Source organism: Lipophrys pholis, assembly GCF_963383615.2.
Source record: "Lipophrys pholis genome assembly, chromosome: 19".
NCBI lineage: Eukaryota > Metazoa > Chordata > Actinopteri > Blenniiformes > Blenniidae > Lipophrys > Lipophrys pholis.
In genome coordinates, this window is record NC_137647.1 from 17066411 (window position 1) to 17210589 (window position 144179).

The 144179-nt window shown below is 42.1% G+C and overlaps 6 protein-coding genes across 7 annotated transcripts; 1 reads left to right on the forward strand and 5 right to left on the reverse strand.

Annotated features, from left to right (window-relative positions):
• Positions 1–10494: 10494 nt before the first annotated feature.
• On the reverse strand, positions 10495–27502 carry micall2a (mical-like 2a). The gene is made up of 17 exons (XM_080488630.1): positions 27332–27502; positions 25278–25326; positions 23777–23918; positions 23418–23584; positions 23101–23231; positions 22519–23025; positions 21857–22041; positions 20824–20884; positions 19227–19393; positions 17953–18057; positions 17709–17773; positions 17401–17524; positions 12459–12561; positions 12301–12374; positions 12104–12218; positions 11942–11988; positions 10495–11854 (listed from the first exon to the last, which is right to left on the reverse strand). The coding sequence occupies exons 1-17, from the start codon at positions 27472–27474 to the stop codon at positions 11775–11777; spliced, it is 2265 nt and encodes a 754-aa protein (XP_080344756.1). The 5' UTR covers positions 27475–27502; the 3' UTR covers positions 10495–11774.
• Positions 27503–30208: 2706 nt separating this feature from the next.
• Positions 30209–33756, reverse strand: LOC308125236 (visual system homeobox 2). The gene is made up of 3 exons (XM_080488855.1): positions 33385–33756; positions 32921–33078; positions 30209–31733 (listed from the first exon to the last, which is right to left on the reverse strand). The coding sequence occupies exons 1-3, from the start codon at positions 33617–33619 to the stop codon at positions 31311–31313; spliced, it is 816 nt and encodes a 271-aa protein (XP_080344981.1). The 5' UTR covers positions 33620–33756; the 3' UTR covers positions 30209–31310.
• A 7860-nt stretch (positions 33757–41616) lies between these two features.
• Positions 41617–63296, reverse strand: ints1 (integrator complex subunit 1). Of its 2 annotated transcripts, none has more exons than XM_080488775.1 (48): positions 63219–63296; positions 62752–62868; positions 61986–62273; positions 61701–61897; positions 61276–61413; positions 61029–61188; positions 60836–60941; positions 60476–60662; positions 60220–60365; positions 59991–60132; positions 59709–59885; positions 59508–59616; positions 59303–59423; positions 59127–59204; positions 58147–58304; positions 57840–57936; positions 57659–57750; positions 57486–57546; positions 57193–57390; positions 56819–56948; positions 56258–56434; positions 55971–56120; positions 55705–55884; positions 55500–55604; positions 55197–55364; positions 54868–54979; positions 54628–54786; positions 54388–54534; positions 54200–54298; positions 53884–54008; positions 52662–52916; positions 52413–52572; positions 52196–52327; positions 51650–51818; positions 50153–50279; positions 49922–50037; positions 49754–49841; positions 49410–49660; positions 46462–46591; positions 46237–46370; positions 45948–46140; positions 45001–45125; positions 44794–44903; positions 44600–44713; positions 44426–44496; positions 44229–44320; positions 43932–44041; positions 41617–43788 (listed from the first exon to the last, which is right to left on the reverse strand). In XM_080488775.1, the coding sequence occupies exons 2-48, from the start codon at positions 62804–62806 to the stop codon at positions 43673–43675; spliced, it is 6555 nt and encodes a 2184-aa protein (XP_080344901.1). In that variant the 5' UTR covers positions 62807–62868; positions 63219–63296; the 3' UTR covers positions 41617–43672. The 2 variants fall into 2 exon arrangements, with proteins under 2 accessions (XP_080344901.1, XP_080344900.1); XM_080488774.1 differs by having other exon boundaries at positions 59496–59616.
• Positions 63297–69593: 6297 nt separating this feature from the next.
• mafk (v-maf avian musculoaponeurotic fibrosarcoma oncogene homolog K) lies at positions 69594–78575 on the forward strand. Its single transcript, XM_080487954.1, has 3 exons — positions 69594–70099; positions 76082–76160; positions 76254–78575. Exons 1-3 carry the CDS (start codon positions 69918–69920, stop codon positions 76689–76691), a joined length of 699 nt encoding a protein of 232 aa, XP_080344080.1. The 5' UTR covers positions 69594–69917; the 3' UTR covers positions 76692–78575.
• A 2000-nt stretch (positions 78576–80575) lies between these two features.
• Positions 80576–103419, reverse strand: tmem184a (transmembrane protein 184a). Its single transcript, XM_080487953.1, has 9 exons — positions 103015–103419; positions 102540–102752; positions 98175–98340; positions 95444–95534; positions 93606–93681; positions 87783–87874; positions 86411–86580; positions 86105–86302; positions 80576–82473 (listed from the first exon to the last, which is right to left on the reverse strand). Exons 2-9 carry the CDS (start codon positions 102750–102752, stop codon positions 82241–82243), a joined length of 1239 nt encoding a protein of 412 aa, XP_080344079.1. The 5' UTR covers positions 103015–103419; the 3' UTR covers positions 80576–82240.
• Positions 103420–104847: 1428 nt separating this feature from the next.
• Positions 104848–108388, reverse strand: psmg3 (proteasome (prosome, macropain) assembly chaperone 3). Its single transcript, XM_080488440.1, has 3 exons — positions 108257–108388; positions 106722–106943; positions 104848–105367 (listed from the first exon to the last, which is right to left on the reverse strand). The coding sequence occupies exons 2-3, from the start codon at positions 106932–106934 to the stop codon at positions 105215–105217; spliced, it is 366 nt and encodes a 121-aa protein (XP_080344566.1). The 5' UTR covers positions 106935–106943; positions 108257–108388; the 3' UTR covers positions 104848–105214.
• Positions 108389–144179: the final 35791 nt, after the last annotated feature.

The window sequence follows — 144179 nt, forward strand, 5'->3', positions numbered from 1 at the left end:
TCCAAGTAGGTTCAAGATATTAATTAAGATAAATCTACCTCAATTCACACATTCTGCCATCTGCCTATTTATCAGAATTATGTTAATCATTTCTGTAGGGCAGAAGAATTATTACCCATTTTGTGCGTAATTCGTATTAACATTCAGAACTAAATGATTTTGCATTCTGCTCCATATGGACTCCTTACACCATGACATCCTTTCAGCATACTGTAGTAAAATAGGGGACACATTCATAACACCGGTGCGGTGCGTATGACAGCGCCTTCCCTCTGGTACACCTACAAACAATATGGAAATGTATCCATTCTAATCATACTCAGCCTCTCAGGATTTATCCGTCATGATGCACCTCATGCGTTTGAACAGCTTTAAACAAAACAATAATCTTATGATGATCCGTTCTGTCTCGCTGGCTGTGATTTGAAGTGATTCAAGGCTGCTTTTTTCCCCTCCTTTTGGCCAATAGATGAGGTAGTTAATTAAACTCGGAGGAGATAATTAAGATGAGACGGCTGCTTGAATCACTCCGGTCATTCTGCCATTATCTGGGGCAGGCCGACAGGTGGCACAGGCCCGCATCAGGTGACAACTCAGCCAACAGATCGCACCATATGATGGCGCGGGCAAATTTCATAGCATCCCCCGGTGAAAGACACTTCTGCGCACCCCACATGGCACGTAGGTCTACTGTAGGTCCACAAAGTTATTGGATGTGATCTCAGCTTTGAGTTTGTGTGTGTATGAACGCTGCTGGCACGTTTGGGTCAGAGTCGGGGGCTGGAAGGAGAGTGCCAGGGCTAAAACAGGGCAGATCAGACTCCTGCACAAGCCAAGGACTAATGAGGGTGAGGACGGGGCCAGGCAATGCTATGTGATTAAATTTAGATCTGGAAGGAGATCTTGACCCATGGTGCCCTATGTCTAAGTGACATTTACCCAAGAGAAACACACTGCAGCTGAGGCTTATTAACCTTTTATAGATCTAAGCACTGCCGCCTGTCTTAATTGGCAATCGGATTATTAAATGCACCAAATTCAGAGTGATTTGATCCAACAGCGTCTACAATGTGAAGGTCCTGCCTGTAACAATGTGTGCATCCAATCCGAGCCTTTCAGAGTAAAGTCTCAGGGCACATCTTCAGTCAATTACAGGACGGTAACAAGCATCATTGGACGTAAGTCATTAGGTTAACTAGGAATTTCACCATCAATAGCCCAGAGTTCAAATCAGATCCTAGATAAGAGAAGTGAGAGGACAAAAAAAATAATCTATGTTGTGTTAAAAGAATATAGAGGAAACAGTAAGAAACCTCATTAAATGTTTTGTTTTATTAGCAATAAGTGGCAAAACAATTTTAGAACAATTAAAGAAATGATCAATGCAATGAAAAATAGATACAAGATTAAAAGTGGCGCTTAATTACCTGCAGAACTGTCAGTGGATAAACATTGAAACACCTCTGCTCATTTAAATTTGAATTAAACTTCATGCAACCGTGATGCAAACCTTAAAAATAAAGCATGCACAGGTATGACCTTTCATGAAATAAACAACTCTTACAATGGTGGAAAAATTCCTTATTTCAGGTTAACGTCAGAGAAAGAATTGTTGGTTTAAAAGTTATCGGAACTATTGGTTTGAAAACACACAGCGAGGGGACATGCCGGTCTATTACTGTGGAGCATCAAGTAAATTAAATCTTTCAGCAATATGGATATTAATTGGAAGGGTTGCAGTGTCGTGTAGGTCAAGGAAATCGAGTTGGAGACTTTAGGTCACTTAAAGTAAAGAGAGATAGACAATTATAAACAAGCGGGACATATTTAGATGTCGCCATCACTGTGATCCATCTACTCACCTGCCATTGATTCCTCGTCCTATGTTGGGTTTATGAACGTTTCTAAGTGAAAACGCCAAACCTTCATTGCAATTTGAGTGTCCATTTACACAACAATGATGATCCCGGCTACTGAAAATGCAACTTTTTGAAAATGCTCCGACTCCGTCATTGTACAAGTGGGCAGGAACACAACTTTCTGGAATTGCTCATGCTCCGTCTCCACGAAGACGCCGGGAATGCTGCTGATGTGCATATGCTACCACGGCTGTAGTAACTTGCTCTTCTGCACACGTATAGATGGATAATAAGACCAATGGCGGCTGCCAGAGCGTCATGACTCCCCGTCCATGTTCTCCTGGGACTTGATGGTTTTGTAGCTGAGAGTCACTGTAATGGTAATTACTATTAATGGTTGTTGGCCCAGACAGATGTCCGTGTACACGTGTACTCGCCATTGTTAATGTTTATAGTGTATTGTTTTATTGAAGCATGTTTTTTTTTTTTTAAATAACCAAAACAATTTACAGCACCCACTAGTGGCCTAACATGGAAACTACATTGTTTTCAGCATTTCTGCCATTTCCGTGTAAACAGACATCGTTTTCCAAGCCTTGCTGTGAAAACACGACGTATTTTCTAAAACGAAAGCACAGAAACGATGCGTTTCCACTTGGAACGTTGTCATGGAAACATCGCCTCAAAAAGGCTCAAGCCTGGAATCAAACCGGTGTATTTTCATAGTGAGAGGACGAAGCTAAACGCAACACCACCCTGTAATATCAGGTTGTGTTCTCTCAGGACAAAGGCATTGCAGCATCACATTTTGGTGGAGAACTTATTCTGTATTTCTTTTAATTCAAATAGCAGAACATGAACAGCTGCTGCACCTATTGTCAGTTGGGATCAGTTCTCTGCTGTACGGCTCACACTTAGATGAGGCTGGTGTAAAAGAGATCTTCTTGCAAGGCTTAAATCTCACAACCCCCCCCACCCCCCCCCCCGAAAAAAGCCGAGTATTATTTCCCATTTGACAGAATTAGTTGGTTCATACTCGGCAATCCTTTGTTTGATTGTGATTATTTGTCTTTAGACTTGATGCGTCTGATGTAAAAGAGCAACCCGATACTCGGTGCAACAAATTTTCCCAGCGGCTCTAAACTTGTGTCTCGTCTGGCGGTGTTGATGCAGATACTCACTCAGCGCGAGACGGCCACTTTTATGGACTTCTTACAGTCAGTTAAGATGACCGACAAGCACCGGGAACATTAGTTCTGTGCCACAAGTCCCATACATCAACTGTCTTGTGGCGAGTAAGGGAGGGGATCAACATATTCTAAATGAGCAGACATAATCCCACTGAATGTGGAGTTAAGCCATTTCATAATTAGCAGATTTTCTAATGTATGCCAGGCTTTAATGACCTTTGCAAATGAGAATGGTTGTTTGAATTTCCATCCTTCACATCGTTTTATCCCTGCCATATCTGCCTGATAGAATGAGTGCACCAGTTGATGATATGCATAAGCTTAATGAACAAGTGCACACACTTCTGAATGGAAACTGATGGGCTCAAGCCAGGGAGATTGGAAATGCATTTCCACACCTTGCATATCATCATCATGACCATAAGTGGTGCCTCTCTGACCCGTTAACAATGCATTTCAAGCCTTTTCCTCCAATTAGGTACACTTCTCACTCAGATTTCCCTCATCAAAATGTTATTAACATACTATAGTTTTAAAATATACTAGGCTCCCAAAGCTGCACAAACTTTTAACTATTGTAAATGACAAAATTATCATTCAATCAGCTGCACAGATGACAGTCACTAAGTGGATTGCTTTCATGATAGAAGATGTGGAAGTGTATTTATGCAGCCAAGGCAGGAGCTCTCACGGTTTCAAAGTTTAAACTTGCATTAAGTAACAGAACTGTGGGTAAAGTTTGTGTAACCACTCGGGGTAACTACATTGATCACGCTGAGAACTTGAGCCTCGTTTACACAGCGAATCAAGTGAAAAGACATAGTTTTTCATTTCAGGACACGACAACAATTCGAAAACTATGTCCGTTAAGACAGCAGTGGCAGAAAAACTGAAAAAGAAGTAGTTTCCATCGACACTCGCCACTAGTGGGTGCTGTTGGTTGTTTTTTGTGATGAAACCACACACATATTCACTGTGAGAACATTCCGCTATAAACAGCAACAATAGAGAGCACAAGGACATTTACATGGACAGACGTCCAAGTTGGATTGTTATCCCAGGTGACTCTCAACTATAAAACTACCAAGTCCCAGGAGAACATGAACTGGGAGTCATGACACTCTGGAGGCAAACGTTGTTATTGTCCATCTGCTTGTCTATGTGCAGAAGAACTATGTACTACAGCTGTGGTGTGCATGCACAGTAGCTGCATTTTCAAAAACAAATGACCATTTCAGTGGTTCTGCACACTTTTGTCGGGTAAACGGACACCCAAAACACAAGAAAAGTTTTGCGTTTTCACTGATAAAAGTCACCGGATGCCAAAGTCAGGATTCCTCACAAACAGCCAACAGTCACCCCTTCAAAAATCTGCATTTAAATAACAAACAGCATTGCTTCCGCTCATATATAAACTTACAATTCGAAAAAGTCGAAATCATCCATAGAATAGATTTTACCTTGAAGGCTCATGTTTGCTTGTATTTATCCAGCTGAGATTATATGATATACACCTTTAAGATGTATTTCAGTTCCTATACTGGCCTGTTTTTGTTTCTGGGATTTTGAGCCACTATACTATTTTGTTCAAGGCTTCTTCTCACTGCTCTTCTTGGAGGTTTTAATTGATAAAGTTTAGGCTCACAACTGTTGAACTTTAAAAGCTGGAGGAGACCAAAAGCAGAGTTCTAAATAAGCTGAGGAGAAGAAATCGAATCTGCTAGTTATTCTGGCTTTTTCTATCAGTTATTCTGGTTTCCCCTGCCCTTCATTAGTCAAAAACATATATGTGTGTGGTATTGACTGAACACTGCCATTTTAACTGTAAATAAAGGTTATTCAAAGATTGGCAAGTGATAAACTTCTCTTCACCAAATACATAAAAAGTCATGTTTTGCTGTATTTCATTACAAATGAATTCCATATAAATTAAAGCTACAGCTTTATGGCTAAAGCAGCAGGAAAAAGCTGGGATGCTTTTAACCACCATGATTTTTTTTCTTTTAATTTCTGAAAAGAAATCTAAATAAAAAACAAGTATTATTATTATTATTTTTTTTTTCAAAACATCAATTCTTCTAACAGATTTTATATTATGTTGAAAGGCGACAGATTCTATAATAGAACAAGCTTTAATGGCAAAATGAAAAGTGCAAAAACAGTTGCAACAAAGCAACATGGCTCACGCTGATCGACAGGGGCTCGTTCTACCCCCCCCCCCGCATTACTCTCACCTCACCGACCTCCAAAAGGACTTTTTCATACAACCGCGACGCGGGAGACGTGGGAGACGTGTTCGCCGCCGCAGCGTCGCACTTCCTAACTTTTGCCCGTCGCGGGAGAAGTGCTGCGAAGCCACGTGGTGGGCTCACAAGCCGCACAACGTTCATCATGGCTTTAATGCTATCAAACTGTAATCTGCCTGGGATTTCACGTGTGTTAACACGGCTACAAACGCGAGACCCCGAACACGGCAACAGAACTACATAAATGTCTCAATATCTTAACTAGACAATAAACAACCCATTCAGTTCGGGGGGGATTTGCATGAGAAACGCGAGCATTAGCGAAGCAGAGACAAGTCTTCTGGCTTTCAGCTGAGGGGAAGGATGACTTCAAACATGATCCTTTGTGAGACGGGATGATGGGAGGCACACACACACACACACACACACACACACACACACACACAGACACACACACACACACACACACACACACACACACGCTCAAGCCTCTCGCTTTTTGGCAGATCTGGGCTCACAATGCCGTAGATTAGCGGCAGCCTGACCACAGAGCTGAAATAAGCTAATTGCTTAATTAGCTGACCCAATTCCATAAGCTTCTTTTAGCATATTAACAAGAGCTATGTAACAAATAGTTATGTTTCACACAAGGCAGTGTTTGTTTATGGAATTACAATAATGAGGATCAAGTACAAAAACACACGGTCAATGGCCCTCCTTTCATGGCACTTGTGCTTTTGAGAAAAAAAAAAAATAAATCAAAGTGTCGGGTTCGATTCGAAACACCGAGGTGCTTTTCGCTCACGCGAACGTGAGTTCAGCGTTCGTCTGATCACAAGCAGGTGATCCAGGTGCTTGACATCAGGCGTGTGTCTGCGATCCTCGTGTCTTTTTGTTTGAATGTTGTTTGTTATTTTTCACCCTCTCTCTCTCTCTCGCTTTTTTTTATTCTGTTAAACAATTAAGCTGCGCCGGGGAATAGTTTGACCGCCCGCCCTCTCAATATTTCTGGACATTTGAGCAGGGACAAACGAGAGAATGGACAGAAAGAAAAAAAAAAAGAAAAAATCTTATTAGATTGAATGATGATTGAAATGGATTAATTTACATTTTCTGCATGCATACTTTACATACATGATCTTTGCTCAGCACGGGGAGTTCTGGGCAAAAGAGCACTATTTGTATGAGATGAACTCATCTATATGCTAATTCATTGGCATGTAGACCTGCTTCATTTCTTCCATTCAGGACTGTTTACCTATTAGCTCTTATAGATGCAAAGGGAATTGGAATATTAAAACCAAAAAAAAAAAAGCTAAGGAATACTGAGCATTAGCAGTACATCAGCTGTTATTATATTCATATTACGGAGGCCTTTTTTTTTTTTTTTTTGCCCTTTGTTTAAACCGTGAGGCAACTTCCAAGGCTCTTTACAAATAAGCCAAGTCTATCACTTGAGAGGGACTTGTTGCCGCTGACAAAGGCGTGCAGGGGTTTTTCAGAAGTCCTTCAGAGGATGAGAACGGACTACACCCCGCTGGAAGCCACATGAGCTCCCCCGATTCAAATGAGGAACGAAGCGACACTCAAAAGACACAATGAAACTTCTTTTTAGCATTTCACACGTCGAATTCAGAGCTTTAAGGTGCTCCACTTGAGCTTCGGTGTACAATTTAAATACTGGTTAAATGTTGCATAGGAGCCTTATTATGGGCGTATAGCGAGGGGATGTCTGACAGATCAAGTTACAAGCGAACCCTAAATGCTAATGTAATTTCATACGAACCAGGCTGAAAGAGATGCAATCAGCCGTCCCTGATTCAGATGACTGTTGTGTTTAAGAGGATGACAGCCCCCTTTCTTATTGTCTATGTAATTCACCAAAATTGCCACTTACAGCCGCTAAGAGCGGGACGTTTCATCTCCAAGCTTCCTCTGGTCTTTGCTACTCATCCCATTTCTACTTCCTCCAAAAGTGCCACCACTTCATTAACCTTGCCAGGCATGAGATAAGAGAGGCAGTGCATCAAAGCCCGCCTGCCCACAGAGAGAACAGAGCCCTGCATGTCTCCACTACACAGCAGCCATCACACACACTGGTGGATACACAGTCCACAAGCCATCCGGCACACAGAAAAGACCTTTTGTGTTCCCAACTGTCATTCAGAGACGTGTTTCTTTTTCCCTTTTTTTTTTTTTCTTGTGTGTCCATGACATCATCACGTTTGAATATATATTCAGAGTAAGATGAAAACATTCGGTTGTTCCAGAGGTTTTAAAAGGGGAGATTTGACTGCAAAAATAATTGGTCCTGCTCAGGGCATTTCATTGCCACAGACACTTATTGTGTGGTGGCTGCAGTTCTAAGTGGAGTTCAGGTACACGGCGCTGTCATCGCTGTGACCTGTACAGTTAAAACCTTGGAAATGAGAAAAATTAAACAAGAAAAGCATCAAAGGCAACTTCAGCGCGATGAGTAACAACTCCCGACTTCCTCAAAGCATTAAACTCGATGGTAGGAAATGTATTAACTGAGTCACAATATTGTTTTACTTGCACCACACACAAATCTCTCTGGTGCATTTAATCCCTCTACCCACAGTTTCTCAGAAAGGAGGATATAAATTATTTTCCTTTGGTGGAGACGGCAAATCCCTGTCTGGATTCTGTTAAAAGGCTTAAAATGTCACTAAATGCCAAGGCTGAGACTCCTGCTAACACGTAGGTCTTTAAGACAAGATGTTAAAGCGTTGAAAGTTACCTGAAATTGATGAGGTTAATATTCTTATCGCAAACCGAGGCTTCAGAGGAAGTGGATATTGAAAATAGCCAGGTAACCCTCCACATTAGGGGCTATCATGCGGATTAGCAGCGTAAACACCAATTACACATTTCATTGTTTATCGTCAGTAGTATTTAGGAAACAAGTTACAGTGCATAAATTAAAGGGATTGGCATGTAGAAGGGGTATTTTCCACAATGCGGTGTCGTCGCCGGGTGTGCGCTTCTGTAAAGGAGACAAGAAAACAGCCCCAGAAATAACAAGTCATAATGCTGAATGCCAGGCTGTAAATGAGTAATTTACCATGAATATCCTCCTCTATCCCTTTACGACCATGTGAGTTTCCCAACCACATTATATGAGCATGGAAGGGTCTGTCACTGAAATTTGAAATAGAGGACAAAGGGCCACCGAGCAAATGTTTTTTGTTTTTTTTTAGACCCCATCCTCCGAGTTCTCTGCCAATGTGAATCAGAGGTAAAATACAGTGCATTAAGTCGACCTCTGAGGCAGCACAGAGGAGGGTAGAGTGAGACATTCTGCTATCTATTAAGACTTGCGCTGTGTATATATTGTGTTTTTGAAGGAATTTTACTGATCCACAAAACCAGCAGGAAAGGATAAGAGTGAGTCCCTAAGACCATGTGGTAAGCAACTGCTGCGCAGAATCTCAGGCAAGTTGAAAGTTGCTGTGCCGTTAAGGAGAAAGTCTGGCAGAATCCTGCATGCCCGCTGATAACATGGTTGGATTAAGGATGTTTAAGGGAAGTGAAAATTATTCATTTGAGATGGATGAAAGCTGCACTTGTCAAGTCTACCAGTCATGCACTTTATACATTTCATTTCCACTAGCCAGCATGCATAATTTCCCCTCAATGCAAATTTCTTACACACTGGAAATTGTGAGCATATTTACGCCGCTCCCTTAACACGTTCCCCGACGCAGAAAATGGATAATCTCTATTGAACAGGGAACAAAACAATGCAATTTTGTTTGCAGAGGTGTGAGAATCTAATTTTGTGCAGGAAGATAAAGTCGCACAAGAGGCAAATGGTGGCTTTTCTTTGAAATCGGGCCCAAATTAAAAGGAGATTGAGCTCATCACAGTGACGTCTGTGGAAATAAATTACGCATTTGACCTCTCTTATGAGTGTAATTACGGATTCTAAAGTGACAAAAGTCCTGGCCTCAGTGTTCGCCTAGGAGCAACTGTGTGTATGTATACCGTGTGTGTCTCCCTCTCTGTACAAATATTATGATCTCTCTGATGAGAATTAAGACTCCAGCCTGGATGGCCAATAAATTAGAGGCACGCTTCTCGTTTACTCATCAGAGCTAATGAGCCTGATAAAATTACCTCGAGGATCATAATTACAGGCTAGTGGCACAGACTCTGGCAGGAATTGGAATAAGACAAAACACACACACACACACACACAGAATGTACATTGTGCTTAAAGAGGCAGGGTACAACTGCTAAACTAAAAACACTACACGTTTTATTAATAAGGACAACAGGCCGATGTCAACGTACAATTCATTCAGAAAACCTGCATGAATTCTCCTAATGAGACAAACTTCTGCATGTTTATTTTTACATTTTCCTTTTTAATGTACAGGATTAACATAATGTAAGGAGCCAGACAATATTGCAAATCCCACCTTTCTGTCAGAGCAGTCCAAACTGATTTTACCACCCTTTCATAAAGATTAAGCACTTCATGGGTAATGGCATATTTTAATGAACGATGGCAGCCTGGACACAAGAGCTCACCTCAGAGGATTCCATTTCATCACACATTCACAGGATGAATTGTTTTACTTATGAATATTAATGTCCCTCTAATTTGAGGCTGTTGTTAATGCTTGTCGCTAGGAGCTTGGCAAATCAGGTCCCATTCCTGTTAAAACCATGTATTAGACACCCCCCTGACACTAAGCCCTCGCCTTTGATTCTTAATTGCAGAAGTGCAAGCATTTGCAGTAGATGGGGCGCAAAGCTTTAATTAACTCTAATATCACACATTCAGTCTCGACTGTCAACCACATCACGCGTAGCATTTTGTACCAATACCATCCCCAACTCTGCTCAGCTAGAAAGATTGTGTTCCAAGTTCATGATCACAATTTCATGCATCTCAAAATGAGGGATGTGTACTTTCTAAGTAGCTGCTATATTGACTGCCAGTGAATTATCTTGATGCCGTCTTTAAAAAAAAAAGAAAAAAAAAGAAAAAGAAAAGCTGTTTTAGCAGCGCTGATCGCTGTGCGGCTTTAATGGAGAGGAGTTCCCGTGTTGTTGGAGGAAGGAGTGTTGTTGAGTCACAAGATGAAGCTTGTAACATGGGGGAAAAAAAAAAAAAAGCAGAAGTGTGCCTGTTATTAAGTAAATAATTCAACCTCTCACACGTGAACTAATCTTCAAAGGATTTATTGGGGAAACAGATTTCAAGTTTGAAAATGCTATAAATACAGAACAAGAACAGAGCATTCAATAATACTTTTAAGATGCAACATTACAGCACAAACACGCCGGATGCCACTTTCACAGGCGAGCGACTCCGCGCGCCGTTTCAAACATTTTAATAGCTCAGGTATACGGAGCAATTCTGATGCAGATATTAGTAAGGAGTAACGTTTAATTAAACCAGGTTCGAAGATAAAGAGCTCAATACAACCTATAGTTCATAAGCCTTCGCCAGCCATAAGCTACTGCTCTGCCTAATCCTCTTTCACATAACATTATTGCATCAGCACAGCTGAACATTTTTGCAGCATTTATAAAATTAGCAAAGAAATTAACTGTCTGCACTGTGGCAAATTGGATTTCCAAGTGGTGTGCCGGTGATACAGCATACCCAGGCTGCCACCTACAGTACAGTGGGAGAGAGGAACGTCAGGCTGCAGCAGCTCAACATGTGTGGCTCTTCAATTTTACACTCCACAGCCATTCAAAGTTAATTGTCGAGGCTCGCCCTAATATCCTTACAGGAAATTTGTTAAAATCCATTATTTAATAAATACTGAAATAATTTCATTTTGGATCAAGACTGCTGAAGGATTACACGATTTTGACTCCTCATTCCACGAAGGAGCAGCCAGTGTTCCCGCCGTCATTTACACACCATGATAGTTTATTAGTTTTTTTTTTTTTGACCAAGCACATTTCATATTGATAGAATTAATACGTTACGTCATCCCAGTCACCCCACAGAATATATAGTCTCTTTAGATCATAAGGCAGATACATAAGTTGTGGTTTTCTTCTAACCCCTGTGCTGTCTGATTGATAAAGGGGAGCACACACGTGAACATTTATCCCATAATTACACACGTTTCTTCTTTAAACAGTGAAATAAATGAAAGGAACATTACAGCCCATTTGGAACACAGAACTGTCACACCTCACTAAACAAACTAAGAACTGAAGGTGAATTTATACCCAAGAAAACAAATGAACTCAACATTTTAGACTGAACATTTTCTCAAACAAAAGGGTGCAGATTAAATATCAATGTAATCCTTCATGTCCAATAATTCCATAACTCTCCCATTTCCTTCCCATTATCACACAGTCGACTTCAGTCGTGAAATATAAAAAGCTTTAATGTTTAAAATGATTATTAAGACAGTAAAAATGATGATAATTTAGTTTAAAAAAAAAAAAGATTCAAATAAAAAAACTTCCCTTGAGGATCATTCAACACGTCTTTTACTTCTGCGCCTGAACAGTTTGGAGAGGGAGGATTTCCTCTTACTTTTGGCTCTCTTCAGGCCTGCACCAAAACAAACACTGCAGATTAGCTGCTGGATTCACGGCTGCAGGACAAAGCTACAACGAATACGTCTCAGACCAAACTTACCGAGATTCTGCATCATAGTGTTCAACTGCTGATCCTCCTCCACCTCCCTGAAAATCCACCCAAAAACTCAATTTTGTCTCGTATGTGACTTTTACTGAATTCACCATCACTCTTGGTGAAAGAAAAAAAGAAAATAAATCTTCCTATGTAGGTTTGTGTTACCTCAGCCTGTCCTTGTCCAGACCTTCTACGATGGCGTTCCTGCCGTCCACGATCTCCATCAGCCTCTGCATCAGCTTCCTCTCGTGCTGTCGCTCCTCTCCGGACTTTAAATGATCTGTGACAGAGTTGACAAACTGGCATGTCGGAGGGAAAGAGGGAAGGTGTTGCGCGGGCAGACGGGGAGTCTGATCTCATACCTGGCTTCTCCAGCAGCCTGCGGAGTTCCCCCTCCACACCTGGCTGCTGCTGCTCCAGCTCCTGAGTCCTGGCTCTGACAGCGAAGCACTCAGTGAACGCCGTCAAACAGGCATGTTTAGTGAAATTCAAAAAGGTTAGTAATAATAAAAGTACTCACATGTACACCAGCTCTGACTCCTTCCTAATGTACATCTGTTTTTTCCGAATGAGGTTGAACCAGTCAACCATCAGTGGGTCCATCAATATGTCCCCCTCGCCCTCTGAAAGCACCCCCCCCCCGAAATAAAACAAAGAAATACAAAACATTTATCAACCAATTACAATCAGATGCGAGTGTTAAACAACTGCACGGACTGCAGACACTTCTTTAAAAAAAAACAAAAAAAAAAACAGCTCATCAGCTCGGCGTAGCTCGTACGCTTCAACGCGATCCGGCTAAATGTTTCCGACTTGTGAGTAAATGAAATCCTGCAGGGATAAATCAAGCTCAAAGAAAGTGTTCAGACAGCAACATTTAAGTACAACTCGGGCTCTGCACACTACACCGTGCAAAGTGCAGAATCTACCCCCCCCCCGCCCCCCAAATAAAAATCCGAACAATTAAAGCCCTCCATCCCCGACTCCTATTATTGTCACATGATAAACCATTTGTTTTTCCTCAAGACCGTTTTATTTACACAATAATAATATTAGGTGCAAATGAGGTTTTGAGAATGATTTGGCTGGTGTGTAGGAAGGAGGCTGAGAGGCTTCTGGAAAGGGAGGTGCGGGTTGGGAAGGGGGGGCTGTTATTAGCGTGGTGGGTGACTCACCTCCTGGGACTAAGTCAACACCTTTATTAAGGCGCCACGCCGCAGCCAACCGTCTTAAAACGGAGCCTAGACGGTTGATAATTTTAAATCTGAATCTTTAAATGATTTCATTAGACAAAGCCACTCGTGCACGCGCTGCAGAACAGGATGTTCCGGCAAAACCTTATTTACTGTAGACTCGCTGTTAGTCACCCGACATTTCACTTTGGCAATTTTCTATTTTTCTACTATTTGCCTTATAAAGACACCTCGGCTTCACATTTTAAAAATATATCACCGGTCTCTTTTTAAACAGGTGCATGAAAAATACTTGGGAGACGTGGAGTCACTTTATTATTATTATTTACTTACGTATTTAGTGGAATGCGTAATGTTGACCTTTATGGTATCTACCATAGAGTAGGAGGGAGTGTTGAGGTCAAAACTCAAATGGTATATCACAAATGTGTTGATTTTATAGTGATGGAGCTCCTTCTAATAGGATCAATCACTCCTATATAATGTGTCCTGGTAGGAGCGCCAACCCAGCCAAGGGAAGCATTGTTAGGTCCACAAACCAGTCAACCACTGAAATAATGTAGAAATCATTACAATCAGAAACCCTGCAGGTCCGTCCAAACACTTGCTTCAAGATTTGAGACCCGTTTGCACCCCAAAGCCAAAATAAAGACCCCTAACCCAAGTTAGATTTGTTTGTCCCTATATTCACATTTAAAAGGCAAAAAAAAACCAACTTATTTTCATATGTGATTAAATGTGAAGCACATTATTTATTACTATGTTATCATATTTGATTCCGGTACCAAAAGTGTATTTACAACACGTTTGAAGTGAAAATGCATTGTTTTTTGGAGTTTGTTTCAAAAATGTAAACAATGTCGGAAACAGCAGCTCTGAAAATAATGTAGTTAGCATGCCTGGCCACTAGAGGGTGCAGGGAACGATTAGTTATAAACACACAAGACATTGGTATGGAACGCAGACCAAGTTGGATTGCTATTACCGGTGAGTCCCAGGAGAACATGGACTGGGAGTCATGACATCCTGGAGACAGTCCTTGTCCGTCGACTCACACCTGGACAACACGTTTAGTTTTCAGTGTGCGGTGACGCGACAGCAGTGGTCGCTGCCACAGAAAACACAACCTTTTGAAAACCGCTCCCGAGGTAGAACTTTCTGAAAAGGCTCGGGCTTCACCTCAATAATGTGCAGCACCGCCGAGGTGAATAGTAGTGCTCGGAGACACTTTTTACTGATACCTTCAGGGATTTTTTTTTTCTTTTAAATTAAAATGTTACACTTGAAAGACATCTCACATGTCTAACTTTACTCTTAAGACCATTTTAGCTTCTGTCATTTATTCACATGACGTAAAAAAAAAGAAGCTCTATTAAGATTCTCTGAGTGAAAAGCTTAAAACAGCCTCTTTACCATGACATTGATCATGATGTATCCGAGTGTCACAGACCGTCACAGACCTGGAAATACTTTAGTGAAAGTTTCTCTCCGTCCTCTGTCTGGCGGTCGATGTTGTGGAAGTGAGGATGTGCAGTTTTCAGTATTTAAAAAGATTGCTTGTGTCGCTGCGGTGTTGGACCGGTTTGCTACGCAGGCTACACCTTGCTGCAGTTTTATTAACGGGCGAAAAGCCCGGCCACGCCACGCTCTTTTTCTTTCAGCCATTCAGCTTTTGTATAAAGCACACGCAGCCACAGACTGAACTGTGGTGAGCAGGTTAACAAAAGTTAACTGGAGGTGCAACACTTCTGGTCATTTTACATGAATGGACTAACTCAAGTCTGGCACAAAACCTTGAATAAGTTACCCTTTGAGATTTGAAAAGGACATGTACGCCTTCATTTCACATTTGAAAATCAATATCCATAGTCGATCCTTAAATGAGTAGCGTTTGAGGTTCGCATGTTTCCTCTTGTATATTTGCGGTTTCCTGACGTTTGTGTGATAAACTGGTCACCAGTCCATCAGAGCACAGTCTCCCAGCAACCTCTGAACCTAAACTGGATGAAGTGGTATTAGAGGTGATGGATTACGAGTAAAGACCGCGAGTTCTCGCCAAGGAGTTTTCACTCCGGCTCCTCGGCACTAAAACACAGCTGGCATGTTCTGCTTCACCAAACTCAGAATTGAAAACCCGAGGAGGAGGATAAATTGATTTTAGGGTGGAAACTTGCCAATCCCAATCAATCAATGTTGGTTGAGACGTGGTACAAAGGGACGCACACGTCCCCGCAATAACCAGAGCAAACAAGGTCATGTTCCTCTGTTCACTAGTTCCTTGTTTTTATCCAATTGAGAAAAAGATAACATCCTTTGCGGAGTGCAATTCATGTTGAATGTCTAATCAAACGTGACGCTCGGGCCTCCTTTGTGGCTTGTTTCAATGGGAAAATGAAGTAAAAAAAAAAAAAAGGAGAAATATATTAAGCAATCGACTGGAATATATATTAGAAAACCTAAGTCATGCTGACCTTGAGCAAAGCAATCAGCCCCCATCCCAGACTTTTGCCACCTCGAAGGGGGGAAGCAACATCCCAGTGGGCCGGCTGTGGCTCTCACCTCATTTGGCTGCAGAAACAGTAATAGAAAGCCCCCCCCACACACACACACACACACCTCCAGTTGCGTGAGGAAACCAGGACACTGCTCACTGATGCAGCAGTGGGATTCAGAAGCCCACCCGCACCACAAAGCATCACATTCTGGGTGGAGGTTATTCATAGCAGGGGGCAAAAATGGCAACTTTGTCCTCAGAACAAAACCCCTCACAGACCACCACAGACCATGTGACATCACATGACGTCTGGCTTCTCTTCACTGAGATCGGATGCAAGTTGGAAACTCTTGCCATCAGAAAGGTTCATAAAGCCAGCGATACGGAATAGATAAACATTTCTACTATATTCCAAGTTTTGAGACCTCTCTGTACATGTTCAGCAATATATGACCCAAAATATTTGTAACTGCTTTCCTGGGAAATATGTTGCAAATATTACTATTTATATTCAAAGCACCAACTGTACACTTACAAATTGTAATATGCAAGTCTATCTACATTTTGTGTGCTACTATATGCATTTCGTTTCAAAACTCACATTTCTCAGATGTTTTGATCATTTTCAGCCAATCGCAACAGAATCAAGCGGAGGATTCATAGTAGTCATGGTAAATCCTCATATTCACCAACATAATGGCACAATATGAGATTTTAAGAAAAATTCTAACTCTTTTTTTTTACTTGGGAAATTGACGTTCAAGCATTTTTGTGGGTGTTTGCGCCAATGAAATGTCGAATTTGCTGAAAATCAATGTGGGTTCAGCTTGTTTTTCCACAGCTAGTGAACATCCTCCCAAAAACTTCCTCTGGTTTGTCAATTTGCACGATTGACTTCTCAAAAAGTCTTATTGTTTTCTTGCGATCATGTAAAAATGCTCCAATGATGCCGAGTTTGATTAACTAAGAATAGCAGACGGTACGCTTTTAGGCTCGGGGTGGGCATATCATTTTCATACATGAAAAAAATATCACTACTATTGAGAGCCAAGACATAAATTGACATGAATTTTGCTCAATAAATCATCTCTTAATGAAAAGCTGTTGTTGGTCTGTGTCATTTTGTCCTCACAGTCTCAGTCTTTGTCTCAGATCATGATTGCATCATTCTAAATTTCAAGTTCAGAAAATAAAAACACACCCATTGACACAATCAATAATGCAATAATGGCCAATAATGTTATATATGTGGCCACGTTGATACAATAAAGCCAGTAAACACAGTAATTTTGAGATGAGTCATTCGACGCGCTGACTGTCGTCGTGTAAACGGCGGGAACGCTACTACTGTGCGTGTGCACCACGGCCGTAGTTAATAACTCTTCTGCACATGCTCAGTAGATGGACAACAACAAAAACAACGGCAGCTCCAGAGTGTCATGCCTCCCAGCCCATATTCTCCTGGGATTTGGTAGTTTTATAGTTGAGTCGCCTGTAATAACAATCCCACTTTGTTTAACGTTTCTGCCGTGCCCCTGGAAGCCAACAAAGCATTGCTGTGTAAACGCGAAGCTTTTCTGAAACGCAGAAACGATACATTTCCACGTGGGACGTCGTGTAAACGGGGCCTTCGGCGAACACAAGTGATCCAGGATCTTACATTTGAAATTCATTTTTCTAGAAACAGCCGTCACCGATGCCAAAATGATCCAAACCACACGTCGTGACGGAGCCAGGTGGAGACTGGTGCATTGTGGGAGCGGAGTGGAAAGTACCTTCCTCGCAGCTGCGCAGCCTCTTTTCCAGCTCCACGCCCTCCTTCTCCAGCTGAGCCACGTTCAACTCGATATCGTTCAGCTCCCTTTCGATCTGCTCCATGGGAACGTGATAAGACGCCACCTGACGTTAAAAACAAAGAACTTTCGGAGTCGAGCAAAGACGATTTTAATTTAAAATTTCTCTCTTTGCCCACTCTAAGGTAAAGAAGGTCATCCGTTTTTTTTTTTTGGGGTGGGAATGTAATGAAAGCATATTTGTCGAGCTGTTAATTAATCTCTTAAGAGACTTAATGGAGGGAACTTACAGACGGTGACCTCATTTCGGGCCTGGAGGCGTTGGTGGGTGACAAATACTTTCCCTTTTTAGCAGCTAAGAGGTAGATAAAATAGGATTAGATCGTCCTTTCATGGCAGCTCTTCAGAAAAGCATTGTCACATATGACTTCACCTGATTTATTTACTCGTAAGAAAAATGACTGCTCTTATGAAATCAACAGATCGAGGTTGAGGATTTGATGCCGCTTTAAAAAGAAAAAGATGGGAACGAACCCGACGGCTTTCCATGATTGGCTGCAGTCGCCAGAGAGCTGATGGACTCCTCCGCCGGCTGTCTGGGTGGGGATTTCACAGGTGAGCGACTCGTGTGTTTAAAACCTGGAATAAGAAGAGGAGGCTTTACATGTTGTACATCTGCGGCTCGAAGCACATCTGTCTGCAGCTCGGATCAATAAAACTGCTCCTACAACCACAAAACCTTAAGATCAATCGAAATTCAGCCAGTGAGGTTCACATGTTTTGCTTTGAGGTAAACGTGTTTATTCGTTCTGTTATAAATCGCTTTAGGATGAATTAATCACCGGATTATTCTCTAAACCAGAGGTCGCATTAATGAAATATTTAATAAAATGACAATTACAGAAATAGTTGAAGGCTGTGTACCAATTTGATAGACGAGGTCAATCAGTCTTTATATGTGCAGCACCTTTCATGCAGGTTAAAAGAATTCAGACGACTTCACAGGGTGATTTTAAAACAGAAAATTAGGAAAAGGTGAGCACAAGACAGGACTGGAAAAACAAAAAGTGAATTTTGAAGCGGAATGAAATCACTCAAATAATCACAACACAAAAAAAAGCTAAATATTCCACAATAGTTGACACATTTTTAACTGTTCAATTTATACCATTTCAAATATTGCACAAACACACACATAGAAATTACACATTATCATCCTAAAATGTGATACCAACCCATGTTTTTTGGGGGATTTCTGCTGTGTCTGAATAAAAACTTTAAATTAAGTTTTAGCCGAATTTTTATCTGGTCATGAAGCATCGTCATTGGCGAAAAATTTAACTTCCAATACTTTGCTTCAGACCAAATAAATCTTCAAAACTAAAAGAAACATTCAACAACTCACATTTGTTTTGTGATTAGCATTACTAAGTTGTAAAGCAGGATAGTGAAGTATAGTAAACAGTCCTCGCCACCTTCAAATCGCCACTATCTGCAGTGCTGGCTGTACACTATCAGTCTGGTTGAAAATACAAATTAAAAGTCTATTAAATGAGATAAACTCAAAACCTTTATGAGCAATAAAACTTCAGTGCCACTTTTAATGTCACTGCTTTGAAGGGTCGCTCAGCACAGACACACGATGGAGTGGAGACAGTTCATTTTTGGGAAAAAACACGAATTGCCGAGATAACGGCAAGAAAAGAGGTTTCAAACACCACGGACAAGAACCGATAGTGCAGAAATAATTCGTTTTTAAACTCGTTTAATAAAAAGAAGTGCTACTGTCATGCTCAGAAGTGTCTCACCTAAGCTTTCGGGGCCAGGCGGAGGTTTTGGAGGTCTGACTTCGGTAAAGGGGGCCGGATGGAGCTGATGGAGGCCGACTGGAGGCCTGGTTGTACCGACAGAGACGTGACAGGGAACCGTGGAGGTGAAGGCAGGTGCACGTTGCTCCAAGAAGGTTTCAGCATCTCTGTGTGGGCAGAAAGGAAAAAAAGTGTAAATACAGCTTTTATATTCTATATCAATAGTTCCCAATCTGGGGTGTGAGGACTAACATGATGATCCATCTGAGGTTGTTAGAATTAGATTCGGACAATATTAAACATGTAATGTGATAATGTTTGGGTTTTATTCCTTTGCAGTTTGACTCACAGTATATGATGTACTTTTATTCTCTCTTTATTTTTTTGGTCGTTGCTGTTCGAACCCCCATCACATTTGCAGTTCCCACCAGCAGTGACGCAGAGTAGAGTTTCTGTCTCAGGTCGGGATGATTAATAAAATATAAATACAATTTGTCAATTGCCAGGACCAAATCCTCTACAATGCATAAATGGCTGTTAGGAATAAAAGACACCCTGCAATCTGGAATCTTCGCTATGCCAAGAACAATTACGACACGTTTCCAACCAGCTCTTAATAGAAAACATCAAGACTTTTTTAGGTCAAACTTTAGTGTGATTGGACCAACGTGAAGGTAAAACGCAGAGAGCGTCCTGCAGAGACGGTCTCTGGCGTGAAGATGGTCTGAAACCTGACTGTGGACCAAATGCCCTCCACTCGCGGTGAAAAGGCCCCGATTAATGATTTTAGAAATGCACACAAGAATCGTGACGCGTCTGCATTGTTCAGTAAAGAAGAAGAGATTCAAACGATCTGTAAAACAAAACTGCAAAGGCAGGAAAATCTGGTCTGTAACCGCGCGACTGTGTCAAAACTTCATGTGTGGAATATTCTACGTAGTATCCTATAGTCAGGATTGGCTTGAGGGGTTTGTGCCTTTTATCGTTTGTACCGACACTTTCTGTTGAAATTGATACTACAATTTTAGCACAAAATGGCACATTTCAAGCCTAAAGGTGAAAAAAGATATTATTATTATTATTAGGTCTGTCAATATAAAAGTTTGTTAATTCATGCGAGTTGATAATGATTGCATGAAAGCACAGTGCACGGAAACTATTTACTGCATCGCAGTCCGTCTGGTGCAGTACATATATCGTGCATGTCGATTTTGCAATAACAATAAATTTGCGGCGTCGACAGAAATAAAAACAACGTTTGAAAGCACTGGAATACACCGATTATTTAATCCGGGGAAAAGCCTCACCATGTTAAAAGATGACGATAGCAGTGGAGAACCGTCAGCAGGGGTTAGAAACAGGAAAGTGAAGCACAAAGAGGAAAAGCTCAGGCCTGCTGCTTCCTGGAGCTTGTTAGGATGGAAGACAGAGCAAGCGGATGCAGCCTGAGCCAGTCAACGACAGCAGAGATGGACGGAGCGTGACGGCTTCTGGAGAGTGAAGGAGCTGAGAGGTCAGATGGGCAGGAGGGGAAATCTTTCTACTTTCAGGTGAGAGAATCATTTAGTGCTTATTGCACAGTGTGGTTCATACGTACTTGACTCCGAGCTCACTTTTCACAGGCTGGAGCTTTTTAGTCCAATTCTTGCAGGCTGCTTCTGTGAGGGAAAAAACAAATAAAAATAAACTTTGATCATTTTAATAGAGAACTACAACTTCAATACAGAAAATGCTTATCAAGCCACACTGACCGTGATCAAAACACCTGATGATTAATAAAAAGTCAGTTTACTCCATTTTCTAAATCCCTATTGGTCCTAAACGTCCCCAAAGTGACGCTCACTTTTGAAGAAGTGTTTTCTCACATGACATCCGTTTCTGTCCCGACTTCGTCGTGACCAATAAACAAAAGAACTCCCCGGACTCCTCCACGTCACATCCAGCTGAACAGCTGATAATGAGCGCAGCCACCGGTTTCATTATTTCTTTCTCTCGCAACAGCAGCACCGAGGTGACCGATCATCACCTCCACATCTGTATCGATCCATCAGGACCCGGGGCAAAATGGGCCACTTTCCTCTTTCCGATGATTTACTGTTGCATCTCCAGGAGCTGGATGTGACGTACTTTGTTTTGTCAGTAACACCTATGAAACAATAGTATCGTCTAAAACACGAGGTTTTTCCTACCGAGAGAGGCAAAACTTAAAAAGCCAAGTCTTTTGGGGGTTAAATGAATGACTGGTCTCTCGCAACGGAGTTATTTTCCAAGTCAGGAAGACCTGTCAATGTCAAAAATAAAACAATCTGAATTCTATCCACGATTAAACCAGCAATAATTGTGTTTCTGTCTGCAGCAACCCCCCCGCTCACACATCCATCCCAGGAGAATGGCAGCTCAACTAGGAAAGTTCATTAGTAGGAGACAGAAATTGAAATGTCAGCTAGCAGCACGCTAGCCCGACTTGTTCTGTAAATAGGACAAAAGATGACAAAAGGGCTTTGTTTTCTGTGAATGTGTCAGACAGACAAAGAGGATGGAGGTTTTGGGGGGGTGGGGGGGATGTGTTGGCGAGTTGTCAAATAGTGGTTTGAGAAAACGTGAATCGAAGGGAATGTAGACGAGCTCGCCTTTGGCCGTTTTGTGTACGGCCGGCGGCCTGATGTCGGGTTTGTCGGCGGCCTTCAGACACGGCGTTTCCTTATTGTCTGTGCGGCTGGTGGGAGCCCGTCCTGCACCGCTTCCTGCTGAGCCTGGGCCGCGGTGATCCCCTCGCAAATGAAGCCCGTCAGCCGGACTTGGCTCATCACCAAACCTGCATAGAGCGAGAACCCTCGAGCATCAGCCTGATAACGCAGCGCAGAGTACAGTAGAGTGGAGGGTTGAGAGTCAAGTGTGCTCAAATGACAGTTCAACGTGTTTTTATTACAAACGCATTCTACAGTTTTGCTGCAATAGTTTTCATCCTTAAACCTCAAACCTTGTTTGCCTCTTAAACAATTGTAGAGGAGTTATTTTAAAGCACAAAATCCTGTATTTTGGATCGTATCTACAGTTAGTTATTTTCTGCACCGTTACAATAGAGTAGTTTCTTGTATATGTCATATTTGTCTCACTTACAGTCAAATTGGGTGCTAAAATTGTGTTTTAGAAAAAGAAAAATGCAGTTTCCTGTCACTTCTTATAATTCAAAAAATAATAAAATCTGGGAAATGGATTTTTGTGTCTGAAACATCCCCTTCAAGGTTTCTGGTGCCGTCTACAGTCGATCCGCCACACACTCTGTACTCACCGTCTCTCTGCTGATCTGATGGTAAATGGCCGTTTGTTATTATTATTGAAGTTTTGCTCAGCCAGTTTCTTCCCTCTCATCATCCTGGCTCTGTTCTGCTCATCGCCGTCACTGCTCAGTGGGCCCTTGGTCCTTCCTGAAGCACTCCGCTGCTCTGCGGGCTTCCTGTCACCTGTTGAGACCTCGGGAACCGGAGGCGCGGCCTGAAAGAACTTCTGCCGAGCTGCCTGCGTCCTCTGGGCCCCGGCCGTCCAGGAGTGCGAGTGTGGAGCGGGAGCGATCGGCTTCAGGGCGACATTCAGCGGAGCCGTGAGCACCGACGAGGGTTTGGACGCAGGCGGGCCGGTACCAGCCGGTCGGGCAGTTGAAGCGGCAGGTCCGTTTCTGGTCCCATTCTCAGCCGGGGGAGGTTTGGCAGCACTCTGGTGAGCGTTGCAGATAAAAGTGTCCAAATTCTTGCCAGGTTTGTAGCCTCCCGCATGAAGCACGCAGGAGCACTCGCTGCACCTGGAAGAGAAAGTTCAATGCTTTTGAAATAATTCATGGAATGAAAAGTGATGCATAAAGGGAGGCAATTCTCACTTGAAACAGCTCCTGTGATAGAGCTTTCCTTCTACAAAGTGCCTCTGAACCAGGTGAACGTGGCTCTTGCACGCAACGCATTTGCTGTTCAGAGTCCCGTTTTTGTTGGCGTTTTCTGCCAAGACCACCTTCTGAGAGAAGGAAAGAAAAGAACTCAAACACCGTGTCAAATAAAAACTCACCTAAATTTCCCGAAAAGCAAAACAACGTTCTGATCTCTTTTTGGGGGATAATAAAAAAGTTAAAGCGTGAGAAGATGAGCGGTGCATTAAACACGCTGTCTGATGAAGACGTGTGGTTTTGACACGAGAGCCGACCTGAGCAGCAGCTCGGGCCGGCCTGGGCGAGGCCTGAGGTCCACGAGTGGAAGGTAAACAGTTCTCAATGGCGCTTTTAGACACAAAGCTTTTGGCAACCACCGGGAGGTTTTTCTTCTCTGATGGCTCCTCCTTGGAGCCCTCTGCTGGCCTTTTTACACCTCCCACTGAGGAAAAGGCAAAAAAAAAAACACCATTAATGTGAGCCGACACACGGCAGCATGGCAAACAATAACCCTCGGCCTGTACGGGAGAGAGAAAAAGGTAAGAAAAAGCTGAGAACTGAAAAGGTGGGAGGGTGAAGTAGTCAGTCCTGTCTGTGTAGTTGCTGAGGATATTTTCAGCCGACGTATGCTCACTGGGAGGCCGTCCTTTGAAGTAGTTGTAATACTGGGAGACGTAGGTGAGGATGCTCAGCCTGTCTGGGATCCTTAAAGCCACCATGTCTTCGGCGTCTAACAAAGCCGGGATCCCCAACTTCTCCTCCGCCACCTGAAAAGCCTTGAAAAAGAGAGAGGAGGAAAAAAAAAAACAGTTAAACCAGCAGATATGAGCTCCTGCCAAGACCAAACACCTGATGGCAGAGTGTGACGAAGAAAGTAAGCCATTTTTCTGCCCTGTGAAAACACAGTTTTCCCCCAGACACACACACACACACAATTACAGCATGTGTAAAAATGTCAGACAATATTGTTTAGTTTAAATAGATCAGCGGCATTCGGTGGCCAAGCTTGGGGAGGTCTAAAAAGGGCCGTGTGATGAAAAGAGCACTTCCTGAGTGCTCGTAGGGATAAGAGAGCAGGATATGAGGGCATTGTTTACAGTCACCCTGCACATGCTCTATAGACTTAAAGAAAAAGCCCGACTGACAGCGCAACATGCCCATATAGGAGAAGAAAATTAACAAATTGTCTTTTACTAGTTTTGCTCTGCGGGCACATTTTTCGACTTACAACCTGTAGGAAACATGAGCCCGCTCATGAAAAATAGAAGGGTGTGAATTACCACACCAGCTGTACGCTCATGTTACAGCACAGGGAGCATCTTCAGCAGATCCCCCCCCCCCCCAAAAAAAACTTGAAACCCAAACAAAAAAAAAACACAACTTCAAACACGCTACTCCATCACCACAAATCTGTTCTTGTTGCACAGCATTGGAGGAATGTGAAGCCTCGGCTTCATGGGAACTGTCATCGTCAGGATGGAGTGGCGGGAGACAGCAGGCCTCATTCAAAATGAATGTAGCGGGGAGAAAACGAGACTCTCTCTGTGTCACTCTCCTGAGCCGGGGTTTGTTGCCGACACCGCCAGGATGATCCAAGACAACGAGGAAGTCACACAGGGCCTGTAATCCTCAGAGCAAGCTGGGAAGTTGAGTACAGGACTCAATAATGGAGCGGTCCCGGCTGTGCTGCCCGTGTCACGCCAGAGGTCACGAAAATAAATGAGTTCAAGTGGACAGAGGAAGAGCAAAGATTTAAAACTGTGAAGAACGAAAATAAAGGGGAGTGTGGAATTAGGAGAAAGACGTGTGTTTCAACTCATTCTGCTGAGCTGTGAAGAAAATGTGGAAAACGGCTAAATATTTAACCAATCTGCTGCATAAATGCCACAGCAAGAATAAATACAGTGCAAGCGCGAGTGTGTGTGTGTGTGTGTGTGTGTGTGTGTGTGTGTGTGTGTGTGTGTGTGTGTGTGTGTGTGTGTGTGTGTGTGTGTGTGTGTGTGTGTGTGTGTGTGTGTCGTCTTGTATCTGGGGTTAATGAAGTGGATGTTTTGTGCCACGTCAGACTTTGCCGCTCCAGTACGGATGTCTGCTCCTCTCAGTCAGACAAAAGGTTGAACAACTCGACATCTTACCAGTGTGTTGTTCGCAAACACGTCCTCCTTTCTGAGTGAGTCATAGTCTCTGGGAAAACAGAGAGGGAGAGAGAGAGAGAACAGAGACGTGTCTAATTCAGGTTCAGGAACAGGGGGCGGATCCAGATGCTTTTTCAGCCCAAAGGCACCACAACCTAACAATTCCAGAGGGCATATATTAAACTTATGATATTTCAACGTTGGTGTAAAACAATCTTATTTACCATTTACACATGCTCAAATATGTTAAAAACCATAATACGGACCAAAATTCATCATTTCTAGTTCAGAAACTCTCGTCAAAACGGTCAAAGTTCGGCCTTGTAATTATCAGCCCTACTCTCCTATGATGTAAATTTATTTTTATATAAAAGGTACTCTAGGATTTATGAATATGTTTGAACAATAATTTTAAACCTTCAACAGTTTTAATGCATCATTCGGGTGGAAAAACACAGGATATATGTATATAACAGTGTTTAGCATATCCATGTAATCGTATATTCTATGACTGTCATGAATCTACAGGAATTAGTTTGAAAGGAGCCGAGTTACACTTGGTCCCATTGATCTTCAAATATTAGTAAATACAGTGGAAACATCTGGGGGACTTGGAGCCACCGAGGTGAGAGGAAACCACTTGTATAGGCAGGTGAAATAACTTCAACCTGTGGTGTCCCGCAAGGAGTATGTTTTGGGCTCACTAAAAATTATAATTCTGTTCATTTCCAGGGAAATTTGGAAGCAGAAATGAGTAAGTCATAAAATAAATTTGTAAAATAAAAACAATGGTGTGATATAAAGAAACCATATTACATTTGAAAAGAAAAAACTATAATATCCAAAAATGAATGTAATATTGAGAGAAGTTATATCAAATATACATTTTGAAGTGTGCTATTGAACAATAAGATCTGATGAAAACTACATAAAATGAGGGGAAAAATGCAAAAGCAGCTTGGAGCGCTGGAGTTTCTAGAAGTTCCAGTTTAACTAGCAGAAGATTTCATAAGCTTCCCTTTGCTCTCATCCCTTTTGATTGTAATTAAATAAAAGCAATAAGGATCATAAACAATGTGGGATTTCTGGATCATACTACTGATTACTAACTTACACTGATACTCATTTCACATACATTTAAACTTATGGAAGTGGTGGGAATTAACAAAGCACATCTTACATAAAAAGCAAGAAATAATCTATATCCATGTAACAACATCCAAGCAACATTTTGTGAGAAGAACTAATGTGCATCACACATTGTGGGAAACATTTGGGGGAAACATGAAGACGCATCATACAAAAAGTTGCTAAACAGTCATAGTTGATGACAGAGAAGGTCTGAAATGCATGTTATTGTTGGTGTTTCTTGTAGATTGAGTGACTTAGAATAGTACTACTGAGAAAAAAACAACATAATCTGAGTTTCTTCCCACTCTATTCTCGACACTTTTGTTTAGAATCAATTAAAAATGTCAAACCAGGCCACTACACCCTTACCATGATATTCAAAGTGAAAATAAACTGATCAAGTGGGTTTTATTTCATCAATCTGCTTTTGTTGTTTCGGTTGGAAATTATCACATAATGAAAATCCAAAGAAATATCCTAAAGGATATCAAAGGAAAAAAGCTGGGTCCTGTTCACATTACCTTCAGGTAGACCTTTATAACTCTTAACTTAAAAAAAGAAACAGGTTGTAACCTGATTCAATAATAGACATTTTGGAAAGGGGCACATGGTGGCACCAGGGGAAGTTCCACCTCTGTTATGGAAACAGGAGATTTTAACCATTAAAACGTGATTTCTTTCTTATGCAGGATGGATTTCATGACAGACAAAAACAATAGTCATAAAGAGAAAAATCCAAACTGAACTTATACGACGATTTGTATTATAAACACTAAAAAATAATCAATATTTTAAAAAGTAATCATAAAATACTTTAAACTTAAGCAGGGAACGCTCGAAATGATTGTAATTCCAGGAGTGAGACGCTTCACCGGGATGTATCACACAGTTAACCTGCATGTCAGCCACTTGTTCATACTCACATGAGGTCCGGTCTGTATTTGTGTATGAGCGCACAGAACGCCAAGCCGTTTCTGAACGAGGTGGTCATGTTGGTGATGGCCACGTCTCGGTAGCCTTCACATTGCATTTTGCACCACTGCTCCAAAGCCTTGATGGCAGCCATGCTCCCGAGTCCCCGGCGCGCCCGCACCACAGAGACACGGGCAGGGCGGAGCGCGCAACAGGCGCAGGAGGAGGACCGGGAGGAGCACCGGGGGTGGGGGGGGGGGGGGACCGTGGGGAGCACCGGGAGGAGGACCGGGGGGAGGACTGTGCGCGCCGCGGAGGAGCCAGAGGAAAGAGACGTGGAGGGGAAAAACAAAAAGACCGTGAACTGCAGCAGCTGCGTCCTGTTTCCTGTCTTGTTTCACCTGCCCGTCACCGCGCGCGCGGCTCTCCAAGCTGCGTGCGTGCGTGCGCGCGTGTACCCCCACCGTTGCACCGCTCCCCCCCCCCCCTCCCCCTCCACAACAAACTAATTTAAGTAATTGGCACCGAGGCCGTCCAGACATTCATCAGCCCGCACAGACGACTCAAACTCAGTCAGGGAAGTACACTGGTGTTTTTCTGCTTTAATGAGCATTAAGTTAAACAAAAATAAAAAATAAAGAACAGGCCAGTGTTACTGAAGCACATTTTACAAGCACAAGACAACACTGAAATGATGATTAGACATTTTTTTAATAATATATAGATAATATTTAAATAATATATAGATATTTAAATATAATGCTTGTGATTATTATACTCTGCTTCACAATCCATTTTTAATCCCATTTATCTTTCAAGTATTTAGACGAACCTATTTATTTCAATTGGCATATATGTTAGGATTTGATCTGCTCTTTTCCTTCTACATTAGTTGGGTCGATTTCGATTTTATGGCTGTAGAATTGACAAATAATGTGCAATTAGTGAGTGTTTATTCTGTCTTTTTTTTCAGGGATAAGTTTTAATGTCTTCACTAAGCTGGTGAATGTTGATGGATGGTCAGGGTTAGTGCTGAAGGCCACTGTAATGACTCGTATGTTTGCAAAACTGTTTCCCCTTTCTTTCTGCGAGTTTTGATTTTAATTTTTTTTTTTAGATAAACAAACATGGTTTTGAGATGCCTTTAACCTGAGGTACCTTTAATCAAGTTTCTTGATTTGTGCAGGCTTTACTGTGCCATGTTTGAACAAATGCTAATGCATTTACACGACTTCCATTAGAACTTAGTTAATATCGTGAAATTGACTTCTATGCTCTGCAATGTCATCCCGTGGGCCGTATGTTTGACACCACTGAATCATTCGAGGCAAACTTCAGAGCACATACAGTTTTAATAGTTCACTGATAACCACTGAAAGGTCAAATGTCAGAGACAGCGGAAGACGGTCTGATCAAATTAAACCACACAAATTACTTTGTTCTCATAGAGTTTTGTGATCATCAAGCCCTCCTTGTCTGGATTTTATTTATATGACTCAAACTGAAAGGAAACCGCCGACCTTTACTCTCTTTTGGATTTACTAGCACATAATGCACTTCACTTAGAAACCACTGTATGTAAAGCTACCCTTTATTTTTTAACTGTTAAGCCGTCCTGTCTTCACCTGATGGTTCTATTTTATAGTTGACACACTGAAAGGCCTCGCCCATCCATCCTACACCATTTCTTTGATCTCAGTTGACTATGGCAACCAGGTCACCAGGTCACGGATGACACCGGGAGACCGTTACACCCACTCCCAGGTCATTTAGAGACACGACGAAACTCAAATGTTTGTTTTTGACTTGTGGAAGCAAACCTCAGAAAACCCACCCGCCTATAGAGCGGACAGGAAAAGTGACCACACCATGTCCGTACCATGAACTACTGTTTTTTTTTTTTGTTTTTTTTTTATTTGTTTATTTATTTTTCTTCTTTATTCAAATGAAGCAAATTACAGCTCTATTTGCCAGCGCATTGTGGAGACGAATAATCAATTACTGTATCGTTAAGCGATCCTAACTAAGTCTATAAAGCGAGATTTTCCCGGTTTGAATTCAGGCCTCTATGTGTGGAGTTTGCATGTTCTTGGAGGATACAGAAGATTAGGCACTCCTGTCCTCCAGTCAAGCTAAAACACAATCTTACATCTTGACCAATTCTCTTTTGTTGAAGCGAAAGTTCAAATTTGCACTTATTTCCCAGCATAAATAGCGAATCACTATGTGTTCTGCATTATAAGAGGTGTTTAGATCCCTTCAGTTGATCGTCCTTTATTATGGTATATTCACATTATTTCCCAGTGAAGTAAAACATTGCATAATTTCTAAAGTATAAAACCACAAACTTGCTATCTCAGGCAGCACACAGTGAATTTGAACAGAATCTATGACATGCTTCTTTTTTTGTTTTTTTTCCCCAACCTCAGTTCTCTTTGTGTGGGGCCTAATTGGGGACTAATTGAGGCCAACCACCATCATATAGGATTCCTGACCTAATTAGCCCATATCATTGAGTTTCCCACAAAATCTTGAGCAGACAAAAAAAAAAAATAAAAACTTATAACTGGATGTCACAGCAACTTTCAGGGAGTAAAATGATTCAGAAGATTTAGACTCACAGTTGTTCTGGTGAAACGTCTGCTGTCATTTCAACCCGACGACAATCCAAAAATATTTGCGTGTGCTTCTCTGACCTGTTTTGAAAAATGGCCTCGTGTCAAATTTGACCCACAGACCTCATCGGCCAGTGTTCAAACCTCCGACGTGGGGGGGGGGGGGGGGGGGGGGGGGGTGTAATTAGTGTGAGGCCAGCGATGAAATTGAGTCTTTGAAATGTGAGCGACCCACGCTGACCTCGTTCACTAAAACGGGGCCACAAACACTTCAAGGCATCAATTGTTTATTAATTGTCACACGGAGGTCAAGCAGCTTTAAGACTATTGTGGACAACACAAAAAGAGATGTGTGACTTACATTTACAGTGTCAAATAAAGGCTGGCTTCTGTCTGAACTCGTTTTTTTTCCTATTCGTCTGGTGACACGTTCACATCCAGAAGGGGGCAGTGTGACACTTCAGAGTGTCACTGTGCACTACCTGGGGTCAAATGCATGGAGAAGGCGTGCTGCCTCACACGACACTTTTTTCTGTGGTCATGCATCGAGAAGCTGTTTACCTGTGCACAACACAGCAGTGCATAATCTGACACCCCTGAATTCAATCAGGTGGTAAAGTCACTTTATTTCTTTAAGGAATTACTCGTGTTTGCCTGTTAGATCTTCCCGATGGTTAAAAGATTTTCACTCAGCCTGGCCAGAGTGACTTCAAAGTGAATAACATCCCTCCACATATAGCTCGATTTAGTTCTCTGGAGTTGTTCTGGAACAGTTTCAGAGAAAAATGGACCCTTATCGCATCATCTCCATACCGTGCAGTCAGACGTCAGTTTTCAGCTATTCCCATTGTTTCCTGTGAGGACGTGTGCCTGCGTGCACACATCCTGCTACCCAAGAGGTCATCGCTGAAATCATTCAGTAATTACTTGACTGTATCCTATTTCAGCCACGCTCGGATGGACCGAAATGATAAGGCAGCGGCGTTTGTGTCTTTCTTTCTCCGTGAACCGCTCGGCATGTGCACGTAGGTACAGTAGGTGCAATCAGAGCAGATGGAGGCAGACATATTCTAAGTGACCTGGAAACTGTGTAGAGGCATGACATGTGGATATATTGGAGATGGTTTATAGTCAAACAAGGATTATGGTCCTCTGATAAATACACGTTTAAAGCACTCTAATAAGACAAACTCTGAATATTAGATTTCACTGAATAGTTAAGGCCTCGATTATAACTGGATATTAATCAAAAGAGAATCAAGGGATGTGTCTTTAATGGCGGTGGAACTCTGAAATCTGAAAAGTATATTTCTGTATATTAATAGTATCTACACTTTATTTTATTGTCAGTACAAACAGGAAAAAGGGGAAATGATCAGTCATTGTGCGTGGCGTGGCTTTCCTGTGTTTGTGCGTCGCCTCCTGACATGTTTACAGTGCCCTGGATCTCGGCCTCGTGCTCCCGGGCTTTGGCCCTCAGCTTGGCGATGCTGCAGGAGCGGAGCTCCTCCGAGCTCGGCCCCTCCGGCCCCTCCGGCCTCTCCCACTTCCCCAACATCGGGGTCACCGGCGGCGGAGCGTGCACGCTCGGCGCGCCACCCGCGGCTTTCGTCCACGGATAGTTTTCTCCTTCCTGTTGCCGGTCCCAGTGCTCGCCGTCAGAACTTTCAGTCGGCTTCAGACGCCTGCTCGCCGCCTCCAGAGTCTCATCATCGTCTCTTTTCACATAGGGCCCGGCGAGCTGACCCTGGAGCTTCAGCTGCCGCCTCATCTTGGCACGGCGGTTTTGAAACCAAACCTAGAAACACATTTAAAAGAATGCAATATCAAGAAAACAAAACACAGAGAAAATACTTTTCTCTGTGCAGTTATCTGTCCTCCCTGTCCTCGAGGCTGCGGAAAATAATATGATTCATTTCCATAGATTGTGATACACTATATTAATTCCATCAGGGGAATTTCTTTGGGACAGATGCAAATGAAAAGGGAATTTGAAAAGCTGCAATTTGTACATGAAGATAAATTAATTACTTGAAAGCAAAAATGCACACAAATTAAATGACAAACACACAAACAGTTCACACAGTGCAAGTAAACTACAATTCAGACAAAAGACTAATTATTTCAAATACAACTGATTAAGGCCACTGCTGCAAAAAAAAAAAGTGCAATAAAATAAAAATAAAAATAAAAGATACCATTTGCACTCAATATGTAAAATACATCTATATCAATAAAGCCTGCATGTAAACCATTGCACCAGAACTTTATATTGTAAATTTTTCCTAACAGTACATTAAAACCTTTGCAGGAAAAAATGCATATGTTATGAGCATATATATAAAAAAAACAACAACTTAGTTTTAGTCTATATGCAATAAAAACGCAATTAACCTTTTCAGAAAAAAACAAGTGCATTAAGGAAAAAAACAACCATCATAGTGCGATTAAAATAAACATTCAAACAACTGCCCAAAAATATGAAGTGCATATCCAAAAGAAAAACTAAACTGGATGCAGATACAATTTAACCCCAAAAATTTAAGTACATCTGTCATAAAAAGAAAAAAATTAACTATTGCGTCAAAAATGCTTTTTGCAAAAGAGGAGTGAAAAAGTAGGTGATGAAAATGTTACTGTTCAAAAAGAAGAGTTGTACCTACACAGTGAATTTAACCGTTTAACTGCAGAAATGGAAACATGCGAGTCAGTCCTTTCAAGTTAAACTGCTTTAATCCAGACAGTAACGTGAGAGCGCTCCTGGTTTCACCACTCCATGTCAAAGAAGAACTCCGGTGTTGGACAAACCTCTGAGGTCAGGACTAAACAGTGGAGATAACAGTGGCTGACTTATCAAACTCTGCTGATTATGGAAAAGAGACTCGGGGGCTGAAGAGTGTAATTTGCACCTTGTACAGGAGAATTAATATGAGTTGAGCGAGTATGAAGTGAACAATCCCAGTAGGCGTGTGACGCGCCAATTACCTGTACTCTGGCCTCTATGAGATCCAGTCTGAGGGCCAGGGCCTCCCTCATGAAGATGTCGGGGTAGTGGGTGGTCTCGAACGCCTTCTCCAGCTCCTCCAGCTGCCAGCTGCTGTAGTTGGCCCGCGCACGCCGCTGCTTCACTGGCCTCTGTTCATCTGGAAAGCACAGAGCAAGCACCAATTACACAATCGCCAACGGGTGACAAGGAACTAATGGCTCTAGATTGGATAATTAGCACGGCAATCATTAGGCCCACTTTAACACTGCGTGATAATTGATTGTTAGTTACGAGCTGTTAGTCAGTCTTCTGTAAACATTTACAGTGCAATCAGATGGCGCTCACAGACTGTCTTGGAGACGGCGGACACGCAGTGCCAGTTTGGCGGCGCTTTATCCCAACAAGTCCAGCATCGGCGCAGTCCGTCCCCATTTTGGCCGCAGCAGCTGTTGTTTCGACTCACCTATGCTCTCTGCGAGTGGCCCGATCCCAACCGCCTGTGTGGCCAGGAGCAAAGCCTCCTTGCATGGCTCTGGCTGCAGATAATTCCTCAGGGATTCGTAGCTGATGAAAGGCCCCGGGATCAGGATTTGGGGTTGGGAGCCCAGTCTGGTTGGGAATGCGGGGAAAAAGTGAGCTGCAGGTGAGTGGAAAACAGCAGGGAGGAGAGTGGACACAAGCTGCCCGGGGCCAAACATGTCCAAGCTTTTCTAGAGTCCGGCGTCTGGAGTCAGTCCAGAGAAAAGGACCAGGGTGCCTACAAGGAGGAGGCTGCTGCAGAGGTGGAGTTCATCTCAATGTCCAGGGTGAAAGAGAAGAGACCCGTGTTGATCGTGTCCTCTGGGTTGGTTGGAGGTAACACTTGAATAGTGGAGGTGGTCTCACCTGAGCTTCCTCCTCCAATCCTCTCCCCCTTTCTCCCCCGGTCACATGACACCCAAACGGAGAGCGGGACTCCTTTTCAGGTGGAAATCCACCCGGTGATTCACCACCCCATGGATTTAAAGTATCGCCCTTTTCCGTGTTTGTATAATTTGTCACAACTTTTCCAACCACATCCTTCAATCAGTTCCTGACATCACTGCTGTGAACTTCTGCCTGCGTCGGACAAGTCGCAACGTCTTCTGAAATTTCACTGAGTGAGATGGATGGAAGCTGAGTAAGCTGTGCAGATGTTTACGTGCATGTGCACAGCGAGCTCCCATTGGACCAGTTTACCGAGATCCAAAATAAACAAATCACAATTTAAAAAAAAAAAAAAAGTTAAGCTACAAACTGAACAGGAAAGGACGGATTGGAATTCAACTAATTTAAGATGGAACCAGGTATTCACCCTGCTGGAGCTTCACTTTAAGCTTGGAATTGATTTTGGGGGCCTGAGTTTGAATCCCAGCTGTGGCAGGACGGCATCCAGCATAAAAAGTATTAAAATATTTTCTATCTATAGTGTATAGACTATTTTTAAAAGCTTTGGAATCTAACAACACATTTCTGATACGTTCATTCTTTTGTGTGGTCAAAGGTCAAAATTACATTTTTAATTGTAAAACTGAACACATGAAAAACTACATTTTTGCCCTAGGAAATGGTTTAAATATACTATACTGTGCATCAAAAAATTTATTGCTCTTAGATTTTCAGTCATTAATAAAAATGAGTATATCTAAACATTAAATAAACCTGGACACATTTACACAAAATTCCAAACACATTTTTGTTGGTGTGAATTTAAAAAGAACTATACTGGAGTAAGTTGAACCGAACCTGCAGCTTTAAAGCCAAATTTCTCCTTTCAAACGAGGAAATCAGAAGAGGCGTGACAGAGTAAATAATCAGAGACTCACTGCTTGTTGTCTTCATCTCAACGTCTCGTAGAAACACGCGAGAACAAACCAGGACTGACTTTAAGCCAATCACCAAGCAGGTCTGGCGATGGGCCATTTGAAAGGTCGCCCCCAAGTCTCGGACATCAAATGACGCGGATTGGTTTTATTTCATGTCAGTCACTCTGGTGTCAACCAGTAATTGGTGAGATCGTTACTAAACCCCGCCTCCTCGGGGCGGCTTTCTCCGTCGCCCCAGACTACTAGAGAGAGAGAGACAAATTGCCCTTGTCAAAACGAGCTGAGTTTAGAAATGTAAAACGTAATGAAAATGTGTATTCATTGGTCTGTGAACTGCATTTGTATTTTTTTTTTGCGTTGACAATGATAAAAAATGTCATTTAATTTAATTGTATGAAGTATTTACGATGAATTCCCAAGTATATAAAAATGACATTGTGCTTTGTTAAGCAGAAAGATTGTGGGTGTATTCAGTAGTGATTCATTAAGTAGAAAATGTAGATTAGACTGCATAAAATATAAACAAGAAGCAGCTTCTGGAAGAAAACAAACTGTACATAAACACGAGCACATCATACAACACATGTCTTGTTTCAAGAAATCATTTTAGATCCTGAAACTTTTACAGCTGGAACTAAGAAATATAAAATTGTTGTGAAATAATCGATTCAAGTCGGAAGAATTTTGATTTGTGTGTTTTCAGCCAACCTTTGACAGACGTGTGTCTCTGTGCAGCACTTTCTTTAACACACACACACACACAAACCTGTGGGAGTGTATTATTGTAGTCGGATTGTTCCTAAACACTTACAGGAATCTTCCATCCAGATCAAAGTGTTGCACGTCAACACATTAACAGCCAAGACAGGAAGATTATCAGCACTTCTTTCTCTCTCTCTCTCTCTCTTTTGAGCGCGGCAGATGAAGCTTAGCGTTGATGGATCCCTGATGACTTGATCGCCGGCTCAGTCTGGCTGAATTAAACCCAGGTGTGTCAATTACTCCAAAGACACATGTCACCGAAGCGCACGTCTCCGTAAACTGCTCGTCAGGCGCCGGTGAGAACATGCAGCTGTCGGCGTTGTCACCACCGGACGGGGCAGGGCGAGGCTTTGATCAGCCGGGTAGACCTGCGCGAGGACGCAGCCGGTCAGGACGCTCAGGTGAGTCAGCGCCGCGGCCAGGGCCGCCCGCTTTCATCTGCACCTGTTCAAACACCGAATCAAGGCCCGGGTGGAAGCAGGCGGTCCGGATTAGGAGGGCACCAATTTGGAGTTTGACCGCTTGAGTTGAAACTATTTCAAAATATTTAGGGGGGGGGGGGGGGAGTGGAGTGTTTGGAAGACGTGGTGTTTCCCCCATAATAAGACGGAAATGTCAACAGCGCCGAGGCGCGAGCTCACAAAACACTCTTGGCACTGAAACAAAAAACTCTTGCTTGGGTCTTTTCTGCTGTGGTAGCTTTCAGCCCCGTCTGACGATCTTCAGTTGAATTATGATCCGGACTCATTGCTGGTTACTTTGAAATGGTCCGTCCTGTTTGTCACAACTTTGCACTTTGTGGTGTTTTGGTTGGTTGTAAGACTCAAAGGCCCGAGAACTTCCCCTGAAATTGTTTAACCTGCATGGTTAAACTTTTTTGTATTATATCTGTTTTTCTTAAAATTATGTTACGTGTACGTGTCTTTATCTTTATTTTGTTTTCTTGATGTTTTCCCAAAAGAATCCTACAAAAAAATGCATCATTTGCATGCCGAGCATACTTGTGAATCTGATCACTTTCAAATTTCTGTTGAGGAAAATAGATCACCTGACGGCTGCCAGGAACCATCTTTCTTGTTTTTTTTGTGATTTCTCCAAAAGAAAACCAACTTTTGTTGTTTGTTGTGCGGTAATTGTGATTTATCCCTTCAATTGTAACACACGCTTGTGATTTATTATCAAACCCGTCGGCTCTATTAAAAACCTGCTTTCTGTGCGGAAGCATTTGTTCTTGAATTGAAAGAAAAGGACAAGCAGCGGCTGAAAGAAATGATTTCTCGGGTTTTCAGGGAAAAGGAAAATAGATTAGAAGTGTCTGATTTAAGCTGCGACTAAACAAACACTGTGTGTGGTGGGACTGACGACTGAATGGCCATCTCCGTTTGTCCCTGGCACACAGACAGTTACAGGGATTTCTGCTCTATCTCAAAGTAGACCCCCCCCCCCCCCCCCCCCCCCCCCCCCCCTTCCTCCCCACTCCCAAACTTCTGTTTGTTTGAGCCCGGGCCCTTTAATACCCATTGATCCAGATAATCAGGGACAAAATTGGTGAAAAACCAGTAGGGGGGTTGGCTCCGACAGTAGCTCCTCAGAAGGCCTGCTTGTGGATAATTGAAGGAGGCATTAAGACAACAATAGTAATGGCTAAAGCCGGGCGGTATTGGTATTTTTACCTCCTGAATGACAAGGCAACGGCCGAGCTCCACGGCTAAAACGGCGACGGTCGTATCATTAGCGGGGGCTTCAACAGCTCGGACAGGCCGCGCATTATCCGCGGGTTTAGCGAGTCACCGGTGGGCCACTCTTCACACATCTTCGGCTTGAATTGGGCTTGTTTCAGCTTGTACACACTCATTGCAAAGTTGCTGAGAGGGACAGCTGAAATCCCCTTCAAATGTGAGCGTGGGGCTCTCACTTAAGTGTTCCCCAATGAAGAAAGTCGATGGGGAATTGGAGTCTGATGGGCTTCTTCACAGGAATGTTTAACGCCCAGAAAAAGTTTTGTGCAGTTTGTGCAGATCGGAATATTGAGTCGTCATTAACAGCAGAAAGCATGTGGAAGGTTTGACTCAATACAGAAGCATCCGTATAGAAATACAAACATTCCGTAGAAACATTATTATCTATCAATCGCAAAGTCTGCAACTCTTGCATTCATGGTGTTGCAACTTAGAAATCGAATTAAAGTAATTGATAGTATTACTTTCCACACATCTCAAATGTTCGAAGGAAAAACAGGAAAAGGCCCCAGAAAGTAGTTGTAGGAAGTTTAGACAGAATGCAAGTGTCCAATCCTCCCCTTGGTATTAATCCAAATACCGTTCTTTCTTTTATTTCCTTACTCACACTTTGATTTTAATAAATTCCAAGCTGAACATGTACTATGGCACCCTGAGCATGACCCCTGACCCCCACCAGCTTCCTGGAGCACTTGAATGTGGCGGCCCACCATATCCCAGAATTAGATCAGGTAAAGTCAGAAAAAAAGGAATTTCCCCCAAATGGATTGATAAAGTGTGATAAGTTTTAGTTTAGTTTTAAAAAAGGCTGTCAACACTGGAGAAAAATACATATTTAAAAAAAAAAAATTGAAATAGCCCCGGTCTTCTAATCTTTGTTCATGATAGAAAAAAAAAAAAATATCCATCATTCATGTGTTTCTTGGCAGTCACGTCAGAAGTGGATGAACCGTCGCCCTCAGAGTGTCAGAGTGACGAGCGATGGCTCCCTGTAATGAAGGTTATTGTTCTCTCTCATCCACAGCAGTGGCACTTTAGCTCATAAAGTAAAGAGTCCCGCCAAATGTCAGGTGGAGATGGATGATCATCGTCAGCTCCACCGTCATGGGAATATATCTATTTGGTGTCGTTTGCAAGCCGAGCACAGATTCAATATTTAATGAAAGTATAAGTGAAGCTTAAGGGTTGTCACTTACGCCCGCGCCGTTAATGACGTGTCACATTATCATACTTATCGGATTGGGTCAATCTTAACTGCAATTACTGGCCTCATTTCTTTTTAATTCATTACGGATGTTGGATCCCTTCAGTCGTCCACCTCTCTGCAAACATGCCGACGTATTCTCATGTCTTTAATATGTATTTTACTGTCAGCGGCCTGCACAGGCTTCACACTAAAAATCTATTAATGGGTCCAGGGTGCTGGTATAATTCAATCAGCACCCCGAGAATGTGTTTGTAACTTGGAGAAAAAGTGTATTTCATGGCTGAGGGAGCCCCCATGCTCGGTGCCTCACTCTCCCTGGTAATAGTATCCCACAGTGAGCAGGTTGATTGTTTTAGTCCTGGATCACTGGCCATGGGATAAACCTGAGAGCCCAGCCTGCTTTTCATGTCAAAACCTTCAAGGGAAAGCGGCCACAATCCAAGTGCAATCACACTTGAGACATCAAAGTGCCAGAGACAAGAGAGGCGAGAGAGAGAGAGAGAGAGACGGTCCGCATTTTTTCCATGCAAGCCAAGTGCAACTCAAGCGTGGAGTAAGAGGAGATGATCTAAGACGAGGGTGCCATTGAGAGGAAGACGGAGAGCAGACAGATGTGCGCGGGCAGGTAGCGGCACATCGGGGCCCCTCCTGCAGCTGAGAGAGAGACACCGAGAAGCCTCGGCCGGGAACATTCCTGCTCGCCGCTCATTCCCCGTGCACTTTCACGTGGAGGGGAAGTGGCAGCGGCGGGCCGTGAGCGCGGGCTGCCAAACATCTGATGGTCTGGGTGGAGGACGCACTCCGTGAATTCAGCCAGGCTCAAGTTTTGAAACAATGGAGGCGGAGAGAAGAAATTCAAGAAACTGCACGTCCAAACTGACATTTTGATAGGGGAAATGATTTATAAACCAGTATTTATACCCATAGTTCACAAAATGTAGTAAGTGACTTATTTCACAGGTTTCAAGTTACATTTACGAAATGGAGTAACTGCAAACTCCAGTGTATAACGTTACAACACCTGCTTCCTATAAATCAGCCTGAAATGAACCAAAGCTTAATGAAATGGTTAAAATGAAGACTTTAATACACAGTTTGTTTACACAACAAGGTTTTAAGTGAGAATGCATCCTTTCTTTTTTGGTTTCAGAAAAGTTGCATGTTTGTGTGGCAAGGTGTTGAAAACAATGTCGATTTGCAACGGCAGCAACGTTGAAAATGATGTAGTTAACATGAAGGGCCACTGGTGGGTGCTGCTGTTTGTTTTTGTTATGAAACCACAAACATAGTAACGCTATAAATATTAACAATGGTGAGTTCACAGACGTTGGTATGGACAGACTGTCTACAAAGTCCCAGGAGAACGTGGACTTGGAGTCATGACACTCTGGAGGCAAACGTTGTTGTTATTGTTATATATGGTCATGGCGCTTGTACGGAGTAGCAGCGTTTCCACAGTCTACATGGAGACGAAACCTGAGAGTTTTCCAGGAAGTTGCGTTTTCCCATTTGTCACAAAAGTTCCACCATGGGAGCCATTCTCAAAAAGGCTCCGAGCACCACTGTCGTGTAAACCGACCTCCAAAACAAAAGTTTCACATTTTCACCTGAAAACGTTGTGTAAACGGGGCCTGAGTGAAATGCTTTTCGAAGTCAGGAAGGCACCAGCAGCAGGAGCAATCCGAGGGGTCAGGGGGAAGCCTTTTCCCACTGTGACATACTCTTCCAAAAGTGCTTATGTTTCTCTTTCGATGGGGCACATTAAAGACACGGTTTGCTCTTTGAGATTTCAGACGAGCATCGCCAACTCTGCCTTATCCACAGAAGAGCGGCCTTTTTGTCTCTCTGAAGCACCGTACTGATGTAAGGCAAGACGCTGACCAGTTCCAAGAATCAGTTTAACAGCTCTACAATCAAAATCTGAACCACCAGTGATGCATTCAGCAGCAGCTAACAGACTAAGACAAACCCGTTCTTATGAAGTGGACTAAACAAATGTTTGTTTGCTATTATGGGAGTTTATTTTCCAAGCTTAAGATGAAATCATATATGGAAAACGTACATAGGCTTCACTGAAAAATGCAGCCAGAGCAATTTATGTTGTTAAAATAGAGGCAAAAATAACTTCAAATAGCAACAAAACACACAAAGTGTGACGGCTATGACAGCCACAGGCTATATATGAAGACTTCCCAGATAATTCATTTTAAAAGACCTAAATCATTTTTTATTGCTTTTTGATCCCAACTGCCAGTCTCTGTGGGTTACTTAAATACAAAAGCTAAAACAGCATCAGCATCTATTATTATACGTTATACTTATTATGTATAAGTAAACACATGCAGTAACTTGCTGGAATTGGTCAGCAGATGTTACTGTGTTGGTACAAAGTTTGATGAAATTGGACAATCCCACCATCGTTACCTCTACAAATACGCTCTGAAAATCCTTTATTACCATCCAGCGAGAGGTTGATGAGGAGTCCGAGGGCATCCAGCCTGCCACGATGAATAAAGGCAAAGCTAGTTAGCTTGTCAGTGGTCCATCAGACTATTCAGCCCCCACCCACCTCCGACTCCCCCGCCACTTCCTCCTCAGCTGTCACTCATCTCTGTTCCGCCTCACTGCTGTCCAGCCAATGGGATGCTGGCGCCCGACCAAGAGCCCAAGCTGCTACGACTTGTGCAGGAAGTTGATTGATAACCATAAACAGAGCCTTTCGGCCAGTTATAGGACACCATACAGGTGCAATTAACACATCAGACAGAAATCTGTGCGATGAGCCGGTGCAGGGCATGATGGGTAGGATTGGCTTTACGTATGAACAGGTTGAGAATGTGCGGATGCATATTCATTACAGGGGGCACAATGTATGCACCTCCATGTTGGGTTTAAAGTGCTTACTGATGTGTGGACCACTGGTTATTGTCTTTTGCGTCGTAAAAAGGTGAAAGAAAATGTTTTCTATGTCTACAGCAGGAGTTTCAAACACGTTTCATTTCAGGGGCCACATAAAGCACAATTTCCATCTTGACTGGTAAAATAGTTACTTTTAAAGTTAACCCTTTAAATTTTTCTTTGTTGTGGTAGAATATACGTGATGAAAATGTCAAAGCCAGATAATTACTACCGAAAATGACCACAATCTCAACATTTTTAATGAAACCTTCTGGTGCAAAATACAGTGAAATGTTCAAAAAACGTCTCCTATAACTGTTGCATCATGCAATTTTGTAATTTTGTTTTACAAACTCACCCTGATAACATGGCTTCGAAGCTACTTTGTTGTCTTTCATGGCAACATCACTGACATCTCAGCGTTTTGTTGTGTCCACTACATTTTGAAATTTGAGGAAAAAAAAAAAATCAACATTTTCTATAATTTCTTTGGTGGTTTGGTCGGATTGGAGTCTCTTTCGGGTTGATTTTTCGCCCCCGGGCCTTATGTTTGACACCCCTGATCTACATTATATAGGTGATAACATCCACATGAATTAGCAGAATGAAAACAATCTGAAGCTGTGGTTGATTTTTTTATAGTATTGAGAACACAAACAGGGAGATGACTCTTCCTATTCATTTTTGAGAGGAAATCCTTAGAAAAAACCAAGTTTAGTGTTAAAATAATGCTTACTTAAAACATATTTTACATTTGTTAGCACAAATGTAATAAACTTTGAATGTGAATTTAACAGACTATATAGAAAGACTCATCTAACTGGTAAGAAAAGGGTTTATTGCCAATTATCAAGTAAAATATTCTCAACTAAAAAAAACAAAACAATACAAAGTCCAGCATTCAACCAAAGATGATTCCCCTGGGGGGGGGGGGGGGGGGGGGCTCATTCTCCTGCTTTAATGTATCTTAGACATCCTGCTTTCGGCTGTCCGGCCCATCGATCTCAGTGAGCGTCTGTTATTTGTGAATGACAGATTCTCCCGACCTGCTAGTGTGGGCATGTCTCGCCGTCACCGTGCTTGGCTCCATCTCCATGTAACAAAACACCCGCAGCAGCCCGTAAAAAACTAAACAAAAAAAAGGCCCCCATCCCTTCTTCAAAGAACAATTATCGCCACGGTTAATTTCCCACCCAACGGCGACGTCCACTTTTCCCGGGTTTACCAGCACGCCGGCGCGTTGTTTAACGTTTCCCTTTGACTCCATCAAGAGGTTTTTTAGTCCAAGTCACTGGCAGCGGGCAGAAAACAAACTCGCACTTTCATGGCAAGGTGCTTCCCGTCACAGCATGTGCACGGCGCCTTTAATTTGCCCGTTACAGCCGAGCGGGGCGCGAGCGTACCCGAGACAGCCGCTCCCACTTTTAATCGGGACACTGCAGTTATTACGGGAGCGCGAATGAAACCTCATACCGTTTATTTTTGTACCCTCCTATATAGTTTTTGGAGCTGCTGAAATAGTATCGAAAGGTAATTGTGGCTTCCTGTAAAAATTTCCATTATTACCGTTTCACAGCGGCGTGAGAAATGTCCGTTTTGAGCGACAGCGGCTGCCAACGTGTTCACTTCCTGTTGCATTAAACGAGAAAAGTGTATTTCAAAATGTACTTTTATTAGCTTACAGAAAGTCATGAATTTTGGCTTTTCAGTTTTGACAAAGTTGTGAAAGCTCTTTTTTGATCTAATATTGATCATTGAAGGAGAAAAAGAAAGTGAAATGAAACAATATTGTCAAATACTTGGTCAGTGTTGGTAATGTAGTAACTTCAACAAAGCTCAAATTTCTTCCCGAAAAGCTTTTTGGAACTAATTTATTTATTTTATAATAGAATAAAATGTAAAAACATGGATTCTTTCATTTCCGAGACAAAACCATTTCCCATTCATGTTCTGACGAGTTTTTCTTCACTCATTGAATTATTGTTCGTGTTGTTACATCATCAGTTAAAAACACTTCTCCTCCCTCTGAATGTGAGACGAAGACTAATTGCTGCAGCATTAATAGAACCACTTGAATTCCAAAGTTTTAATTAAACGATGCTCTGCACATTGAGAGAGAATTTCGAGGCTTTCTTTGAAGTCGCTGAATGAAACCAGCAGCCGTTTGCAGCCGCGGCTCAGCGGAGGATCTTTTAATCTGCAACCGCCGACGAGTCTCCGAGATTGTTAATCTGCGGTGATCAAATTAGAGCGACGCGTGAACTACGGAAAATGAAGGAGGGATCTTTTTGCGTTCGGATGTTACGTGGTGGCCTCCATGTGAAGGACCTTCATGGACTCCGAGATCATCGAGCTGGTGTCGATTTGTCCGTAGATTCCCACCAGGAACGCCTTGTGGAGCAAGATGTCGGCGTGCTCTGGGGAGAGGAGAGAGGTCGTGCGATCAGAATTCTACTTATTCTACATGTCACATGAAGCCCGTTCAGTCAGTCTGTCTCGAAAATCAATTATCGCTTATTTTACTCTGCCACAGAATTGACAGCTGACAGGTTGTTCGTACCTTGACAGAGAAGCACGTATTCAGGCAGATTCCTCAGAGCAGTCTGCACCACGTCGAAGTTGCTGCTGCCCATACAGTACATGAAAGTGGGCAGGAAGTCGGTTGCCAGGCTGCAGCATAAAAAAAAACCAAAACAATGGAAAGTTCAAATACGACCCAGGAGTTGTGATTTATTTAAATGTATTCTCACAGTTGTGATTATTTCACAAGTTTGGGTCCCGTTTGTCATAAAAAAAGAAGAGGGAAGTGTCTCTCGTGGCTCAGTGACACGATGTGGACGTGTGGATGTGAACTGACCAGGGGTTGTTCTGGATGCAGCGCAGGGCCAGACTGAAGGCCATGTTCCTGCACAGCTCCTCAGACGAGGTCATCAGCCTCTGCAGGTCGTTCTGCAACGTGGTGATCGACGTGTTACACAACAGCAGCAGTCACACTTGACCTTTTTTTTTTTTTTTTCCTGTGTTTTTTTTTTCTGTGCTTGTCTTTTGACTCACGGCGAAGTACTGGATGATCTCTGGGCTCCTCCTCGACTTCTCATCCACTTCTGTCAACACCTCCAGCACGTCTACAGCAGATGGGGGGAAAACAAAATGGTCACATTACTCACAACAGGAGAAGCCCAGATTAGGTTTATACAGGCGCGGTAAGTGCGGCAGCGTGTCGGTTACCCTCCACCGCCTCTCCTCTGGACATCTTCTTCAGGTACATCGTCATGTCTGCAGCGCTCAGTGAATACGGGGCCGAGATGTTGACCAGAGGCAGGGAACCCGTGGGCAGGTCGTCTGGTGAGGAGGAACAAGTGGTTGGGAGCACGTACGCCTCAGGAATCAAACCGCTGAATCACTGCTCTGTCGACACTCACCATCTTTCTCTTCTGCTGCAATGTGTGCTGAAGAGCGTTTCACTGGCAGAGTGAGTCCCGCCAGCAGAGATTTCAGCTGCACCAGGTCCGGATTTTCAGCACTCATGCTCCTGAAAGAGCAGAATAAATGTATACAATTGTGAGTTTTAAAGTGAAGTCCTTCCCTCTGCAGTTACACCTCAATGATACAAACAGGCCGTCACGTACTGTAAAATGCCAGAATGCTTCTGTAGGTAAGGAATGGCTGCTGCGGCGTCGTGTGTGATGTACTTCTGTGTGAACTGCAGGAACTTATTAATGAAGACCAGCGGAGAACGAGTCCTCTGGAAGTTCTACAAATGAAAGAAAATCAAATCAAACTTTATTTATATGGCACATCCCATACCATTGTAGCACAAAGCGCTTCACATACTTTACAAAGAGAAATAAAACACACAACCACACGCACGCACACCACCGACCCCAACTGCCTGTATCGAAATATAAAAACTGATGTAGAAATGGCCGGGCCCTGATGAGCCAGGAGAGAAAACACCATCCTCGGGGGCCGACCACATGGAGAGAAGCCACAGCCTACAGCTATGGGGGGGGGGGGCCACCACACGGACCCCGACCCAGCTGGTCAGGAGCCCACACCACGGTCAGTGAACCGCAGTGCAGCGCTCCCACCACAGAGGCCAGAACGGTCCCCAGGACGACGCCCCCCACAGGCAGACCAGACTCAACTCCCGATGCGGAGCGCCCCCATGAGGAGACAGAGCTTATAACTTCAATCAATAAACGAAAATAAAAGAAATTGAGCTAAAACATTGGCTACATCAGAAAGATAAGAAAAGAAAAAAAATAAGTAAAGTATAAATAAAATAATCAATTAAATAAAAATAAACAGGAGCTTATAAAATGAATCAATAATTGAAATAAAATAAATGAAGCTAAACCACTGACCACATTAGAAAATAGAAGAATAAAAAGTAAGTAAAACAAATTAACTAATTAAAAGCTAAATTAAAAAAGTGGGTTTTGAGCCTGCTTTTAAAAACGCCAACCGTCTCTGCGGCCCTGAGGCCCCCCGGCAGACTAACAAAAGAGCACTGACAGTGTAAAGCTCCGATTTTTTAAAACAAAGTTGATCCCAAAGCAAGTGAAGGTCCCACCTGAAGAACCCTCATGAAGGAGAGAAGGCAGTCCTGGAGCGCCCTCTGGTGGTAACTGTGGAAAACCAGCGGCTGCAGCAGCTCCAGGATGGCCAGCACGTTACTGAAGAATGTCATGTGGTTCTGCTGCCTGAACTCCTGGATGTTGAGGTGCATGCGGCCGTGCAGCAGACCTGCGATCATGGGAAGGTGCCTGGAGGGGGAGGGGGGTCAAAGGTGATCAGCTCAAACACTTTCGATTGCTTGAGATACCAAATTTAGATTTCCCTCCTTTCCCCCCGTCGCACACCTGAGTAAGAGCACAGGGTGCGACACGGCGAGCTTCCTGCAGGCGAGGTTGGCATCAGACACTCGGCCCTCCACCGACTTGGTGTCTCCGACGTCTGCGAGCAGCGTGATCAGGCGATGGACCAGGACGTCCAGCTGGAGAATCACACAGTCAAAGATTCGGAAAGAGCGACAGAAAAGATCCTCTTAAACGCGATCTCTGGCGTGTGGAGTGGGGCGTGTTCACCTTGCAGCTGCTGCTGACTGCCGCCCCTCCGCTGCTGAAGGTGCCCTCGGGCAGGGTAACGTGCTGGATGACCTCCGGGAAGTGCAGATAGATCTGCAGCAGCAAGTTCTGGCACCGCTTACTCATCGCACTGCGAGCCAAAGTGAAGAAGAAGAAAAAAAAAGAAAAAAAAAAGAAAAAAGCTGTGTGTTATGATTTAAGGACGAGCCACCGGGGAATAAGCTATTCACTTTAGGGGGAAATACATTTTAAAATTGGCTTAGGACAGTTCAGCTGTCCATCCTAAAGCCACGAGCTTAGTGAGAAAATAATCAAGACGGTAATCCGTGATGTTATTGAGTTGTGTAGCTCCAAGCTATTTAATTGGCGGCGACTGGTTGGCCAGTTTTGTGCAGCCATGGAAAAAAAAAAGAGAGGAAAAAAAAAAAGAGGCCTGTCACAACTTTTCAATTCAAGTGAGTTTAATTCTGCAGTTATGTTGACATTACGAAGAAAAAAATAGTCTCGTCATGTTCATGTCTTCCTCTACCGAGTTCAGATATTCTAATGGGCGATGAGACAGTCCTCTATTGTTTCTGCCGACCGGAGACATTAATTAATGTTCATTAATACCGGCTGCAGACATAAACAGCATAATGTAATTCCAAAAGGTTTGCCTTCAAGTCACAGCAAGCCTCATAAAATCCTCTTACTGGCTCAGGCTCTTGTCAGGCTCAAATGATGCACTCCGCTAAAAGAGGAGTTTATTACAGATATGCGTTGAGCGAATCGCAGCGACCTTGACCGAGAAGGAAACAAAATAAATAATAAAAAGCCGCCTGTTCAATAGTTTGTGTGTAATTGGAATAAACACCAGCTTACGTGTCGGAAAGCTCTCAGGAGAAGAATGCTGTACATACCAGCCAGTGTTTACTCAGCACAAGGCCAGAACCCTTTACTTTCAACGTGTTTTCATCCCGCCACATTTTCGCCAGCCGCCGTTTCAACGGACAGCTAAGCTCCACTTAAAATACTGTAATTCTGAAGCTAATTTTGCTTGACCTTGGCCAAAGTTTCCTCATTAAAGTGGTTTAATAACCAGAGACATATTCATGAAAGGAGGGTTTGCCTCCACAAAGAGTTGCACCCTGATCTCTGACAGCTAAGTCAGAGCAGGAATTCACAACACAGGCAAGTTTAGAGCTTCAGCCTTAATCCTCTTGCCTTCATTATAATGCACTGAGCTTTTAAAGAGATCACAGTACAGACGACTTCTGCTGGTTTTAATTTCACACCAATAGACCTAATTATCGAGTTTTCCCTGGTCCGCAGCATTGTGGCTGACAGAGGAAGTCTGAAAAGTTCATCTGCACCGGGGAGGAAAATCTTGTGCGATTTACTCCGAGTTTTTTATCGGCGCGCCACAACGTGACTTCCTGCATTCGGGCTAACGAGGAGGGAACAATGTCGGAAACGGAGCGGCGGAACACGCTGGTGATCTGTCCATCAAAATATATGATGGACATGTGTTTGTTGAAAATAAAGAAGCATAAAGGTGAGTGTTGAGGACGAGTGTCTGGGGAGCGACTCCCTGCAGCTTCACAGAATTAAATCTCCATGAGCAGTTACTGGAATTCTTTTGCAGCTGACCATGTTTTACAGAATCCTTTATCTTGCAGTCTAACCTTTTCATAGTGCACTCAATAGTGGAACATTTTTTAACCCTGATTACTATTGGAGGAGTGTTCCACTTTTACTTGACAATTAACAAAAGTAAGTAACTAATATGTGACGTTTTGTTTTCTATATATAATAAAATCTGTGAGAATAGCAAATATTTTAAGATTTCGATCACAAAATTAAAAAAAAAAAATGGTTCTACTGTTCTAAAATGTGATTTGTATTAAACAAAAGCTGCAAAATCCCTTATTTTATGGCTACTGTGATTAAATACGATGTCACCTTTTAAATATTAGATTGTCAAAGTAATAGTATCAATAAGTTTACCTTACCTTCTACATTTGTATGGAGTAAGGGGACGTTTTCTATAGCAAAAGGGTAAAACATGCCGTATTTATGTCGATATACGAGAAGTTTCTACTGTACGTTACTATTTCAATCATTTAATGTCTTCTGTGTTCAGTATCATAGTAAAGTTAAAAAAGAAACAAGAGAAGATCAAATCATCCGTAATTTGTCCCACAATGGGGAGATTTGCATAGTTTAACAAACAAATATGGTTATTTTCTATTATTTTATTTCACTGGTATGTATTGTGTGGTGTTTATATGTGCGTGTGTGTGTGTGTGTGTGTGTGTGTGTGTGTGTGTGTGTGTGTGTGTGTGTGTGTGTGTGTGTGTGTGTGTGTGTGTGTGTGTGTGTGTGTGTGTGTGTGTGTGTCGGCCTCGGTGTGTTTAAAGACCTAAAACAATCTGCAACTGTTCATATATGTAACTGGTTAGTCTAAATTTGTAAATTATACATAAAAGTTCTCAAGCTTTGTTCTTGTAGTAATCTTTTTTTTATCATTTTGATTGTAATAAGCTTGTAAATCTGCTCACAACAAAACACCTCGATTAAAAAAACAAACAAGAGTGCTGTGAATGAATATATCTGTGCCATCCCCTTGAACTCTTTCTTTTTTTTTTTTGAAAGCAAATTGCTTATTTTCCTGAAATGTTTATTAATTAATTAATTTATTGCATTACTGGTTGCAGTTACTATATTTTAAAGGGATTATTAAATGCTCAGTTCATGATATCCAATTATCGAGTTGTTATTATTGGTTCAAATATTACATTTAATTATTGGTTAGTTATTAACTTGTTGGCTTAATTATATTTAAAGTGGCCAAATTAACGACATTATTTCAGATATTACTCGACCTGTTACTGCAGGTCAGTGCTGGGTACAGGGTCTCTACTCACCGAGGCAGTTCAAAATGCAAAACACACTCGTGTACGTCTCACCTGTCCTCCCACTTCTTTGTGCAGTTGATGAGGTACTCCGACACTCTCTTGATGTTTTCCAGATCGCCGTTGCAGTACGAGTGAAGGAGGGGCAGTCTGGACTGGATGAGGGAGCAGGACGCCTGGTCCACGTTGCTTTTATCGTCGTGCGGCGAGTCGCAGCCGCTGAGCTCCGACTCCGATAAGATCAGATCCACCAGGCTGATGAGCTCCTCTGAAGTGAGTCGGAGAACAAACTTCTCAGTTTTCTTCTGCAAAGAGAGAGAGAGAGAGAAGAAAAGAAGATTCAGCTGCATGACATCTTCACTTATATGTGGTGTTTCTGAGCAGGCTTCTGATCCTACTTGAGGGATCTTCTGGTCACGTCCCTGCCAGATCCGCGGGATGTGGCTACACGCCCACAGGAAGTCCAGAGCCGAAGACGGGTCCAGCCTGCAGAACAGCGAACACAACTGAAGCAACGCTAAGACATAAAAGACAGCTCCAAGGACAGCACAAGGAAAATGGAGTACTTGTAGTCCCGGCGTTTGTTGAGGAGAGCACTGATACACTGCAGCAACGTGTTCCAGTTTGACTGATGTGTGAGCAAGGCCAGGAGATAAGGTCTGTAGGCCGGGGTCCCTCGAGCCTGAAACAGATAAACCGTATGAAAGGATGCTAATGCAGCGCAAACGCATATTCTCACAGGATGAGACGGAGCAGAGGAGAGAGGGACACTATCTGCCGAGTCGTGCTTATCTCACCTTGTTGAGAGCAAACAGCAGCTTCTGTGGAAGGTCCGGACACACTGAGGTGACCTCGGGGTCCAGATGCTCCAGCCAGTCCACCAGCAGCCCACAGCTCAGGCCCGACTTCGTCACCTCGGACCCGCTGCAGGAGTCAAACATTATTCATTATTATATTTTATAGTCTTCGTGGTCAGGTCATGTCTAGTTTTGTAATGCGGTGGTCTTCAAAGGGAGGGGCAGGTCTCACCTGAGGGCCACCAGAGAGGCTCGTCCCAGCCTTTGCTTATGAGTTTGTATAGTAAAGTATGTCCTATATTTGACACCTGACAGTTTCCTTCCTGCATGCCTGAACAACTATAATTACAAAACCTGCCTAAAACAATCCTGACTGGTGTGCTGAATCTTGCGTCAGTGAGTTGGGTTTTAGTAGAGAACAGAGGACGTGTCCTGATAATTACTCAACATTGTGAGAGGAAGGATTCTGATGTATTTACTAGGAAAGTCAATTTAATTAGGGTCCGAACACTGAAAGTGACGAAGGACCCTATTGAAATTGTAAAGATTTATTATTATTGACTCATACTTTCTACATTTTTGGAAAATGCATTTTTTCGCGATACTTTGCACAGTCATCAGGCCTGGTGAAAAATGTGATCATTTGGAGGAATCGCACTTGTGACATGACAAAAATTACTCAACGGCGCCACCTCAAGTGCAGTCAGAGTAGGCAGGGTAGGCAGTGCCTACCTAAGGCTGAATTGAAATGAATGAAATATTAATTTTGATTATTTGTTTTAATTATAATATAATTAAAATAAATATTTCAATTTACGGTAGCTGACGGTACCTATAGGTTTGAAAGTGACGGCATTTTGTGATTTTCATAGCCCAAATGACTCAACGCCACTATTTCCTGGTACGGCAGAGAAGCTGCACAAGTCTCTCTCCTTCGCTGTCTTACTGTGTGAATGAAAGAATGAAAAACATAAAAGGAAAAACATTTTTTTTAACACTGTGATGCACTATTGTTGTCCCACGTTTCCATCACACTCTGACGTGCACTGAAATTCAACATGGACCACGTTCCACCGTGCCTGGGTGTGCTGGTCCTGGTATGGCAGAGAGGCTGCACAAGAAAATAAACCATTCCAGATATTTACAACTAAAAAAAAAACAAAAAAAAGACGACAACATGTCTCAGGGATTATCAACCACGGTGGATGAAACAGTGAGCAGTGGGGCCTCAGTGTGTACCTGCCTCCAGCAGCGGGGCACAACTCAGAGCGGTTTCCTCGAAATTTCACAGCATGCGAGTCTGTAAAGCCACCGTAAGGCAGCAGAACCAATTAAACCTGCCCGGAACGCAATCCAACAGGAGTTTACGGGGCCGCAGACGGAGAGCGCCGCTCCGCTATTTTTGTCACAGCCGGTCCGTGTTTGTCAGTTTAGTCCTGTCAAATATAAATGTTTCTTGCATGACTTGTGAGAGAAATAGAAATTGCGGGTGCTCACTTGTTAGGATCGGCTTCCTTTTTCACAGCTCGCTCCTCACTTTCCTGAAGGAGCAGGGAAATCACCATGGCAACAGGGCCCGCCGTCCCGTTCTGCGTACCGACGGTCATCAGCAGAAATAGCAGCTCCTCTAAATACGGCGACTTCACCTCCATCAGTCCCTGGAGCACTGAGGAATTAAACAAACCTGCATATTTAGAAGTTGGCTGTGGATTCATGAAATAACACCGAAAAGTTGAACACGCCAGCAGCTTCTGGACTTTAACAAAACACAATCATGTCATTTTGGGTGAAGGTTTTCAGACAAGTTCGCACTTCAAGCTTCTATTTGACTTTTCTTTCTGTTATAAAATGCTGGTTAATGTTTGGGAAAAGTCTAAACATATTCAAGCACATACGCATACATCTGGAGGCTCAAAAGCAGTTTCATTTAAGCTTTATAAGTGACCTTGTTATTCAAAAATGAAAATTCTGCATTTAGTTTATTATGATATCTAATCATTCAAAGCAGCTTCACATCGGCACGTTACAACGACCACTTCTTACCTTTGCCGATGAGTTCGGCTTCTGCGTTACATCTCTCTCCAGCTCTCAGCATGGCCATGATTGTTCTGAGTGGCACTTCGGTGTCCCTGCGATATGCCAACGCCTCAGCCAGGTGGAGGAAGCCTGTACGCACTGCAGCGCAAACACACTTATCACTCTTTGTTTGTAGAAAATAGAAAATGAATGATCTAGATTCTTAAGTGAAATCTATGCTCACCGTCACTGTGCCTGTGTTTATGGGAGTTCTGGCTCGCGAAGGATCTGAGCAGGGTCTTCAATGGGCCGCCCTCCACGGTCGGATTGTCTAACCAGATTAACATCTCGACGATGACTTTGAGAAACAGCGAGGAGAAAGCGATGTCCTGGGACACGAGACGCTAGGAAGACATAAATCAGAATGAAGTCATTTAAGTGTATTATGAAGCAGCCTCCACAGTGACTCCTTCAGCGTGTGAGTTTGTTGTACCTGGTAGAGGTGAAGCTGGCGCATGAGAGGACAGGAGAGAGCGTGGCTGCGGTGCATGGACATGACGATCGGGCCTGCGTGGGTGGAGGTGAGCAGGGCCGTGATGGCCTGCAGCAGGCGGAAGGCCAGACCACCCTGCTGAATGTGGCCCTGCTTGGCACGCATCAGCTCTTTAGCCAAAGCCTGCTGCAGGGCCAGGGAGAGCTGGCTGGGAGGGGGGCCGGGCCAGCGAGGGTCCACATTCAAGGGGAAAATCTGCGTGTGTAAATGGAGAAAAACAGGTGAATTTTACACGGAAGTCATCAACCCGCAAACATTATGGCTTTAACCGGTATGGACTTCTACAGCCTCATGATAAAACTTTATACAAGACATACAATAGTATAAAATGTCTTTTGGTGGAGATACGCATAAAATATATGGAAATGACTGAACGGATATTTTCCAACTGTTCACAAGAGCCAAGATATCAATGGAATGTTCCTTTACCCTAGACCTGGGCATCATAAGGCCCGGGGGCCACATTTGGCCCTTTAGCTCTGCTTGACCAGCCCTCAGAGTGTCACTGAGAAATCCTGAATCAACTGAAAATGACTGTTATAATTTGCTTTATTACATCCAAAATAGTCAAATTTTTCACATTATTGGTCATAATAACATTATTGGTTGTGTCTAGCACCATGGCTCACAGATTAAGTAACTGTTACCTCACAAAAGTAGTGTTTCACGTTTGAAAAAAAAAAAACTTGTTAATAAAAACATAGTTTTCATTTGCTTATTTATTGAATTGAATTTTCGAAAAACTTAATCACAATTTCCACACAAAGGCTGGGAAAGAAAAAGTGACGCAGAGCAACAGTAGGTCATGAAAATTGTGTTAAAAACTACCTTTTACCAAGAGATTATTCTCATTGAGCAAAATTCAAGTGAACCCAATTCTCATTCTTCAATAGAAAAGCACATACTTCATGTGGCCCTTTGGGAAAATTAGTTTCTAACCCCTACTTATACAGACACTGGTTGGTGATGGATGTATGCACAATTCCCAGAGTCCCACTATTGAGTCATGCACTGATCTTGCTCAGGTCACGCCCTGTGGCGTAGTTTGTCTAAAAGCATAAACCCACTCCACCAGGAGAGTCTCTCTTTTCAGTTTTGTGTTTTTCTCTCCCTTCAACATGTCAGAGCCATGAAAATCAAAACAAATGTTTATAAACTATACCTGGAGCAACATGCCGGTGAGATCATCATCAGGTCCGACCTCAGGGAGCTGACTGGCTGCTCTCATCTTCACCGAGCTGTGTGGCGTCTCCATGGTAACTTTGACCTTACTCAATTCAGATGAATCTGTCAGAAAGGATATAAAGTTATTTAAATCAGACGTTTCCAACCTTGTTTTCTTGGGGCATAAGGTCATCTCTCTGACATGTCAAAACATTGTGAGAAACCAATGAGTAATATATAATAATAATGTGAATTGTTGGATAATACAGTCGAAAATGTCACATGAGGAGCATGAGGAGTATTAAATCACTGACCTCTACTTGGAGGAAGAGAAGAACTCAGTAAGGCATGGAAAGTGTGCCCCCCAGTGGCCCCTCGCTCGTGTTGCACCTCAACCAAGTGGGCCATGTAGTCTGTTGGCATAAAAATGCAGTGAGATCACATCTGATTTCAGGTGGGTGACTGACGTTTTTAACAGTTAAATATTTGCAGCGAGTCTTACGCTTGTCCATGATGTTCTGCTCCAGCGTCTGTGGATCGTGCGAGACGGCCTGGTCCAGGTACTGCAGGAGTTTGCTCATGCTGAGGACGGGAATGCCAAAGGACTGAACAAACAGCAGCAGCTGCTGAGGCTCCAGGTCGTGCAAAGCTGAGGGAAACAGACAACAGTCCATTAAACAAAGGGGGAAAAACAATTATACAATGAGCAAGGCATTGATTTGCGAAAATAGTGAAGTTGTACCTGCATCAACCAACCGAGACACTTCAGATCGAATCATCCTCAGTTTCAACCAATCGGGCAACAGCAGAGCCTCCTCGGACGTGTCGACCAGAAAGGCCGTAGGTAGAGGTTTCTTATCAGGAAACCAAATGTCCAAAAGAGCGTAGAAGTCACTCTCCCCTGCACAGACACACAGATGTAAACACTTCCAACACTTCCTTTATCAATGGTGACAGTGAGCATTAAAGTGAGAAGAAGAACCTTTGGGTGGCCCCAGAGTCAGCAAGATAACCATGGCATGAACCACAAGGATGTGCATCGTCGCAGTCTCTCCTGTGGTCCAACGCAGGAACACCTGGTCCTGGGATTCTGACTGGAACAAGTGGAAAACATGAAGCTTTTAGCCACTATGCCCAACAACGCAATCCACTCTTTTATTGACATTTGACTTGTGATTGCCTACAGATCTGTAAACCAACACATGTCTTTGTGACCCTGGTCTGGAAAGCAAGGATGTGAAGCAGTGAGAAGATAAGATAGCTTTGCATTATATACTGTAAATACGTGACACCGCCCTTGCCGATACTCACCCAGCTGTACAGATCCTCTCCTTCCTTGGTCTTCCTCATTCTCCTGATGTAAGTGGAGAAGATGGTGAGGAAAGCCGAGAGCACGGCGTCCGACTCGGGTTTGCTGCAGTGTTTGGAAAACAGGCTGTTCATGATGGTGGAGCGCTCCACGATCAGCCGGGCAATATCCTGCAGAGAAGAGAACAAAGAGAAAAAACAAACAGGTTGAAAAGAAGAATCGAAGACAGAGGTGTCAAACAGACAGGATGTGGGGCAAAACACCAATGATCTAAGCGTTAAACTTAAATAACTCAATGTGATTACCAGGGCCAGGTCATTGTGAGAAGCCTGCTCTTCCACTGGTGCATGCTGGGATAGGTAGATGAGATAGGCACTGATCGTCTGCGGCTCCGTTTCCATGTGAATGGCCTTTGTGAGGGAGCAAACAGATTAAACACAATCCAATTTACAAATGTAATAATTCTCCTTAGAGGTTTTTGCATCTTCTTTTCACAGATGGGCCTCGGACCTGCTGCAGGGCGGTGGACGTCATTCCTCTGACGCTGTCGAACAACGGGAGCTTTGGGAGGTCCTGCAACAGCCACTGGTACCCCGGCAGGAGTTCACCGTCGGCGGAGTCTTCCTCCATCGGCTGGTCTCGTTCCTCTCCATCTTTCAAGCCTCCTTCACCCAGAACCAACGACAATCCCTGCACAAGCATATGCCACGCACGTCATTTCACTTGTACCAATAATACGACACTGTGAGACGTTTTCTCTTTATTAAATACTGTACCTTCATTGCAAGAACTCTGGATGCCACCTGAGAGGAGCTGAGGCGACGCAGGAAGTAATCCAGAACTTCACATGTGGTCTGTTCGTCAGCTTTAGGACCCAGCAGGAGATCCTGCAGTCGTCCAAGTAGCTGCCTTTGTTTTTGTTGCCTCTGACAAACAAAATGAAATCAGAATTAGGCAAACATTTTCCAAGTCTTACATTGTATCAGGATTGAAAACAGGCATGATCGAGCAAACAAGATTCACTTCAGACAAATACAAAAGTTGTATCAAAGAGCGAAGTTACTTGTCTCTTTTTGGCCTTCTGCTCTTTGCTCTCTTCGTCGTCATCTTCTATTGGCAGGCTGTCATCTGCTGCGTCGTGCAGGAGGAATTCACACAGGCACTGCACAGGAAGCACGTCCAACGAGCCCTCACTGGACTGAACCAAGTCGGCCAGCCACGGCATGGACTGGGAGGAAGCCTGTCAAGAGAAATTCAAATGTATAGAATGTCACAAGGACTCAGACACTATTAAAGATTACAAAAGTGTGTTTTCTCATTCTGAAGCATGGCCACAACTATACAAGTTGTGAGGCATTATTTCCGTGATTGAAGGCGACATGACTACAATTTCCGGGAAAAAAAATCCACATGCTAATTAATAGCTTGAATGATTTCAATAGATGTCACAGTAAGCTATGATTAGTGAATCAACTTCATCAATATCAATGAAGCCACTGAATAAACCGATGAAATAAAGCTATATATTAAAAACACATAGAAATAATAACTGCAGCAGGAAACTGAAATGTGAAAAAAATAGAGAGGTACTGGCGGTAGGAGAAGTTGTGTTAATGGAAATGACCTGTCGCTGGATGATGTTGAGAAGAAAGTCCGGGTTTCGGCTCCGGCAGAGGAGATGACCGAGGCGCAGAGACTGGTTCAGAGTCTTCACCTGCTCCTGGACCTGAGGAGGGGGTCGACGAGGAGGACCCCTGCACACAGGCGACAGCGCTGAGACTCTCCTCCCATCACATGCATGTTAACACAATGATTTCCTTCTGAAATGTTAAAGTTTGCTTTAAAATCTGTCTTCGATCTGACAGTTATGTTAAATTCAAACTGTCAAAGGAGGTAGGAGATATTCTAGTGTCATGATAATGTGTCGGAAATATAAAACATATCGAAGGTTCGCTTATTGTTTGAGATGCACCTGCAGTGCATCATGGGGGAGCTTACTGTGGATCCAGGCTGGTGAGCTGTGACAGCAGCAGGCTGTTACTCTCTGTGATGGTCTGTTTGGTGGAAGCAGCAGCCAAGTGGCTTTCGAAAGCCAGAATCTCCTGCTTCTCCCTCTGGGAGATCTGCAGCTCCCTGTTGATCATCTCAGTCTTTGTGTCTTCATCCGTAATGGTGCAAGGAGGGAATGTGTAGTTGCTTTGAAGATGCACAAACACAAATATTTTAGCTGCGAAACGTCATCAGACATGTAATGTGTGTTTGTAGTTAAAAAAAAAAAAAAAAAGTCTCACTTTGTCATAACCATCTCCATGAGCATTTTCAGAGTAGGATAGCCATCCCATGCAGCCAGACCTCGAGGAAAAGATACAAGGTAAAATGTTAATCAAGATTATATGGCTTAAAACAACCCGTGGCAATCGTATCTCTCATTGTATAGTTATGTACAAATATCAGAGTGCCGTACCTATCTTCTGAGGATTAAACGCCACCACCACAAGCAGCAGGAGCCAGGCCTTCCAGTACAGTGTGGAAATTGCCAAATTTGGCGGTTGGTACCTTTAACGACAGCAGTCGTTTGTTATTGCAGTCTATAAACAGTCCGTTGTCAAAGTGTTTTTAAAAGCCAGTGAAGACAGCCGACTTACCCTGCTGGCAGCTGGATGTTCTCTGGGTGGTGGTATGTACAGAGATTCAGCACAGCATCGATGAGTTGGATCCTCTCCACTTTTAGAACCTCTAAATCTATCCAACAGCAATCAATCAGTCGTGGCATACAAATACAAGCTCGAGAAACAATGATGCCACCACCACATTTGTCTGCCCTTTGAAAATATGCATTGCAAGTAACTTGCCTTTTTTGAGGCTCATTGGGCAAAAACACAAGTGTTTACCAAACGTCCAAACACCCTGCCAGAGTAAAATATACACATGGTCATAAGCGTTTCCTGTTACCGTCAGACTGAACTCCAGCTGCTCTCTTCACCAGGTGATCCGCAAGCTCCATGGCATCCGCCGGGCCCAGGGGCAGATCACGGGACAGTCCGATCACCAGGATGCGCATCAGCGTGTCCTCCAGCAGGGGGACCTCAGAGCACAGGCGGAGGAAGAAACTGAGGAGTAATGATATAAAAAAAAAAAATGAGCTCCATAAGTCATGGGAAGATAAAAGTGATTATATCATTTATGGCCATTGTAAAAAAAAAAAAAAAACACTAAACGTGATAGTACTGTCCTCCTTAGGTGCCGTATTAAAGAAAAAAAAAAACAGAAACAGAAACAATGCACCAAAAGCAAGTGAACTTGTGTTTGATGTATGACTTCTTTATTGCAACAATGCTGCTTCTTGGCATTAGAGTCCATTTGAATTGTCCTTATAAATTAAGTCCGATTAGCAGGAAACATGCATTTGTAGGAAGCCCCCATGTAAAAAGTACGTCTCGTTTCTTCAGACTTCCATTGGGGAGTTAATCAAACAAGAGTCACCAGCAAAGCTCTGGTTCTCATCCCGTAAATGCATGTTTCACACAGACGTGCCTCCATTTCAAATGGAAATAATCACTTTTGTTTTGTTTTATTGCCAAGAAGCATTTACCAAACTAAATGTTCTTACCCTTTTTTCTGCACATTTTAAAGATTCACTATAAACAACCCAAAACAAAAATATCTAAAACATGTACAAAATATTAAGAAAGCAAAATACAACATATTATTCACAATGCGACAACATCTGCATTCAGCAAGTACCGTTGTGATATTAGAACATATTAATCAGCATTTAATGTGTTTGTTTTGTGCTTAAACATCTGTCTGAGGCTAACAGTTCCACATGTGGAAAATCATGATGGGATGAATCCCTTAGAAAATGTTGTTGATTCCTGGAACAGTGAGAATAGGGGGTTTCCTCTGGGGAAGAAAGGTGTGAATAGACTCACTTTCTGTCGCTCTCAGGGGGCCAGTTGTCCCACTTGTAATACGTCTCAGGTTGCTCTGTGAAAAGCACTTTGTGAAGGCTGCAGAACGACACAAGAGAAAAATAGAACATGACACAAGCAAGCGGCTGCTAAAAGTAAGTCCAGTCAGGACAGAACGAAACAATAAAAATACTGACCAGTGAACATAGTCTTTGGCACCGACTTTGCTGATGGTTGGAACCACACTGTGAAGCCACCACACCGCGTCCCTCTGGATGGAAGCGATCTGATTCTGAAACGACCTCAGGACCTCCAGGTCTGACCAGATAACAAATACTGTAAGGCAAACCTATCACTTGTGGTAATGTGGAAGTATTTGATCAAACTCACAAAAGAACGCACTCTTTTTCTCTCCTTTGTCCCAAGCAATGCCAGCTTCTTTGACCTGGGCGGTGATTCCCAGCATCATAGAGACGGTCAGTAAATCAGTCACCTGAATGACAAAACGCTCCTAATGCAGAGATGAATGTCAGTGGGTCAGCATCCAGTTGAAAGACAAAAACAAAAACAGCTGAAATCGGAATGATTGTCATGCCGTCCTACTTTGAACTCCATGTCCACGTAGCTGGGCTCTTTTCTCTCCTGCATCAAACCGAAGCAAAACGACTGGAAGTTGATCTCATGCTTGGTCTGCTTGATGATTTCTCTCAGCAAAGCTCTGGAGGCGCGCAGGTAATCATCCTTATTCGTAAGCAAGTCCTGGAACACCATTGCCAAGAACTACAGACACAGAGATGCAAAAAGAAGAAATTAATTTGGAGAAAACAAAGGAATTTGAGCACAATCCAAAAAAAAATGTGCGATGGTGAAAATATTTGCTTTGACCTTTGGCGCCTGCTCCGGGCTATGTTGAAGTACTGTATGGAGGACCTGCATGTTGTTGGGATTCCTGGCATTAGACAGCTCATTGAATATCACCAGCTTCACCATAGTTGCCAGGTTGTCTCTGTGTGCGTTGAGCAGCTCCCTGCAGGATCACATGGAAAGCAGCATTTGAGTTACTGAATGTGAAAACAAAGCGGAGGGACAAAACACAGAGAACGAGTCGGCACACCTGACACACAGCATGTAGTGGTTGAGAAGGACTTTGGGCTTGAGGCGGATCTTGATCAGGTTGGAGATCACCTCCATGTCATCCGCCCCGTGGGTGTTGCAGTTCATGCACAAAGACATGAGAAGGTCCTGAGCAGGCCGAGTGAGCTGCGACCACAAACACACATAAAGTGAGTTAGACGCTTAGAAATTGAGATTGTCACTAGTCATTATGACAGTCCACAGTCAATGACAAACTGGAAAATGTGATTACGAACCTTTGGGTTCTGGAGCCACATTTCCAGCCTCTGCACCGCCATGAGTCGAGCCTCTTTGTAGCCGCACGTAGCCGTGAGCAGACGCAGCAGGTTTCGGGAAACGTTGTCCATCTGTTGCCTACGATTCAGCTGATCTCTGAGGACATCCAGCACATAATCCTCCACACTCTCCGCCAGCTCTTCATACCTAAAGCAGAGGCAACAGAAAAACCACACAAAACGCATCTAAATGCTGTGTACTGCACATGGCGAATTAATACTATTATCTTAGCTTTACAATTCTGTAAAGAATGAGTGTAAGACTGCATATTGTAACTTTCACAGCATTTGTTGTTGTAGTAGTACTGCTAGTCTTTATACCTCGGCATAATCTGTCCTTCATCCTCAGGACTGAGTTTCTCTTCTGCTATCAGGAGTTCAGTCTGGCTGTCGTCCTCATCTGGAGTTGAGGGATGAGGACTGCTGCCTGAAACACCGCCCCCCCAAAAAAAGACACATGCTTTTTACAGCTTCAAAATTTAACAAAGCAGGATGTCTTCAGAATATACTTTACCTGCACTCAGATCTCCACCAGTGCGCCCGGTGTCAGCCTGCAGCAGCATACTCTTTGGAGGCATCTTTGTGCCAAAAGCAGTCTGGATGTTGTCCACAAAATTCTTACACTGAGAACTGTCCACCCAGATCCTTTCTCCCAGCGAGTCTTCGATGTACACCTGAAAAGAAAACACATTTTAGACAAAGCTCAGACATGATGGGATTAGAATGACGGGCATCTATTTAAAACATCTCGACAATCTCACTTTGACAAAGATCTCAGGCCAGTTTTCATCCTCTTCGTATGCCGCCATCAGCAGATTGCAAGCCAGAACGGAGACGAGGCTGTTGCCTTTGGCTTTGAAGTTGATTGAGGCATCACGACGCAGGAGGCTGCACAAGGCCTGAACAAGGGAGACACATAAAGAAGAATTCGAACCTTATTAGATTTCAGTGTTTGTAAGTCTAATGAATAAACCATGACCTTGCTGCCAGTACACTCACGTCGCAAGATTCAATTCAAAACCTCCTTTTAAAGCTCTATAATTAGTTAGAACACATTAAAATCACAACACTTTCCACTCACTACTTTTCCAAATTTAGACAAAGAATAAGAGAGATGCATATTTAAATGTTAAGATTTATTGAGTATAAAGTATTTTAAATCAAGACATCCAGATAAAAGTCTTACCTCAATAATTCCTTCAGTAGCAAAAACATTGGGCTTGATTTTAGCCAGAAACATGAGGCTGAGGTATAAAGTGATGTCAGGCTTGGCTCTGTTCAACTTCAGCTGTTTCACTGCTCCACAAAGCAACCCCTCAATACGATCATCATTTCCTTCTGACTCCGCAGCTTCGATCTCATCCAGCAGCACTGCTGGAGACACTAACAAAACAAACACAAACATAAACACGTGGATGTTCACTAATTCCACGTCGATCCAAGAAAAACACAGTGAAAACCACCGGCGCACCTTCAATAGGAACCACTGACGGCTCCTTAATGGAGGGCGATATTGCCCTTTTGTCCACCGCTGCAACATCAGCGAGCCGTCCCAGGGCACTGACTGGAGGGGTGGTGGACAGCTTGGGCCGCTTGGTGAGGGTAGATAGCCCCGATGAGGAGGGCAGAGAGGAGGCGGTCTCTCTCTTACGGTCAGCAGGTAAAGTGGCTGCAGGCTTCAGGAGGACAGCAGGGGCTTTGGGCTCTCCCGCCTGGTTCTTTGATCCCAAAGCAATGAAATCTCCTGGTGGGGGATGCCCTGGACAAGAAAGATGACAGAATTCAATAAAATTTTATTTCTATAGCGCCACATACAACACAGTCATTTCAAGGCACCTTTACAGAGAAACACCCAACAATTCCACATGAGCAAACATAGGCAGTGGAGGAAAGGAAAGACAGGCTCAGGGGTGGAGACTTCCTGCTGCTATGATTGAGGTTAGTGGGTAGAAGAAGAGAAAACTATAGGCCAGAGACAGAGAGCAACAAACAAAACAAACAAACATAATTCCACTCATGATGCTCAGACCATGAACTTCCAGTTCCATATGGGATTAACATCACTATAAGATACGAGGCTGTTAAGGCTGAAATAATGATTTTAAATTCTATTCTAGGTTGAATAGAAAGCCAATGGAGAGAAGTTAATATTGGAGTCACATACAGTCACATGTTCTGCTATTCAGCTGCTATTATTACTATATAACACAGGAGGAAACACACTGGTTTAGTCCTACCTGATGGTTTTGCAGCGCTGGGCCGCCTCAGAGTTGTAGGCTTTGGACGATTCATCTTTAATGAGTAGTATAATTCCAAACTGTGGTGACAGCGAGTTGATCAGGGAGCATTTCCTCCTGAGAGGAGACCAAAAGAACAAACAAGTCAGGAAACATCGCCAACCGGCTTTTTCACAGCCTAAACTACACAAAGGTATCTAAAGGAGCCTTACAGAAGGGAAGTACATATATACTCGGTTCCTTCTGGGTGTCCGAATACTTTTAAATAAATATACAAAACACGTTTTAATTGCTGTATGACACACAGAGGACAGATTTTAGGCTAACAAAACCGCCGCTCACGATACACGGACCCGAGCTAACTCCGCTACCACACATTACTACATACATCAACCAATCAATCTATCTTCAGCTAAGTCAGAGTGACCTGGATGCTTAATGTGTTGCTTCAAACTGACTGTGATTACCCGGAGCGATGCACGTCGTACGAAAATTATTATGAATGTTGTTGTTATAGCACGTAAGCTAACAGTCAGACTGAGCCATGACGGCTTCTTCTTCTTCTTCCGCTGCTGTTCACAGACAGGAAAAGCCCACAGCGCCACGTGGCAGCGAGGGCGGTCACTTCATTTCAGAAAACATCCTCATAGCGAGATTAAAGGCGTCACAACTTTGACATTTCGCCCTATTTCTCGTAAAATCTTCCCATTTTGATTTATAGGGTTAAAAAAAATTTCATTCTCATTTGTAAAGGGATATTTTGTGACCAAGTACTCTGCCATACAATTGAAAAGAGTCATGGAAGTTAATTTAAACAAGTATTCTATTCTAAACTCAACTCAACTCAGCTCAACTCACTTTATTACCTTGTAATAAACACATTAATACAGTAATTTAAAAATAATTTCAACACATTCCCTATTCAAATGAAACATGAAGTGTATCCTACTATCTCCTGTGAATCCAGGTTATTAAGTATGTGGATGGTAGCTGTATGTGCATTGCAGGCTGTTAGTTGCCATGTCTGCTAAGGGATAATGAAATGTGACTATTTTTATTTGAACTATAGAGTATTTTATCAGACACTACTTCATCAGTAAATTATATTTTTCATATGAACAAATGTGTTGCACATAGTGACGACTTATTAGGAAACTGGGAAGTTTCCATTTAAACAGCGTAAAATGTCAAAATGTTACTGCCAGCTGCAGGCTGGATAGCGTGTGAGAAAACTGTTTTTAAACAGTGAGCATTGTTGGACACAAGGTTCTTGAGAACATGTGTCCTGTTGGTTTCAGAAAGCCAAGTCGTTGCATTTAAAAGCAGACAGTGTCTGCTTTAAAGTCAGCTCATGCGTGACCTGATCAATAAAGAAGACATCCAGAATGCCAAAAAAATGGGTTGCTTTTTATTTTGACTCCTCAGACTGTCTGAAAATCCATGTGGGTAAAATAAAAAAGTTCAGCCTCAGAACTGAGAATGACTTCATGGCATCAGATGTTTTGAAGCTGTGGTTCATTAAATAAACACTGTTTCTGAGAATTCAATCAAATGATCCACAGCATGTACAACTGGATGATGTCAAGTCAGACCTCTCTTAAAGTCACAACACAATATTGCTCTTTTTCAATTTTCTATTGGAAAGCATGTAGATTTGCAGAAGAAGAGCGATGATCCTGCGTCATGACTCATTATATTTGGATTTGTTATGAACAGATGTCACGGCACTTTGTCTGCAGGATGGTATAATGCCCCCTGGCTGTCAGTTGGCCTTGCTGTGTGCAGTTGGCATGTTCTTCCTGTGGATGAGTCGCTTTTCTTCTGGTATTCCAGTTGCCCTAGTCTGAAGTCAGGTATGTCATATTATTCAATGTCTCCTCTCAATTTATGGTTTACTTATTGGAATATTTAGAATTAGGAAAATCTTTTTTTTTTTTTATAGTTTTAGGGATAAAACTAAACACAAGTAAACTTATATGGGTAAAAAAAAAAAAGAACCATGTGATGCATTTCTTGTTGGAGTTTGTCTGAAATTTAACATTTTCTAATATTTAGAGCAAATAGGAGATGATTAGTGAAAGCAAAGATGATGAACACAACGGTATTTGTGTGTTTAGGAAAGCAAAACGATTTAAGAAAAAAATGAATAAATCAGTTTATATATATATATATATATATAAAAGCTACAAGGTATATTTATTTCTTGTTTCAACTTACTATTGTCAATTTGGAAGAAATTTAGAATAAAGTTAGCAAATATAAAGTCAATTGATTGTATCTTGAGTGTGTGACTGTCTCGCTCCGTGTTCATCCTGTCAGCTGGGAACACGCTTACTTCCCTGACGTTCAAGTAGAAGATTAAAAAAACAAGACGAGGTGGTGATGGTGAACTAACACAAGGTGGCAGCAGCCTCTGCTCTATAAAAACAGATTCTTTCTCACTGACTGTGCTGCCTCATGTGTGCAAACTCACAATGGATGAAAACCCCCAAACTACACAGTGACTTCAAAGTGAAACCGTCCACTGTGACAGATGACGATGTTCGTTTTCATAAAAACACTAAACTTTGGCAAAGAGTTAAAGTAATGAAGATGTAACTCTTTTCTGAGAAAGTGACACTCCGCACGCTTTCATCTCCACAACTCCTTCTTTTATCAGCCACAACTTTCCGTGCCGGGAGCAAAAACGAAATCGGAGCATCAAAGCCTAACCAGCCTTAATAATGTCCATATTTAGTCCCGCCTCTGGCCGGTGGTCGGAGATCTGCTTCATTCCTCCAGCATTGCTCAGCTGTGACAAGACTATCAAGTGTAAGAAGATGTTCCTCTCTGCCTCAGTGAAGAAGACTTGTGATCGCCTTTGACGTGTCTTCACGTCAGTAATCAAAGAGTTTTCACTTGGACGAGGCGTGCAGAGTACCTGATGGATCCGACCTGCACACACACACACATTAATACCGGGCCTGCTCCGGCCTCCGCTGCCACCAATACTGTAACTTCACTATGTTCGTTTTCTCAGCAGCTCTCGGTTGCCAGCCGGTTACGTAAAGTGTTTTCATATGAAACACATTTCGGTGAAGTCAGTGGAATGTTCAGTAAGAGCTCCGAATTAAACCTTGTGTCATCTGGGAAGTCCATAAATCTGCAAAAACAATTCTTCAACTTTTGGCTCGGACGGTGCCAGAGACGGCTATTTCATGTGTCAGGTATTCTCAGCAAGCGACCGCTCAACAGTGTGTAAACATCTCGTGCGAGAAAATGTGAGTTTGAGATTGTGTTGATGATTTTTTTTTTTTAGTATTTGGCTCCTGGTGATGCTGTTACCTCGGTCTGAACAACCCTGTATGGTAAAGATCAGCCTTTCTTCCCCCCCCGTCCTAATAATTTAAAGCCTTTAGAAGAAAAAAAGGATCGTCTTACAACAGTGGGCCTCTTTGGACCAGATCACATTTCTGAGTTCAACAGTCTGAGTCAGAAAGGAGTAAGATTAGTGACTCAACGTTACTTCCTGTAATCCAAAACCTGGCTGCAAGGACCCGGACCCCACAGCTCGCTGATCTAACCAGAACCCCGGGCCGGTCTGGCGTACATGCTCCGCTGTTTGTGTTTTGTTGGACAACCCCGGGTGTATTTCAGGTCATCTACGAGCGCCGCTGCCAGATGGACAGTAATTGGGTGGAATGGCATTGACTGAGCAGCTGGACGTCTGACTGATGCACAACATCAGCGGTGGTCCTGCAGAGACTCGGTCTCAGCAGCTCGCTCTCTGTGAGATTCAGCAGGAAACACCACATAACACAAGCGCCGGAGTCTTTGCTTTCTATTTGTTTGTTGGACGTTTCCCCCCCTCCCCGCTACATCCTGTCTCATGGGATTTAATCTCATCGACTCTTCTGATTTAATCCGGTCACTCAACTCGCTAATTTAAAATATTACAACATCACTCTCATTCTGTTTTCTAATCCAATGTCTGTCATTTATTCTTACATAATGTCGGCTAACTCATAACGTTTTGGTTTGGATGATATCGAGGTTGAATATGGGATTATATTCATTTGGTACTTTGATGAAATCAATTTGAGTTCTTAAGTAAACATTTCAGTAATATGATCTCATGTAATCTAGTTTTATCATCACATGCAACTGGATGTTTCGTTCAATCCATCACATATCTCCTCAATCTCATGTTGCCCCACTAAATCTCACTTCATCCTATAATCTAATCCTGCACAATCTCAAGTCATTCTATATGGTATAATTCAATAAAATCTCCCACTGCATTATCTCATTCCAACCAATTAGACTATCTCACCTCAACGCAACACATCTGTTTAATCTCATCTCATCTAATCTCATCTAATCTCAGCTCAGTTCACCTCTTCCCATCCTGCTCAGTGTGTACAAGTTAATGTGTTTTGTTGTTTTTGAGCAATTTTTACCTCAAACATCAAAAACAAATATAATCTGGTTGAAAAAAAACTAAAAAAAAAATCCATATAAACTACCACAGAGGAAACTTTTAGGGTTTTTTCGCTTGTGGTTGGTGTGATGATGATGATGATGATGGCGACGATGATGGGCGCGAATCCAAACACAAAGCCAGTCACTCATCTGCGATTTCCTTCTTTTTTTGGGGGGGGGGGGGGTTTCCCTACTGGAAGCACACCGCAGTGCCGATGAAAGAGCGCGGCCCCCACTATCTTTTAGCAGGCGACTGATTCCACATGCGATCCGGAGGAAGGAGCCTGATCCGCTGAGTCATTAGCCACGGAGGAGAGACAGTGACGATAAATCTGCTTCCCAGGAACAACGTCGGGCTCGGAGAAAATAGATGTGAAGGGGTTAGTCAGTTTATAGCTGGAAGCGGGGCCTTTGTGGAGCGTATGAGGGAGTATTCCTCTTGTGACTCACAAGTGTCAAAGCTCAGTGCTTTCAATGAACGTCAGTACTTTGGAAAAACTGTAAAAAGAAATAAAAAAAAGTAATGAAACCCTCCTCACATCAGAGAGACTCTGACTGTACAGTACCGTGTTTTATTTCGATTTACCCCCACTGCCGCTCCGTCACAACCCAACAAGGCTTTTTATCACTCATTTACTAATCTGCTCCGTCATCCTGTGTCTAAAGGTCGGACTGACGCAACGCTTCGCGCACTGACTGGGTTTGATTTTGTGTCTCTGTATTTCCTCTTTTTGGGCTAAATTTAACTTGCTCTTAACAGAAGTCATCATGGAACCAAAAAAAAAAAGAAATTGAAAATAAATAATAGTTCAATAACGACATGTCTTTTGACCTAAAAAGGTCAAATGTAATGAAGAAGTAAAAGCAGGGAAACCACCAGACGGTGTGTTCAGACTGAGGTTTCTCCACCAGTCTGGTAAACTCACACTGAGTTCATTGTGAAGACAGATTTCTTTTTTTTTTATGTATTTGACAGTTTCCCATATTTATCAACATTAATTAGCTGACTTGAAGGAACAAATAGACATTGACTCCTGAGTCTTTTATGAAACTGGCCACATGTACTGTATGCTTCACCGGCGCTCCAGATGTTGACCTTTACTGGGAATTTGTTGTTACAATGCCAACTTCTGCATTCAGCTTCAATATCGTCCATTGATTCCATGACGCCATATCTCTTTTAGAACTCTTTTAGCCTTTTTGATGGATTCACTTTTCTTTTCAGCCTGACGCTCTGCCTTGAACCGTGTAAACATGGACTTTAAAATAATTTAGTATTCCTGTAGATTTTAGGATAAGAAGTGGCTTGTGTACTAACAGTTAGTGTTAATGCCAATCTATCTATCTATCTATCTTTCTATATTCTGCAGGCAAGATGTTCATGTTCAAGATACCCATTTGTGATATTTCGAAACTTTAAAATCCAAATGTTCATGCCTTTCTTAAATAAACAATCCACCTCATATGTAATCTAACACTAAAAAATAGCATTTATTTAATTATTTTTAAGAATAATAGATTAAATGCTGACTCATCTGTATTCAAGACATAAAAAGTTATTACACTCCTTGAAACCCAGAAGACTTCACGACCCCCATGGATCTTTTTTGAATTACGTGTTGAAGAAAAGTAATAACTTAAAGGAAAATATAGTAAAAGCATAATAATACTAGCAATAACAATAGCAGGCGAAGACCCAGAGGCTTTTCACAGGGTTAACGGGGTTAGGGTGTTTGGTGTTCTGTCCAGGGTACTCATTGACCTGGATTTCATGAATACATCATCACGAAGCTCTGCAGAAAGCCTAATAACAAAGCCCTCCTTACAGTCAGATGCGTTGAAGCGATGTCACAGGACTGTGGCCCCCCAGGACCAGGAGTATCCGTCCCTGATGTTGTGATTTATGTCAAAGCATTCAAGAAAACACATTTGAATAGTCTTTAAAATGTGCTTTATAAATGCTGGTCCACTCAGCAGAAAGAATAAAGGGGAACGTGAGCTTTGTTTGAACCGTGCAGCCTCCCCTGTTTACAGTGTAAACACACAGCCTCTGCTTTTAACTGGCACCATGTCATCTCTTATAGTTTGGCTCCCACCTCAAAGCTGAAGATCACATCTAATAACTAAGAACCGGAAAAACCTTAAAAAAATGCAGACTAAAACATTGTTTGCATCCAGTGCTTTAATTACCCAGAATAACTTGTGACGTGAGCGGCTGCAGTGCAGTTAAAATAAGAGAAATCCTGTGACTGCCGGGCTACTACACCACATACTTTCCTCAGGAATGGAATGTTGCTGCTTCCAAACTCACACAGAGGGAAGGAGGGGGGGTGGGGGGTCGCTGTTTTCACTCACTTAATGCACATTTTTGAATACCTTGTAGTGAAGGCCTGACCATAAAAGAAGTGGGAGGGAGCTGGAGGCTTGAAGGGAGCAACAAGTTGGAGATTTCCTCCTGAAACTCCCTTTTCCCCTCTCCTGGATTCTAAAAGGCAGAAGAAGCTGACTTTGTACAGATTAGTTTTGTTAAGTAAGCAGAAGCGGTGGCCAACAGTATCTATCTTCTATTTATGGATACCCCCCCACCCCCCCTCGACCCCCTCCTCCTCCTCCCAGACTGACGTCAGCAGAAAGTTATTTTCATGAATGGAGGGGGCGGTCACGAGGAGTCGGTGACGTGAGTGCTTGCGGAAGCAGCGCGTGGAATGTTGGTACATTGTTGTTGTTTTGTAGTTAATTTAGTACGAGGATACACCGCCGCCGTCCGCTCCACGCGCTCACACACCCGCCGTGTGTCACGTTTTACCGGCCCGCCCGCGTCCGACACACCGACTCCCGACCGTTTCACGCATATTCCCCCGGTCCACACTGAAATCCGTCCACAGAGGTGAGTGCTTTTCTTTCTCTCTCTCTCTTTCTTTTTGTTTGTTTGTTTTTCTCGGTTAAACTCCACATTCCCGTGTGATCAGTTGGAGGTGTCAGGGTGACATGTGGCGACAGGTCCGTGTCGGACACGCGGCTCTCCTGGAGGAGTTCTGACCCGGTTCTGCGGGTCGGTTGTTGACTTTGCGAATAGTTCGTGCGGGACACGTGTTGTTCTGGAGAAACGCGCAGAAAGTGGCCCAGACGTCTGGACAGGCGAGATCAGGAAGTTCATTAGAATAAAGGTTTATTATTGTTGCCTTATTTTTCTTTATTGTTTTTTTTTTTCTGCCGCTCATTTCAAACTGTTTAGTGCAAAAACATTGGAGCAAATGGTTCGGTTCTAAGCGCTCATAACTCACACAGACTTTATTTATCAAACATTATTTATCTGAAACAGTGCTGGTTTTTTTTAAATTGAGATTTAAGTAATCAAAACATTTTTAACTTGTTTTCAGATCCTCAGATTATATTTAGAAGTTGAAAAAAAAAGTTTAAAGTGAAGCATTCCCACATCCTCTTTCATTGCGTCTCCGATGTTTTGAGGAGAGTATTTGATATATATCAGCCCGCTTTTGACATTGGGATCAACACGTGGTCTGCATTTTCGACATGTGGGACAAAGGGCACGATGTGAGGTGAGACCACCAGGGCTGCCTGGCCTACACAGGAGAAAGCAGCAGTTTGAAAACAGCAGGAGGTGCACATATTTCCACAAACAATCAATCACCGAGGAGGAACAAATGGCTTGATCTTATCTCTCTGTTGAGCTATAATTTGTGGTCCACATAAATCTTAATGGGTGGAGATAAATAAACCCTGTTCTCAAAGTGTGCTGACCTGATGGAATTTTTTTGTTTTGTTTTTTTCTTACCTTATTGTGCCTCATGATCATCAACAATTTACCTACACTTTCCTTTCCTCTTTGACTTGTGACCTTTTTATTTTTTTGTCACGGCACAGTGATTAATAGATGGAAACTATTTGTCTCTGGGCAACTTGTTCCACTTTAATGGCCACAGATTTGTGCCCAGGATGTTTTTCTTTTTTCTTTCTCCACTCACTGTTGGGTGCACAGTGTGTCTCAGACAGTGGGAGAGGGTGCCCCACCCCCCTCCTGTCATGAGGGGTAACATGTGGTTCAATCACCAAAGTGATGATGTCTTTTTCGGATGGAGAAGTCAGAGCAGCTGACTCATTTCACCACCTCACAGGCGCACGAAAAGAAATCCCCTATGGTTGAATTGTCTGGTTACGTCTCCTCATCTGGCCGGACAGCGGTGTGGAATACAGAGCGTCTTGGTGGTGGAGTGTTGTGAAAGTGAAATATTTGTGGGGAGCAATGTGATGACTCACAGGGATTTTGTTGGCTGTGATGTGTTTTGCTCCTTTTTACTGGGAGAGGGAGGGAGGGAGGGAGAGAGAGAAAAAAAAGGAGATGTTGTCGAGTTTTGATTATTGACCCTGGAAGCCGGCGATTTTACACTCAGCAGAACACGCCAAACAGAGTGCATATGGAGCAATAAGAGGCGGTTGTGTGGAAGAAAAAAAAAAAAAAAAAAGGATTCTGCAGACCGTGACCCGCTGACAGTTACAAGGTGTTTTGAAGCCACAGAGATTTGCATCATGTCTTTTCCTGGCTCAAACAATGCTTTCACTTCACGATGGTCCACAGGTGTGGCGAGTGTCGGGTTCACTCATTTATTTATTTATGCAGTGAGACGCCGCTGTCGGGCAGGCCTTGTTTATTCTCAACCAAAAACTTGCTGATTGGGCTGTGAGTCACATTGCGAAGTGACGGCGATGTAAACAAACGCTCCAAAAGAAAACTACACTTGTGATTTCCGCTCACATCCCGCCCGTGTTGACGCCAGTGGCCCCAGTTGGTTGGTTTCAAAGGACATTAACTGGATTAATATTAACATTTCCAAGTAAGGAATCAAAGCAGATTTTCCAGAGACTTTGGGCTTATCATTTTCTTATTACTCGTCGTAACACCAGTAATGTTCTTGTAATTCCTTTTGCCTTGCATTCTTAACATTTCTGTGAATTCAACTGTCACGGGTAGGGAGAATATCTCCCCTCAGATGTTTGGTGACTTCTCCTCCCTTTCCGCACCAAACGTTCCGGCGGTCATGCCAACCATTTCCAAGGTTCTCTGTACTTTTCCTTCCTCCCCATGAAACAACGGGATTTTCCAGGAAACGTCAGATCAGGAGGGTGTGATTCCCTACCGCCGGCCGTCACTTTTACCAGTAAACAGCGTGACTCACGGCTCAGCTATGCTCTCCATTTCCTTCGCATATTATCCCACCGAAATGTGCTGCGCTGAGGAAAAGACGCGAGAGTGGGCTGCGCGCCCCAGTCTGCGGCGGAGAGCTCCTCACCTCCCTCTGGAAGGAGCGCAGGAAAAGCGGGAGCTTTCTCAGAGGACCGTGGCAGACGGTCAAGGGCGAGCAGCCGGTCTCTCTGCTCGCCGCTGATCCCACTGCCAAAGTGAGCTGAAAGGAGGAGAAAAACAAAGCGCGCAGACATGGCCGAGTCTGCATTTATCGCTGACGCGCGAGCAGATATGTTGTTTTTATTGTAGGAGAGGCCGGCGGCCTCGCGCTCACCTGCTGCAACTCAAGTGCAGCCATGAACTTGAGTTGCAGACATCTAACTTGGAATTACAGCGAACAAAAGCTGTCGCTGGGGGGGGGGGGGGGGGGTTAACATGTGTAATATTCATATTTGTACACATGTGCGGGCCTGCATGTGCTCCCCCCCTCTTTCTCTATAAAATGGGGTCACAAAGGGTCTTAGAAGACGAATCGGTTCATTCTCAAAACAAGACGCGCACCCAAACAACTCGGTTGTGCTTTCCACAGCTGTCCTAACACACAAGAGCCGAGTGAGCAGAACCCATTTAGTGTTCGCTGTAGTACATGAAGTAAGCTGAGAGGGTGGCCTGTATCGTCTGCGGTGGTCTTCGACCCCCACCCCCCCACGCGCGTGCACGTAGGCCCCGGGTTGGATTTGTTTGGGCAGGCGAAAGACGCGAGACGCTTGTGAATTCCAGACATTTTGTGAAATTTGCAGCCCATTGTTTTACAAGTGGGATCGTCTTGAACTCCACCCCCACTGCCGAGTGCATAGCAGGACATATTCAGACAGCCTGCGCCCCTCCGCAGCCAGGATCTGCCTGTGTGCATGTGAGAGTTTGCACATGTGTGTTCACTCAGGAATGCAAGGTTTTTTTTTTTTTTGTTCTTTACCCGCCATCTGTGGCTTTTCTTTTTTTCTTCTTTGAGATATTTTTCCCAGACTCTTTTCTCCCTCGCTGTTATGAAAAACCCAAATATGAGTTGTTTTCCCGCCTGTGTTGAGAAGCCACGTTTAGTTCGCCCGCCTCGCCGCCCCGTGTGGCAACACTCACCGGAGAGTGGATTTTGGCGGTGCGTTTTTCCTCGGAGGAGACTTCGCCATCAAGAAAACCTTGTCCCTGCGCAAAGTTGCAAAAACATAAGCACATGCCTAAAGAATTTGAGGGAAACAACCCGGCCTCTTGCTTTAGGCTGGAGGCCTCTTGTATGAAGAGAAGGGAGGCCCCACACCACAGTTCCATGATCTGGAATATACCCAGGGACCCCCCCTTCTGACGCAATCCCACTTCGATGAGGCTGTTTAGGCCAACTTTCTGTTTGGGGATGCCTCATTTTAAGGCCTTTGTGTTTATTTGATGCCTCTGAAATCTCGATTATGTAATTCTTCTGCAGCGTGTTTTTTGCAACTGCGAGCAGCAGATGTTCTTTAAATTTTCTGAACAGCAGTTGATGTGGCTCTGGGTTTGGCTCCTGTTCTTTTTTGTTTTTTTTTCCAAGGCAGTGTTCAGAATCAGATTTGAGCTATTTTAAGGGTAATGACTAATGTTTTAAAAGTCATAAAGTAGTTGTTTTGTTTTTTGTTCTCGGTCTAATTTGGCGAAGTCTTCTATGGGCAGCACTTACAGCCGCGGTGGAAAGATGATAAACATCCCAAAAAAAACGAGCCGTCGCACCCAGTGTGCCAGTCGTCCATGAAAGCAGCTTTCATGGAGGAAAGCTGAGGGAGGTATTTGCCCTCTTACTAACGTATCACTTATCACATGCTCACTTGAATTGTTTAGTTGGCAGAAATTTGTGTCAGCAGCGTGCGCTAAATATATCCCCCTCAGAGTTAAATAAGGGCATGGAGCTCAGGAAAGCCCAGCGTAAGAGGATCCAGCCATAGAGACGCAGCCCCTGAATCGATAGACTGCAATTGTCTCTCAGCAAAAAATACATCAGTGACTATAAAGGAAACTATTTCTCTGTGACACTCTATCTCCAGGAATTTTTCCACATGCGCACCTACTGCCCTGCAAAGTTCAGCATCACTGTAAATGTTATGCGTTTCAGAGTGTTATGGGGAGTGTTTTGGACTGCCTGTTGCTGTAGACACAGCGATATCAGATATGAAACAGTATTGAAAGAGGAGGAAATAAAAGGCAAACCGATATGATCACAGAAGAATATATGTGCTGCCTTGAAGTGGATGCTTCTGATTTGTACTATGTATGGGCTGTGCTGCGGTTATGAATGAGACTTGTTTACCCTTTTGGTGACCATGTGACTCACACGCCCACGCCCATTGGCAGGGCGTTTCCATGGTAGCCGTGAGCATGGAACAGTGCACTCGTAGTCGAGCTGGTCTGCGGGTCCCGAAATGGAGCCTTGGGGGGGGGGGGGGGGGGGGGGGGGGGGGGGGGGGGATGTGCCGCCTCTCACAGCTCAGCGCTCTCGCTTTTTTTGGCCATGGCAGCAGTCTGGAAAGCATGTGCCTCGCCTGTAATGAGCACGGAGAAGGCTTTTCTAAAAACTGCCCTGGCAAAATCACTAAGGCACAAGAGCTTAAATGCAAAGTTCTGCAAAAACCAGAGAGGTTGCCTGTTTCTAATTTGGCTTGGTCCAGTGAACTACATTGTCAGGGCCCTCCTCCTCCTCCTCTCATAGGTAAATACAGGCACGCTCCAGTGCTGGTATTTAGTAGAGACATGCTGCCATCTGCTGGCACATATGGCACAAACCGACACTAATATTGACATATGATGTAACTCTGGAATGCCGCTGTGTTGTCTCACTGTTATTTCATAGAGAGGGGAGCTTGGATCTGCGTCATTCATGCTGATCTTTCATATTCTGCAACAGGCTGTGTCATGTTCAGAGAAATCCGCTTCTCAGGAACACGTCGATACTTGTGTTGGTCAATCTAAGGTTGAAAATGGCCCATGCTCTAATGCAGGGATGTCGAGTTTTGACAAAGTCACCCGCACGAATGCTTGTTTTCCATCCTTCATGGCAAGGAAATGCTTTCGAAATGAATTGCAGGAGCAGCAACAGCAGTTAAAATAAACCACCAGCATTTATCAATAAGCACAAAAGTCCCACAAAGTGAAGGTCGTGTTTATTTAGGGAAATATGCCGATGCTAATATTACTTACAGTTGGACCAATGAGGAACACTCCCGTTGTAAACAGGAGTTTTAGTGAAAAAGTGACTAACTGAAGTGAATGCTGAAGCTAAAAGTCTGCAAGGTGGCGGGATTGAGAGAGAAATAAACAGGGTCATTGTAACTTTAGTCATTGTAACATTGTCACTGGCAATAGTGGTATTTCTGTGACGCGCTACTTTATAACACACTATTGCAAAGATTGTCTATAATGAGGGAAAATAAGAAATCCCTCAAAGTTGGGATTTAAAAATAACTTTAGAACCTCAAGTCACTTGTGTCTTGTGACCCACTACACAAGATCCCTACACATTGTGGGACTCGCCTTGCATTTTTCTTCTTGCATTCCTTTTTTAGTGTGGTAAAAATACAAGAATATACATTCAGGACTAATGGGCTGTTTATTGTGCAACGCTTACCCAGTGTTTCTTGTCCTCAGTGTGTCTTCTGTGAGATTCTGGTCACTCGTCTGCATGCAGGGAATGACGACTCATTTCAAGACGAGCAAAGCATTAAAGGTGAGTGTGACGAGCCGAGGAGGCCGGTCCGACGTCTGCCAGACGCCGCTGACGTCTGTCCGACCCTCATCCGCTGCTCCGTCTCTCCTGCAGGTCAAGAAGGAGACGGGTGAGAATGCTCCGGCGCTCAGCGACGACGAGCTGGTGGCCATGTCCGTGCGGGAGCTCAACCAGCACCTGCGCGGACTCACCAAGGACGACGTGGTGCGGTTGAAGCAGCGGCGACGGACGCTGAAGAACCGCGGCTACGCCGCCAGCTGCCGCATCAAGCGCGTCACCCAGAAGGAGGAGCTGGAGAGGCAGAAGACGGAGCTGCAGCAGGAGGTGGACAAGCTGGCGCGGGAGAACGCCAGCATGAGGCTGGAGCTGGATGCGCTGCGAGCCAAGTACGAGGCCCTGCAGTGTTTTGCCCGGACAGTGACGCGAGGGCCGCTCTCGCCTGGCAAAGTGGCCACCACCAGCGTCATCACCATCGTCAAGTCGGCCAACCACAACAACTCCAGCCCGACCCCGTTCTCGACCCTCTCCTAGTGCCGACAGGACTGGGCTCTCCTCCTCCTGCCTGGTCCTTCCCGGCTCCGACCCGGCCCGAACCCGGCTCCCCCTGTACTGAGACGACGCTCGGTGGTTAGACTGAGGCGGGGGAGGGGGCGAGGTGGCAAGCTTTGTGATGTTGTGCTGCATTCAACATTCTGTCTCCCTTCTTCTGTCATTCTCACACAACCTACATTGTCTGTGCACTGTGCAACCCTCCCCCCCCAACCCCCCAACCAGCACATTCTCTGACCCGTCCTCCATGACTGAACAGAGATTTACGCCGGCAGAAAGTATTGGACATGTGACAACTCTCAATGTTATAAAATACCAGAAACAGAAGTAGTTAGTAGCTATTTTCGAAAAGCCTTTTCGCCAAACGCCCTTATCTCATGAAGTGTCTCAATGTGAGCAGAGCCTTTGAAGCCTTAAGTGACGTCTGAAGTTCGGTGGACTTCTTCCCTACGTAGCTGCAGTCACTGGTGCTCTTAAGAACCGTCCAATCGCGACACCAGATGTTCCCACTGATACGTTCCCCCTCTCTTTTAGGGGGTGCTGGACAGGAAAAGTTCTTGGGTTAAGTGAAACCGAGCCGTAACGCAGCTCTTCGGGGCAAGCCAAGAGATCCGGGCCATCAGAAACCTTCACGGGGAGGGTCCTGCCAAGGGGATGTCTTATCCCGCGATGCTCGAGAAGAAACTAGAATAAAAAGACCAACAGTTGCAGATTCTATAACGTATGTTACGAGAACTTTGAAATCAACAGCATCTAACTAGAGTGCGGCTACAAAGCAGGTGTATTATGAATGGTGGCTGGTGTTGTTGAAAACCATCAACGCAGGCGATTAATTAAATTTCTGACTTGGTTTAATTCAATATTTTAGTTAATGGTGGATACCAGCACTTCAAAATAGATTGGATGAATATTCCTATTTGGGTCTCTTAGTAGTTTGATATTTTCTGCCCGTCTTGGACGATAGTGACTTGGAACAGATTATTAAAGACGGATATTTGTGCCTTTTCTCTGCTGGTGGGAACTGCACAAAGACAAAAGACATGTCTGCAGGGTGTCTGTGTCACATCAGTCAGACTATGGCGAGGCATTCTGGTGTCGACGTTGGACAATGGTTGAGATTGTTTAAAATAAAATGCTGAATTTGGTTTGGTCGTGGAAGAAATTGAAGGCTGGTGGGAGGGTGCAGAATGTGACTTGTTGTTTGTATCCGTCACTCGCGCCATTGAGAATACCGCTTGTTGAATTATTAGAGCCGTTTTAAAAGGTGACCTCGGGAGGACTGAAATGTGGAGTTAGTCTGGATTCGGGGGATTCGCCTCTCAGCGTAAAGCACTTAAAAGGAAGCGGATACAGTTTAAATGAAACCAGTTCACGGGACGATTTTCTGTCTGAATTTGGATCAAGACGACAAAAGCAATTCCGACGTGGGCCTAACTGCATGTTTAAATGTGGTGTGACCACTCAGTGCAAGGTGGTGAGGCCTCGTGTAACAAAGGATGATATACTCTAAGTATACTGCAGCACTTACTGATGTTTAGCCTCTTTCCTTTGTATGCCACTCTTTGGTAGGTAATCCATATTGGATATCGTGATAACGAGAGCAGTCCTTTTTCTTTTTTTAAGTACAATGCAATCCAACTTCCGTCCTGTATATTACAGATTGGAGATGACAAAGCTCCCACTGCTTGTGTTGTCAGGTGACATTGAGAACTCCGTCCGAACAGAAATCATTCCTACTGCCGGGTCACGAGATGTGCTGCTGCTGACGCCGCCGCCGCCGGTGGAGGCGACTCTCGAACGGCGGCCATTCACCTTGCTTTTTTGACACACTCTTCTACAAGAGAACTCCTGACGCCCGTCTCTACGAAAAAAGAAAAAAAAAAAAACAGTGGTGTCGCGACGACTAGATGCAGTAAAAACACCCGGCTCTTATTGTACGTGTTTTTGTGATATTTAAAAATATGAAATTCACTTGAAATTTTAAAGCCGTTTCTTACCAAGGATCCATTCCTAATTTGGAGTGAAGTCAATAGAGATTTTTCATGTCAGGATTTTCTCTTGGCTAAGAGGACAAGACTGTTCTTCCCCTGTTCCATAGCTGCAAAGAACAGTACGGGGAACTTTGCTGCTGTACAACCTGCTGTGATTTTGAAGCAGGGGCATTGCTGTGTTCTTACTCTCATTTTGTATTTTCACTCGGTTTCTATGTTGATACATCCGATGTTCTCTCCCCCTCCCACCCCCCGATACTTAGTTTTATACAGTATACATACACAGTATATAAATATATATTACATATTTTTCTATATTTATGTCTTTTACTATCTGGGAGTGGTGTGATTATGTAATCCGTCTTTGAAGTCCAATTGTTACTGATGCTGACCTTTTATCTGAAAACTTCACATTTACAACGAGACGACTATTCTCCAGAACTAAATCCTCTCTCTGAATATTTATGGTTCCTTTCAGCACATTCGCCATTTGTCCGAAACACAAACTGGGCCCCTAGTGACGAGGGTCACAGGCAGGTTAGAGCTGCAATTACTGCATCGCTTACAACAATCAGGGGTGTCAAACATGAGGGCTGTGAATTAAAATTGGCTTTATGTTGAGACGGTAGTCTTTTTCCCCTAGAAAATATAGACATTTTCATCATGTATACTCTGTGCCACAACAAAGAAGAAAAAAAAAAAAAAAAACTTTAAAAGTTTCAATTTAAAGGTTATTGTGGCACCATTTTACTGTGGGCCCCCGGAATTAAAGTGCATTTGACACCCCTGACCTACAGCGAGGCGACAGTCTGCCAGTTCACACTCGTATTGTTTCATTTTACATGTACGTCGTGAACCTGTAAAAGCTGCTATTGTATTAAAGTGGGACTTAAAACACAGAATACAGATATAATACAGATTATAAACAGACTATTGACCAAATGTTCACGTTACAGCTGTCAACTGGCAAAGACTTCCAAACTCGAATTCAGTAAGGAAAACTCACCTGATAAAATGAATATAGTCATTTTCAGCACTCGGAAGAAAATGGCTAAAAGCATTTTCTTTGAAGCCTAACAGCGACCTCTCATGGTGAAGTTACAGAATAATATTTAAGATGCCTTGATATATATATATATATATATTTTTTTTTTTTTCCAGCACTTATTACCACGTTTTTGTCTCTGGTTAATGCCAAATAAAAGACAAACCTTTCTCTGGGTGAATTAAGTGAATTTTCGATTCATTCGAGGTCTCAAACACATGCTGCTCTGTAAGCTCACCAAATCATGTTTTACATTTGTGTTCAATGAAAGCGAACTATTAAATAAAATATGGTCATGGGTAAAAAAAAAAAAAAAAAAAAAAAAAAAAAAAAAAAGAAGAAATCCAATGGTTTACTTAACTTCTGCACATCGCAAATAAAGCTTGTATTGCCCAGGATCTGTTTAAGCTAGAAACAGTTATTTCACATATTGTGTGATGACATTGCTTCGATTTTAGAGGTTATTACTGAAAACACACCTTTGACTGAATAAGCTTTGAGAAAGAAGCTTTTCCAGCCCTACAAGCTACAGTATTTAGCTTTGGCCGTGGAGAAAGTCAGGTTGAGTTGTGGATTTAAAAAAAATATATATATATATATATAGGAAAAAATGGTTGAAATACAACAGCAGCAATTTCTCTGTAATGTTTATATGTATGTAGTCTCACACGAGTGACTGTCAATGGTGATTTTAAGATGACAGTAAAAAATTTTAAAAAAGGCAGCATAACTTGAGTGTGTACCCTTCACAACCTGTCATTACTCTGCTCATATAATTTATATTTATTTTTTGATCTGTGTAATTTTGTTAAACACAAAACAAAACAAAGGACACCTAAATTATTTTTTATTTTACACTCATTTATTTACATGTTCTTTTTTTTTTTTTTTCCTCAATGAACTACCCTCATGTACAAATAAAATCTGTATTTGTTTCTGCTCTGATTTAAAGTATGGTAAATTATTCCTACAAATAGGTCTGCTGTGTCTGGTTTTTTTTTTTGTACTTGCAAATAAAGATTTTTCTTCCCCCCTCCTCATTCAAAGATTCGGTTAGTGAATTCGACACATGCGAGATACAGAGTGAAAACAGTATTTGTGTACCCAGCTATAAATTAATTCTTGCCTTTCCTGGATAGGCGGCTATCGTTGGCACAAAAGAGGGCAGAATTCTACCACCAGGAATTAAATATACAAAAGTTTCTACTGGTTGAATTTAAAAAGCTACATGTATGGCAACAGGGAGGAAAAAAAAACCTCCCAAAACGCTGAAAGTTCCTATATGTACCAAGTTTGGCATCTTTCTTCTCCCTACATCCAACTTGATGATTTATTTAAACCACATTTACATTCAATAAATATAATAACAAAATCCCAAATTATAATTCAAAACAGAATTAAGACAAACAGAAAAATCTTACAACACCAGAAAAATTGCATTTAAAATGTTTTGAACATATTCAACAATCCCTGGAACGCGGATTATCATCTTCTCTTCCAATGTGCAGTTTCCCTTGGATTATATGTTAATTTGGGAAAATGTCCAGCCAGTATACGTTTTGCTTTTGTGTTGTTATTAAAAGTCCAGATCCAGGGTTGGACGGGGACAAATGGGAGAGAAAATTAATGTAGAGAAACATGACTAAATACACGCAGATGTAAAAGCTCAATAAAAAAGAATGAATTGTTGGAATTTCCGTAGCTGTATAAACGTGTCAATCACAAAAAGCCAGAAGTGCTCAGATTAATGCGGAAGCTGCAAGAAACAAACGGTTAATGTGTTCGAACACCTGCTTGTTACATATTTTGAGGAAATGAAGGAGAAGGAGTTAACTTGTGCTTTGTCAGAGAGCGGTTTGTTCGGTTGGTTCCCGTCCTGGATACAAAAAAGGATCGCGAAATGCAGTCCGCAGTTTGAAGTGCCTGCTCCAAAACTAATGTGCCTTTGAACGAATCCTTCCATTTGTCGGGGAATGCTCGGCAAATACTTCAAACGAGCACACGCGAGAAGCAGTCCGTGAAGTGGCGTTCTCGTTCCCGGGCAGCGCCGTTTCCCCCGCTTCCCACCTGGAGTCACATATTAATCACATCCTCTTTGAAGCTGACAAGAATCAAGAGGGAGCGCTGACATAATGACGGAGACGGGACGGGCATCGGGCAGCCCGATTCAGGGAAAACAGAGATGCCCCCCCCCCCCCCCCTCCACACATCGAAGGCGACATGTCATTTTCATGCTCTTATTACTGCTAAGATGGAGATAAATCACTTGGCTGGCTATCGAGCAATTAGCTTTAAAAAATCTCATTTATTTCTCTCCAGGCGCTTTCGAGATCATTAGGCGAGAACGGAAGTAAGCCGTCCGTCTTGAATACTGGGACAGTGAAAATTAAACACCTGGGATCAGTCCAGCTCTGTGGACCGCAGCTGTGTGCCCCGGGCATCGTAGGGACGGGTGGCAAGGCCACAAAACACCTGGATCCCACCGGAAAGAATACCTAGAACTCGTCATCAGACGTAATCAGCATGATTTTGTCGGACTTGCGGGAGCTCTTGTTGCCTGCGGCCTGCTTCCCGTTGGCGCTGGGCTGAGTCACTTCCTGCGTGGACTGCTGGGTGTACTGCTGGTAGGCGGGGGAGAAGTTGTGGATGGCGTCCTGCACCATGTCTCCCGGGTTGATGGTTTCTTTCAGCCCGCTGGAGATGCTCTGCATTGGAGGGATGTTCTCAGCTGAAACACACAGGAGAGAAGAGAGACCATGTCAAAAAAATAAAAAAGACGATACAAGTTCTGCTGATGTCGACTACGTCAGTCTGACATCAACTTGGTTTTTTTTTTTCCCCCCTTGCAGTCTTTCAATTCCAAATGTTTGAAGGTGTAATTTATGATCTTAACGACTCAAAAGCACTTTTAGTTCTGGAGTTCCTGGTTAACATCCGCTCTGCACTATGCTAATTATTTCCAGACAGTCGTCGTCAGTCCTGTTTTTCCATCTCGTCATAATCCCCCAACCGGTCCAGGCAGATCTTCCCCACTGGAGCGTCCGTCTTTGTTTAAAGATGGTTTTAAGTTTTCCTTCCACTGTTGCCAGTGCTTGTTCATGTTGTTCACGTTTTAAAACTGAATGTAACATTGTTGAATTACGATTTTAAAATAAACTCTTGTACAAATCCATAAATGTTATTTATTTATTTATTTTTGCTGAGTTTTGGATGCTAAAAGCCTGGAGCAAGATTCCTCGAGACCCAACAGCCAAGAATATATTAAAATGCCAAAAATGACTAAGCGGGGACGCTTGTGCACTATGCAAGTTTATTTAGTTGGAGTTTTACGAGCAATGCATGAAAGCTTTCCTCGGTGCAGCTCTGTTTTATTAAGTTTCAAAAGGTGAATGGACTTTATGTATACAGAGCATTATCGCCGTCCTGACAGTCTGAAAGCTTTTCAGATTGTTAAACTCTAAGCTGCCATGACAGAGCTGAACCTCGACAGGCTGAAATTTAAGAGATCAATTTACATGTTCAGTGATATCTGATCCTTATCCAATTTCTGGAATTACCGGATTATTCGAGTGATCATTTACCAGCTTAATGTGATATGATTGTTTAGAGAAATGGGACCAACGCAGCTGGATTTCTCCACTCTGTCATGACGACCTCGCGCATGTGACGATGTCACAATGTCAGCGGAAGACAAAGCAACAAACATGGCGAGCAGCGCGGACAATCAACGAAGAGCAGGATCACTTCATGTTAAATGAAATGGAAAGCATGAACACGGGTAACGAATGTACGTACACCAAACCAACGGTGGTCTGAAACACGTGAACCCCCACTCCTACTACTTAGCACTTGGATCAGCGGGTGTCACATTTTATTTCAGGGGCCACAAACAGCCCATTTTCATCTCGAGTGGGCCGGGACCGGTAAAATAGCGCCATAATAACCTTTAACTTTTTCTGTGTTGTAGCACAGAGTATACGAGATGAACATTTGACAAGCTTTACGAAGATTTACAACCAAAAATGACTACAATCTCAAAATAAGGCCAATTTTAATGAAACATTCTGGTGCAAAATACAGTGAAATGTCTAAAAAATAAAAAATAAAAAAACTTCTCCCATAGCCGTTGCATTATGGATGATTTTACAAACGCACCCTGACAGCCTGGCTCGTTTGCTATTTTTCATGTCGGCATCACTGACATGTCAGCTCGGGCCTCAGCCTTGTTTTGTGTCCGCTACTCTTAAGAAATGTGTTAAAAAAAAAAAAAAAAAAAAAAAAAGATGTTTTCTTTGAAATCATTTTGCCTGGCGGTTTGGCGGGTCGGATTGGAGCCTTTTGTGGGTCGGTTATTGCCCACAGGACACCCCCGCCTTAGAGGGTTAGAACTGAAAGGAGAATAAAAAATATCTATCTAATCCCGTTTTGACTCAATGGGAAAGAATAAATAAATAAATAAAAATGATTGAATTACACAAGCTTGAGATATTTAACTTGACTGGAAGACGTAGTAGCGATAATGCAATGATAAAAAAGAAAAAGAAAATCAGCGTGATATGAGTTTTTTTGCTGCCTTCTCCCACCAGCTGCTTTACTGCAGACGTCTGGAAACGGAGTGAACAGGATTCAGTCACAGCCGCCGTCTCTGCTGATTGTCCCTGGGCACCCAGCTGTGAGTCGGGCCGAGTTTACGGCAGAACTAAAGGGATGTCCAAAACAAGAAAGGAGAGCCGGGAGACATCCACACTCTCCTGTTTCAGGGTCACCAACAGTGGCGTCTGAATTGGCTTATGAAGGTGGCAGAGAGACGGGTGAGGTGGAGGAGGAGGAGGAGGAGGAGGAGAAGGAGGAGGCGCAGTCGACCACACGTCTTCTCACTCCTGCCTGTTAACACTGAGCTAAAGCAGAGAAACAGCAGACCAGACGTATGGCAGCTTGCAATGGATATGAAATGTATCGATTCGGGTTGTCAAAATCAACGCGTTATTGCAGATTAATCCATCATCCTGATTAATCCTGATTAAAAATCTTAACGCAATTAACCCATCTGCAGTGCAGAAAGAAGGCACGCGTCCACAGGATACATCATTTTCTCACATCCCATCCATGGTCTATCTGAAACGCCCTGCGGTGCAACCTGGGTGTGATGCTGGGTGTGACGCGTTTCGAGGTGCGTTGCCGTGTGTCATTTGCATGAAGTAGAATCCTCCCATCTTTATGCAAATGAAGCAGAGCTGAGGCCCGACAGACTGCGGAACTTTCATAAGCCATCTAAAAAAACGAAGACAGATTCAGCAACTGCAGCTTATTTTTTGGCCTCAAATGTTTTTTAGAAATACTTTTTACTGAACTGTTTTAGTGAAAACCAGCGATCCGCCATGTTGGTCGGTTGTAACTCCAGGAGCCCCCCCGAGTGACGCGTCTCCTCTCAGACAATGTCAACAAGTCACTTAGTCGCGGGCGGAAGATGGAGCAACAGCGCCACAATATTGTGGATAAATGTTTGTTTTGAAACAGAAATGTTTCTTTGTTAACACAAGCTGTTAAAGGTGTTTAAGTGCATATATATATATATTCCATTATTTCTTTAGTCCATTTGCCCATGCAAAATTAAATGCAATCAATAAGGATTAAAGTGAATGATATTTAATTGTGATTCATTGAAAATTAATCCACATCAACCCTGTGATTAATTCAATTATCAAATATTAATCATTGACAAGCACTCGTATTAATGAATTAATAAGAAAAACAAGATTACTTTAACATTGGATTTCTTTCCATGTCTTTACTTTCCTAGAGTTCACCTCAATAAAAACATGAATAATCAAACAGCCTATTTAGTATTCATCTACATGTCCCATACTTCTATATATGAAGTGGTGGAAAGGACACAGAGGGCATTTCTCTTTACTCCCATTTCCATTTTACCCGGAAGCAACGCTGATACAAAATATTGACTCTCGCTGCTCGTTGATGTGCTGCGCCTTTGAAATTTAAGCTCATCTTCCACCGCGTCTGTCCTCCGAGGCATCAGTAAATGTATACCTTTAGGCTCATGGCGACTCTTATGGCTTGACTGACGTGGCTCACAGCGGCGCTGCATTTAATTCGAGTGCAACTCCGTAAATGCCTTACGAAAGGCCTTTACACTGGAGGTCTGTGTGAGTTCTCTAAACGGCTGGTCTGGAGGTGCCGAGCGACGCCATTACTGCTCCCTCTAACCTGTCAGTCCTCATTCTGCAGCGGAGACGGGACATTAGCCTGGGAACACCTCAACATATTTTCAGGGCGAGGACACGAGGTGATCGTCAGTTGAACTTCTTCCCGGCGCTCGCCGCGCAGTCGACGTCGCTCACCTGGCACTTCGCTCTTCTTCTCCTGGTAGACGGTGCAGGTGAAGGCGTATCGGAGGGCGATGGCGCCGAAGAACATTTCGATGCAGGTGATGAAGTTCTGCCAGCCCGCGGCCACGGTGCCGGCGCCGACCACGTGTCCGTCGATGAGGAGTGCGTTGGGGATGACGCCGCAGCGCTCCAGGATGGCCAGGACCATTCCTGTGAGCGAGGGGACGTTTGCATCACTTGTCATTGAGCTTTTACTGGCACGGGTCGGGAAAACTCAAACAAAGAAGAAAAAAGGCGGCAAAAGAAGGTTGAACTTACCTTGCCAGAATGACAAGAAGATGACAGATTTAATTGTGAGGAATTTGAGCACCGGCTCGTACGGCCTCAGAAGGTCACTGGTCGCGAAGAAGAAGAGGAAGAGGGCGTAGAGAGACAGGCTGACGGAGAAGTTGTAGATGATGGTGATGTAGAGGTACCCTCCATTCACACTGCACAGAACGAGAAAGGAGTTAGAAGAGCCGCGGAGCACATCTTGAAACTTGAATCCTCCGCTTGAGAGCAAAATGACAGCAGCCTGATATTTTTAACTGAACTGAAAAATCATGAATCTGCTTTTGTCCTTCAAGCTCGTTTGAAATGAGCCGATATCTATATTTGATTGTCAGCCTCTGCATTCAACAGAGGCTCTCTGAAGGCTCAGCTGTGACTACACTAATTACTCCGATGCTCTGTAGAGTGTACGGTTGGCTGGAAGTGGGGAAGTAAACAATCTGAATATCATCATGGTCTTGAGTTTAGAGTGTTTAAAGACTGGGAAAAAAAAAAAAAAAGAGAGACAGACGGTTACTTCTGCCTGCTAATTTTGCTGTTGACGGAGGAACAAGAGGCAGAATCGAGGCGAGTTCCTCTTTTAGAGGGGGACGACGTAAAGCTGTTTGCAAAGTTCTGTATTAAGCCCTCATTGAACTCGGCGCTTCTTTCATGTAGCGTCTAAGTAATTGTTGTCGCAGCTGAATCTTCAGAACGATAAACCGAGCCGAGAGGCAGATGAGAACACCTGAATTTGGCGGCTGCACATTTTTAGAGCGTTTGATTACGCGCTGAAGACAATTTTATTGAATATATTACGCTCTCCTTATTCTCTGGGGACCTTTATTGGCTCATCTGAAGCGGCAAAATGCACTTAAATTAAATTTCCCCGACTACAATTTATCTCCTGACTATGTTGCGCTCGACACACAAAGTAAAAATATATAAACCGAAGCGATGCTTCTTCCTCTTACAATAATGTTCTCCACCGAGCGGAACGCATGATAAGAGGTTTATTTTAAAACACTAGTGATATTTGGGGGAAAAGTTCCAACGTCATTTTCTTTAGTGCATATTACAAAAGCTTCTGAAGTGGTACTAGCACGCAAAATCAAAAAAAAATTAAAAAAAAAACCTAACGTAGCAGTAATTATGGCCACAGCAGTGACACAACTGGGACAAGATGCAGCGGAGCACTCGTGAAGTTTGAGATTATTAATTTTAGCTGGAAAGCTCTTCATCCAAACGTGCCGACTGCAAAGAGGTGATAGAATTATCTCTGCCTCCAAAGTGTTTCGGTGTGAGCGTAAACAGCGGAAAGAGGCCTTCTGGCGCCGACATGGATGTGCTCGATACACGAGGAATGAAATGCAAAGCTCACTTGAAGTCTCCATCGTGATATTTGCCAAAGGCCTGCAGGATGATGGTTATGACGGCCATGATGGGCTTGACAACGCAGAACTGCAGAGTCGCCTGGAGGACACATCACAATTCAGAGTGAGATGCACCACAAGGATGCCATGGAGGAGGAGGAGGAGGAGGAGGAGGAGGAAGACATCACAATCTGTTTGTACATGTAATGACATGAAAAAGATTCACAACTGCTCACTGACAAGACCCACTGCTTGCCAATCTTTTAAACATGACCGGCATCAGACAACTCAACAATAATGTCATTCTGTATCGCTGCTTCAAAAACAAGCCTGCTGTATAATAAACCTCACTAATAAACTGCGCACTGTTTTATGAGGGATTATGCGTTGCTTTATTAGCTCGGAGCGGGGATTCCCTGGACTATCTGGCGTTTGTCTGGCAATTATTCTTAATCTCTCATTCAACGGCACCTCACAAAAAGCTAAAGACTTTAAAATGTCAGCTTTTATAAACTGCAGCAACGGTGAAGATCAATCTTTATATGCTTTAACTTCAACTAGTTTAATCTGTTGCGTGTGACTTTACCGATGACAGACGGGTTTCATACGTCTGTATAAAGTATTTACTCCCCTTTGGATGTTTCGCACCCATTCATTGAAAACAAGGCGAGTATAATTCGGCGTCTTTGGGCTAGTGTCAATCCGTTAAAATATATATGATAAAGTAAATAAATGCAGATGTTCATCAGACTGACATCAGTATTAGTAAAGGTATCTTTGTCTGCAATGTGTATATGTTTCAATCAGGCAGACATATGTGGACGTTGCAGTTCTTATTCATTGTTTTTGCTGTCCGGTTTCTCAGGGATCGGGCATGAACACCTCTTTTCTGTGTGGCTTTAGCTGGATGTTCAGGCTGGAAAATTCATTTCCTCACAAGTCGCAGCTCTTTTGCAGACCGAGTCAGATTGTCCTCCACAATTTGGCAATATTGTCTTGCCTTCACTTTTACAAGCAGTCCAGGGCCTGCTGCCGAGAAGCCCAGCAGAGTGTAATGATGATGCCGCCACCCTGCCCCAGAAAAGATGTTCAGGGTTTGTTAAATAGTATCAAATAGCAGGATGGCCCAAAAATGTAAGATTTCCTCAGTATGAAAAACCTTCTCCCAGATGACTTTGGTCTCTCTTTGAGCAGATTTAAGGTCATATTTCGAAAACACAAAAAAAACAGAGTGACTTCTCTTTTTTCTGGTGAAGGACTCATTAAGAAATGAAAAGAGTTTTGCTGAAATCTGACTGATGATTAAGTGAAATCTTGCAGCCATCTCCTGATTAAAGGCGGACATAAATTGTCCGTGGGCGGAAAAAAAAAAATGGATTGTTATTTCAAGGTGGCAAAAACAAGAACAATGTTGGTTCTGGCGTGGAAAGTTTTGACTTCGACAGAAACTCAAGTGCTGAAGGGGATATATACATATATATATATATATATATATAAAAAGTGAATGTAGATGGCAGGTTTGCTTTTCCACATCAACCACGTCCACCTCACATTTCTGACCAGTCACACAATATTTGCCAGACATCGTAAAGCTGATGTGTTGGGATTGAAGTGCAAGAAAAGAATGACGCCCAAGCTTCTTTGTTCTTGTGGAGTATGGATCGACCTTCACACTATTCAGTGATATTTTTTTGCTGGGCTGCTTTAAGTGTACCTTTGTCTTATTGTTGCAGCTGTAGCAGGAATACTGATAAACCACAGACTGTACTGTCCAGACACAGATCTAACTGCCCATCTCTTATTCATGCTTCAGCTGTGGAGGCTTTTTATGGTGCTACTGAAACAAAGCTGAACTGACAACACTTGACACACGTCATCTGTAGCCAGGTGATGTCTGCTGAATTCGGTCAGTCACTTTAAAGAGATTAAATGATTACTTGTTTTACACTAATGGACAAAGATTAGGAAAAATCTGCTTCGAAATTTCTCATGAAACAAAGAAGACACCAAATTTGATTGACGACGATTTCATGCAAGAGGAAAACAGAAAATAACATCTAAGGTGCTGAATAGTTTTACTTTTGTGGCTGAAATACTTTGCAACGCATCCCACATGTTCTTTCCTTCAAACTCGGTTCAGAGAGGTCCTGTTGCCGTGATGTTGAAAAGGACTGAACAGGACATCAGAGGACGCATCGGAGAGAAAGCTGCATGTAATATAAGGCCGTAGGACAGGTGTCCTCTGCGCTGTGTGTTGAAGCCTGAACTAAGTGATTTGACAGCGTCTGCTCGGACTCCCGTCACTGCTGCTGCACATGAAAGCAGATCAGGAGTGCTGCGCTTGATTCGCCAGAGGGGAGCTTTTTTAGACGGACCCTCGTTGGGTGATGGGATTGGCAAAAAATGGCATCTTTTATGATACTGATTTACTTTGAAGCCTTTTGTGCCGACAGTCGTTACTGAGCCAATGACTATGTCATAGTGCCAGCTTGACACACTGAATCTCCTCAAAGCAAATCATTTTAGCATGATACCCAGCGACATGTTTGAAAATATTCAAAACGTAAAGCTCGCTCTCGGAGTCGGTGGATTAAAACTCAGCCAAGGTTTCTGCCTCAAATTAATTTTTAATCGGTTATGGCATCAATGCAATGTTTACAAGCCTTGTATAAAACTTAGCTTAGGACAGAGTACACTGCTTGATAAGAGGATAAGATGTCTAGATGTTTAGCAACTCCACATCAAATGTGTTGGGGTTGATTTTAGGCTTCAGGTTTTGTTTCAGGTCTTAATTTTCTGTGACGTGCTCCTTCTCAAAATTAGCTCCCCACAAAGTACAGTATTGTTTTAGTTTTGGCTCACGGGGGTTATGTTTGACACCTCTGATCTAAAACATTAGATGGTGATCGAAAACGTTAATCTGGTTAGCTATATATATATATATATAAATATATATTGTGTTGTGCCTTTTTAAAACACCCATTTTAGCCAATAGTCTTTTGAAATAGACTGTGTGCATAAAAAAAACAACAAGAAAAACCTTTTGTGAAAGGTTCAGGGAGCCACTACAGAAGAGCCAGAGAGCTGCAGGTTGCAGACCATGCTCCAGACACTGGGATTTTTTGGAATCTTAATATTAATGCCTGCTACACTGGGCAACAGGGATTTCAGAAACCTGGGTAGGAAAAGTACATCTGTATAGATCTATTCTATATATCACAAAATCACCCTGGATATCATTTAGACACACTGTTGGTGCACTCTGGAAATAAATAAAGCTACCGGCGCTTTGCCATCTGTTTATTCCTTTGGTGCCACGCTGGCATAGATTGTATCGTCACGTCATTCTCTGCTGCATTTCTTTTGGTTATTAGCAGCGATCACACCGTGTCCCTTTTTAACATAAGAACGCCAGAAATTAAGCCACTGCTAAAGAGATCCTCATGACCACTTAGCCTTTGTTTGAGATGAACCAAATCACAGATTGGATACTTGGATTAAGGGTGTGCACAGTCTTAAATTTTGTGTGATTGTTGCATCGGTGCGGTTTGTTTTAGGAGTGCCCATCCACGCCCTGGTGTGCATCAACAAGCAGACGTAAGCCGCTTGAAAAGCAGGTTTCATATGCGGCCAAGGAGATACTGAAGTGTGCCTGAAGTGTGAACGCAGCACTGATTCATAGGCAGTAATTGGACTGCACGCGGTATATGAAAGAGTTTTAGCACAATATACTGAATTGACATAACGATATCAACAATAAAGGAATTCTTGCCAATGATTTGACTCTGTTGCAGATTTTATGAGTTCTTAACAGTTAAAATTCTCCTTCACTAATTCAACATGCATTACGTTGCGTCTAGGAAGAAATAACAGCCTGTGTTTGGTTCCAAAATAGAAAAAAAAAAAAAAGCCAAGGCGGCGTAAAGTAGACCGGACCACAATGTCGACCTTTTTCTCTCAGACAAAAAGCATTCGAAGTGTGAAAACCACCCGGACCCTGCAGGACTAGTAGATTCACTTCTTTTTTTCTTAATACACTCTCCTGCACAGTTGTGGAGAGGTTAGCTGTCTTGTCCCACAGCAACAATCCCCCTGGTTCAAGTCCAGGCTCGGGGGGTTTGTTTGCGTGCAGTTTTCATTTTCTTTTCTCAGGGTGCTCAGATTTCCTCCCACAGTATCGAGGTTTATTGAGGACTATAAATTGCCCTTAGGTGTGAATCTGAGTATGTGCGATTGTCTGTCTCTGTGCGTTTGCCCTGTGAAAGACCGGCCACCTATCCAGAGTGCACCTCGCCTTGTGCCCATATTCAGCTGGGATCTGCTCCAGCGGGCACTAAATTGGATAAAGCAGCAGAGAAGAGGGATGGAAATCATTACTCCAACCAAGATCAATGGACAATGCCACATTGAATTACATCTTAAAATGCTTTTGATAAATACATCACTTAATGTGCCAAAAATTTATTGATTTTTGTACCTCTATCTATAAAATAGGTTCAAAAAGGTTACACGGGTAAATTTGCTAATCTAAACTGTTCACGCCCACTTAAACTTCACCGGTTACTCGAATGGACTCAAAAATACCTGCAAGCAGCTGCAGCAGTGGACGACGAGATCCCACTTGTGGCCATTTTACAGAAGAAAAAAAAAAATCCCCTGAAGTGTAGCACAATGTGATAAATGACTTAAGACTGAAATGCTGAATAAAAGTTGAGGATGTAAGAGTAGCTTATCCCGTAACCTTATCTCCAAGAGCCAGCATAACTCCAGGCTGCTTTTCCATATCAGTGATACATTTGTTAAGCCCTCGTCTAATGACACGCTGAAGCTTCCCCCAAAATGTGGAGAGAATTCTTAACACTTTAAAAAAAAAAAAAAAAACGCATCGCAGCTTATCAGATGGTCTGCTTTGACGGTCTTAATAGTTGATCGTGAGAAGCTCATGTCAACCCGGTGCAGACTTAGTCTGTGTAAAGTTCTCTCCACAAGAGCAAACTCACACTTTCTCAACGTTATGCAGTCAATATACGGAGAAATTTCAACGACACACCGCAGTTAATCTAAATCTTTACTTTGCGTGTAGCCCGCAGATCAGCAAGTGGTTGATACCTTGATTTCCCTCAATGAAGATGACCAAATGAAGAAAACTGAGCAAAGGGTAAACTTTCACAAGTCGAGCCAAAAACGAGGAATTGACGACTTTGTGATTTGTTTCTTTTCAGGACAGAAATAGTTTAACTTAAACAAATATTCTCTACCTTCCGCAGTGTCGCCACCAGAGAGAACCTGCAAGCGTTTCCTTTAGAAACACGTCACGTAGGACTTCTGTCAAGGCATATTGAGTGTTTATCATTTGCTTCTTAAAAAAATAAATAAAAAGAAAAAAAAAATCTTTTCACTCCGTGTTTTGCTCTGAAGATGTAACTCTCAGCTCCAATATCCATCAGTGTTAGACTGGAAGCTTGTGCTGCGTCCCAAGACACGGGGAAGGAGCTCTGCGCTGACAACTCATATCATCTCCCCGTGTTTATTATCAAGCGGCGCTCACCTGGCATCTATTGCTTCTGTTTTGTTTTTCTTTTTTTTTTTTTAAACCAATGGATGTTATCCCCAAGAAAGCACACAACCAATTATAACAGCTGTCATTTTAAAGTAGCCTGGAGATCTGAACTGAATGGTAATTTACAGCACAACGCTGTGGTTGTTTGTTTATTTTTAATGACAATTTGATGCCTGCCCTGTTTTCAGCGTGCAAGCTGGCTGCAGTGGTCGGGGGGGGGGGGGGGGGGGGGGGTCTCCCGGGCAGAGATAAGGGGATGATTGAAGCGCACCTGTTTGCAGAATCTTAAAAAGCCGATGGAGTAGCTCATCCCGGTGAGGCAGCACGTCCCGTACAGACAGCTCGACCTGCAAAGACAACGGACAGTAATGAGCTATTAACGCACGTCAGTGCTGAGGCTTCATACATTTGCCACCGGATAAGAGGAACAGAGGCCATGCGTTTGTCCCATGAGGAAAATGGCTTCAAGAAATACAGCTCAAACTGTAACCTATTATTTTGTTAGACATCCGAGCTTGAAAGATTGTCTACATGTCAGACGTTTGACAAATAACTTGTTTAGTGAATCAATCACCAACATTACACCGCAGCGATTTGGAAATCCATCAACAATGAGCCACTTTTTCAAGCAGAAATATTAGACATATGCTTTTTCAAAGATCTCAATTATAGCTTGCATTTTATCTTTGTTTTATATGAATGTAAACCGAGTGTCTAGACTGAGAATACAGTGATGTTTTGGTTTTTTTCTTTTTCCATAAGACAATTCAAAGAGAGAAACAATTATTTATTGAACCATTCTATTATTGAATGTGTTCTTAACGCATTACATGTAATCTGCAAATGATGTTATGATAGATTATTTAGATTTCACGTTACACACGTCTGAAAATATTGAGACAAAGAGAGAACAAAACAGGTAAATCACATTTTTTTGTATATCATGAATTTAATATTTATTTCTATCTAATGAAACCCGTGTGACTCAATTTGTTTATAAACCCCTTTGACCCTAATCATCGACAACACTTTAAGGGTTTTCTTATTTCTATTTCATCAAGCGCAAACACTTTGTTTTGGCAAAAATATATTCCAATCTGTAAACCAACAAACATGATGGTCTTTGTTGTATTTTTTGAAGAACTCCAATTTTCACGGCGTACTTTGTCAAAAGTCTCACATGCTATTTACTTGATTGCAACATTACAATTAATCTAGTATTTCTATCCAGTCACATTACAGTATAACTCGACATAATGCGCTACTGAGATATTCCTGACATGATAACAAGGTATTCTAATTCTTTTTTTTTGACTAATATAATTAAAATTTAAGTTTGTGGGACTGTTATACAATTGATGAGTATCACCATTCATACCTGCCACAACATAAGCAGCAACAATCTCATCAATGACGAGAACAAGGCTTTAAATGTGTTTAATGAAATCCTGGATATGTGATCTAATTCAACTGCCAGGCTGCTGAATAAAACATACTCGACTTAAGGTTTAATGGTTTAAATTATGTCTGGAGGAGATTTTATCGTGGATCAAATTAGGTGAGATGGAGATGATGGGATGTAGAATTATATGCTGGGAACTTAATGGACTTAAAACATCAATACGAGATGTCTGAGGGAGCCCTGGAGGGCTGGGAAAGTCAAAGCAGAACAGGTAGCTTTTCTCAAACAAGACGTGAACTATGTTGTCTGAGCCTAGCAGGCTGGTGTCGGGCAATACCATCATTTATCAGAGCTCAACATTAGTGTCAGTGCTGTCTTAAGAAGTGCTGTCTTGTGGCTGAGCCAGCCATAAAGCACTGCCTGCCGAGACCAGTCAAAAGCTGGGAGATAAAGGAGAATCGGTGCTGATCAACAGTGCACTTACTTATTTTCTAGGTTTCAAAACTGAACGGAAATTCAAGGCAAGAAATGTGGACTGTGCACCTTTTTATGACTGGAAATGAAGCCAGACCCACAGCACAGTTGGCAATGGCTGACTTTATTTATTCATAACTTCTGAGGCGTCTCAACTTGATGTTGAGCAATAAAGATCTTTCAATCCGGTTTGCACAAGTTAAACCCGGCAGAAATGGGCCGAGTGTACTCACTGTATGGGCTTCCCTCGGATCTCAGCCATGATGGCGCTCTCTCCTCCAAGATACTCAAAGGACAAACTCAGGAAGTTGTAAATGACAAACGCTGAAACACAAAGAGAGACGTGCGTTCTTTTGATGTACCAGACAGCATTAGTACATTCACAATGCTGTTGCGACTTGAGGCTTAACGGAGAATAAGGACCTGGAGTTTAGCTTTTCTGTTTTTAGGCGAACCATCAAATTTCATGTGCAGACGACGACGATTTGAAAACAATAGCTGTACTCACAGAAGTACCAGCTGAAAGCGCTGTAGTCTGCATGTCAGGCCACTAGTTGGCGCTGTGTTTTTGGAATACACCTGTGCACACATGAGCACAGTACAACGTAAATATTCGAGTGCATTTCAGCTGCCCTTCATCATATAAACCATATGCAGTATCTGATGAATGGAAGAAATACATCCAAGTTGATCCAGATGATGTAGTAAATATCTGAAAAGTGCCGTCAAGTTCAAAAGCATTATTCTGAGACCTGCCATTGTTATTGTTGTCCATCTGCTCGCACATGTGCGGAAGAACCACTTAATACGACTGTGGAGTGCTTGTGCAGTAATCTTTGTTTTGGAAAAGTAGAATTTTCTTGTTTACACAGACGAAGCCTTTGCGTTTCAAAAACGTTACACTCTAAAAGAAGCTTTCAAAAAGGTGTTGTTGTAAGAGATTTGCAAAGCTGACAAAACGTGACTAATGTTTTACAGTTAACACTTGAAAGCTTTGTCATGTGAACAGAGCCTTAGCCATTTCAGCTTTTAACCAGTTGGTCCATTTAAACCCTTTAGCTGTTTTAACCAAATGAAAACCTTTTGTGTTTTGGGTGTCTGTTTACACGACAATCGTGCTCTGAGCTACTGAAAATGCAACTTTTTGAGAATAGCTACCAAGATGAAAATTTTCAAGTTCAAGTTATTAACTTCAACATGCTTCCCTGCAAATTGAAATTCTTTCTTGGCCGTCCACAGAGAATGCTAACATTGAAATAGCATGTAAAAAAAAAAAAAGGTGCAATTTCTAAAAGTGATGTACGATGTATAAAGAGTACTGAAAACGCACGTGCTCACACTCCGACTCAGTGGAAACGGGGAAAACGCAACTTTTTCTGAAACGCTGCTACTGAGCATGCGCACCATAGCCGCAGTAAATAATTCTTCTGCACGAGCACAACTAGAGGGACAATAAGAGCAATGTGACTGGGACTTGGTAGTTTTATAGTCGAGTCACTCGTAATGGCAATCTCACGTCATCGTGTGTCCATAGTTGGTTTCATTACAAAATGAAACAGCAGCACCAACTAGTGGCCCTACAGTACAACTACATCATTTTTGTGTACACAGGTGTTCCTTAAAACAATAAAGGAAAACAATTTCTGAAACGAAAATGCAAAAATAATGTGTTTTTACTTGAAACATCACGTAAACGAGGCCTTACCATGCGACACATATTCAAGTTGACAAACTATTGAACCATTCTGTTATTCATCAGTCATATTTTTCACCACCGAGTTACATTAAAACATCAGTTGAAAATGTTTATTTACACATAATTTTGTGAAAGCAGATTGCAGAACCCTGGTCTTGGGGAAAAAAAAAAAAGTCTGCTTTGTTATGAAACCATCTCTACTTCTTAAGTTGTCTGCATCAAACCTGCTTTCAGGTTCCAGACACAGAACCAAACACACAAAGGCTGTTTTTAGTCTATAAAGACCAAAGACTATGAACAAGCCACCAGAAGCCTGCAGGACGGCTCCAACGGCTGAAGATCTGTGTTGCTATTATTTTATCCGCCTTACTTTAATCATTCTGTAATTCTCACTGCAGTTGCTTGGCGGTTGAACTGTGCTGTACATATCCACTTGTACTGCGGTAATGCTTAACATGTCTCTTTACATGACTTTAACTAGGAAAAGAGTCCACGGCACCTTTCACTATAAACTTGAATAAAAAGGTCAAACGCTCTCCGAAGGAGGAAAAAAAAAAAATACTTCCATGAGATAAAAAAATAATTAGTCAGACATTTTGGAACAATAAATGTTTCAGTCCTTACATTAAGGAGCTTCCAAGGGTTCTGTGTCTTGGAAATCCGCTCCTAATCCTTTGTTGCTATTTAAGGAGGGATTAAAAGAAGCTAATGCAGATGGGGTCCAGTCAAGAGACGCTTTATTATGTTTTCGTGGTGGCTGCTGGAGCTGTTCGAGTCTCCCTGCTTTCTGATGCAGTTCGCCATCAATCAGCCACAAAATTGGCCTGCAAACTAGAAGCTAATCTTCTGAATAATGTATCACTTCCTTTAGTCTCTTCTCAAATTACTTGTAATCCATTTTGCATATGATTCACCTTTTCTCAATCGTAAAGTGCTTCGATCCTAAACCAGAAACACACAAAGTTGCACCGTACAACAGCCATCTGGTTGCATTTGAGGAAGTCAAGTTTACAACTAAATATTACAATTGCATGATGAAAACTCACTGTAGACTTGATTCACAAACACTTCGAAAGCTTCATTGTGAAATGACTCCTCCTTGAAATGTAACACCTTAAACATCGAGGCCAACCGATTCACCAACGCCAGCTGGTTTCGAAAAACTAGTTTGGTCACTTCCTTTGCTCTTCTGCTCCTGGCAGCTGAAATATGGGCCATGCAATAAAAGGGCGCCATCAGGCAGATGAAGTGAGGCGTGCGATGCTCACCTTCGTAACAGTCCCGAACGGAGTCGAAATACACATAGTACTGGTCGTTGGTGATGAAAAGGAGGCTGAGCCACGAATCGAAGGCATAAACTGGCACGATAAACAGGATGCGGATGATGTAGCGCTGCTCGTTGGGGACGCTGTAGGATCGAAGGTGTGTGTAGATCTGGAAAGAAAACGTGCATCAAAGCAGGTAAAATAAGTGAATATTGACACAAAGAACAATACAAAGTGTGAATTTGATGCTAAAATAATTTACTACAAAACATCCTTTGATAAAAACAAACACAACATAAGCCAATGGCACAGAATACAGCAGCCAAGATACTAAACCGACAACTAAAATAAACCAAGAGGCACAGCTGCTGGTTAAACTCTTCTGATGAAGACCTGCTCTGGCACTCAGACTTACAACCCCGAGAGTTTATACACTAAAAAGTCCACAGATTCAAGGGATTGGATTCAGTGCTGTGGCTTCTCACCCTAAAACCTGCCACCAAGGTTAACAACTGAGCAAATTAAGAAATTATTGTCTGTTATTCAATTCAGCATTGTTTTTTTCTGTGGCAGTACATGTTCACTTTATCGTCTAAATAAGAAAACCTAATATTTACGTTGCGTCTTAGGACACATTTCAAGGTGCCACCTGAGACACTAATCCCTGATCTCTAATCTCGCTAATCTCAACCTCAAACGCATGGTTTTTGCACTGTAGGAGGGAGAACATGCAAACTCTGTAAACTCAAACCCAGCAAAAACCTTAAAACGTCTCTTCAAGGCAAGCACGCGAACCACTAAACCAAAGTACACCCTGCTACCTATTTAATCAGATGAAGGGAGAAAAAAACAAAACAACAACAATTACCGAGTTGGTTTTGTTCCTGAAGCACTAAAGTGATCCAAACCACGAGAGCACTGAAGACTCAAATGTTTTCTTCCCAGGAGTTAAAAACAATCTGATTTCATTTTATCTCAATGGGATTATTTATGACTGCACGTTATCTTGCACTTGTAGCCCAGGCTCTCTATAAAAAAAGCATTGGCAAGGTTGGTTAGAATAAAAAAAATAAATAAATAGATTACCCAACTCCCATCTTAGTGACTTCCCAGAACATTCCTGCTTTAAACTTCCCGTTCTCCTTAAAGGGAAACATTCTGGCTTCACATACTGTCGCAGGCAATCACATCCATGAATGAATGTGTTGCAGCTCTGATAAAGGTCTCGACCTTTAGATTCTGTACACTGTCATATAAGACTCCTCTTTAAGGCTCCACATAGACTCTTCAAACGAGACGCAGTGCAGCTGACAACTTTTTTTTGGGGGGGGGGGGGGCAGACATTATATACTCCTTGTTATCCTTTCATCCAGTGACCTTCAGCTTGGAGACGAGGATTGGCATGGCGGCACCAGCGCCCGAGCCCAAGGTTTTCACACTTAACATCTTACTGAAATGGACAACACCCAAAACAGCAACAAGATGGACGCTTCCAATGATAAGGATCGGCTTTTTTCATTCCAACCTCAAACAAGTGCAGCCTGGTATGAGCAGTATGCCTGCAGATCATACTTAACAATGTGAGGAATGTTCTGTTCCAAATTTCTCCTTCGAGGCCTCTCGGTTAATATAATGATGCCGCGCTGCTGCCGTGGATGGAGGCAGCAGTCTGTATCTGCAGGTTTAAACTGTCGCCTTCAATTACACAGTGCATGAAAAAAAAACTGTTTTATTGTGCACAGTGTTGTAGGTGAAGCTCTAGCAGCATGGCGGTAAGATTATTAGAGGGCGCATCAGTTCAGTGGATATTATTGTGGTGTCAGACGTTTCCATTTAACAGTTTCAGTCATTCTTTATAAAAAAAATAATATCGTTCATGAAGGACGAGCTGACTAAAACTATTTTCAATGAACCACATTGCCGAGGACTCATTAGTCAGCTAATTATCTCCACTCAGCTAAAAACAGAGGCTTTCACTAGACTGATAACTTCCCTCCTCATAGGAGACGTTCAACTTTCAAGTGTCACATTATGGCCAACTCACTAAAATTGTAGTTTGCAGATAATGCCTGTATGGAATTTTTCAAACTGCAATTAATGTGCATATGTTTCATGGGGACTAAAATATTCACGTCATTTTTCAAGCAAGTAGATTTCCCAACACAATTCCCGTACGCGAGAATTAGCTGCTTTTTTTAACATCATCGTTTGCTGGTATAACCTTTGCAGTTTTGGAATTGACATTACTGTGGGGATTGGAAAATGGTAACATGATTTTTTTTTTCAATTAACAAGAAAACTGGTCTAAATGTTTAAGAAAAAGAAAACACCCTATCTCCATCTTATCTGGAGTAAATTTCCAGATCTGATTTTGTATGGATCGCAGCTGGAATGACATTTTCTTGCCATTATTAAACTACTTAATTGTGTAAACAACCTGTATGCGGCTCTGAGTGTTTTTAAGTTTCTCTTGAGAGGAGCAGACAAAACATATCAGTACTGGCGGACATCCCGAGTCTCTACTCGACACAGCTTGATTAAATGCCCATTAGAAAGTGCACATTAGAGCCCGATGACTGTGAAAGGTGGGAGCGTGATGCATTTACCCATCTTTACATTCCAAGTGAAGCAGCATGTAGACTGATGGTGTCCATTTGCTTGAAAAGAACGAAAAAACCCCTGTCCCTCCTGAGTCTGTAATGCTGACCTGGCATTCATTCATTCATTCCTAGTTGTGCGCTGAATAACGGCTTCAAGTACAAGTAAACTCGTCTCATGTTTGCCATTTCTGTCCAGATTACAGATTCATGGACAGCGGGGAATCTGAATTTTGAACACCTATATATCAAAAATCAGAAGTCAATTTCCTTTTGGAAGAAAAGTATAGTGCCACCTGTGAAACATAACATTGCCCATTGCTCTCAATCCCAAATGCTTCAAGGCGCAAAGGAACCAAAAAAAACAAACAAAAAAATAACCAGTCTCCAGATAGCCAGTCTGAGAAGCAGTGACTACATTACAGCAGAGAGGATCTAAGGTCATTGTCTATCTGTGCTTAGTATTCAGAAAGTGAGTTTAAGAGTCTATAGCAATCCTCTGGAGCCCAGTCAGATGAAACACCACCAGCATTGCAACACTAGTTCTGCGGACCATTATATTCCCCCTGTGGAACACAAAAGATGCCTGTTGCAAACCCGCTCCGTCGTCCCAGCGGAACACTCGCTATTTATTTGTTCAATTAAAATGTCGTGCTGGCGAGTGTTTGGCCAAACACGTACTTTATTAAAAAGATAGAAACCAATTTGCCGAAAATTGAGTCACAAATCCCTAAACAGGGATTGCTTTTTGGGTTCGTTGATGCAACACGTTGATGCATCATGTCAAACTGCTTCCTCAGCCAACAAACAACAACAACACTTTAAATAATGACACAGCATAACATACAGATTAATTACACGTAACTTCAATTACCATATAGGGGGGTTAGTTTCAGTCCAAGGACGGACAATCATTCTGTATAGATTTATTTTAAATTATTTTAAAATAAACTGACTTCGAGTCTGATGCTGCACAACATGAAAACAGCAGCGAACGGCAAAACGACACCCTCGTCCTTTAGAACACTGTAAATGTTATCTCAATATCAATTGATTTCCCCGCTGATACAACACGGCACCCCTCTGCATTCTCTGCGAATGATAAAACCGTAATGATAAGCTATCATCTGCACAGTGGGCAACACACCCACACAGGAAGAATCATTCATTTACCACAGCGGTGAAAAGCTTTCGGTGTAAAGGTGGTGTGTGTGTGTGTGTGTGTGTGTGTGTATGTGTATGTGTATGTGTATGTGTGTGGTGCCGCTCACTCTTCCTGGTCATCTTCCTCGCCCCATACGGAGAGGACTTGCTGTGGATTCAATAACCTCTAATAAGCTAAAGGTTTTCTTTTATCAGCTTTAATCTGATAGTAACTGTTGCTTATAATGTAACAAAACACTCACAATGCAGCGGGGGGGGGGGGGGGGGGGGGGGGGCTAAACAAGGTGAGGATGGTCTACAAATGACACTCTCTTATCTAGTTGAAAAGCGTCAGAGCGAGTATAGAAATAGGCCTTGCGAGCAGCGACACTTAAACTCGCTGCGATGCAAAGAGCCTTGCCGGAAACAAGAATTCATTCCTGTCCTCTGGCAAGGGAGGGGCAATCTGTCCATCTCTGATTACACATGTACATCATCCAGAGTGCGGCGCTTTGAGAGCGTCTTACTCATCAGTGCTGTGGGATAAAGAGATTTCCTGCACTCAATCTGACCGCGAGAAAAGAAACCATGTTCCTCTGTGAGAGCGAGCACACACACACACACTTACCTGGTGGCATGTTAAAAGCAGGGCAGACCAGACAAATATCCCTGACAGGACCCGGCAAGACACTGTGGTCAAAAAGAACTGATCTGTCACCAATGAGCCATTGCTGGTCTGAATGATGGTGATGTTGGAGGAGAGGTCAGACTTGTCTGCGGCCAGGAAGACGGCAGAATCATTTCCGGTGGATGCGTCCATGTCCGCAAGTGACATGTTCATCTGAAATAGGTTAAAGAAAAAAATGTTCTCCGTCAGTGTGAGGCTTAAAGAGAACGTGACAACACTTAATCCCTGGGTTTTATTTTTATTCTACTCGTGTTAAACACAACAAATCATGGTTTAATGTGTACATTTACACGTGAGTCAATTAAGGATAAGAGTAAAATAAAGTATATAATAAAAGCTAACACAGAGGTGTCTCCCTTTAGAGATCAATGGCCTCCTTGTTGAGGTGCGTCTTTACTGTCAACAAACAGCTCACCTTGTCCGGCGGAAGCAGCTTTATCTCCTCTGAAATACACTGTCCACTAAACAGCCGGGGCTCGCCACAACTTAGAGGTTCAGCATCGACAGTGAAGCGGCGTTTAAGGCCATTTACAGACGGCCCGTCGTCTTCATGTCCGGCCGACACTTCCTTGTTGGAGACAGGTGCCTCGCGCAGGTCGAAGTCCAGGCAGTCGCGGGAGCACAAACTCAACCAAAGCCGTCCACTGCTCACCCGCACGCACACACAAACCTCCACAGGCGAAGGCGTTTGCCTCCCGACGCTTAATAAACCTCAAACTTTAAGAGCAAACAGTACTGTTGACTTTATGCCGAAGCGACGGCTCAGGGATAAACAGGTTGGGCACAGGTGAACGGCTCACGTGACGCCGGTCCCACGTACGTGTTAATGACGTCACGACGGAGAGCAGTGTTTTGACTGGCAGCATTTCCCACGATGCAACGCAATCACTGCTCAGTGCTGTGATAGGTGGATTAATGCAACCGGTTGGATGAAGCCTATTGTGTTAAGAACGAAACAAAACACAAGCAGATTCTTCAATTTATTCAGAAGGAAAGATGATTTTTTGTGGAGATTAAAAAAAGGTGGACACTGATTGTAAAGGAGTGTGACTTTTGTATCATGTACACAAGTTGTTCCATCCATACATCTTCTGTCCAGCTTTATTCAGGGTTGCTGGAGCCAATCCCAGTTTACTGTGGGTGAGGACAGGACACACCCTGGACAGGTCACCAGTTCATCACAGGACATACAACCACACACACTCACGTTCACAATTATGGACAATTTATATTCTCCAATTAACTTCACTTTATGTTAAAACCTTCAATTGTCCAATCTACAGAATATTCCTGATCGACTTGCATCATTTTTCTCAGCCAAATGATGCTGGTGATTGTTTGACTTCAAAACTAATTATATTGTACTATGGTCTACTAAACTCAAAAAGTGGTGATTTATATCATTTCATTTGCAAAATGTTTCCATACATGAACTCAAATGCATGCATTTCTTTTTATTTACAGTTTAAAATAACTTTTAAACAACACAAAATATGCTGAGCTATTGTGGCTGTAATCTGCCACAAATCTCTGATTGAGCTCAAAGTATAACTCATTTGATTTACTTTGCTGTTGTATTTGAAGTAGATTATTTATCTCAACATATGATGGCTCCGATTACAATATGTTTCTTGACGTTTTCATGGTTCCAGCCTTCCCCTGCATTGGCTTTCTCTGGGTGATATATTTTAAGTAAAAATAAAAGGCTGGAACAGGACCCAGGACAAAGCGTGATAGAAGATGGACAGACGTCTGTATATTGTTGACTTGTTAATATAGTTTGAAAATATTGACAGTATTTCTCTGCCTCTCAATTTTAAGTTTTTACATAAACTACATTTGTCACAACAACAAAGCCTTTTCAATCCCTTCTTGGCTTCTGATTATTTTGATCTATTGTTTCAAGACAATTCTTCTAAAGGTATTACTTGAGATTCAAGATTAATTACTGGGACTAAGGATTAATCAAGGAAAAATGAAGAAAACACAATTGCAGGTAATGAAAAGGTTGAAGCCCTGATGAGTTTGAATGAGGGCAGGCTACATCCAGGACAGGCTGCCAGTCCATCACCGGGCTTCAACTGACTTTTAATAAATGAGTAAAACCAAAACCACACTTACAACAGTCCAGTCCAATTTCCAAATTTTGTTTAAATGTACATTTGTGGCATTTCTGATATAATCCCTCACTACCCTTCAGTTGGATAAACTGCAACCACATAAAAAAATAAAGAAAATCATCCACATTGTATTCATTCAGAATTTTATTTACCCAACACATCTTGGTATAAAATGTTAAACATTTTACAAAAAGCAGAAAAATCAGCAAAACATGTCAAACAGTGGTGAAGGATGAACGACTGCCATCCTTCTGAAAGCTGTCCGTCAGCACACATTCAATCTAGAAGGTATAAAACTTCCTTCTTTACAAACTTTGAGAAAAATAAAGTCAAAGGGAATGATTTTGGATTCACTATTTGTCTCCAAGAACATATATACTTTTTTTGAAAATGTTTTTTAATTGTTTTTTCCAGATCAGAGAAGAAAGCAAATGCGAGTCACAAGAAGGACCTTCCGGCAAACCGTCAAAGATTATTGTCCATTTTCCTTGTTCACTACCACACTTTACAACTTTTGATGATGTCTTTAAACTGATTGATCGACTCTATGGACGAATCCTTCAGAGCCAGTCCTAATAAGACGGGCCTGTTTCCAGCTTGCTGCGCCACGAACATCGCCAGGTTTTTGGCACAGACGTGTGTCAGTGGCTGGAAACAGAAACAGAAAGTAGATTATCACAAACACAAAAACCCTCAAGTTTACCTCTACAATACTTTTATAATTACAATGTTTAAAATACCAATATTTCCAATGCTCCCCCATCTGGACACTACTTATTTTAACATGACATTTTAACAATCGTTTTATTTTAACTCAAGTCTTGTGTGCACCTTGAAATATGCTGTATAGTTATTCAGTTTACAATTCTTTGAACAAATATATTTAGTTAATTCCAATGTCCGTTTTGCTTTGTTGAATGATTTATTGCATTCTGATTATCTTGTACTTCTCAGGAGACATTGTTGAGTTACATGTGGATTTAGCCATGGTTGTCCTGAAGCCATAGAGGTGCAACACTTCATATCGCAGCAAAAAATGAGATCACAGGGAGTTAAAATGTGACAGAAGCAAACACGTCCTGCCATTTCAAACATCTTATAAGGCCTAAAAATGTGTGGATTCGTTGAAAGTAGGGCCAGCAACACTATTTCTCCCATGTTCCCTCGGCTTGAGGGTACCTGATTCCTTATTCTTTTAACAGATAAAATCAGAGAAATTCAATGTCCATCTTTATTTTTTTCCCCTAATGATTTATATCTTTTAAAATGCAGAAATGCAAAAAGACATAAATATTGTACCTCAGCCTATAGCCATACTTGTCATGAGTCTATCGAGGTGCAGGACCTCACTTTGTAGAGGAAAATGAGACCAGACTGAGTGAAAATTGGACAGAAGTGCAAAATCCCCAAAACAAAACAACCAGAAACTACTTGGGATTCCATTTAAATGTCACAATGTTTGCATTGTAACATTTATATTATCTACATTCCGTCAGATTTTTTTCTAAACATTGCCTCTCTGTGTAAACACAGCTTTGGAAACACAACCAATGTCCCCCCCACAGGCAGCAAAATAATGTGCGGTTCAAAAGATCTCACTTTGGGAACCACCGCTCTACAGCAAATGTTCACTTTAAAGTAAAGGACAAGCTCGGTCTTTTCAATGATAACGGGAACAAAAAAGTAAACTAAGGTCTTATCAACTTTGCAAGCAAACTTTGAATTATTCCATTTCTTCATTGCTGATAAATCCCATGCACTGCATGCCTGTTAGAAAATGACATGCTCACGCAGAGATGAAATAGGTTTTCTTGAGTAAATGTTAAGAGATGGCAGCGCACATTTCACCACAATCCGCTGGAGCGGATCACAACCACTCTCATTTGCCCTTTCACAGCATGAAATGAATTTCGCCGTGTTGCAACAAGTCTGTCTGATGTCCTGTGGACGAGGCCGTGTCGCACTGATACATTATTTATCCGAACAATTTCATCCAGCGTACCTCGTCTTTGCCCAGCAGTACTTTGGTGGAGAACGTCGGGGTGCTGAGGTCATTAGACCTGGAGTCAGGTGTGACAGATATCAACGTCCCAATTTTGCCGTACTGTGTGAGGACGATGAATACGTAATTACTGAACTCTGTGCAGATGACTTCGGTTGAAATTCCACCCACTTCTCTCTGTGCTTGCTTTGATTTGATGATGGCTTCAGACATTTTGATAATCTGGGGAAGAAAAAATAAATAAAATTGCAGAAAAAAATGGTGGATTATGAAGAGGGATAAGATGCAGACATAGCAAAGTTTAAGATTTTGAATGTGGTAACATAATTTTCTTGAAAATAATTACGATTCAATTACTGCTTTACTAACAGGTCTTCGGTGGTCCAAGTCACAGAATTCAAGGCCACGTGTTTAAGTTCTACTTAAGTTTGATGATGTCTTGCTGCTATTGTTGGATTGTTCAGCCAGTCTTAGGTTATGGCGATGTAATCTACAGATCTGCCTCAAAAACTCTCCTTCACAGCAGGATGTTATTTCCCATGCTGCTATCCCTGATAAGCTGGCCCTCTCATCACGCCTGCAGATAAACTCACTGGTATCATTAGCATGGCTTGTTGGGAAAACTCTATTATCTGCAGTCCCTTCTCAATATTCACAACACAAATCACAGATAATGTTCCAGTTAAATTCATCAGCCTGGTTGTACCTAAAGCCTGTACCTCCTTTGGTCGCTTCACATTTCGGTTTTCTGCTGCAAACAATGGGAATCATCTGAAACAGAGCTGACAACTTTCTACATTGTTGTTGTTCTCCTATTTCACACGCATCATTAGAATCGATATTGAAGGATCACTGCACGTGCCTTTTCGCTTTTGTTTCTTATTATACAGTATATTACTGCAAACACAGAATAGCATAGTATGTATGCATGTCTATGTTTTAATTTATGGCTTTTGGTTCAGCAAATCATTGTAAATGAGCACTGGTTCTCATCTGACCCACTTGGTAAAGTAAATGAACACCACAGATATTTGATGTGTGCAAATCAAGATGCGTACAACCTATCCACTCCTCCTGCATCTCTTACATTTTACTAGTCTCCTCGCTTCTGATGAGTTTGTATTCATCTCAGTTTGTGTAATATAAAGTGTTTGTGTGTGTGCCCGCTTCCGGTAGATACTTAGAAAAACGTGAACGCAACCCAGTGCAGACCAGTTCAGATTAAAGTGCTCAGTCATTTAGCTTTAACACTATGTAGGACAGCAATGGCGTGTTTTCAGACCGCATCAATGATTTAAGTGCAAGTGTCACAGTCACTCCCCCACTTAACGGTCATCTCATCAGCAGAGACATTTAAAAAAAATCGGTTCCTTTGCGTTGCTTTACAGCAGAAAAGTGAAAGAGTCGCTCCGCAGACACCACGCTACCAGCGTGATGCTAACCTTTAGCTCCCAAGCTAACGGCTCCGGCGGGCTCTGGGTAGAATATGAGCACGTTAAACACCTTCCAGCTACGTCTGTGTGAAGAGTCCTCACCGTTGTATTCCCCGGTCCGCTGGTGTAAACGTAACTTTACTTAGAAATCCAACAAAAATGTTGAACAACTCCGATTCTGTCACGCAGCATCCGCCGTAAAAACAAACCGTGACAGACGCACCGTAAGTACGCACTGAGCGTGATGACGTACACGTCACCACGCCCACTTTGTAGAGCGTGAATAAATACAATTAAAAAACAAATGCATTTTACACAGCAATTATGATTGTTTAAGTTAATAGTAAAATATAGTTCAGTAAAATGCATCAGCTTGTGGTAGTCGACCAAAACTTATGGTTCAGACTGGTTAAAGTACAATTACTTGAGGATAAGAGGGAATGTTTGGACTTGATATGTGATTGAGCAATCAGTCATTCTTGAGCCATGTATAGTGAAGCACGCCCATATAATTTATGCACTCTGGCTGCAGTAAAAACATTAAAAACATGCTCAATTCCACATTTGTGTCTACTCACTTATAGTGTATGTTTTTGGACAAGGGGTGTGCTTTGCCTCATGCAGAACATTAAATAGCAATTTTAATGTCTTCTTCACATTATAAGACATATCCGCAGTCAATGGAAATCACTAAAGTTTGGTGCACACTTTCATAATGAAATATGTGGTGAGTCTTTATATACAGTATATTCTTCAGTTATTGGATGGGGCGTCTGTGGCTCGGATGGTAGAGCGGTCAAAGCTCATTCGGAGGGTTGCAGATTCCCCATCTCCACTTGTCCATAAGTCAAAGTGAGCGAGACGCTGAACGCTAAATCGCTCTAAATTAGATGAACTGAGCATTTCGCATGGCAGCTGCCTCCATTGGTATGGGTGACAGTGATTAACAGTGTAAAGCACTTTTGGGCCTGCTCAAGCAGTGGGAAAGCGCTATAAAAGTGAAAGCCCTTTACCATTTGTAATTGTCATGCTTTTGTACTAAAGCGCATTTTATATGATCTAACATCCATCATATAATTAATTCAAGTACAAAATGAATGTTTTAAATACGTTTTTTACTTCTTTTATCATGATATCTTCTCAAAATCTACAAAGAAATAAATCATGCTGGGCAAAGGCATCTCCTTGACCTCAGATTTGTACTGCTCTACACAATTTGAAATTCTTTCATTGCAGTGAATAATACCAATTGATTGTATTACATCTTGAAAATGTGTTTAAAACTAATTGAGACATTAGAAATGTTCATCTTATCGGATAGGCAGGGTTACTGATAAAGGACCATAGTTAGGATTAAGGTCATCTGACCACTGGTAAGGTGTGGAAATCATTGCAATATAGTATCGTAATTACTATTGTACTGGCGGCCAGTCGACAGATACGTCTTTAACATTTAGGTCATAATCTATTTCCTGCAAAACATTTATGTTTATATCCAGTTGGACAGAATATGCCATAAGCGTCTCATAATAGAATTTAACATGGAGATCGGTCAAAAGAAAGAAAGAAAGAAAGTCATTAAGTCTTTGTTTTTTATCTTTGACATTGCTCTAACATAGTATAACTAACTTCCACATTCTTCATAAGAACTGCTTTCTTCTTGCCTCGAGTTCACCAAAGAGCTGAAGATTAAAAACTCTTAATACTTACAGAGCACTCCGAGCTTCTCTTTGTTTTTCTTGTAAGTCATATTCAAGGTTCCAGCACTGTTGTTCACTATGCATGAATAATCTGCACAGTCATTTTCCTCTACGTGACTCTGATGAAGTGGGGATGATTTAACAGAACTTTCATAAAGTATTATTATCGAGAGTGAAATTGTTTGAGTTTAAATTAAGCTGGTCCCCTGGTCTGGTACATTTCCATCAATATTATGGGAACAACTCTTCCAAAGCAAGAAACCACAGAGGCAGGGTGTTTTTTAATTAACTGTCAATGGAGCTTTAAAACAGCAGATAATGTTTTGCTTTTTTTTTCTTTGTTCATTTACAGAGTGGTTTATTAAAAAGTGGTACTACACAACAGTCTCTGTTTGTCGGGGTGATTGTGGATGTCTGCGCAACCAAAATCCATCTATCTTCTATACTTTCTTTATCCAACACTGGACAAGAAGCTGAGCGCACCCTGAGCAGATCTCCTGTCAACCGACACAATCTAAAGACGGAAATTCATTTAATACACACATTGTTTGGACTAAAGGACTGAGTTTAGAGAGAACACCCACACACAGGAAGAACATGCAAATTTCAAGGCAGCCCTGAGCTCTGAATCAAACCTGGGATATCTTCATAGTGAGGTGAGAGTGATAACAACGAGATCAGAGGTGTCAAACACATTTTAGTTAGAGGCCACATACAGCTCATTTTCATCTTGAGTGGGCCGGACCGATAGACTAGTGCCACAATAACCTTTAAATTTAAACTTTTAAGTTTGTCTTAAAAGCAGAGTATATGTGATGAAAATGTTGATGTTTTGTAAAAACCAAAAAATGACTAATGACTTCTCCTATAACTGGTGCCTTGTGCATGTTTTAACAAACTGGTGTTATTTGCTTAATGTCTCGGCCATGTGAGGTCGATTCACTTCTCTTTTTCCACTTTTGTTTAAAAATTGTCCATCAACTCAGTCACATTTGCTTTTAAAGCTACATAGGAATTTCCACTGGTAGCAAAAGTGCTTGCATGACTTTTTTTTTTTTTTTTTCAGGTGGCTGTGAGGCTCCACTGAAGTCTGTGAGTGCTGCATCAGGCTGATTTGAAAGGAGCCATCCCTACGAACATGACACATCCACAATGTCAAATACAACCGGCTCAGCGGAATTGTTATGCACTCTGAGTAGGCAGCAGTTGGTATGAAATTGGGTCGGCCGCTCTCCGTACTCCCTGGCTGACCATGTGTGTCCTTGACTGATCATACTGATCTAAACAAAATTGCAATGCATACATCAATATACAATATTTCTGCATTAATGTATGGAGTCAGACGGGCCGCTCGGCTGAATTTGTATGAGTCAGGAATCACCTGGTGGATCACCACAGCATGACCAGAGGGCTCAGACTTTAAAGGTTTGCGTGCATCAGAGCAGCCAGAATTAAAGGGAAGATGAGGAGGTCTTTGAAAGCGTTGAAAGCACACTTATGGAGGGAGACAGGCTTCTAAAAGGAGTGTGCCACTTTAATACTGGAATTAATGATATGAGTGTAAAAGTTCAAACTGATAACAGAAAGATAGTCTCCCATTCACAGCTAATGGAAACATTTCAAACTATTCTATCACCACCTGTCATCATTCTAATAAGGTGGGGATTTTCACAGGCCATTTTTCACTTTATTCCAGTCATGTGTTGTACATTTCAATTTTTTTCCAAGTTCATGATTGTTTGGTCCAGATTTTATAGCTAAAAGACAAAATATTATGTTTACATGGGCCAGGATGAATAAGAACTGATATTATGGTCTGTGTTCTCGCCTCTAAAGCGTCACTGGCTGGTGATGGTGAGGGCTCTGTATGTGCGTGAAGCTGCATGTTCTCCCTGTGTGGCCATGGGTTCATGGCCGTTTCTCCAGATAATAAAGTTTCCTTACGCAACCCACCCAAAAATGTGCTTAAATTGGAACTTTAGATGTATTGAAACCTTCACCACATTCGTTCCAGCGAAATGAAACAATAAATATAATCCCAAATCAGATACTGATGTTTGCATCCACAACGTCGTTCACATTGTCTTAAACGATCTGTTCCTCACGTTAACATCAATCTTGTGCTCTGAAGGATCTTCCTGAATCATAAATTGCTGAGATGAGGTATTTTTGTAATTTGAACGATTCCCCCTGTGCTTGTATACGTTTTCTCAGAGTGAGATGGGTATTCCTTACAATTTCATTCATTTCATTTATTAGCCTTTATTTCGTCAGGAGATTCACACGTTGAGATTAATAATCTCTTTTACGTGTGTGTTCCTGGCAGCAGTACATAAAATAAATAAGTTGATATACATGCTTGTTTGGTCCATCTCTCAACGTTCTTCATGATCTGGACTTAAAGACCAGTCAATAGTGTGCCAAGGTGGAATAAATGAACAAAAAAAAAAAACGAAAAACCCAAATCTGGGCTCTGGCACTTCATGGTGAGCCTTTTTGATTGGAAATACCAAAAAGGATTTGAAATTTGTTCTAGTTTCAAATTGCTGATTTCATGTCATATTTTACTTTGAATTACTGAGGCCTTGCTCTGCAACATGAATCACAGTAGACTCACTCTAATGGCTACAGTTGCAGATGCAGAGGTCCAAGGGTTTCTGTAATATCCCAGATAATGTAGGGATGATTTAAGTGAGTGTATGTCCAATGTACACCCAAAGAAAATAACACTGGTTATTTTGTGCTCAGTTTTCTAGTTGCTGCCTCTGTTGTTACCATATGTTACAAGTTATGATGATGCAAACAAACCAACCCTTTTTTCTTTTTTTTTCAGGTACTGCTTTATTTGAACAGATTTGCTCTCATCTAACGTTTACTTTGTATGACACATGAACAATGTTAAATCTAAGAACCAGATGCACTTTTAAATTGTCTCAATAGACAGATTTGAGAGGTATTGTTTCATGAGCATCCTCTGGGCAACGAAAATGCTCCAAAACACCAGCTGGATCCAGAAAGTTTGATCCTCAGCGTGGCACAGAGAAAGGAAAAGTTCGGCTGTGACACATTTCTAAAAGAGTTGACGGTGCTTAAGGGTTTTCGTTTTACAAACACACCCCATCCCTCGGTCTGTATGACTAGTCAAGTGTTTTTTTCTTTCCGTTTCTCTTACGCACTCACTCCGTGTTTCAAAATGTCATCCCATGTGAAAAATATCTTCTTGTCTGAATGAAGCGTTCACCGTCCATCCCCTCCCACACTTTTCATTTTGTCTAATCAAATCTCTTCACTCCAAACAAATTGTTCTTATTATGTATCCTCCCACCGTCATATACACCCATTCACCACACCATTTTTGCACTTTCTGAAAAACCAGTGATGCAAAACTTTAATTTGAAGAGGAAATACTGAACTACAAATATTCCCAGTACTGGAATTAGGCACTATGTTTTTCTACATGTATTTTTTCTATGTAATCTTGCCCATATATTTGGATACTTTAAGCTTTGTAATCTACTTTGCTATCACAAGTTGCTGCAGAGTACAGAGTAACTAATACTTTATCATTAGTGAGTAGTTTCTGGTAAGAATACTCTGTATTGCTGAAGTAATTTTTCACTACTTTTACAGGTTTTACGTACTCCTTTACACACACACACACACACACACACACACACACACACACACACACACACACACACACACACACACACACACACACACACACACACACACACACACACACACACACACACACACACACACACACACACACACACCATTTGAAATAATGCGCTCCTTCGCCTCCTGCTCATGACTCCTACCCTATAGCTGGGCTGTATTCCCACCTCGATTGGAAATCAAAGTTTTGAAGGTTGATCCCAAGGAGTTGACCCGCTCAAATGTCTCTCAGTGACCACACAAAGACGGGCACACAGCGACATACAAACACACACTCACAAGCATACACATTTATTACCCTGGTGGCCACTAGAGTGCTGTGCTGTATTACAGATAAAGCTCAAAAGAGACTTTACCATGACATTTTCAAGTTGCATTCATGCCACATGGGATTAACAGCCGAGCTTCTCTCCATTAAGTGTTTTCAACACAAAGGCCAAGACAAAACATCAGGAGAGAAAGAACAACATGCTCAGAGAAAGTGACAGACAGCATGTGATTATATTTTTTATTTTTTTTTGCAGAAACACCAAATGGCCTCACTTTTGCCTCTGTGACTTCTCAATGGCTTTATTTAATAAGACTTTTCAGTTAAATTATTGTAGAAAAGCCAATTTGGAAGCTTTGTATAAGTTGGCCAATATCTAGAGGATTGGAAATGTCCAATAATAATTAAGGATTACTTTACGAACCAGAGTTTCAGGACAAAAAAAAAAAATCAAGAACAGAAACAATTTTCTGCCAGCAATCTCATGGTTGAACTCTCTCTGATTCAATTTCAGTTCCTTTTTTTTTTATTGACTTCCCAAAAATAGAGGGCGATAGGAAAAGCAACTGTTTAGCAAAGCAAAACATCTATTTCTATCGCAAAGCCATTCACGCAACCCCACTACAACATTTCCCACCCCTGACATTCAGTGTCCCTCCCCTGCAGGTTCGAGATGTCTCCAGATTCCAATGAATTAGTTAGTGTCAGGCTTCTGCTGAGTTCAATAATGAGGCGTTCACTTGAACCAAGTGCACCGGAGCAGGGAGACATGTGAAACCGGCAGGGCAGGGGTCCCCGAGGACCAGGATTGGGGAAACACTGCCCCCGTCAAAGCCATATAGTTTTCCTATAGTTTGTCTCTCCGCCTGAATGGGTTGTGACTGACAGACGTAAGTTCCAAAGGGTTTGGAAAGGAGAGCAGAGCAGGAATCAGAGACACATTAAAGACACCTCCCACTCTGTCTCCTCGCAGCTTCTCACTGTGTTCCAGGGAGGCACACATGGAATTAGAACTTATTTCAGTCTGCGAAGGTTTTGGCTTTATGTTCCCAAGCTGTTAAATTACTCTGTGCTCGTTAAATCATATCACACAAAAGCAGATATGACATAAAAAAAAACTCGGTGCAAAATGCATCATAAAAACATTCATCCTTGGTGACTGAAGCGTGTTAGTTTTGTGGGTGTTCATCTGTAGTAAACATTTCTTTTGATTTCAAATGATTATTATAGCTGGAGGATCATCTTTGCGGGAAGTTTCAGACCTTCATAACCTGATAATTTGAACCGATACACACCCAGACGCTTAGTGTTTTTCAAGAAAAAAAACTGTCATATTCTTATTTATGCAGATTGGATTTTTTTATTTTTTTTGTCCTTTTGAGAGCCTTTTTGTGGGGAGTTTGCCTTTTTCCCTCTGTGCAAGCTTGTTTTTCAGGGTGATTTGATACCTCCCATGGACATACTTAAAAATGAAAATTCATAATTTTTGCATTTTTCTTGAAAAGCCCTAAGCTGGACAAACCAGTACAGATGATATATGGATGGATAGGCTCCCTATGAAAAAACCAACATACTGAAAAGTCCAATTTTCTGACCTGCCCCCTTATGAAAAGGTTCACAGTGCTAAATTCGAATGTTAATTAAACCTGGGAAACAAAGGGCCATCCTCATTACTGTCAACAAATGTTATATTTCACAAGGAATGTGTTGTATATTACGGTTTCAATAGTCAGACTTAAATATATGTCTTGTAGCTATAAAATATTTAGATGATGTACATTATAAACTGAAAATGGTCCATATCTAACTGTATAGTTAAAAGATTACCTCTGGAGAATGGGCCTGAAACAACTCAATTATCTACCCTGAGATAATCCTGCTGGCAGCGTTCATTATTTATGAAACCCGGGTGAACAATGGAGATTCAAGGCAACACTCACACATTCACAGTAATGTAGTTTTAATGTATTTTCTTTTTTCTTCTGTGTTCATAGAGCAGCTTTGTGGTGCCAGTTAGATCCCATTGTTGCCGAACTACCGTTGAGGCATGTAGAAATAGAAAAGCACAGAAAGTCAAATATTTCAACGCATTCAATGAACCCTTTACCGACAGTGGACATAAACATTCACATTTCATTACAGTCTCCAATCGGATGACATATCCGTACTGTGCAGAAGGGCAGATAAAATCCTCACACAGGTGTGGAGGTGGAAACGCTGCAGTATTAATATTTCTATCATGTTGCAAGTGAAACCTCATCCTCTGGCTGAAAGTCACAAGGTAACCCTTCAGATTCCTTAGCATTCAGGTCAGCGGTGCATGTGTACCTTGCTTGTCCTTGTTTGCAAGTTACACTCAAAAACACCCTTGTTAGTCTGTTTCGCATTAAACTGCTCTGTTTTTATTCAGAGAGGTGAGATTACATCCCCGATCTATCCTTCTCTTTCTTTTTCTTTTGAGCAAGGATACGTGAATAATTAACCGCAAAGAAGTCTTACTTTTAACAAACTGCTCTCATCTCAGGGGTACTTAACATATTAAGTGCTTCACATTTTCTTTGTTCTCACACATTAAGCTGCAGTATTTGGTCCTCAATCTTGTGTTTGTGACCATTAATCATCGCTAATGACCTTCATTAGGTCTCAGCCTGCTCGGCTTGTGTCTATACATGTTTGGAGAGCCGGTTGAAAGTGAAATTCTATTTAAAAAAAAAAGAGAAGAAGATTATTATAGTTAATGCAAGATGGGATTAGTGTCCTTTAAAGTCAGGAGATATTGATGGCTTTGGGGGAGACGGCTTTAAATTGTTGAACGTATTTAGTTGATGAGTTCATTAACGTTAATCAGTTTCAACTGGCTCTTGACACGTGCGTCGAAATGAAACATAAGTAGCGTGCCCTTTAGTGTTGTTTAAATTTTCGCACAAATGTATCACCTGATTAATTCAAATAACTTTGTTAATTCGTGCCACTGATTATCTGCCCGGCCTGTGATGCAGCACCTCATTAGATCAGAATAGCCAGAAGGCATTCGTCGGAGTCTAGCTGAGAAATTTAATATTCCAAACAATTCATATTGATATTCAAAAGCATGATGTGCAGCAATGTAATTAAATGTATAATCATTTGATGCAGACTGGAACGCAACTGAAACTCGCTTGCTTCAAAACAGCAGAGACAAGAAGACAAAAATCAAGGTAAACTTTCAATTCGCTCCAAAGCCAGCCCAGCTGAAATAATAGAGCGGGTTTTACTTATTCTGAAGGACAACTGAAAGATTGCAGAAGAGAAAGTATAAACAGTGCGTCGCGTGCTCACAGATGGTAACGGGAGAGGAGTTATTTTTTCCTCAATGCCTCAGGAACCGGACTCAAATGGCATCCATTAGTTTTCCTACAACGTCCCTGAGTAGGCCCATGGAGAAATCACCGCACACCTTCAAATTTCATTGTTACCAGAACACCCAGGGCCTCCCGGAATAGAGAGTTGTATCTTCCACGACAACATCTGCAGTTTGAACACAAACATTGCTCACAGGAATGTGTGCATTGCTTCACATTCTCCAGAAGTTCCCATCAGGGAAGACTAAAAGTCACTGGTAGGAGGAAAAACAGTCAACTTGAAAATCTGTCTTAAGGACACGACGGGTGAATGTCTCGTTGTTTTGTTGAAAGTTTGAGCCACATGCATGAAGCATCCCCATTCATTATGTTAAATGGTTGATTCACAGATTGCAGATCAGTTTTCAGTAATTCAATAGCACAAACACATAATCTTTCACCTGATCTGGATCTCAAAAAACAAACCTCAACTTTAAGTCATTGTATCTTTATCTAAGTTGGTAACTGTAACTCCGACTTGCTTTAGGAATTGGTGACTACCATGAAAGTAGAGATGCAGTTCTCGTTACTGCGGTTTAGATGAAGAGTTTCACGTATGTACATGAACTCTGATGGTGAGCTGCCATCTCGCTCTTTTCTGCATTACCATCTAAAGCTACTAGTGGATGAGCAGCACTGCTACTATCTTACTGACAGCAACATGAAACATGTCTGAATGTCGGTCACTGGTGCCACATAGTTTTGAAATACAAAGCCCAAAAAGTCACTACACTGTTAGATACTTAAAAACAGGTGTGATGCGTGCTCTTATTTTAACTCTTTGTTTTCACTGAATTCTGGAATAATTGCAAAGGATGAATTGTATTCTTTGTGGACCATGGTAAAAGGATTGCATTAGTCAAACCTGCCAGTTAAAAAGACATGCACTCGTCTCTGTGTTGTTCAGACAATGACAGTTGTTACAATATTCTATAGTTTTCTGTCAGTTTTGCTTAGTTGTGTTTGCATATCCATGTCATATTCATATCTTAGACTTACTGATTTCCTCACGACTCTGCACTTTGTAAACCATCTTTTGATGAGCCCCGAATAAACCTTCTGTATTTTCCTCAAAGTTACGCTGCGAAACCACATTTCCCTCTGGGGCCGAACAAAGCTGCAAGTTAATCATTCCGCTTTCTTTTTGATTCGGTTGTAACTGTTATGTTCTAATTAGCCTCCATTTTCTATGCACAGGGTCAAATATCCCAAAGGCTAATCATCTTTTTTTTGTGTGTTACTGTAAACATTCTTTCAGAAGCTGTGGCGCTTTGATTTGTGTGCACAGAAACACAGAATCCAAAGTAGCTCACTCTGGAGCAGCACAAAGGTGACTACATATTTAATGACTTGGTCTTTAATTGAACGTGCAGAGATATTTTTCCTTTTTTTTTTCAAATCCCAGAAGATGTAGGAAATGAGGAGCGGTAAAACGTGGAGAAGAGCAAAGCCATCTGACATTAGAAAGGATAATTTCCTCTGATTAATTCACTTAACACACACACAAATGAACAGAAAGCTGAATTATACGGGTTGTGGGGATTTACATCCCACAAGATAGTGCTGCCTGTGAGATCTCTCGGTTCTGGTGGAGATGGTGGCGGTAGTTCATGTTAGATCAAAACATACACGACATGCATATTTTAGTGAGCTGGGAGTTGCCTATGCATTACTGTGAGTATTTGAATACTTGATGTGACAAAGTAATCCCATTTGTGAGTACACATGCAGTTCGGGGGCGCACAGCGAGCATGAGCTCGACCTCACAACAATCAATGAATTAAACAACATTTGTGCCTTCGGTGTGAATGTCTGCTTTGGATTTTTTTTATTTTTCTCTCCCCTGCGCACGTTGGCCTTGACACAGTTCTCCATCTTCCAGTAATCTATCGGTAGTGCTGCCTGCGATCAGGCTTCTCGTTGTGTGTCGCCTGTGTACAAACTGAGAAGAGTAAAACACGTGAGTCTAATATTCCTAAATGTGGAAAACTCTTTCATTTTTATATTTGTTTTTCTTTTTTTTTTTTTTTTTGAAAGAGTCTGTTCCTTTCTTCCCTCAGTGATCCGGGTGTTTGAGTGCGGCTGTGTCACTTTGTGTGATTTATCACCACTGTGACGAGTGTTCACACACATTGAAAATGGTGTCAGGACTTGACTGAAAAAGGGCAAAAGAAAAATGAACAGAACTGGCCTTACTTCTTCAACATATGACATTTATGCTAATTTGAAATGAAGATCCTCGTTTGGAAATACCAGCCCTTTACATTTTTGCCTCGCCGTGCCGATTGCGGCGGCAATATCAATCTCGCGTTCAGCTGCTGCTGGTTTCCCGTCTGATGAATACACGAGGACCACCGCGCATTGTTTTTCACGAGACGTAATGGGCACAATATTTTACAGCGACACGGCAATGTCTTTGTGGGCGGACCACCCTAAATTCATCCATCAATCTGGGGCCCTTGGTGCTTGATGACTGGGTGGCATTTTGGTGAAGACTGAGTGCCGGTTCGGTGACGGGGCGCTGATTCTGCCTCGGCATTATTTAGAACAGCAGGAGCCGCGCAGACACATCGCGCACACCTGAGAAAAGGTCACGCAGAAAAATGGAGACCAGCAGTGAATTACCTCTCCCTCCCGTCACTGGTCTTTGTGGCCACAATATGTTGAACTATGAGCTCTGAATTTCAACAGGAACTTTGAGTTAAGTTAATGCGACCGGGGTGTTGACCATTTGTAAATGAATTATTTCTTTGAGCTGAGTAATTGGACGTCGATGAAATTATTTATAGCACGCGTTAAATTTTTGATGACGCCGTTACCCAACTGATTAAATCAGTAATTGTCGGTTTGAGGCGTTTGTGGCCACATTTCCGAATGTGGGTACATTTATTCTACAAACCTTAAGGCTGCTTTTTGCTTTCCAAATGAATAATTATGTCTGGAGTTTGTTGTTTTTGGCTGTTTTATTCCCTTCTTTCTTTTTCGGTTGTTTTGCTGAAGTCCAGAATGAAAAAAAAAAAAAAAAAAAAAGTGTTATAAATGATTCACAACATTTTGCAGTTTGAACAAAAAAAAAAAAGAAAAGATTTTCTGTTCTCTCATTATTTCTTGAGGTTTGTGAGTCACAGTCGTACTGATCTTCATGACACAGTGGTTGAACACAGAGTTCATGAAAGGCTGACATTTAAACTAGTTACACTCTCCGTTTTCACTTTAAAACTAAACCTCAAATTGATCTCAACGTCTCGATCTTCACAGCAGCTGTCTCCGTTGTTTTGCAATTTAAAACTTCTATGAACACTATGTAAAAGAAGTTGCTATAATGTAGTTTTCCATCACTTAAAGGCTCTGGCAAGTGGGACTTTTGTTCTCTGCCACAGAAGCTTTTTTCACTTTTCTACCTATTATCTGCTCAATTTGCATTTTAAAGACAAGGGTTATATACCCTTAAGATTGGCAGGTTCACAAAGCTGTTTTCATTTGTATATGAATACAAATGAAAACAGCGTCAGACAAAAGTCAAAAGTTGCTCTCTGGCACACGTCCAACCACAATTTTCTTGACAAGACTCCCATGTTTTCCTTGAGGTATCAGTGCTTTTATGCAACAAATGAAGCTTCTCACCCGCCTGAATGTTAATTTTCCTATAGCTCTCTGCTGAATTAGTAACATGGCAGGAGCTGTTGGGAGTGTGAGAACACTGCCTATCATCATTTACAAAAGGCATGGGAGCATCAGTGGAGCACCTCCTGTGTGTGTGTGTGTGACTGTGTGGGGGGTGTGTGTGTGTGTGTGTGTGTGTGTGTGTGTGTGTGTGTGTGTGTGTGTGTGTGTGTGTGTGTGTGTGTGTGTGTGTGTGTGTGTGTGTGTGTGTGTGTGTGTGAATGTGAATGTGTGGGGTGTGTGAAAGGGCCAGAGGAACGTGGCCGATGAGGTTAGAGATGTGTGTGTACCTCTTCCAGTCTCCGTGCTGTTCGCCGGAGTTTACGGTCTGTTTTCAAAAGACCCAGCGATGGCGCCGACGTTCAAGGCTGTGTTTCCTCGAGTGTATCCAGTGTCCAGAGCTCGTCAGGCACACGGCAAAAAATCTGCCAGTTTAATGTGCTCACTGAACAGGAACATTGTGTTTGACTGCGGCTGTTCTTATCTGCCCCTTGGTAGTATCCCTCTCACATTCTAATTTACTTTCCACTGAAAGGCATTTTTGTTATTAAATTATTCAAATGAAGACTGCCACAGTATATGAAATAAACTTAAATGGAATGGGTTAAGATTCCACTTTGGGGCGATAATGGTTGCTCACAGTTTTCCAAAAAGGAAGAATCATTTTAACCAATAACTCTCAAAGGGTGTAGGAGGAATGAAGCAATAAGCCCCCACACTCTTGGATAAATAACTATGATGGCTCTCTACACAACATGTGCTGATAAATCAAAATCCTTGCATGGAGAACATTTCCTTACCACGGTGTATCTCTGTCAATTAGGTGTTGCAAGGATTACATAATGAGTGTAGGACATTGAGATGGCTCTATTGTAAATTAATGTCTGTCACATGTTGCTACAAATACTGTTTGTTGGAATATTTCTTTCAAATGTGTGCCAGTTGCTCTCCAAAATCCTTACTTAGCTTCATTTGAACCAAAATATGATAAAGGACATATAAAAGATATTTTCTGGTAACTGAAGGGGGGAGCATGACGTCTCTAACAGAGTTTTAAAAGAAAACCGTGACCTTTTTTTTCTTTCAGTTTTTTTGAGCCACTCATGTTACACGTATGGATTTTTCTGCTTTGCTTTTTTTCCCCGTCACCATCGCAGAGGATTCTGGAAGACGGGAATTCAAGCTGAAAGGCAATTTTCAAGCCTACATGAGATCAGGATGTGATATCACACGAATACATTCAATTTGAGTATTATTTTAAAGCCCAGTAGATGTTAGCTGTTTGACCATTTACAGGGACGAGATAGAGATTGATTTATTAGGGCAGCAGTTCTCAACGTTTTGTCTTGGAGCTTCCCCGGGTGGTGGATCTCCTCCCCAATCTCAGATTAGACAAAAAAATTACAGCGCAGTAACACTGACCAACGTACAAAAGAAGGACCTTCAAAGTTTTTCCAGGTCTGCTCTCGATTCTAATTGTAGTTTTCTTTGACGGGTGCAAATGTGATTTTTGCAACTTCAGAACCTATGGTAGATTCACTCAGAGATCTAGAGAGAGCTGGAAATAAACTCATTAGGACTTGTTACATCAGGGTCCAGATTTTTGTCTTAATGCATTTGTGTCATGGAATTTATTTATTTATTTATATATATATATATATATATATATATATATATATATATATATATATTTTTTATTTTTTATTTTTTATTTATTTATTTATTTATTTAGTTATTTATTTATTTATTTATTGCTTGGAAAATAATTGCTTGGGGTAATATGAGGAAGGTGGATAATTGAAACGGGTTGCTATGGTTTTTCAATGGCTGAATAATAATTTTACCACACCTTAACTGGCCTGTTACTGACACAGAAACTATCGCTGAATGTCCATCAGTATTGACAACCTCCAGTGCAATTACAGCCAGAGTTCTGTGCATTTTCTGGGGATATTACATTCAAAGTCTTTTCTGAATACCTCCAAGAAAATGGCTTTACATTTACTCATGGCAAAAAAAAATTCCTCATTTTTGCAGCACTTCATTCCAAAGGAGCAAGAAAAATGTTCTCTCTGAAAGTGAGTTCAGGCACCGCAGCACTCCCGCAATTAGAGATTTCTAACGATGGAGCCACAAATATGAATAATCATGTCTTAAGCCACAGGAGTTAGCGCAACCTTAAGGGAGATCAACAAGGAGGCTTATTGTAATTATTATCATTCCTATTTTTTGTATTTATTTTACAGCTTATGCATAATAACCTTTCCTTTCTACCCTCTGATAAAATCGGGCAAAATAAGCAGATTAACAAAGACACTATATTGCCAATAGTATTCACCCGCCTGCCTTCACATGCATATGAACTTGAGCGCTATCCAATTCTCAAACCATAGGATTTAATATGATGCTGGAGCACCGTTTGCAGCTATAACAGCTTCAGCTCTTCTTGGAAGGCTTTCCACAAAGTTTAGGAGTGTGTTTCTGGGAGTTTTTGGCCATTCTTTCAGAAGGGCATTTGTGAGGCCAGACGCTGATGTGAGAGGAGAAGGTCTGGCTCACAGTCTCTGCTCTAATTCATCGCAAACTTGTTCTATCGGGTTGAGGTCAGGACTGGATCATCCATGTCTTTATGGACCTTGCTTTGTGCACTGGTGCGCAGTCATGCTGGAACAGAAAAGGACCATCTCCAAACTGTTCTCACAAAGTTTCGACCATGAAATTGTCCAAAATGTCTTGGTATGTTGAAGCTTTCAGAGTTCCTTTCACTGGAACTAAGGGGTCGAGCCCAACTCCCCCAAAACAAACACACACCAAACTTTACACTTGGTACAATGCAATCAGAAAAGTACTGTTCTCCTGGCCAATGCCAAACCACGACCTGTCCATCCGATTTCCATATAGAGATGTGTGATCGATCGCCCCGAGAGACCACGTCTCCACTGTTCTAGTCCAGTGGCTGTGTGCTTTACACCACTGTATCCAACGGTTTGCATTGCACTTGGTGATGTGCTGCCTGGATGGAGCTGCTCCGCCATGAAAACCCTCCATGAAGCTCCCTACACACTGGTCTAGAGCAAATCTGAAGATCACATGATGTTTGGAGGTCTGCAGCTATTAACTCTGCAGAAAGTTGGCCACCTATGTGCACTATTTGCCTCAGCATTCGCTGAACCCGCTCTGTGATTTGTTTTTTTTGTGGCCGACCACCCAGTGGCTGAGTTGCTATTATTCCCAATCACTTCCACTTTGTTATCGTACTACTAAAAGGTGATTGTGAGGAAATTTTGTTTTGTTCCCTGCTGGATGTATTGCACAGGTGGCATCCAATTACTGCACCATGCTGGAACTCACAGAGCTCCTGAGAGCAACTCATTCTTTCACAAATGTTTGTCGAAATAGTCTGCCTGCCGAGACGCCTACTTTTACACACCTGTGGCCATGGAAGTGATCGGAACCCCTGAACTCCATGATTTGGATAGCTGAGCAAATACTTCTGGCAATGTAGTCTGTTCTTTGTCATTAGAAATACAATGAAATTACACATTACTCTTTTGACATGTTTACAATAACCTTTTTGTGTTCTTCCCTTTTAATTTATCGAAATCCATTTGTTCGGTTTCAATCAGATTTTTCCATCTGCCCGTTTCATTTATGATAATAAATACAGTAGGTCTGGAGTCATTACATCGGTGACATCAAACACTGAATAAAACAAGCAAGAAGAAAGCACACCTTTCTTCCTTTCTTTCTTCCTTTTTCAAAGTCCATTTTCATTCAGCGCATTATGAGCTCTTTGACGATTCTGGAGCATCACTGAGTGTTTTCATATTAGCATCACAGGAAGGATTACTGTTGCGGATTACAGGGACTGAGTCATGTGTGGGTAGCACAGGTAAGCAGAAGTAGAAGTGTTGCTATGGTGTTGGATTTGAAAGTACTCTTTATGTTTCGAGATATCAGACTTGCGTGGGCAAAGTCTGTGCAGTTGTCATCCATCCGACCTCCAATCTCGTCACATTCCTCTGCGCTGTATTTGATCTCAGATATAATGTGTCAAAAGAGAGAAATGGAGAATTGTGTTCCTCAGCTGTAAAACTGTGAAGATGAGTCAAAATCTGTGAATCGCTTTCATGCAGAGCAAGATATATTGACGGTTGGTAAATCACCACATTAATTAATACCTTCACAGGGTCTTTCGTTTCAAGGAGTATTGCTAATGCCAAAGAAGGAAAAAAAAATAAAAATATTTACGCAAATAGCAAGCTCTTTGCTGAAAAGGAAAAACACTAAACAGAAAATGGTAAAGCAAAAAGATCTATGATTAAAATCAGAGAAACACAAAGTGCCGGAGCAGCTTCTTGGAAACTTTGATTGCCTCTCATTAGATGTTCATATACTCTCATCCAGTGCAGTCATTATGCTTTGCAATCGCCAAAAATTCATTAAATGTAATGATATTTTAGCTTTAACACCTCAGAGGATTAAATCTTTGGAAGAACCTGTTTTCGTCTGTGAGTAAAAACAAAGCAAAAAAACCCCCATATAGCTCAAATCAGAACAACAGAGCTTGTTTTGCTATTAAAAACAAAACAAAACATAAACGTATGGTAATTCGTTTAGGTCAGAACCTGTGAAATGACAACGCAATAGATAAGCAACCAACTATGAGATAAGTCTCGCTCATGAATTCAGACGGCATATTGTCGCTGAATGAAATATGTTATCAGAGGACTTTCAGACCTGTGAAGTGAGCAGCGCAGCCCCACCGTTAAGCACTGGAAGCAAAAGAGAAGCCCACAATGAGCATGGCACGGCACTCGAACAGTTCAACTCCTCTTGTTTTCCTCAGATAGGTAACCCAGTGGGCTGATATGCAGCATGTTTAAAAAAAAAAAAAAAAAAAAAGAAGTCCCTTCAGTGCGAATTGTGATCTGGCTCAGTTCACAAATTGTTTGCCCTCTCTGCTTCAAAACTCAGCGCGCTTGCAAAATAGTAATTTTTTACAAGCCTGTAAATGAAACTTGCAGATATTTGGATTCACTCTTCGCACTATGTTATTTACCTTGTTCCACTCAAAAGTCCAACAAAATGTGTTTAAAAACTTGAATGAAAGATGAAAAGGTTTGGATGAATCGCAGAATAGATCATATTTGTCCTTATGTAATCAAACTGCTCCAACAACTTTTATAACGACTGTGTAACTCAAAACATTGAGAACATAACTTTTTGAAAACGGCTCCTTTCGACAATGCTCTGACTCTTTCACTGTGTAAATGGGGAAAATGTAATTCTTTGAAAATGTTCCAACTTTGTCTCCGCATAAATATATTCTGAAATGCTGCTTCTGCACATGCTCAGTAGATGGACAATAACAACAATGGCGGCCTGCACAGCGTCATGAGTCCCAGTCCAGACTCTCTTGGAACTTGGTAGTTTTATAGTTGAGAGTCACCCGTAATAACAATCCAACTTTATCATCTGTTCGTATGAATGTCTGCGGACTCGCCATTGTTAATGTTTTAACGTATTGTTCTCTGCACGACTGTGTGTGTAGTTTCATTACAAAAACCAACAACAGCACCTACTGCTGGCCAACATGAAAACTACATCGACTACAGCATTTCTGCTGTTTCCAAGTAAACGGACATCGTTTTCAAAACATTGCCGTGTAAATGCAAAACAAAATTAATGCGTTTTAACTTCAAATGTTGTTGTGGAATCTGGACTTTAGTCTTACGTCAGTACTTTTTATGCAACTCCATTATAGATTCTGTCATGCAGCATAATAAAGAAGGAGTTTCCAAAATATTTCAGATTAGATGTATTTTGTAACAATTTGGATGACATTTGATTCATTTGTTGAGTCTCAAAATCTTCCTAATTTAATTTCTGAAAATCAGAAAGTGAAAAATGAGTCTTCATCATGTTAGTCTGGTCTTGCAGCTTTTCTTACCTGATGATTAAATGACTGCTGTTTAAAATCAAAACCTGTATTTACATAATCAACAATTATCAATTACCTGGGATAACTGTTGGATGACAAAAAAGTTGTGAAAAACGTGTAATTATTGCTTGTGCATGCTGAATGTTGAGCGACATAAGAGTACCCTTGCAATGGAAAATTGCCACTAATTTGTATATTGATCTTCATTTTGCTTCAATGTTGGTTATACAAGGAGAAGATATAATCACATATAAGCAGATAGAAATTTCTCTCCTCTGTTAATTGATTTGCTGCTGCAAGTCATTACACATCACACTGCTCACTCCTGCACACGGCCACTTTTCCTCAACTAAGATCCTATCTTGACAGAGTCCAAATTAAAATGATTCTCGCCTGTCTTTGAACTCCTCCGTCTATCCAGAGTCATTTCCTCCCCCGCACACCTTTGTATTAAATGTCAATTGTCCAGAGTGGAGTCACTTTGAAATTTAAACCAGAACTTTGTTACATTGTCTGACCTCCTTCTGAATGCAACACAACTTTCCCCTTTAGACCACAGAATGGTCCTAAGAACCTAATTTACAGAAGTACTATTCAGATGTTGTGTGAGTATTTATAATTGTATTCTGATGGGATGAGTTTGTTATCAACCACATTTATCATGAAAGCTCACAGACACAGAGGCTAGTGAACTGGCTGTGCCCATCAGCGTGGCCATGTCATGTTATTTCAAGCATGGAAGCATCCTAATAAACTCTTAAGCACTCACAATGATTAGCTATTGCATAACCTGAAACCCTGCCAAAGGGTTAAAGCCCAGTTTTAATGTAGTACGGGCATAACTGAGCCTGAGGCTTGGGCTGTATTCCAAAAAGACAATTTAAGAGAATTACTAGTGGCACATCAAGTTGTCAAGATACCCATTCCATCAATGAAAGCCCAAAGAAACATTGTGTTGCGGAGAGAAAATGCTTCCCTCACATGTGGCCTTTGTTAATTTGCTGCATGCACGTCCGAAATCAACTCTGAACAGCAGTGGAGCAGCTGAATGTCTCGGGGAGACTGTGTGTTTTCCTGTGTTTCTGTTGTGTTGGAGAGAAGTGGATTGTGCACCGTGTGGGCCGATGCACAGAAAATCCATCACGGCATAACAGCAGCCGTCTCTTGGTTTGATTTGGCGACATTTATTAAGAGATCAGGTATTTGCGCATACGGTAATGCGTTAAAGTGATGCCACTACATTTGGCAGTGAAACCGGTTTCTTCAAAGTCGGGAATGTAGTTACAACGATATGGCGGTTTCGGTGAGTCGTTCAGCCGCTGTCTTACAGTCCTGCACATTATTAGGTTCAGCAGATCAAACGTAATTATACATTTTATTTGTAATGCACTTCAAATGCAAATCAACAATCTGAAAGAAGACAACAATGAAAATTCAACCAACAAATGTATTTCGATAAGTACAAGAAGCCAATGAAGGGAACGCAAGACTGGTACGATGAGAGACACTATGAATAGTACAGCAAGTACTTATTTAACGCCTTCAGTAACTGATACCTCACTGCATTGCTCTTTAAAGAAGTAACTAGTAACTACATGTAACTTTCAGGCCCCTTTTACATGGCAACGTTAAAAATGAAAACTCTCCGTTTTTCTGTCAGAAAAGTATTGCAATGTAGTTTTAATGTTGGCCCACTAGTGGGTGCTGTTTTGTTGTTGTTGGTTTTTTTTTAACATAAGTGTACAAAGAACAACACAATGTAAATACTGATAATAGCGAGCACACAGACATTCATATGGACACACAACAAAGTTTGATTGCTATTACAGTTGATTCTGAACTATAAAACTACCATGTCAGTGGGAGTCATGACTCACTGAAGGCTACCATTGTTGTTATTGTCCATATCCTAGTGCACGTTCAGAAGAACAGCTTTCTATGGCTGTGGTGGCATTTTCAGTGGCTCTGAGCACCGTTTTCACTTGAAAACACATAGTGGTGCAGCGGTGAGCCCTGTCATCTGAATTTTCCCAGTTCTAGTCCAGGGTGCAGGACTAACTGTGTGGCGTTTGCATGTTTTCACTACGCATGAGTTGATTCATTGGTGACACTAAATTTGCACAAAGGTGTGTGTGTGATAAAGTGTCTGTCACTACTTGTGAATGAGATTTATTTTTCAGAGCATTGCAAATTGTTTCAATACACTATTTGTTACAAAAAGAAAAAAAATATTTTTGTGCCTGGTTTTGTGGTAGCAATGTCTAATAAAAGAAGCAAATAGCGTTTAGCGTATATGTCAGAATCAAAAGCCAACTGTAAAGCTGCAAGAAGTAAACAGGCTTAAGGTTTCTGAAGCAGAATTTTGTTGGCAAATATCAATATCTTCATTCAGATAATAAAAAAGCAAACAAGATCTTCTAGTGTAAATTGGCAAGTTGCCAAGAGTGCTTCATAAAAACTGAATCCAGTGTTAGGACGCACACTTGTGGGTTTTCTATTATTACCAGCAATGTAAAAAAAAAAAAAAAAAAGAAGAAGAAGAAAAAAAAAAAGAAGAAGAAGGATACAGTCTGTGTCTGAGTGTGGTTTCAACTCCCCGATCTGACTGACTGTGCAACAAAAACTAATAAAATTGTGTGTGCTTCCTGTGCTGGGGACCGGAGATCCACGACAGAGCTGGACAGAACTGTTCCACCGGTTTCTCTTCAGAGCCACAGAGCTTGTCACTGTAGGGCTCAACACTTGGACAAGCACTGAAATTAATTTGATAAATCTTGATAAGCATTTTAATGGCGTTTCTTTTTCAGAGTTTTGAGAGTAAGAAAAAAAAATTAAAAATCTACTTAACACGAGGTTATTGGCACTGTCAAGACACCCTCGGAGCCAGACTTTTGATGAGATTCATATTTATTGGATTTACATCATCAAAGGATCTAATTCCCCATTTTTCATGAATTTAATTCTTTGTTTTTGGAAAGTTGGGTTCCCCTGTTGGCAGCGCACCTGGCCAGAGGTCATGCGAGGAGACGTATTTGATATCAGCTTTATGGAGTTATCTTGGCAGCTGATGTACAGCTAATTTAAAGTTGCAGTTGGATCAGATCCTTCCAGAGGACCTGAAGCCCTCCGCTCCCTGTGGATTGCCCTCGAAGCTCACAAAGGAATTGACTCAATGCAGGTAAAAAAAAATTACTTTATTACATTATTCCGTAGAAAGGCTTGACATATACAATAAAACGAATCTGCACAGAAAGAAAAGTGTTGCAATATTTGTGCTCTCATTTAGATTTCATGGGAGGAGAGGCCTTGTCTGGAATGAAGTGGATCTGTACCGTACATGATTTAGTTCAAAGAAATCAGTGCAACAGATCCTACAGATGCGAGGGTTTATGTAGAGACATGTCTGACTTTAGATCTACAATTCCTTTATTCTCTGCAGAATCCCAAAAGCATTAACAATACAGGAAGTGCTCCATTTAGCCAAAAATTACAACATGATTAAGCTGCAAATTCATTATCTTCCGCATGCCTCAACATTTCATTTATTTATTTATTTTAAATATATATATAATTATTAAGTTAGCACAACAAATATGAAACCATGAAGCCCATTTCTAAGAAAGGAAAAATAACAAGTCTTGTCAAAATTCCCACTAGCAAAGTAGGAAGTTTGGAAAAGCTCCGGAAAGCTGATATGACCTTCCACATTTGTGGTTTAACATTTGAAATGATAGATCTTAATAATTCTTCATAATAAACAAACCTTGTCACAGTAAATGTAGAGATAGCCTGAATCAATCGGCGTTGTGATCGCTGTCAGCTTGCAAGAAAGCAGTGTTACTTCCAAAAAAGCGTTTCAAGTGAAAATGACTCGTCTTTGCATTTTCAATTCAGAAATGTTTTGCGTTCACATGGCATCATTTTGAAAACGTCTGTTTCTACGGAAATGGAAGAAACGCTGAATGCGATGTAGTCAGCATGTCATATCACGATTTGGCGGTGTTGGTTGTTTTTGTAATTAAACCACACACACACACACAGACACACACAGACACACACACACACACACACACACACACACACACACACACACACACACACACACACACACACACACACACACACACACACACACACACCTACATGCAGAGAACAATACGTTAGAAACATTAACAATAGTGAGTACACAGACATCCGTGAAAACAGAAAACTTTCACAGCATTTTGGTGAATAGCTTCATGAATTCTGCTTCACAATGACAGGAAGAGTCGACATGGGAGGATTAAAAAGCGACGTCACTATTAACACTATTAACACTATTAACACTATTAACAACCAAAATCTGCCATTTTGACAGTTTGTTGAATGAATTCATCATGAGTTTGCATTGTTTTAAAAGGGCAAATGAACTCCCATGAAATTCAAATGACAATTCAATCAAATAGTTTCCTTTGCAATGAGTTTTATAATCTATATCTATCACCTTTTACTCTTCCGTGGAAATGATATGTCGAGGTCTTGTTCCCAAAAACCTCCCGTTTTCCTGTTTTCGATGTGATGAAAGGTCACCAACAGGCAGTGTTTTGTCCCTTCAATCACAGCAGAGACCAAAACACACAGCCAAGTTTAAGTTGTACAGAAGTCCAATAAAAGAATAAGCCGGCCTTCACTCCTTTAAGTGCATGAGTCCCTGTACCTCACCTTTGTGCTGCTGTCAGGATTATGTAACTCCTCATATTTGACAGAGCTGAGCGCTGTGTGCTGCTTCTCTCTCTCTCTCTCATCGCTCTCTCCCACAGCCTAATTGTTACACACAGACTGACTTTCTGAGTCTTTTTTGGATCGAGTTGAAAAAGATAAGTGTTGCGTGGGAGTGTTGTGTTTACTTGCATTAGTGTTTTCTTTGTTTTCCGTTGGGAGAGACCAGCCTGACCTGGTCTGCTCCCGGAAATTCTGGCCCGAGCTGACGGACACTGACGGAGCATAAATATTCAGACTCCGAGGCACCATCTGTGCAGCCACATTAAAAACAGCACGAACATTTCACTAAGCAAAAGCTTTACTGCTGCACCTACTCATACAATTATGCTTGTGCAGCCTCGAATGCACAGTGACATTTGTTAAATCTACATTATTCGATTATTATTCAAACCTGAATAATTTCCATGATGCAACAAAGGTAGAGTAGGAATTATAAAACATACACTGATGTCAAAGCTGAGAAACGGAACACATCCGGATCTGAAAATCAACAACCGCACAAAGTATTTAACAAAACTTTAGAATACTTAAGGATACACTGTGCTTGGAGACATACAACAACGGATTGTCCGTTCGGTTTTTATTCGAAAGAACAGCCCGAGTTTTGTTCGTCTGTGTCGTCAATTCTCAAGACGTTATTCCTACATGTAACCCGCGCAGTATTGAATATTTATAATGTAGTCTAGTGTGGTTACTAAAGCAGCTTAGTTCTCCTGGCTGCCACTGAAAATAATCATCAGTGGAAAAACTGCTCATAAGTGTTTTTTAATTAAAGTCTCTTGCTTAGAAAGGCCCAAGGCAGCCACTAATCTCACAGCAGCATGTTGTTAAGAGCAGGGATGTATTATTTGCAGGTCAAAATTAAATTCTCTCCAAAGGTTCCTATCAGAATCAAAGACAGTGAAAACGGGTGTCGCTTCTCCGTGTTTTCAATTTGGATAGCTTTGATTTTATTTTCTCGGATGTCAAGAAAAGAGCATTGCTTGATGTTTGTATTGAGATGAGAAAAGCCAGCCGTGTTTCTCCTGTAGCAACCCCCCCCCCCCCCCCCAAAACACAAGAGCACATTTTCATTTAGGCTGCGTTCATGTAACTCCCTGACAGTCAAAGTTAACCGGCTAAGTTGCAGCCGAAGTGCCTGAAACATGACCTCTGCTTGAAAATGCAGACTAAAACCGAACAAGACGGCAATGTCTACATTTACCACGTAGTGAAATATTCAGTGTGGCTACTTCGACATTTAACATCAGTTAAATATTTAGCTGAGCAAGCTCTTAATTTGGGATCTGGTTAATTATTTAGTGGGAAAAACTTTATGAGTTTCTGAAATATTCATTGACAAAATTTCGTTAAATGTTGAGTTTAAGTAAATTTATAACTAAATGAAACAAACACAGGGTGGCACGAGTACATAGTTGTCTCAAATACACAATCTGGGATTATGCATCCTGCTTGCATCCTTCTGCAGGGAGTTTGCATGTTCTCCCTGTGCTTACGCAAGCTTCCTCAAGGCAGACGGAGGGATGTTGTGTCTGTGTCGGCAGGAAAACTTCCGGGCTCTCCCATTGTCCAAAACATGAGAGTCAAATACTTGCAGACATTTTCTCTCATTATCCAAGAACAGGGTGTCAAACATGTGGCCTGTGGGCCAAAAGTGGCCCGCAAGCGACTCCCAATCTGGGCCAGCAAAACCACCGAGCAAACTGTAAAACTTTCAAAGGAAATCTAGATTCGAAAAAAACGCAAAGTAATTTCCTGAGAGTGGCAGACACAACACAATACAGACCTGAGCTGAGATATCAGTGATGCTGCCGTGAAAGATAGCTACCTCATTGCTCAAAGCCACGCTGTCTGGATAAGTTTGTAAAAACATACAAAACCAGCTATAGGAGAAGATTTTTGGACATTTCAACTTTGCACCAGTATCATTACAATTGGCTTTAATTGGCAATTGGCTTTCTGTTGAGATTGGAGTCATTTTCTGCTGCAAGGTTGTTTGGTTTTGTGAAAACATAGACATTTTCATCACGTATACTCTGCGCCACAACAAAGAAAAAACGTCAAAGTTGAAATCTGAAGGTTAATATGGCACACTTGTACCTGTCCGCCCCACTCGAGATGAAATCGGGCTGCATGTGGCCTCTTAAATAAAATGTGACACCCCTGTCCTATAAAGTATCTTATTCAGATTATGAACCCCTGCTGTCATGGATTGGACAACTGCCCAGGATCTTGGATTCATCTTCCGATGACTCAAACCTGAATAAAATAGGCGTAGAAGATGAATGAAAGCAATCGCAGGTAATTACCTTCAAGCTGAACATGCATTGTATTTTGGCTCCATTTTTGCCATCTTTGCAGACACTTTCCATCCCCAAAATATGGAGGATTTCCAATTTCTGTGAGAAAACTATGTTTTCTTTCAAGCGTGTATGCAAATCCACGATGAAATCTCTGTGAATGTTCGTGAGATGAGAACACTCAACAGAAAAAATGTTTTGCTTACCTATATAACAAAGTGTGATTTCAAGCAAACTGCACAAAGCCTTTGGTAAAACCTCTCTGGGAACCGGGATTCCTCTAATTGCTTCACTTTGGCAACATAAAATCTCCTGGAATTTTAAAGCGTTTTTTTGTCTTGACTTAACCAGAACCTAATCAGCTCTGCCAAATCGTCAAAAATGCACCTTGAGGCCGGAGAAATACGGCATCCGGTGTATAGGCATGTCAAATAAGAAAGAACTTTATTACAAAGTGACCTCGCAAATGGAATAATTTTCCTTTGCAAGAAATAGAGAAAAACCTTCAAGGGAGCTGCCAAGCAGAAATGAATTCAAAAGGGGGAAATATATTTCAATGAAAGTTAAAAAAATAAAAAATAAAAAAATAGGGTAGTTTAAAACGTATTAAATCCAGATTCAAAAGCTTGGTCTGCCAATCCCTCAGGCCTTGTGGCCGAAAGGGTTCGCGGTTCAAGGCCACGGAGGAGGCGTACGTGAGAGGAGAGACGTCCGCATGGTCAGATGAGGTCAGTGGATCAGATAAGTCCGAGACATGCAGGGATTTCAAGGCAACCCGAGGATCTTGTTCTATATGTCATATTGAACTGCGAGCCAAGGTCGGTGCTGTCAAGTGTGAGCGAGGTGTTTCCAGGGTCAGAGACGAGCTCTCGGAGTTATGGACCTGCTATCGACGTGCTGCAAGCCAGAGTCTGAGTCATGACGCACCATTCTCTAACACACAGAGGCTTTGCGGGGAAAACGGGAGTGAATAATGTGTCTATTCTTAGGATGGGCATCTTTCATTAATTGATGGAGTTGAATTCAAGTGAGATTCGTGTTTTTCATGGAGTTTACTGGACTACACCATGTATGAGGCAGCTGAGCTTCTTCAACAGGAGGAGAGTTTCAGCTTGAACGAATGTTTGTATAAAATAGAAAGTTTGTCCAGATAAACGACGTAAAGACGGATTGAAATAGACTTAACTGTTGCATACCAATTGAAATTGTTTAATTTGTTGGTAAATGACTTTGTTCATAATGCAGACAGTGAATGTATTCTCTAATCTGATGACACAACTGTTCTTGCAGAAGAAGATCACACAGGTGTTGGAGCTGGTTAAAAGAGAATTTACACACCAAAAAACATTTCTATGATACAGAGCAACAAAACAAAATATTGAATCACTTGATATGTACATTATAACTCAGATGGCACTGATACCTCTTTTTAAAAGGACGAATACAGGTACGAGTACTAACCTTTAGCTACTTGCTGATATCAAGTACCGGTATGAGTACTTCATAAAAGCCATCCTACTCCATACACAAATGATAAGCAAAGGCGATGCATTGCTGTGGACGGCCGCCGCACAGCTTCTGCATCGATGCTGCGCGTCACAGCGGCCGACGACTGCAAACCAAAGCTTCCTCCCCCTCTTGATATTTTACCAGGACATAAATGACAGTCTGTCTTACATTTGTCTTTCATTTATTCATCTTCAATTCATCAAACCCAGACTGACTAGTGGTGAAGGCAGATTTCGAGCCGATTTCATCATGGACAGGTCACCACTCCATGACAGGACAAACGCAGACGTGGAGACACAGACACTCGCCAATTTAGCTCATGTACATTATGAACTGTGAGAAAATCAAAGGAAGCACAGAGGAAACATGTAAACTGCACACAGAGAACCCCCCCCCCCCCCCCCCCCCCCCAACGGACTCGAACCGGGGACATTCTTCACTTTTTTGAACACTTTCTCACTACTTGAGCAGCCCCAGGTTAGCGTTGACTCTGCTATCCACACAATCACAAAAGTCAAAGACATATATAAAAAGTCAACTCAATCAGGAAACATTATTTGATGTGAGGTATACTTTCATCTTTGGATAAAGGAGGGGTGATTGTTTTACTCAGTTAGCTCACTAATTGCTCCCAGTGGCATCGATTTTTTTATTCTCGGATATTTGAAAATACTCTGTAAAACTCCTATTAAGAAATCACATTTCCTAAAATATTCCCCCCCTACCTTTATCACCCAATGCTGCAGAGCTGTGCCATTTTTAGACATTCATTTAGTTTGGCATTATGGTTCTGCAGCCTCGCACAGAATATATGGTTAAGCCTCATGCCTCCCAATCCCCACATGTACTGCAAAACCTTAGATAAGCATTTCCATCGAATGACCTTGAACAAGTAAATGCACCTTGGCCTTGAGCAGCGGAGCAGGAGAGAGCCTGGAGGAGGAATTCGAGATGTTTTTCAGCAATTTTTCCTTTTTTTTTTTTTTAAGGCGTAACAAACAGATAAAAAAGCTTCTTTGGGGGGGGGGGGGGACTAATGACGTTCCTGTGCAAGAAAAATACACAAAATTGCATTAACATGTGAATGCAAATCCGGAAAGTACACAATGAAGTCCTCTTATCATCAAAAACTATTAAAAACTTTATTTACAGAAGAACTCACACAGTAGATGTGTTTATTCAATTTTTTTTTATTATCAACTTTTACACATTGTTTCACTGCTCAGCTCAGCTGCACCAGCATCCCAAACACTAACATTTGCCACAAATATCTGATAAGGAATTTACAAAATGAGCGATGACAATCCCGTTCCGACACATGCCGCATGTTGGTGAAATGTGCTTATCGCGCCGGGACACGAGGGGAATGCAAATCACGCTTATCGCAATGATTGAGTTTAAATGACAACAATGATTTTTGGCGGATAAAATTATCATTTCAAATGTCCCCCCCATTCAGAATCCCTTCACCCGTGTGACCTCTCCCAAAGAGGGAAAATGTCCCGTGAATTTTAAATGAGTAATATGAAGATCCTTGTTGTCAAAGGGTCAGAAGGTCTCGTTTTCATTTAGCCTTTCAGACTGTCACTCACCGCCATGTTATCATTAGCCAGCCCCAACTTTTCAGCCCACACCGCCGAGGCCTGGACGAGCATTTGACGACATTAAACTTCGGGGTGTCACTTTAAATATTCATTGAAATTTATGATGTATTTTGAATGGAATGAAACTGCCATCTGTGCAACAAAACTTTCATGATTTATTGATTTCAAAAAAAAAAAAAACTGGATGGAAAACAGACCTGAGCCTTTGAAGAGCCCGATCACATCCCATATTTTTCTTTCCATCTGCCGTGTTGATTTGCCAGCTTTTTATGCACTGCTTTGCTTTTTCTGCTGGTTTTGTAATTCCAAACTTTTGCCAAAGTAATATCTTTCAGCGGCGTGGCGTGGACAAGGAAGTCTGTCTGTCTGCAGCCAATTTTCTTTCTGAACTCATCCACGAGAGGGGAAAAAAAATAAATAAAGAGGCAACATCACTGCCAGCAGCAAATTTCACTAATAATGTAAATTCTGCATCTAATTGGCAGCACACCAGCTGTTTCTCATCAAAATAATGAGTCTGTTTCTCTTTTATGAGAAAATTATCTCTCTTCTCTACCTCAGTTTCATCTTCCGTGTCTTCTCACTGACGCGGCGTTCCCCGATCACACCGCCGCCACCGCCCGAGGTTTCCAGATCTGGCCTGGACCTGCTCAAATCTGCCAGCAGCCGGAGAGCGCAGTGTGAGGCTTTTCCCGCCAACAGGCAGCTCCCGTCACGGCTCGACACCGAACTCAATCACTCCCTGCTTCTGCTGGTCAAGACAGCACGGACCCCTTTATACGCCCTCTCCTCCCGTCTCCATCATCCTCGATGGCCCAGTGCACCGATTGATTGTATGCAGATTAAATCCGTTTTTGTGCACACGCATAACTGCGGGGTCTTAGACCTGCCACTTGAGTGCGACTTATTAATGATTTCTGGGACTCCAACTCTTACATATGCACCGAGCAATATCAAAGGTTAATAGCTATTTTATTTTCACAGGCAGAGGGAAGGCTGGAGCCGGTGGTCGGATGGCAGTTCTTGCAGGGTATTAAATAAAAGAGCCCTCTGGCATCATGCATTAGAGATTGAACGATAGCTGTGCAGCAGGAACTAATGAACGGCTGATTTAATGAGACCGCTTCACAATTTGTACTGCAGAAGATATTCTGCTTCTAATTAAGTCTTTGTTTGATTTTAATGAGTAAACATTTCCGAGGTGCGGCTGATCAATATCAAATATGGCGCGCGTGCAGGTGTCACCAGAGAGGCCTGCATGAGGCTTGACAAAATTAGGAGCTTCAACCCGTTTTTTAGCATGTCAGGGGCTGATTTGGGTTGATTTGGAGGTCGACGCATCGTTAGCAGATGTTCACTACAATAGTGTTTCAGTAAGCCTTTTTTTTTTTTTTTTTAAATGTGGACTAATGTGGCAGATTGACACAACATCTGACAGACTGATGGTTCAATCCACACAGCCATGCGGCTGAAAATCATGTATTTTTAGCAAGAGAAAAAGCTCAAACGCTACAGATTCACAAGAGGAAATCAGTCACAGAAACATACGAAAGGCTTCAACATGAGCAAAGCGCTTCTGACAGATGCGCCTCAGACACAAGTGTGTAAGCCGTTTCTGTCACTCCCAGCCACTAACCATGCAAGATTATATAAATTCCAGGACTCCATTGAGAGCACTCGTGGGTAATTTCCCTCCATAACAGGAGAAATATTGCTAAGTGATTGCGCGTGATGATGTAGTTTGAGACGCGACACAGAAGGTTCACAGCTTGCAATGTGATTAATTGTCACAGCATATGTTACTCCATCTCGTTCTTTTTTTTTTTTTTGTCTTTTGGCCGTCCCTCCGTATTGTTACTAACACCAGTTCCAAACGTCTCTACACAAGGTAAATCGGTAATACTGACTTCACACACATCATTTCTGCCATGAAGTAGAAAGTGTGACTTTCCCAAATGGCAATTTTTAGAGCTGCATGAATAGACTTGCATGAAGCATTTATGATGTGTTCATGAATAACTAGGAAGTGGGATAGGTCCCGCTTCAAGGTGGGAAAAATACTTCTGAAGGGTTTTCAAACTCAGAACTCCCTTTTTGGAAAAACTTTTGAGAGCTGCCAGAAGTAAAGTTGACACCACTCAAGATCTGCGGGATTTGTGGCATGGCATAACGATATTCTGGGCGGGATTTGTGGCATGGCATAACGATATTCTGGAATAAACAAATCTTCAAGAGCCCAGCTCATGTAGTCATTAATTCTAAATGTGTCTGAGCAAAAGTAAATCGATAATATTGACTTCACACATATCATTTCATCCACGTGTTAGATGATAAGATGATGACAACTGCGTTTTGCCATTCATATGAAGATCTGACTGAATATGTGACTTTCTCACAATTTCCATGACTGAGAGGAAGAAGTATTTTTAAATCTACACATTTTGCTGCCTCTATTGCACATGTCAAATAGTATTATAAAAAGCTTAAAAAAATGCAATTCTTATTTCAATCGGTCCAACGGAATGCTCCTGTTACAATACTCTAAGTAATTCAGTATCAACACGCCACATCCTGCTGGCTCATAGAGAAAGGTTAAGCGACGCCAGGTTGATGATCTCACAACACTTCTACTTGTTGTCCTGGAGAGGTTTTCTTCTGCCATTTCCAGAAGGACAGGACTGTGATCTCTTTGCTGATTTGCCCTTTAATCAATGTGATAATTTGAAGCTGCTCCTTCATAATTACACTGCATTCATGATGTACCCCTGCAATCTGTGAGGATTTCATTCAGTCTCAGGACCCAAAACAAACAAACAAAAAAACAGCCTTTCTTAAATAAATCATGACCACACACACAGGGATTCCTCTTTCATCATACTTAAGACATAACAGGTGATGGTAAATGTGAATAATACCTGTTATCCGTGTTGAGTACAGTATATCGGAGTGTTTTGTATTCATGGGCTTGCTAATGAGAAGTCACAGTAACACATGTAGGCAGCATTGAGTCGACCTGAATAATGTCTCCAAGCCCAGTTGTTCATATTCCAGGGAGGCATATAATATGACTCATAAATCATCATATTGAATCCTTGAAGGTGACCCGAACCCTCTTTATACACTTATTTCAGTAAAACCAGTAAGTGATAGCTGTACCCAGGGTTGGAACATACATCTATTTGTAATTCACCATCGCATCAAGGTACAATTTAAGTGGTAAATGGATTTCACTCACCCTCTTCCACTGCTTCAGCAGTCCCCAACGTGCTTTACATGTTGGTCACATTCAACCTTTCACACACCAATGGTGACACTACCATATGATTTGGGTTTAAGTTGGAGTTCTTGCTCATGGAAACTTCAGCATATTGGATTGAATCTGCAACCTGCTGCCCCAGTTGCATCGCGACTTAATGGCCAAGTTTTACAGGCGTGAGTAAAGTCAAAACTTCATTTGTTCACTTTTTCTTTTTCGTAAAAGTTAATCCGACCCACATGCTGCACAGTCTGACACACAGTAATGTAATAAATACCAATACAAGCTGCACACAAATGTGCCAGGACATACAGCCAACAGTCTGTTTGGACTAATTATCCTGGCACTTTCCGTATAGTCGGCCAACTAAAGAGTTATTTACTTCATATCAGGCTTTTTCCAAAGATAACGCCAGCGGTGAAGACAATCAGGCTTGTTTGTGTCATGGCAGCTTGTTGCTTCACTGAGGACACGGGACCGAGCGACTGCTGCAGCAGTATTATTAACGTGTGTGCCTGTGTTTTCAGAAGACTTTCTTTATGTTTGGGCTGGATTTGGCAGTTTTATATCTTGTCTGTGTGTTTTTAAACAATGGGAAATGCGGAGAAAAGTTTTGATTTGTGAACATTTAATGGGCTCACTTTATTCCTTTCAGTTATTCTGGTAAATAAATGATTAAATCTGGAGTTTTCAGAGTGGAGGAGGACAACCTCCCCAACAACTCCCACCACTATCAACTTCTGTATAACTTGAGCCACATCATGCCCCATAAACCGCCTAAAAGGGAATCTAAATCCAAAGCAAATCTTTTCTTCTTTGAGTTTACCTCATATAGATGTTTCAGGCCAGGTTTACATGTAACCGGGTTTTTACCAAAATTGATATTTCCCTCTCTACATTTACAAAAAAATCTTAATTTACACATACCCGCATACACACCTGGTTCATGCTACTATGAGCACGCCAAACCTGTGAGGGGCAGTGAAACAACAAGCATATAGCCATGCCAGCCAATCGGAAGTCCTGGAAACTACACAAAGTCACAAATAGTGCGAGTCATTTCCGTTTTTTTCAGCGCACGGTTCGTTTATTTGGACCGATAAAGAAGCAAAGCTCCTCCTAAATGTCGCGGTAAAATATAACAGAAAATGTTAAAACAGGTTTGTTTTTTTTCCATCACTGCAAACTGTAAACACAAGTTATACACAGACGATGCCAATGACACTTTCATGGCATATTCAATCAATCAATCAATCAATCAATCAATCAATCAATCAATCAATCAATCAATCAATCAATCAATCAATCAATCAATCAATCAATCAATCAACTTTATTGTCAATGCAAAAAGTACAATGAAATTTCTTTTAAGCTTGGGGAAAAGAGAGATGACGAGAGGTGAGGAGAGGAGAAAAAAAAACAGATTCCAAACTGTGTTCTATAAGGGAGCACAGTGTGTAATTAGGAAAAAAAAACAGGTTGCAACATATCTCCAAGACAAAGTACCTGTGGGCATAGGAGAGGGGGGGGGGGGGGGGGGGGGGGGGGGTTAGGTTGCAGACAGCCGCTGGGGGAGGGGGAGGGGAGCGCACAGCCTCTCGTAGGCGCTCAGCTCACCTTCTCCAACTGCCTCTGCGTGGGAGGAGGGGAGGGGGCCAACGGAGGTGGTGAAGCAGTGCTATTGCTTATCTCGGCAGTATCAGTCCGGCGTCTGGTGTCGTGAGACGGGCTTGGATAGTTCTGGTCAGAGACAAGTTCCCAGTGGGGCAGGTGTGAGGAGATATCAGGGAAAGCCAGAGCCGTCGTTATAACGTCCACATCCAAGGAGAAATAGAAAAACAATCCAGCCGTCGGCGTCTGGACGTCAAGGGGCATCCGAATGTAGATAAGATCTGTTTTCGGTCTTCGACTTTCTCTCGTCCTTGAGTGTCTCTGGACTCCATGCTGCACCAAAATGGTGGCCATTTTTTTAGCGTTCCAGCGGAGCTCTGGAATTCTCCAAGTTGGTTTCCGTTCTGCGTAAATGTTCAAAAGTCGCGTCTTGCTTACTCTTGAGTTCATTTATCGCACGAGTCTGAGCGTTCAAAGCCCTGCACAGTCCCCTCATTAACGATTGGCAGCCTTCTCAATGTGGCTGCCCGCATCTTCTCAACTTTGCGATGGATCAGGAAACCGCCAGCTCCAATCAGCAGCATACCTGTTATCATAAGTCCAATTATGTACAGGTATTCCACGTCCTAAATGGAAAGAATTGACGGACACACGATCCTCCAGCTGTCCCGGGAGTCCAACGTGTGTCCGGCAGCAAACATTACGTCAGGGCATGCGGGCTCTCCCTTGCCCGATCGTCTTGTCGTCAAAATTTAGTCGATTGCATTGAGAGACCAGCTAATCAATTCCATGGTTTTGGTTGGGATAGAGATGTAAAGATAGGCTCTTGTTAGATTCTGACACCAGACAGTACAAGACAAGAAGCAGCAAGCAGGGAAGATAAGGGAGGAGAGGAGAGAGGAGACCTCCTTCATTGAGAGCAGTAGATCTCCATCTACCCCTCAAGGCCCCTGCATACTCCCTTTTTGAAGCCATAAGAAAAGGAAGAAAATTCGGCAGTGACGTCAGCCAGCTGCCAAAAAAAAAAGCTTTTTCAGCAGGACTGTTCATACTCCGATAAGAAGCTGTGTGTCGAACTCGCAGGCCACGCCCCCTCACAGCAGCCTCCACTGCTTTCAGAAATACATTTCGCTGAACTGTTTCAGTAATAAAAGAAAGGTTTTTGTCCGAGCCGCGATTAACTACAGGAGCTGACAGCTTTGAATGATGCGTTCAGGTGCATCACGTAAGCGTGCACGCCGACATTTTAACGAGCTGCGGCGCTCATACAGTAGCGATGTTTCGAGCTAAATATGATTAAAATATGACTGATAGTTACTAGCAAGCTCAAATACGCATGCGCAGCACACGGCAGTGCAGAAGTTTTGGCAGTGCGGCGCCTACACAGTTTGGCCAGGACGATTAGCACAGCCGAAACAAATTTCTTCTCATTTATGGGTTTTGGATTCTGCTTTGTCTCAAGGATTCTGTCGTGGATAGCCCCTTTTTGGACATTCTGCTTCAAATAAACTATTTTAACTGATCTCAGTTGTCAGTCTGCTTTTGGGTCCACAACGTTCCGTGACAGTTGTTTGTTTTGTTGTTGTCTTTCTTTCAATCCTCAAAAACCCCATTACCTCCTTGTCTCCTCCATCCATCCCTCTCCTTCTCCTAAAACTCCCCCATTCCTCACAGGACCATCTAACATAGCCCATCCACAGGATTGTGAGACTTTATCTTTTTGTTTGTTTACTCATGATTTCTTTTCAATGTGTGTCTGTCTATCATCGTTTGTTTTGGCCAGGGATTGCTTGTAAAATAGATCATTTGATCTTAAACATCTGCCTGGTATACAAAGGTCAAATACTGAACAAAATAAATATTTTTAAATATCTGGCAAGTTATTAAAAATAATCTGCAACTGTCAAAACTGTTGTAACTGCTCCCCCAACTACTTCACTTCTCAAACGTTCCTTTGTTCAAAAATTAAGAGGAAAACATTATATAAGGATAAGACATTCCCCCGGTCATCCTGATTTGTTTATGTCATCCAAAAAATTGTATTATTATTCTCATTATTATTCTCATTATTACCAAAAGCTTTAAAGCATTCTCTGGACAATTTTTTTTTAACCTAGGCTGTTATGGATTTGATGTTCAAAAACAATGAGAGAGGAAAAGGGTACTTGCAAGGTGACAAAGAAAACCATATAATTGAAAATGAAATCATGGAGCCCCCAAAGAGACCCAGAGTCATTTGCATAATAATGAATACGCATGTGTTATTGTGCAGTCCGGTACATGCTGTTTAACTACACCGAGGCTTTGAAATGGGTTGTTCCTGGGCTTTGAACCTCTTGCTGTACAGC

Coding starts and splice junctions, on each gene's coding strand:
- micall2a (XM_080488630.1), bottom strand. CDS start 27,474: ATGGCTGCCATCAAGGCTTTGGAGCAGTGGTGCAAAATGCAATGTGAA. Junction 25,327..27,331: donor AAATACAGACCGGACCTCAT/GTGAGTATGAAC, acceptor CTGTTTTCCCAG/AGACTATGACTCACTCAGAA. Junction 23,232..23,417: donor CGGCCCGAGCTGCTGCTCAG/GTCGGCTCTCGT, acceptor TCCTTCTCTCAG/AAGGTGGTCTTGGCAGAAAA.
- LOC308125236 (XM_080488855.1), bottom strand. CDS start 33,619: ATGTTTGGCCCCGGGCAGCTTGTGTCCACTCTCCTCCCTGCTGTTTTC. Junction 33,079..33,384: donor GCCACTCGCAGAGAGCATAG/GTGAGTCGAAAC, acceptor TGTGCTTTCCAG/ATGAACAGAGGCCAGTGAAG. Junction 31,734..32,920: donor TCATAGAGGCCAGAGTACAG/GTAATTGGCGCG, acceptor ATGTGTTTCTAG/GTTTGGTTTCAAAACCGCCG.
- ints1 (XM_080488774.1), bottom strand. CDS start 62,806: ATGAATCGTCCAAAGCCTACAACTCTGAGGCGGCCCAGCGCTGCAAAA. Junction 60,942..61,028: donor TGGTGGAGATCTGAGTGCAG/GTAAAGTATATT, acceptor GCGGTGTTTCAG/GCAGCAGTCCTCATCCCTCA. Junction 55,605..55,704: donor CGTCCACCGCCCTGCAGCAG/GTCCGAGGCCCA, acceptor TCCCTCACAAAG/GCCATTCACATGGAAACGGA.
- mafk (XM_080487954.1), top strand. CDS start 69,918: ATGTTGGTACATTGTTGTTGTTTTGTAGTTAATTTAGTACGAGGATAC. Junction 70,100..76,081: donor ACTGAAATCCGTCCACAGAG/GTGAGTGCTTTT, acceptor TCTTGTCCTCAG/TGTGTCTTCTGTGAGATTCT. Junction 76,161..76,253: donor AGACGAGCAAAGCATTAAAG/GTGAGTGTGACG, acceptor TCTCTCCTGCAG/GTCAAGAAGGAGACGGGTGA.
- tmem184a (XM_080487953.1), bottom strand. CDS start 102,752: ATGAACATGTCACTTGCGGACATGGACGCATCCACCGGAAATGATTCT. Junction 98,341..102,539: donor TGCTTTTAACATGCCACCAG/GTAAGTGTGTGT, acceptor TTTTCTTTCCAG/ATCTACACACACCTTCGATC. Junction 95,535..98,174: donor CGTTCGGGACTGTTACGAAG/GTGAGCATCGCA, acceptor TTTGTGTTTCAG/CGTTTGTCATTTACAACTTC.
- psmg3 (XM_080488440.1), bottom strand. CDS start 106,934: ATGTCTGAAGCCATCATCAAATCAAAGCAAGCACAGAGAGAAGTGGGT. Junction 105,368..106,721: donor TACTGCTGGGCAAAGACGAG/GTACGCTGGATG, acceptor TTCTGTTTCCAG/CCACTGACACACGTCTGTGC.